The sequence below is a fragment of the Cupressus sempervirens genome, chromosome 1 (genome assembly GCF_028749045.1).
Source record: "Cupressus sempervirens isolate cs-2001-9-10 chromosome 1, ASM2874904v1, whole genome shotgun sequence".
Lineage (NCBI taxonomy): Eukaryota > Viridiplantae > Streptophyta > Pinopsida > Cupressales > Cupressaceae > Cupressus > Cupressus sempervirens.
The window spans coordinates 238,919,664-239,063,842 of NC_143118.1; the positions used below are offsets into that span (position 1 = coordinate 238,919,664).

The following is a 144,179-nucleotide window of genomic DNA, read 5'->3' on the forward strand; positions in this document are numbered from 1 at the left end:
TTGAATGAGGAAATGTCTATTTGTGGATATTCTACACATATATCATACCATACAATAATTGATTCATGTAGAATCCATCCATTTGGCTTCCATTATTAACTAAGTTGTCCAAATTTCTTGTTAGCTTGGGAGATCGCAATGGAGGGCAAGTATGATTTTGAGCAATATTTTTTGGGATATAAGGGAGGAAACACTTTGATTAATGATATTAATGAATCTTGTAACTTGAAAGGAAGGATGATGATTGAGTTTTCTAGTCCCGAGGAGCCTATAAGTGATAATTCATAGTTAAAGGCTAATGATGGTGGTAATAGGGACTATAAAAACAATGTTTTATCTTTTGGGTCTTGTTATAATAGCTATATTACATCAGCAACACTAATATTTCCTTGCTTGTGTAGATTTGTGTACCATGAGATAAGACCACTAGAAGGAGAAGTCACAATGTGTGAGTGTACCCCTATGGTGGGGGACTCACTAGATCAAGTGATCTTTTCCCATTATCCCTCACAATTTGATGATTTTCAATTTGAATATGATACTAAAGGTAAGAGAACTTTTTTGTGGATTAATCATGGTCATGGAGAGTTATCACAACTTCTTATTTTGTGTGATTTGTACCCAAAATTTGAGCCAAGATTGTCCAAATTTTATTTTTATGAGTGCAAAGACAAGTCGGCTTTTTTTAGGACTATATGGAGTGGTGCATCACTACTGCACATAATGAGAAATCTACTAAAAACCACCCCGCATTCATATTATTTAAGGCTTTCTATGTCTATGTCTATGTCTATGTCTATGTCTATGTCTATGTCTATGTCTATGTCTTTGTCTATGTCTATGTCTATGTCTTTGTCTTTGTCTTTGTCTTTGTCTTGTCTTTGTCTATATTTTTAGTTAGGTGTTAGTTTTCTTTGAGTTGAGTCTTTTTGTTTGAGTTTCATATTTTTTTCTTCTTTTTCTTTTTTAGTCTTTTAGTCAAAGAGTCACTATGTTTTGTTAGGGTTGTTCCCAACATGTTGTCCACCCCAACTAGTCTTGACTTTAGAGAAGAGGTATTTATTTGTCAAAGCATTTAGATGATTTTTTTTCTTGTACCAACTGAAAACAAGTGTTGTTTGTAGTTGTAGAGGACTTCTAATCTAAAAATCAGAATCACAAATTGATAGCTCTCAACACTTTACAAACTTAAGAATTGATTATCTAGGTGATTTTTGAATCAAGGTTAACAACAACAAAGAGATAGTTCAAACTTACTAGTTCATACTAAAGGATCTTTTCAAAGAACTACTAAGATCATTTTTTGGTGTGAAAATTTACTAAATTTCATAAAGAGGAACCCAAAGGTTATCAAACTAAAGAAAGAATCTAAGAAATGACACCAATGCCTTCAACACACTATCTAATTGTGTTCAAGGTATAGAAAGAGGACAGAAGAAAGATGGTGTTAAGAAAGAAAGATTCCAAAAGCTCCAAAAAGGGTAATGTGGAAATAGGGATATGCACTCCAAAATGGCTATCCACTATCTATACAAATTGCTTTATGGAAGAATCAAATGGAAACATGTGAGCTCCTTGAAGCAGAATCAAAAGAGATTACTAAGGACCTACAATGCAGAATAAGAGCCCTTTGAACAAATTCTCTTAGCTAGTCAGACAGTGATTGATACACAGGTTTTATGAGAATTCCTTATGAATGGACCAATGGAGTGAAAGATTATTTCCAAGTTGTTAGATGCTCATGATAGGCTACACTTTGAGACGTCAAAGGAAATGAATACATTGAGCACACATTGAGCTTGAAGATTCAAGATTCTAAAGTTCTCACTATCAAGGAACTTGAAAGCTACTTGAAGTGTTCAAAATTTAGTTGTCATTTGAAACATGTCAGAAGAATGCTTGATGATGAAGAGATTTCATTGTCATTTCTTTCCTTTTTTTGGGGCTATTTATTGTGGCTTCACAATGCATGCCCCATTTTGAGTCACAAAATGGGGACTCGGGACCCCCTAGTTTCAAAATCCCCTATGAGGAATCTAGTCTGAAGCCTCAGTTATTTTGGACCCTCCCCTGGTTGTAGGTCAAACCCTAGTCTATGATTGGGAAGGGTCGAGTAGTCAAACACAAGTAAAAAACTATGTTTAAGACATTATTATGCTTAAAGTGTGCACATGTGCATGTAAGCCAAGTGCGTACATGCACACCTCACCTTGCTCTAGGGATACACACATGCACATATGCACATGTGCACACCCTTGGGGGTGTGCATCTCAGAGGTGTGCACTTTGATCTCCCTAGTGGCCTATATTATTCAGACCCCCACCTTATTTGCATGCACATGTGCACAGTTGTGCACATGCACAACATGTACACATTGTCAAGGTGTGCATGTGCACTAGTGCATAACTATAGACTTTTCCATTTCCAAGGAAAATTAACACACTAACGCACCTTCCAAGGTGTGCTAGTGTGCAAAACTGGCTTTTGGGGGGAAAAATCCACTGCCTTGTCTATTTTGACTAGAGTTGACCCAATTTTTTGTCAGTCTAAGTCTTGTGGAGTCCTCTTTTAGGTTTTCAACATAAGATAACTAATGTTTGCTTCTTTGTATAGCTAAATTAACATCCTCATTATCCATAGCACAAACAATATCCATGGTATTGCATGTGCATGGTATTGGATAACTTTTCAGGGTCATAACTTTTGACCTAGACCTCAGAATTCAAAATTGTTTACACTGTTGGAAAGAAGAACTAAAAATCCAATTTCAGTCCTTAAAATGAGCCTTTGGATTCCCAATTTAGGGACTGATGAAAGTTTTGACTTGAAATTTTGAGCAAAAGACCTTTGAAAAAGCTAGTTTCAGATAATCTTGATCACCTAGTCTCTAATTGGGAAGGATAGGGCAGTCAAAGAGAAGAAAAAATCAAGGAATAGACTTCACAGTGCACGAAGATGTGCATAGCACAAAGGTGCACAAATGTGCATAACACAAAGGTATGGTACACAACACGCAAGTGCATAGATTATCATAGCATCTTCATTATTAGAAGCAATAGAGATCTCACCTAAGCTAGTAACCTTCACCTCCAAAGGAGTCACATGTAAGTTTTGATTCATGAATTTACACTGAAGATCAAAGATACAGAGGTTCGACACATGAACGAGAATGAGTTCGTCATCTTATGAAACTATTAATGATAAGATTAAACACAAGTACTTTACGTTTAGAAAAGAAGAAGGGGTTCAAGCCTATGACAATGTTGGGCTATAAAGAGGGTATAAATCATCAAAAAGGGAAAAATAAGTACACTAGAATGCTCCTATCCCTTTTCTGAGAAAAACCCAAAAAACTATTTCCAAAATAGAGAACTTTGATTTTTTGGCGAATTGAGAACCTTGCACAAATTCCCTGAAGGTATGCAAGTGTGCAAAGTGTGAAAAGTGTGTAGGTGCGCTATTCACAAAGGTGTGCCAACAATTTTGAAGAGGTAGCAGTGCATTGACAGTTAATTTAGAGCTTTCTGTGTGCCGAAAGCACATTATGACAGTAGTTCAACTCCTAAGAACACCCAAAGAAGGTCACGCTTCTATTTTTAGAGCTTCCAATAACTCTCAGATCCTCTTCCAGCTTCCTTCTTTTCTATTTCTTTCTTTTATTGTTTCTAAGTCATGTTAAGCCTCATCCACCCATTAATTGATATAAACAAGGGTAGAGACCTACTTAGCACCATTTAGAGAGTTAGTTTGTATATAATTAGATTTGTTTGATTAGTTTAAAGCATATGTTTGCATTCTAAGAGATCTCACTCTCAACACAAAAAGAGGAGATGACTTCTTATAAATACATGGATGTAATATGTACTCTGGGCTATTATTTTGATGCAATAATATATTCTATTGGTGCTCTCATTCTGAGTGTAGTTATTCTTGTCAGAGTGTGTTATTTTTATGAATGCATATTCATGAATAATAATGGAGCCAATGGTTTTGTTGTGTTGATTTGATTCTGTGATCTTTAGTTCTAGTGTTTGTCTTGTGTTAACAAATTTTGCTAATGAACCAAGTCAAAGAAAAGATCACCTATTGTTCCTGCATAGCTTCTTGGCTTGCATGAGTGCATTTTTTGTGGCCTTTTGATTTGATGAAAGGTGAAACATCTTTTGGTTATTACTAAGTTCCCATGGAGAATTGCATCAATGGAATTAAGGAAGTGTTGCTCCTATTTTCATTGGTTTCCTACTCGATATTTTCAATGGTTAAACTCACAAACATGTTACCGTGGTTTATTTTCATTAGGAATTTCCATTTCAAGTTATTTTCTTTAATCTCTCGTTACCTTATCTTTGTTATTTTCTTTCCTAACAGTTTGTTAAATCAAGAATTCATATAGTTGCACTGATAAATTACATTCATCATAAAATAGAAAATACCAAAAAAATATATCTCTTTTGTGGTTACTCATCAAAATAGCAGATCAAACTTCTTATCTAAAATTGTTTCGAACTAGCAAAGGCCTCCCTGTGAACAAATACATTTATCTTCAAATGAGTAGATTCTAGTAGGTTGCAAGATCACCCAGAACCTTGGAGTTAATCTCATATTTGATTTTAGAGAGAGGAGTCTGAAAGGATTCATGTCATTAAGCATCATACAAAATGATAGCTCAATAGAAGTGGCGCTAGGAGGACCTAAAAACCATTCAGCTAAAAAACCCAAGTTGTTTGAAAATCCTACAATTTTCGCAAAAAAGAATGTTCCAAGTCTGTGAACTGTCAGAAGGTGCACTAGTGCACTTTTTGAAGGTGAGCTTTTCCAAGGTGGGTGCGCTTTTTCTAGAATAAGCACACAAGTTCCTAGAACTCAGTCACTTTCAGAAGCCTCACAATGATAGAGGGATACCAAGAACTCCACCATAGGAATTACAAATTCCATCATCATCATAAGATGAGATAAAGTTTCCTTGAGGACTTGTCCAAGATGGGATTACGGGCTTGGATCCATAGAAACCTTGAGGCAAACCGTTGATTTTGGTGTCAAAACAACCTACTATATCCCATTAATCCTTCCAGGCCAAACTTATAACCAAGATAATATAAATTTTTCAATTCACATATAGACTATTACCTATCTATTAAGGTAGTCTTAGGAATGATAATAAGTGATCCTAAGTGTTCTTCTCAACTAAAGAATGATAATAAGTGCACAACAAAAAAGCAACCCACTAAGTAAGCCACCTCATGTGGAAGTATGGGATTGGCTTAGAATAAATTATATTGACATAGACATATATATTAATTATCACTTGTGGTTGCAATATTCTTTTGATGAAGTAAAATTTGTAAATCGTCTTCTTGACTCTAGTGAACTCTAAGGCATTAATCAAGAATATGTGTATTATGTGTCTACATCGTGTTTTCTTCATGTTTTCATGCATTCATGTGTCTTCTTCGTGTTCTCATGTGTTTTCTTTGGGTTTTCATGTATTCATGTGTATGCCTCATGTTCTCATGTGTCTACTTCATATTTGCTTAGATTCATGTGTTTGCTTTATGTCCTCATGTGTTTCTTCATGTTATTGTGCATCCACATCTACTTCATGTATGCTTTGCATTTTCAAGCATTGTGAAGTATACTAAAATATTATTGCATCTAATTATATGCTTTTTATGATGGTTCTACAAGAAAGTTGCATATGAATGACTTTTGTGCTTGAGGACAAGCAAAATTTGAGAAGGGAGAACTGTGATATCCCTGTCAAAATTAGAACCATATAATTAAGATATAGATAAATATTAAATCAATAAAATATTAATAATATAAATAATGATTTAATTTATTATTATCATACTAAATAATGCATAATATATTACTTTTAAAATATGAGAATTAAATATAGTTATATATAAAGTAGATATATTATGCAATAGTATTAATAATAAGAAATATAATTTATATTATTATTAATATAATATATGTTATGTTATTAATACATATTTAACAGAATTAAACTTATTAATATAAATATATAATTAATATAATTATATTATTATCAATATAGTACAATTATTATTACTAAAGGATGTGACTCTAAGAATAAAAAACCATATATATAGGATATTGATGTTGTAAAATTATGATTCAAAAAAATGGAGAAATAATTCATTTAAAGTCAAAGAGGGGACATTACATGCTCTCGATCCAAGTTGATAAAAAGAAGAAACCAAATTCAAAGAGAAAAGGAAAAATATAGACTACTTTGCAATGCAATGCTTTAGATGTGACAATTATGGTCACTCAGCAGCAAAATGCCCTGATAGATTGAAACATCAAGCATCATTTGCTAAAGTCAACACATCTAATGAAGATTCAGAGAAATTTTCATTCTAAAGAACTTCAAATATCTATAACACATGTGAAATATTGGATTAAGAGGGAATTATCTATTTCTTTATCATCTTCACCGAACCTATTGTAAAATGAATGTTGAACACTTTCAAATTGAATTTGGAATGGTTACAATTTATGAGCTAAGATTCTCAGAATACTAGATTATTGTACTATTTTTGTTAATCTTAATTTAATAACTATATGAGACCTATATACATCATAAGAAAGTGATGACTTCCAAATGATCAACACTTGTATTTATAGAAGTTATTGGAAGGTGACAATCTTACAATAACTTAAATCATGATATACATTTATGTAATTTTTGAAATAGATCATGATAGATTATATATCTATTAATTCAACAACTAAGTGTTAGATGGCATTCAAATGATGGTCTATGAGTTGCTTGTATAGATATATTTTGGGTACTTGGTGAATATCATGTGTTGATATTCTAATAGGTCAATATTCAAGAGTATTTGGTGAATATCATGTGTTGATATTATGAAAGGCCAATACTCATGATATCAAATGTGATTTCAAAATGGTGGTATCTTCAAATCAAAGATATCCTAAAATTTGGCATTCCTAATATTACCAATGGTGTAATACCATTGTGTTTATCCTTCTTAACTAAGACGGAGTGTTAAGGTTTTATATATAGCTAAGTCGGATAAAACAAATTGAAGAGATATATACAACATATATATTATTATTATTCAATTCAAATTATGTATGGATGGATGTGTGTGTGTGTGTGTGTGTGTGTGTGTGTGTGTGTATTTAGTTTTTATTTACTATTCTAAGTCACAATTTGATTGCATAATCAATAATAATAAATTTGACTTATTATATATTATAACATTGGAAATTATAAATCTAATGATTACTAAATAAATTGGCATGTTAACTGATTATTCTTTGTCAATTGTCGGTGTTTATAAAGGGTGGACTCGAGAGTCACGAACTAATGGTCGTGACTCTACACTGAGTTGCTATAATTGGGTGTGCCTCTACACTAAGTCACCCTACATAAAGGCTGTAAAATCTGCAATCAAAACTGACATACAAACACATATTTTCAATGTCTTCAATTAGTTATTAATTATAGAGACTGTTGATTATACTTTCCACTATTTATTTATTGAATACTTTAGTATAGGGGCTCAAGTTGATAGCTCCATAAGCATAATTGATTTACTATTTTAGGCTAGAAGGTGGCATCTTCCTAATTAAGAAAATGAAATTAGAGTCCTCATTAGGCACCATACCACTAAGTAGAATTTGTATATTATACATGAAACCTTTTTTTTATTATCAAGTCACTCAATGCCAATATTTACAACCTTCAAGTTGCTCAACACCCATATTTATGAATGTGTAGTTGTCAAATTATTGTAATTACTCCATATTTAAATACTAGTGAAATACTCATAATGTTTGTGAAATGTATTGTATCCTTCCTAATTTGATAATCAAGAATCTTTTGAAAAAGAAAGGGATTCCTCTCGAAAGCGTTTTTCCCACAAGCTACCAACATTGTGTGTAATATTGTTTATAGTAGTTTTGCAATTTTTTATGATTTAAATATTATTTTTTAATGCTCTCAAAATTAACATACAAAGTGTATTTGTAAGTCCATTATTGATTTGTCTCCCTAATCATCCCCTTCATTTTTAGGATAATTCTTTCTTTAAACCATTGGCAACTCTATTGATCATTTCTTAAAGGTGTATAAGGATATAGAAAGCATAAACCTCTCTGTGTTTGCTTGTATTCAAGTCATCTCTTGATCCCTTTTGGGGGATGTGATTCTCATGGATGAGGAAGAGCCTTGGAACCAATCGCTAGATTATGATGGTCTCCCCTTTCAATGTAGATTATATTTCTATATTGACCATCTAGCTACAAATTATTCTTCATTACGCCATAAAGGTGTTTCCACTTGATCGAACACAAATGATGATCATTTGACAATTCTAGCCTCTGGCTCTTCCTTCGATGACTCTTTATAAGCTAATGATGTCTCCCTCAAGGTAATGCTCCTACATATTCTGAGCCACTCGATCCCGCTCCACCCCTTCCTACTAGTTTGGTCCCCTCTACTAATGTGAACCCTCCTCTAATTGCAGGTGCTCTTGATCTACTCCAACCTACAAAAAATGAGGTTCAAGATTGCTAGCACCTTATACTTGGTGTTTCTCCTTGTAATATTCTCCAACGACACACGTGATTTTTCTCGAAGGAAGACACTCATAGGAAGTACCCAAGGGAAAGTACTCAAGGGAAGCACCTAGGGGAAAGTCCTCAAGGGAAAGTACCTAAGGGAAAGTACTGTTGAAATTGATGAAAGATCAACCCCACAGCTCTTAAGAATCACATGCATGCAAACACCTGCACAGAAAGAGAGAAGCAAAAGCTATCGAGACTGAAATTCCCAAATCCATAGATGAGACAATCTTGATGAGCAAAAAGAGATTGTTATTATCAAAAGTGAATGAATGAATAATTACAAAGAGAGATCATCCTTATAAAGGAGATCAAAACCCTAATAGGGTAAAACCTAGGTTGCATAATATTAATTAATAAAAGAATTAATTATTATATGCTCAAAGTTTACCTTAAGTAAATTAGAGGTAATAAGTGACCTAATATTTAAATCAATATGATTTAATTAATAAGAAAAAAACTTTATTACTCTAACAAGTATCTGAGGGAGATCGCCCAAGGGAAAGTGCCCAAGGGAAAGTACCCAAGGGAACATACTCGAGGGAAACATTTGAGGGAAAGTTCCCAAGGGAAAGTACCTGAGGGAAAGTTTTGATGCCACGGTGTTGTTTGAGGAATGTGTCGAAGGGAGTGAGCTAGAGATGTCGAGGGAAAGTACCTGAGGGAAACACATGAGGGAAAGTGTCCAAGGGAAAGTATCTGAGGGATATCACCCGAGGGAAAGTGCCTAACGGAAAGTTCCTGAGGGAAAGTACCCGAGGGAAAGTTCCTTAGGGAAAGTACTCAAGGGAAAGTGCCCAAGGGAAAGTACCTAAAGGAAAGTTATGATGCCATGGTATTGTTTGAGGAATGTGCCAAAGGGAGTGAGTTGGAGATGTCGAGGGGAAGATATAATCTACTGAATACACCAAATAATTGTCAGACGCATAAGTGTTTGCCAACAAAAAAATATAACAATTTATTATTGAAACTCAAAATATTATACTTACAAAATAAAGGTGGCACTCCAAATGTGCTAGATCTAAGGCAAAGTAAGACAAGACAAAATAGGGTGAGGGTTTAATCCCACCAAAAGTGGAATAGACAAGTAGGGAAGATCTTCCACTTCTGAAATGGCGAACAATAGAGAATTTTTAGTATGAAGAATTAATCCAAATCACATAAACAACCCTTCGGAGAAAACTCCCAATGGTTTCCAAAGAAAGTCGACACGAAAAATACCAACGTATAATTAATAAAAATTGGGCCCCTTTATTAAATAATTAAAGGTCCAAATGATATTATTTAAATTTTGGGACTGCCAATTGTTTAAAGCATTTTATTAAAATTAGAGACGTTACAAATCCTCATTGCCCAAGATTACTTGTCCTCAAGCAATCTACAAACTTGAGGATCCCAAATCATGCATGGACGTAGATAACTATATATGTTAGAGACTCCATGCTTCTTCAAGATCACATGAGCATAATTGAACTCAATTGAGATGAGTAGATCACCACCAAGCCTCTTTTACGTCACTCTGATATAAACAATGATATGCCCAAAACCACCAAGATCCCATAGAAGCCAATCATAAAACACATTAGGGCTCCCATCTAAAACCTTCATGGGATCACACATACCAACCTCCTCTAGAGTCTCATCAATCGAGTGAATCTTGTCACTTCCATGATGATGGTCTTGCATTAGCACGAATCCAAGCGCATCACACCATCACTTTCATCATACCCATATTTGTTAGCACTACCATCATAACAATGAAGAGTGACTCTAGCTTTTGTTGCTCCATTCTAATAGAATCATCCCTATCAATTTTTTGTTGTGTTGTTTATTGTCACCAAGATCCCAAAGAAGCCAATCATAGACTAGATCTATGTCTAGATCCATAATATTCATGTAATCATCAATATCCTCAAGAACCTCATAGCTCATGTAGATATTATGAGGAAGCCCTTCACATGGAAAACTTGCAATCATGCACGACTTGAGCACAACTAAAGGATAAATTCCATATTCAACCAATTTTGATTGCTCGTACAGGGAATCATAATAAGCATCTCCATGAAGTTGAACAATTATTGAGTGTTGGTTTGATGAAATTAGTGCATCCATCTTCTTCACCATTTTTTTTCATCCAGAAGTTTCAGGTGCTCTCCACTTGTAGGGATAGCAATAGATTCTTGCAAATCCTCATGCGAGTCTTCATTTTTCGCTTGTGTATGTATGACTTCATCCTGTAGCCACTTATCAATATCTTGCTTCAAACCATTGTTGAAGAGTTTATTATGCTAAGATGATGGATACTTCATTCACAATTCTATATAATCCTTTAGAGATATGTCTCTCTCCCATTCACCAATCACCCAATCTTGCTTGATTTTCATCAATGTCTCAACCAACATGGGAGTTTGCATTTCATGTTGCTTCTCCTTAGGAATGAATGTTGTCACTAATGTCCTAGTGCACGTCAAGTGGTTGAGTATTTCTTTCACCCATTCATGGATCCTTTGTTGACTTCTTCTTGGCTCTCTCAATGCATCAACCAGCCCATTACTCGATGCTCTGCTTTGAACTCAACACTCGATAGGTTGGCAAGATCACTAGCTCCGATACCGTTGTAATGTTTCCCAATGACACATGAGTTTTCTAGAGGGAAGACACTCATAGGAACTACCCAATGGAAAGTATCTAAGGGAAATTACCTAAGGGAATCACCCGAGGGAAATTACCTGAGGGAGGATAGCTCCTAAGGGAAAGTGCCCAAGGGAAATTATCTTAGGGAAAGTGCCCGAGGGAAACACCTGAGGGAAAGTGCCTGAGGGGAAGTACTTATGGGAAAGTATCCGAGGGAGATCACTCGAGGGAAAGTACCCGAAGGAAATTTCCCAAGGGAAACACCAGAGGGAAAGTTCTCGAGGGAAAGTTCTAAAGCCATGATGTTGTTTGAGGAATGTGTTTAAGTGAGTTGGAGATGTCAAGGAAAATATATAATCCACTAAATACACCAAATAATAGTCAAATACAGAAGCATATGCCAACACAGAGATATAACAATTTATTATTGAAACTCAAATTATTATATTTGCAAAATAAAGATGGTGCTCTAGATGTGCCAAATCTGAAGCAAAGTAATACAAGACATAATAGGGTGAGAGTTGAATCCCACTGAAACCATAATAGCCAAGTAGAAATAAATAATCCAAATCACATATTAACAACTTCCTACATGCCGCACATAAATAGCCCTTCAGAGAAAACTCTGAAGGGTTTAGGAAGAAAGTTGATGCAGAAAATACCAACAAATAATTCATAAAAATTGGGCCCTAATATTAAATATTAAAGGTTCAAATAATATTATTTAAATATTGGGACCATTAATTATTTAAGATATTTTATTAAAATTGGGGACATTGCACTATTGATTCTCTCAGTCCATTCCATCGCCTTCCCCTTGTAGTAGGGACCCTCTAAAAGCATTTCTTAGATGGTTGCCTACTAGTGAAGAAAAAGCCACTTTGAAATCTCTCATCCTCCTACCAATGATGGGGGTGAAGTTGTCTTCACATTTTTTACATAGATTGTGAGATGTGTTACTAGCTTATTGTTAATTGTCTTTATCATCCTCATAAATGGTTGCTTTGGTCTGTTGTTTTAAAAGTAGTTCAATCCACTACTTTTGTTTCCTAAGAATTCAAATTCACTTGTTGGTAAACCAATACCTCAAAGACTTTTAAGGTTCTGTACACCCTCTCCTATTTGATAACCCGCCTTTGCATGCCCCAAATGGAAATGTGATTAGATCAAGCATAATAAGGTGGGTGTACCAATAGCACACATTTTATAGGCAATCCACGTGTGACTTATGAATATCACAAATATAATTTATTGTTTCATAGGTTAATCTAGCATTCATTGGTAGCATGCAAGTGCTAGATTTCAAGAGCTACCTACCTATGTTAGCAAGGCTTTGGACAAAAAACACAAGCACATAGATAACATATGTTATAAAGCTACCAATCTTAAGAGTTCAATGCTAGCAATTATATGTCACAACAAACACATGTTGATGATGATGTCTTACATGAGATACTTGGTATGTTTGCATGCCTATGATCTAATAGATTTTCTTGTCAAGTTAAAATTAGTAATATTATTTACCATTATATTATAAGTAAGTTTAATGTCAATTATCTAAAAGGAATAACAAAAATCCCATCTCAAATTGTAAGGATGAAGTCTTCCTACTAATATGCTTGTGAAATGTGCCAAATCCTCTATTTCTTGGAAGTCAAGATGCATGGATGAACCACGAGACAGAAAATGGATAGGACTTACCTGAATATTATGTTCCTATTGTACATTTAAACAAATGGGTTATGTATGTTGAATAAAGTTGCTTTGGTCATTAAAATCGTCTTTTAAGGTGTCAAGATATATGGTTTACTTTTAAAGTAATTACATTTGGCTTGTTATGATAGCATCCCATCTTGAACAAGAGCTCTAGGAGAGCTTGAACCCTTGCCTTTTACTATTGATATAACATATTATATTTTTTAATGGTATATAATAATAAGTTTAAGCAAGAAATTCAAAAAATTGTTAAATGAATTATTTAGAATCAAATAATTTTTAACAAGTGTATTGTGTGACTCTTTTGATAGTATAAATATAAGAATAAAGAAAAGTGTTACACAAATATAATGGAAACAATCCAATATAATAATCTTTAAAAATATAGGCAAAAGCCTACAATGCAATGGTAACTTGCGAGCCTCTCATGTGGGAGGCCTTGGGTTCAAATCTACCTTCGCTTAACATATAAAAATAATTAATTCCAATAAATAATAATAATTAATCTAGGCTTCGACCATTTACCGATCAAAAAAAAAAAATCTATAAAAATATAATTTGAAATACTTAAGAGTTTAAGAAAGGCTATGTAAGTAAGAATAGCATGTGAAGTTAAAAATTAAAAAAGTTATAGAAATATTTTGTATCTTGTAATTCTTATCTTGTATTATTGAAATTAGTCTTAAATTGGTCTTAGCGATAACTTTTTTTAATGGGTCTTAAATTTATCATAAAAATATGTAAATTGTGTAGTCTTTGTTACATATTCACTATGTTGTCTCATGTTAATTCATCATCTTAAAAGGGTATTAATAAAAATTATTGTTCTTTTTTTTATTGGGTCTTAAATTTATATATAAATTGTGTAGTCTTTGTTACATATTCACTATGTTGTCTCATGTAAAGTTGTTTACATAAGTCACTTCAAATTATATAGTATGCAAATTTTTTTTTTTTTAATCAAAATTTCTTGATTTTTTTTATAGAATATTTGACATTTATTTTTCAATAGTCACAAATAATTTTATAAATTTAATCAAAACCAAAAACTATGAGCGTGAGGATGAAATAAAAGGATAAATTAAGTTTAAACTATGAAAGGTGAAAAGAGAATTAGTTGAAATAATTGAACTTAAATCTAGAAAGTAGCTTTTGATTGGTATTTTATAACGCAATTTTCCACACCGAAGTATACGTAGTACCAAATAGAACAACAATAATTAAATGGCTCATTGACTATCCTATGGATAAAATTTAGAAATGCTGAGACAAAAGATTTGATATAGGTTTTTTTTCCAGAGATTGTATATTAAAATACCAGTTATCAACGAAAGCAATTTGTCTTGTCATTATACAAATGGATTAACCTGATACATCCAATTCATAACCAGTGACTTGACTGTAGCTGCACCTTGCTTTACAATTTTATTAAAAACATGAAGAGATGTGACTTATGATGCCCGTTGTCAATTCAGTCCAACATTAAAATGACCAATCAATTATTTTTGCAATCATATAAGGTTGAGTGAGCATTAATTCTACCAATTGCTCTCCGCCATTGCAATTCTTGTAAAGCCCAATCCTGTCTAAAGATTCGCGTCAAAACCATGCATGTTTTAACCCTCTGGTTTGAAAAAGAAATTGTGCATGTTTAGGGTGTGCAGTACGATTATCAAATTGGGGAAAGGCTGATTTTCCATGACGATTTTGATCTACAACATAATAAATCAGTGGGGCCGATGCTTATGGATCTTGAACCCAACACAATGGACATGAGATCTAGTTCTTATGGTCAGATATTAGCCCTGTTAACTTCATATTTGGTCAGACTGGTGCAAGACATAACGAAACGAAAATACATAGTGAAGCAGGCCTTGTGGATCTTGACTCATCTGTTACAGCGACCAGCCAGGATTTTCCAATGAACAATGGAGGAGGAAGGGAGACAGATGATGGAAATGATGTTGTGATATTCACGTTGCAGGAAATATAAAGTTTTGGAGACAAACAAAAATAAAAAATTTGAAAGATCTATTTTAAATAGAAAGTTTTGGAGACGAATAAAAAAAAAAAATTTGAAAGATCTATTTTTCATTTTTAATTATTTTCCCATATTGAAACAATAGTGAAACCCTTAGAAAAAATAGGTTTTGGCTATTAAGGTGCCAAAATATACCTGCCAATTTGTTTATATTTTTAATAAATTAAAATTCATCCGGCGAATTAGAAAACAAAAATTAATTCATAGAAATATATTTTAAAAATAAAACTTTTTAAACTTTAGAAAGTTAGATTGTTTTTAAGTTATAAATCAATAGACGGGTGGGACTTACGGATGGCTCCATTTGCAAACCTGCCCCGTATGGCTATCCCACTTATTGCAAGCATATAAATCCCCTCTTTACAAATTGACATCATTTTCATTCATGTTTTTTATTCATGTTTATGCCAAAGGGAAATTCGTGATAATATCATATTCATTTGATGTTACCACATAATAGTGTTCGAATTTAAACTTCAATTATTGTAAATAGATAATGTTAAATAACAATATTCATCAAATATATCTTTCTAAGGAGCATAATTCAAACAAGCTAAGATAACAAAGGGGCATAATTTGGGTCCAAGGTAAAATTTAGGAAAGCTGCCTCCAAAAAAGATATAAAATATTGGCTAATCTTTCATTAATTTGAAAAAAAAAAAAAATCTATTGACAAATCTCTCAATTTTTTATTCTAAATATGAGTAATATTGGTGATTATTTTCAAATCATTTTTTTATGTATAAAATGTTGACGAATGTCAATAATAATAGGAAGTTCATTAATCACTATGGAATATTACAAATCAAAATTGAATAATTTTTTAACTTCATGGAATATTATGAGGATCATTACATATACTTTAAATCAATAGTGAAAACTAAATATTGGTGATATATCCTTCAAGTAACTAATAATAATGATAATTATTTGTCAGTTCAATTTAATTTCTCCAATAATAAATAATATTTATGTGACTCGAATCTAATTATGTATCAAATATTGTGGCGAATATTTGAGGTTAACTTTTTTAATAAAATAAATTATTGAGCGATTTAAAATATTCTAAACCTAAATTTTATAAAACTATGGCGATTTGGGTTGTATAAAATCTTAAATTATTAGCTAAATTACTAACAATTTTTTTCTAAAATTAGCCAATCTGCGAATATTAGCGACTAAAAAATACCCTTGTTGGGGTCAATTTCTAAGTATAACATGGAATCTTGGATCTATAGTTGAATTAGTTTTTAAGCCTCCAACTTCGTTCATCATTTATTAACTTCACTACTAAAAATATATCATTCATCTGACTGACTCTAACTACATGTTCAAATCGTTGCAAAGATGACCTCTTTTATTAATTTCGTAAAATTGAATATAAATTTCTTGAGATGTGTTTCTTTTCTATTTCCTAGAAACCATAAGATGGCCAATGATTTTATGCATCCCTACAAATATATCAACCTCATATTGCTATCTGAAGCTTGCATCATTAATCCATTGTGCTTCATTGGTGTACTAACCAAAATCAAGTTTGGGCTCATATTCTCATGCATAAGTATTTTCCAAATGTTGATGTAGTTGAAGTTCACCGCTTTCCTTTGGAAGGGAGAGGATCTGTGATGTGGAATACATTAAAGTTTGGAGCTCAGTTGGTTAAAGATGGCCTCTTTTGGATTTGTCATTCGAGATCACAAGCTTTATTTTGGCTTGACTCTTGGGATGAGCACCCTCCTATTCTTACCACTCATCCTCAGCTACATGCCCTCTGACCTAGTTGATTTTTATAGGATAGGGTGTGTTAGAAGTTTGGCTCCTTCCTTTCATTGGAAACACCCTTCTAAATGGCCTCCAAGAGGATTTGAGGAGGATAGGAAGGAGTTGTTTCAGATTTTGCAATCTCGTTAGTGTACTACTTGTGTGGGTAATGATGTTCTTGCTTGGGACAACAAGATTTGTCTAGAAAATTTTTAATGTCTTCAAGATATGTTGAGCTTCTGGAAGGGGGGGAGCATTCAAATGCCTTGGTGGAAGCAAGTCTGGTACAAGTTTTATTGGCCCAAATGTTTTTTTTTTTTATGTAGTTGGTGGTCCATAGCCAATGTCTTACATGGGATAATTTATGCAAGTGCGGCTTCCAAGGACCCTCAATGTGTGTTCTATGCCAAACAAGTGAAGAAAATATCTCATCTTTTTTTGCAATGCTCTTTCACTAGACATATTTGGCACTCTTGGTGGAATGTGTGGAACCAATCCTATTGGCATGTTTCCTCACTAGCAAAATTCTTTGCTCACTAGGGTAAGGCTCCTATCAAGACTTCATTTCTTCAAATTGCCTAGACTCTTGGACCCTCCTTTATTATTTGGCATATCTAGTTGAAAAGGAACCGTCGTATCTTTAGTGATGAGTTTTTAAAGGTTCCTCACTTATAGTGGATATTCCCCATTCTTTGAGAGAAACTATTTTTGCAAAATGTGACACTTCTAATGCCATGGAACCAGGGGAGGATATTTTCAATAATCATCTAAATATTCCCCCTACAAGGAAAATTGCTAAGAAAGATGTGTAGACATCCTTTGCGAAAGATAATTAAGGTGGGGAACTAGAGTGCCCCTCCGCAGGGTATTCTTCAAATCAACATAGATGGGCTTTTGAAGGGAAATCCAAGCCCTGCTGGCATTGGTAGAGATAGTAAGGGCAACGTCCAATTTGTGTTTTTTATTTATAAAGGTCATCACACTAACAACCTGATGGAGGCCATGGCTATTTTGTATGTTGTGAAGATGACCTGATGGACGCCATGGCTATTTTGTATGTTGTGAAGAATGCTTGTGACCTTGGTTGGAGAAGGATTATCTATGAATCTGACTCGCAAGTGGTGATGTCTTTTGAATCAGCAAAATTGTAAAATTGTTAGTTGGAAGTTAGCTTTGATTGCGGACCAAATTCATTATGTGTATTTCTTTGGTGTTTGTTACTTTCACTCATATTCCCAAGGAATGGAATAGTGTTGTTGATTGTTTGCCGAAGTGGGCTTCTAACCATATGTGTAATTGAAACATTGTTGATAAGAGAACTTCCGATGGGCTTGTCCCATCAATTTGATCACTTGGTTGATCTTGACAGCACTGTCTAATGCCCTTCCTCTGTTTGTTCTTGTTTCTCTTTCAGCTTGAATAAATTTTCACCCCTCCTTTATTTCAAAATGTACACTAATTCTTTCTGCAGTTCATATATCTCAATTTCTTTCTACACCCAGGCATTCACAAATACAATACTTATTTTAGGTGACCAGTTTAGTATTAGATAACAAGCACAAGAGTATCTGCTTAATCCAATAGTCTATTTTGTAATTAACAATACTTATATTAGGTGACCAGTTATTAAAACTATCAATCAGTTCATTACAACTTCATATTATTCATGTAATGATAAAATATATTTTAACAATTACTACGGAAAGAGTACTAAAGAGAGTGGACCCTCCTAATAAATAAACATATGTAACAACTAGCCCTTCGTACTAAACATTAAACCCAATCGTATCTGAAATGCAGCACACAACAATATACATTGATCGAATTTACAACAGATTAAAAAACACTTAGTTCGGCATGAAGTTGGCTCCTCTAGCTGCACGCATGATCAAGCTGAAAAACACTCATCTATCCCTCAAACCATCAGAACTGATTTAGTTCGTGGTTAAGGTTTGGTGGCACTCATCATTCTAATGTATTTTGCTTACTATAGTCACCAAAACATTCCCAACGGAGATATGTTACTCAAAACATAGAAAAATCACTATATAGTCAATTAACAAAACCACCAAAAACCATTATGCTAATAATTCAAGCATCAATGCATTGTTCTCAAAAGATAACTTACAAAATGTCACTTTCATGATACCAGTGTAAATCAAAAAGAAAATGACAGTCAGAAACTACAAATGTTTAAAAATTTTGTGAAAAAAATAAGACGTCAATGCGTATATTTAGTCTTGTTTGGCAATAAATCATTACAAAATTACTGGGGCACGCAAATTGTCTCATCATCAACAAACCACCTTGAATTTTTTTATGCAACAAAATCTATTCACATTTTTGTGAATAAGCAAATTACAGGTATTATAACATTAACTTCATACAGTACATAGTAGGATATAACACCAAACAAATCATTGTAAAATAAATAATTACTCACAGATGCTTTCAGTTGAAATGAAATCTCGCTGTTACAGGGAGAAATATTGCAAACTAAAACACAGCACTTCATTTCTTCACTCAATGCGAAATCCAACTGATATTATTAACTTCAGAATACAATCTTTTATAACTGTACAAAATAAGTATCGTTTGGATAGACACAATACTATGAAAATATAGTGTTGACTGGCTAGTGTACAAGAGCCTTGATTTCTCAAACTGGCTTATACAAATCATGTATAAATCATCCAGGTTATACTCAAACCAACACTATTTTAACTTTTTATCATGCCAGCTGGAATAACCATATACATCATATGAACTTGGAACAATAAATTTGCACATTGCATCTGCTTGTATTTTATGAAATTTCTTTTCAATTTAGTGGCATGCCATGTAAACACCTCCGTCAATTTGTCTACTGACATGGGCATAATATTAGGAGGCAAGCAACAAGATGGGCTTAATTTTCATGTTAAACAATTTTTACGATGGCCACTAAAGTAAGTTCCCCATCAACACCCGTAGGATCCATTTTTCAACACTTTCCAACAAGCTACCACTTCCAATAAAAACCCTCGTATTACAATTGGCTCATTCAGATCAAAACAAATTGTTTTATAGAAAATAATTTAGTATCAAACATTCAAAAATATAACATCCCCATCCATTAACTATAGGATGGAGTTCACAAATTAAACAGAATCCAACAGAACGGCAATTTAAAGAAAATGTCTCTGAACATAATGAATTAAGACCTTGCTCCTTAGATTTCAAATACTCAAGCATTTTGAATACTTGTTTGCAGAAAGAGAAGGCCTGAGCTCCAAATCCCATCCCTCAATTTTACAAGCAAAACACCCTCTGTGAAAATAGCTTTTAGTTCTAGGAATATCAATCCGATTGAATCATGTATGTACCCCACCCTAAACAGCGCTCAAATATTACAAATGTAAAAACCAAGGTTACATGGGTAATCGTTCATACCCACACCCCTTGTACCGGGTACACGTATCCCAAGTACTGGGTACTTTGTGGAGAGCATCATAAGGAAGGACCTTGACTAGGATTTCTTAAAAAAATCAATTCTTTGTTTGCATATCAGTTTCTTGTTTACCAAGCTTATTGAAACTTCGATACGATGATTAACAATAATCTCTATCGCTGTTCAAGTCAGAAGTTTAGCATTTGCAATCTGTCATTGTCATGCATCTAAACATTTACCATATATTATTACAAACATATAGCAAATCTGACACTGCAAACAATACATTACATTTGCAAACTTTATCATTGTTCTTGTTTTGAAAAACCTTTGTCATGCATCTAAACATTTATAGCAAATCTGACACTGCAAACAATACATTACATTTGCAAACTTTATCATTGTTATTGTTTTGAAAAACCATTGTCATGACTCCTACTTTCATATTTTCTATAAATTATTAAATATAAGAGTATAATTAAAAATAAAGTATGACATACCCAAGTCCCCCCCATCCCCTATTATGAAAAATAGCCATACCCATATGGGTACCCTAAGTACCCCCGTCCCCGTGCAACCTTGGTAAAAACCCATATTACAAGATGTGCCAATTACATTGTCTAACATATGTCACAATTAAATGATAATGCCTATACCACATCCTAAAGAATAAGCCTCGTCAAAACATAACATTATAGGAGGCAAAAACATTTGCATTCTCCAAAATAATGATGCTTCTTGTGAAACAGTTTTCTTGGCTACATAACACTATATAAAACAGAGCCCATGTTTCCTAACATGAAGAAGGGAACTTGATGTAGGTTCCAAAAATGGATAAGATATAAACAGAACATCTTTCCCATTACAATCGATCATTTTGCAAGGGGCAATGATAACCATTTCTGAAGTATGACAATATGAAGAGTCACGTGCTGTGCAGAGTGTTTCTATACAAATAGCATTTAAATGTTATTAGTCCTACTCATAAGGCTTACATTTAGTGCCCAAATTAGAAACATCTGCAATATTTTAAAGGCATCTTGGCATAACTCTGTAAGCTTATTCCTATTGTTTGGAGCAGTTTGCCCCATCCACTCCTGCATCATTGTGATCAAAGCAAATGGACCAATTGAGATGTAAATGTAGAACCAAAATCAAACAATTGCTCAACCACGTCCTTCCAACAATTGGTGCCATTGGCCTTAAAAAATGTGTATTGCTCAATCAGGCAAACAGCAGGATAAGCATTTTCTCCACAAATTCAGATGATAAACAACCCTCAGATATTAAACCACAATAATGACATTTGTAAGTTGAAAACCATATTTGAGGGAGGAGCTAATAAACTTGTCATAAGATGTGTCCCAAGTACTAATAATGCCAATATCACATCCTAAAGCATAAGTGATGTCAAAACATGACATATAGTAGGCAAAATAATTTGTGTTCCCTAAAAATTGACTGATGCCCGTTGCAGAAACAGGTTTATTGACTATAGAACACTAAATAACAGATAACAAGTCTTTCCTAATGTGCCCATGGCAATTTATGTAGATTCCAAAGAATGGATAAGATAAAACAGGGACGTTACAATCAATCGGTGTTACACGGGGACTCACACCCCCCTCCTAAACCTCGGAGTACCCATACTCAAGACGTCCCCGCACTGGGTACTCGCGTACCCAAGTACCCCCACCTTCACCATTCCACAACCATGCTGCCACTGGAATGGGGACTTGGATTTCTATTTGAATTTTGATTTTTGAATGTTACCATTGGGTATGTAATATGTTACTATGTTGAATGTTCAATGGTTCTAGGTCATGCTGCAATTTTACTATGTTCAAGTGTTTTAATTTGGTATGTTCTACTGAAACATCATTTCATAACATCCATTTCAAGTGCTATATGTATACTATACAATGCCCCTCCCTACCCCTTCCTCCCCTTGCCGCCGTCCCCTAGCCGTCCCTCCGTCGTCCCGAAAATGAGGCCCATTTTGCCCCCGTCTTTGAAACTCATCCCGATGTCCTGTCGTCCCGCTGTCCCGACGCACCCCAGTACTGGTGTTACATTGTAATCAATCATTCTGCAAGAGGCAAAGATAACTATTTGTTTAGTATGACAGCATGAAGATTCCAATGTTGTGCTGCACTTTCAACCATTTAGTTTATACAGTTGGCATTAGTCCTTTTCATTTGAATTACAGTCACTGCTCAAATTGGAAACATCCACCACCTTTTTCAGTCACCTGCACTTGACTTTAAAAGCTTCTTACTATTGTTTGCAATTATCAGACTGTCCACTCGTGCATCACTGTGACCAAAGCAAAGGTCACAATTGAGAACTAAATGTAGTATGAATTGATACCCTGGACCTACATCAAACGGTTTCTCAGCCACATCAATCCAACAATTGGTACCATTGACCTTAAACAATATCATTTGTAATTGGAAATACTAGTTCTAATTGAGAATGCAATTTGACAGTCAGTTATCATTCCTGGGGGAACAGTAAATGCTATACTCTGGTTGTTAGGAGCATCCTACTCCAGCTTCACCGATTTAAAGATTTGCTTGTTCTTACATATATAATCCTCAACCAGATCACTTTCTCTCTATTCCTCTCTAGGCAAACCAAAACGTACTCAAAATTTGGTACCTAGGAATGCAATTTGACAATTCAATTGATATTGTTTATCACTAAAACAGTGGTAGTTAGTGGTTTACTCATCCTCTGCACAACTTAAGTATATTGATTTGTTGGGTTTTACACATAATTCCCAGCTAGACAAACAACCAGACCTATTTTCTCATTTTTACCAATTAGGAATAACTTGAAGTACTCATTACCAAGACTTCATAAAACAGCATACAAATGTTAAATGAAACATTCCCACCCAGCCACCATTGAATTCCAAATTTTCATTTTGTTCGGTAACTGTATCTGGCTAAATAATGCTGCAACAATTGTCCCTATCAACAGGATTCAACACATTAACAAAAGCAGAGTTGGGTTTTCACATCTTATGGAGTAGGAAGTTGACTACAGATAGTGTAATTGTGTGGAAATTTAGTTTCATAAACTTGTCATAATTTAAATCCATTGAGATTGGGGATTCACACTTCTGGATTACATCTCTTTGTCATAAAGCTATGATCCTGTGCCCTCATAAAAGAACAAGACACTTTGTATAGCCCACAACAATTTTTAGTATGAAACTTCAATCTTACCTCTTTCTGACAAGCAAATGGCAAAAACTTGTACACCTCATCCTTCATTGAAAGAGTCTATTGTTAAAAGACAAAAATTCAAACACATTTAGGTAGACATGTCTACCAGATGCCCTATTGCGAGATTCCTCATTGACTGAAATAGAAACTAGGATACCCAAACAACTATCCATTATCTTTTCTCCTTCCAAGATAAACTGGATATCTCAGTATTGGACAGAGAGAGCCTAAATGAATATCTCGGTATCGGGCAGAGAGACCCCATTGCACAATTTTATATATATATATAAAGGAATACTCTTTAGAAATGCAAAACTTTTGGAAGTGCTGTGAATACACTGTTGAAATATTATAGCTTCAAAAGGCACCTAACAGGAATGGAACTAATATTTATAAACGTTCAACATTTGTACTGTCATTCAGGATATTAAAATCTAAGGTTCATGTTGAATATACATTGCAGTTGTCTAATTGGGGATACAAAAAGAGAATCTGTTCCAACCTCTTCATTTGTATTCATTACCCTTCTACCTTCTAAATTCGATTCAACTGTTCTAAATACTGTTAAAATTAGAGGATTCTAATGATACCTTAAAATCACAAATCATTTTCTGTTTCCATTTGTCTCTGTCCTCTGCTCTTTTGTCTGTAAAGTATAGTATGTCATATGTTCTACTTCTGGTAAGGTCATTTAATATTCATATTTTCTTCATCAGAGAGGCATACAGTCTTAGGTACTTAATATTTTGCTTCTAAATAGTTGAAGGCTTCATACAGAAGTTTGCTTCATATATTTATACAGAGATTTGATGAGCATTTAGAAGTACTGCATAATTTATTTCTGACACATGCACATATTTTGGTATACTCACTTTGGTACGTCTGCCTGGCATCACTGTGGGACTTTTGCAGAACCACCCAAAGCAAACCCAGCCAACCAAGGATTATGCAAACCGTACTCAGGGCTGTTACCAAAATTGTACACATACCAGGATCCGGGCTATAACAGCACTACCCGATAACAAAAAGTTTCTTTACCCAAACCAAACTACAGTGCTCCAGTTGACTGGAGCTTACCTCTACTCTTGAGTTCAATTTCATTAAATTCACATATCATTTTCTGTTCCTGTTTATCTCTGTCCTCTGCTCTTTTGTCTGTTGAGAATGCTATGTCTTATGTTTTACTTCTGGCAAGAACATTTGTATTCATATTTTATTCATCAGAGAAGCATACAGTCCAAGGTACTTAATATTTTGCTTCTAAATTGTTAAAAGATTCATACAGAAGGTTGTTTTGTATATTTATACAGAGATTTGATGACCATTTAAAAGCACTGCATAATATTTTTCCTTAGTTACTGATGAGGATGCAGATATGGGCTGCACAATTTTGTGCGCGCACGTGTGTGTGCATGTGTGCAAAGAAATGAAAGAAATATACAAAATTAAAACATTTGATAGCTTGTAACTTCACTAGTACATATTCAAATACTCAATAAGATTTGTTCATGATTCAAGTTATCTTAAAAAACACTCAGACTTTCATATACAGACCAGACAGTAATTGCAATTAGCAGCAGACAAGTCTGGCATGAATTTAGAAAACAGAAAGAACCAATTTTAGACAAGACTCACACATCCTAATATTCTGAGGTCTCAAAACAAGCAGGATATTACACTGGTGTATAGTTTCCGATGATTATGAACTAAAATTATTACCAATAATAGTATTAACTATGAAAATAAATAAATAACAAGAATAAGAAAATATAATTATCAATACCTAGTATAATTATCTATAATATTATATTATTTTATAACACAAGATAATACAAACGCATCCTAATGTATCGGATTTCCTTAAAAAGATCGCAGCAGCCACAAGATAATTAAAACGCAGCCTAAGGTGACTAGCTGCGAGCCATCCCAGTAATAATGGATCGCAGAGATACAGATATATCACTTGCACAACAACAATTCACAGGAACTTTCCACATCGCTGCATGTATCCATCTTTACAGGCACAATTTGTGGGCAAGTGTTTAACCAATTCAAAGTGGCGATTCCATTGAGAATAATTCACAATTCTTCTGGCTGAAAAAATCTTCAAGCACTATGCTTTTTAAATCAATAAATTCACCAAAACAAAAAATCTAGGGTGGATTCCTGCCACATCTGCCTGGCCGGAAATGGCTTCTGGCCAGCTTTCACCAGCCTCCGCTTCCACCTCTGGGGCTACCAGGGACAAATCGGTATCTGAGTATATTTCTTACACGTGCACATATTTAGATATAGTCACTTGGGTACATCCCTTGGGTATTTCCTGGAAGCCTAGGTTCACTATGGGACTTTTGCATAACCACCCAAAGCAAACCCAGGCACCCAAGGAGCATGCAAACTGTACCCAGGGCTGTACCCTAACCATACCCATACCAGGATCCAGGCTTTACCAGCAATACCCGATGCCATAGAGTTTCTTTAACCAAACCCAACTACAGTGCTCCAGTTAACTGGAGCTTACCTTTACTCTTGAGTTCAATCTCCTCAGCTTCATGGACCCCATGGACAGCACACAGCCTAGAAACCCAATCTTGACAGAAATAAATACCACGACCTCTAGCTTTCTCAATAAAATCACACCTCTATACACAGTAGGGTGTAATGCAAAATGAGCTCATAACCAGGAAAGATCAAACTAGACATAAAAAAGAATATTGTTTCTTATAAGCAGCAAGCATTGAACAACCTCTTCAAGGAAGTCTTTCAGTCCGCAGGAGGTTATGGAGCATAATCGATAGGTCAAGACGTGACAAATAGATTTTGTGAAGTTCCATAGACGAAACTCTTTGATACTCAGCTGACTTTCTAGCAATTACGAACAAGGTCCTACAGCAAGCAACTTGCAGGATACCTCAGGCCAGAGTAATTAATAAAATTCACCATGCGTTAAATTTGATGTTACACCAGAATAGCCACAGATTGCAGCAAAGCTTGTGACTTGGGATAAAACTCACCCACAGTTTTTTCAATGCCCTTTCAGACTCGCATTACTGTTATTTATGAACCTGTTTGCCCATACATTGTTATTCAAACAGAAAATGTGAATGTAAATTTCATTTTGTCTGCTCTCCTATGCAACTGTAAATGGGCATTGTATTTCATCCTGTGCAATTGTAAACGGACAGAATAAATAAAATACTTTACACCATCTGTCGTAATCTTACACAATTGTATTCACAGCATTTGCACAGGCATTAAGATTGTGTCAAAGATTCATTGTTAATAATTTCAACATTCAGCACTCACCAACAGATCGAAGGTTCCAAAAGACAAAAGTAGTTTTTACAATATATAGCCATCAGCATTTGTTGCTAATACTATATTATTTGCAATTTCTACCTTTTGTCATTAGTAATTTTATTACTACAATATTTTCCTTCCTATTGTATTCTCTATACTATTTTTCCCAAAACAGTTAATAAGATTAAAATTTATTTATATGAACCATCTATAGCAGTTTTAATTTTTAGATGCCTATATTCTCTTGTACCTTCAACTTCTTATAGGCTCAAGTTAAATGAAAGTAAGACGAAGACAATTTTAAGCTTTCTTGGTTATGATACATATTGAACTATAATATAGAAAGAAAAGGAAGGATTCAGAAACCGGAGGTTCTAAGCCCCAATTATTCAACAGTAGTTGTATTTATACCCCAGACTCGGCAGCAGCAGAGGGATAGGAGTTTAGCATGTAACATGGAACAAACAATTTGACAGAACAATATAAACATCGATTAAACCTTCAAATCATAACACGCATAGTAAAGAACAACTATAAATTAGACAGATATCAACAACCACTCATCTTATATATTACCACTGTACAATTCTCATTTCTATTATATTGTCTTGTCACTCTCTGACATGTCTTTAACCTCCTCTTCCATATCCCCTACCTACTCTATTACATTTTGTTTTTCCCTAATACAAATATATGCCTAGTGGGAGGTGACCCTACAATCAATGACTTCTCTAAGTAGTGCTATTGTCAACTAACATTTAATAATCTTTCCTTAACAATTAGGCAATTTATCAAGTAAGGAACATAAACACACACACACAAACGAATGCCAGATTGACATGGAAATCGAAAGGGAAAATCAATGGTGAAAATAGCTGCTTGGACCTACTGCCCAATCCAGCCTCACAAAAAATATAACAAAGAACTTTAAATGTGAAGCAAGCACCAACCTATTGGAGACACCAATCCCAAATTACATTTGCAAGCACCAACCTACAGGAGACACCAATCTCCTAATCCAAGATTTGAGCACCAATGCTACATAAGAGACAAATCTCAATCAAGAAATACAAAATAATTCCTGATCTAATCAACTTCAGAGCATTCTCACAATATGCATAAGATCATATTATACGTATGCATACCAATAGTCATTACCATTACAACATATTCAAAACAATCCACAAGCCACATGCAAAACCATCAATCAAACATGTAGTCGACTAGGTCCTAAAGCCTGCATGCTAGTCTAGGAATAAGGACACGCTATGTGTTTCCAAAAGACACTCTTTGTCATGCCTTAGCCTAAGATCATGGCTATTAAATGATATATTGTAGCTATAAATAATAAACCCCACGTGATTGGATAAATACATAGGGGCCGACCCAAAATAAAAATTATTGGTCCGCAGAGCCTACCTGTCAGCATTCATTGTTCTAACATTTCAGATGGGATCAGTGCCACCTTGTTGCAGAAAAGGCTTCCATTTGCCACCCAAAACAAAGGTTTCCTATAACAATCCCCTTGGCTAACACTGCTTGTGTCTGAGAAAAACATTTCTCCTTTGGGGAAAGATGATTCATGCATTCCCCCTTTGCCTATCCTGCAGTTAGAAAACGAGGATAAAATTTGTGCCTCTGGATGTCCTAAAATCCGAATTTGAGCTCCTGTTTGTTCCTCGCCCTTATAGTGACTCTATTCTTGTATAATTGAAAGATCTTCCCCAAGCACCATATCTTGACTGCATCTAGAGACCAACTCTCTAAAGCCAAAAATAGAACTATGAATGCTCGACACTTAGACCTGAAAAAACTTAAAAAGGAGCCGAAATCATTAAGAAAACCAATCCCTCTTGTTTTTCGTCCAACCATAAACTTATCCGCCTCATCAAGTGTTCCAATCTTGAGACAAACACCCAAGTACATTGTTGTTTTCCTAGCTCCCACCCCTTTGCCTCTCCCCTCCCTTACCCCCCAATGAGTGGTACTACCAAGCTAGGAATCAGTCCACCAAGGGCCAAACCTCCATCCCCCCTCAAAATAGGAGAGATGATGGTGATCTTGAGGTGAACACTAGGAATGGGGTCAAATGAGAGATGCAAGGTTGTGCCAGTATTGTGCAAGACAAAGGAGTTGCATTCAGTGGTACTAAGAAAGGTAAGCATAGAACGAATAAAAACATATTAAACTGCTGTGAAGTATTAAACTAAGCAAAAACTTCTAGACAGCAACCAGGGATACTTTTGATTGATTATGAAAAGGTGTACGATAGGATTGAATGGAAGCTTATCAAAAAGATGCTAGAAGGGCTAGGCTCTAGCCTGGGTTGAAATCAATGGGTCAACGTCAGAATAGTTTGAACTGACTAGATGTATCAAGCAAGGATGTCCCCTTATTCCAGCTGACTCTTTCAATTACCTGTTAAGGGATGATGCCCTATGCCCCAGGGTTTGTAGTACTATTCTCCTCAACAATGAAGAGTTATCCAATATACAATTTGTTGATGACACAGCTAAATTGTTTTGGCTGAATGAAGATAATGTGTCCCATCTCACGGGGAAACTTGACATTTTATGTGCTGCCTCGGGTAGTAACGTTTTCTTGGCTAAATCTATTCTTTTGGCTTGGGAGGACGAGGCCCCAAGTTGGTGCAGTAGGTTCTACATTACCTAGGGAGGTCCTAATAATGAAGTCGAAAACTTTGGAATACCTTTTGTTGCTAATCCATATCTTGGAGAGATTTGGGAGTGAGTTAAAGTAAAGCTTGAAACAAAGTTGTGTAAATGGAACAACCATTATCTTTCTTTGGCAGGTAGAGTTCAAGTTTGTCAAAAGATTATTTCATCGTATTCCATTTATTAGTCTTCTGCTTGGCTTTATAACCATGGATAGTTTAATTATATACAGAAGATTATAAGAGAAAGGTATAAAAAAAGACATGCAGTTTGCTTGGAGCGTGTAGGAGGAAGAAAGAGTTGGTGGGACTAGGATTAAAAGAGTTGGTGGGGCTAGGATTAAAAGACTTGAAGATTCAAGGAATTGCATTAATTGTTAAATGGGTTTTGCCAAAGCTACCCAAGGGGATGAACCCTAGAGTTCCCTCTCAAGAAAGATATATATTTGGGCTTCATATTCAAGATTTGTTAACTTTCAGAAAAGATGTTAGAGTTGAAGGATCAAATGTATTCAAGTCACTATGGAAGGCCTGGGGAGTTGTGAAGCATTCTGTAATGGGAAATGCACTAGTTGAACAGAAGATAAGATTTGTGGAGCGAGGTCAATTTGGTAACCTCTCCCATGCTAACAAACCCCTTGCCTTGTTACAAGGATGTTCTTCCAAGAAATAGACCTCCAAAGAAATTAATTGTTTTCCGGATGTTATTCAGAATGGTGCTCTCGTTGGATGGGAAGAATTGGCTATGGAGTTCGATATTCCTAGTGCACAATAGAGAACCTAAATTGCTCTAAGAGAAGCTTGCTCTTGCCTTAATCTTCCGATGACCCCATGTAACCCTTCTGATTGCTCTCCTCTCCTTAAATGACCTAGCAGCTCTCCCTTGTATTTGGTTGAAGCTAAATATATCTATTCCCTACTCACCCAAAAGCTTGATATCATAGATCACCAAAATAACAGATGGAGTCTTAATTTGGATCATCTATACTGGAGCAAGCATTTGTATAGCTTGTGGTATAGACCCGTTGAACCCAAGATTACTCGCTTTTTATGGTGCCTCTTCCTTCATAAACTATCGTTCAAGAAGCCTAATGGAGAACCAAATATTTGCTCTATTTGAAGATGTTGTGAATTTGTTTAACATGTATTATTTGATTGCATATTTACTAGAAAGGTTTGGTGTACATTTTGCATGATCCTTAATAGTAACTTCCTTATTGAACATGTGATCTTTGGAACTATTCTGAGTGACAAAAAAAATTGCAATATCTTTGTCAATTTTTCCCTCTATTGCTTTGGAATATCTGGAAATTTAGTAATGTTGATGTTTTGGATGGTAAGACTAGATATCTTACTGAATCTCTACAGAAATTCAGATTTTCTAACATTGATCTGCACGTCACAGCCATTTTTAAGCTGAAAGAGCAAACATTCCTTAAATTGTTGAGAGAGGAAGAAAGGAAGTTGCATATGGCTACACTATTGTCAAACCACGAGATGAATTTGAAATTACTCTCAGAGAATTTATACAGCAGCTGAAGAATGAGGGCAAGTGGAGAGGTTCGGGTACTGAAGGCAATGGGCATTTAGGACAAAGCATAACTAAGATCAGTAAGGTAGTTCAGGCAGAACCCTCAGGATGTCAGAGAAACAATATTGAGAACAGGGCTAGTATCCCATCTGCCCAACACTCAAGGACTATAGTGCTTCCATTTACAAGGTTCACATATGATCACCCGACAGGGCCCAGTCGATCCAAGATTGTTCCTACCCCCCCCTGCCACACACACACACACACAATATAAAAGAAAGAAGAATTCATCCAAGGCGGGCATTAAACAGTCAAGAACAAGCAGAAAAGGAAATATGAAATCAGATCTGAATAAAGAGAAGAAGTATGTAATAGCAACAAATTTATTAAAGATAATTTTGCGAATAATATTGAATTATAGGTATGTATATAAGTGTTTGTGCCATAGCATTATTTGCAGAAATTAATAATCTTTGTGACTAATCTAAATGCTTCTCTTTATTAGAATTATGAGATATAGATTTGATTAATAGTCTATTTTGAATTTAGAGAAGGATTACAAATAGGAAGGTCGCCCAACCTTCCAGGTAAGCAAGGGATGACAGAAGACTGACCTTCATGCTCTTTGAGATGGAATGGATGACCAACCTTCGAAGGTCATGGACCAAGAGGTTGAATGGACAACTAGGTTTCCTTTCTCCTGGACTTGATTAAGGAGGTCCACAATTCTCCAAGGTGAAACAAGGGATAGAAGGGCAACCCACCATCCATGCTCTTGCAGTAAGGGCGACCAACCTTGAGACTAGTTTGCAAATGTTTCAATGAATTTGTAATGAGGTTATTATCGGAATACACATTGGAATAGTCATTGCCTTATTTAGATTTTAATAAAAATAATGTCCATGATATCATGTAATGTCCCAATTATTAAAATGACGATTTATTGAATTAACTTTTGTTATGTTGCCAAAAATAAATAAGATATTCAAATGACAACTTAATAACAATAAAATTATAAAATTATTGTCACTTTATTTTCCAAGTTGGCCCATTTTCTAGATACTTCTTGGAAAGCTTTATAAAAGAGTTACAGTTTATGGATTGTTGATGTAATTGGATTTGCTATGCAGTTTATGGTTTCTAGAGATGAATATCTTCAGGAGTTTGTCGAAAGCGCTGGACAAAATAATAGTTCTTCTAGAGGGGTGGATTTGTGACAAAATCTACATCTGTGTCAAATTTGTAAGATTTCCATAGGAAACAAATTCACAAATAAGTTCTATTAATGGGGATACTTGCTATTGTGGGGTTTGTTGTGTTGGGTTGCGTTGATGTGAGTTTTGTCACCATCCCCCTACTGTTGGCAATTTGGCTAAGAGGAGAATAATAGGATACTATGAGATTCTCATTTATGGCAACATATATACTATATTCAGTGAGCAGACTTTTGAGTTATGTTTTGGAGGAGATAATTCAGAAGATTTTCCAAGTATAATAAAGATTAATTGTCAGCAGAGACAACTTTTTGATTGGCGCACTTCCTTGACAACATATTGGCACGTGTGCACTTGAGGGAAGTTAGTACAGAATATGAGGATTCTACATCTCAGAGTGCATGTCATAATGAGTTGTAAGGGCAAAGATATCAGTGATTTACCAGTTACAGTCATGTACAAGCAAAATAGAGCAGAGGCAAGGAAATGGTAAATTGTGTCTATTGTACTATCGAGAGGATTAGCTACCAAGGGCATCTATCCAGCGGTAGATCCACTAGATTCCACATCAATTATGCTCCAACCTTTGATCATAGGCAAAGAACATTATGAAACTGCGCAAGGAGATAAACAAACTTTGCAACGTTAAAAGGAACTTCAAGATATTATAGCTATTCTTGGATTAGACGAATTATCAGAAGACGAACATCCTAAATGTTAACCCTAACTTAGCAAAAGTCAACTTTTTGTTTTGGGACACGTGACGATTTGAAGGCCGACAGGACAAAACATAAGGGTATAAAGGAAAGATTTCTATATGTGAAGTTGTGTGATGTCTTTTGACATTGAAATGCAATTGTTATATGATGCGAACTTTGTATTAGAGCAGAGGAAAGATAGTGTATGAGAAGTTGTGTACAAAGAGCTACAAAGGACAAATCAATTGAAGATATCAACATTGTCAAGAAGTAATTTGTATCTACACCTTTTGTATACAAAAACATATTATTGTATATGCATGTTTGAGCAATGGGCTCATCTTGCTACTTGTGTTATTGTAATACCAACTCTTAACAGGGTTGAGACTTCTAACAACGACAAAGACACTATACAGATGTAATAGACTCCCAACAGGGTCAATATCTTTCGCACGATACTTTTGATTAGTGGATCATTTTGTGCATACCATCCCCACTAGGATTTTCCAATGGCCAGGGTTTCCCTAGTTAACAAATAATGGTGTTATGAGTTACATTGTGAAACTGTTATGTTTACTTTTCAGTTTGATTACATGTGCATTTTTCTAAGATTGTTAAAGATATCCACAATTGGGCAAAAGTTTGTGAGATACTGATTCACCCCTCACACCCCTGCCCCCACCCCTCATAGTATTTTATATTTCTAACAATTGGTATCAGAGCATAGTTACTCAAAGGAGACCTAAAAGCTTGAGTAAGATCATTATGGATATGGATCAATTACATAAGAACCTAGAAGTTGCTCTTGAGGAACTTGATGTAATCACAAAAGAAAGAGACAATTTGAGGGTGAAATATAAAGAGGCAAAGAGTTGCATCCAGAAGTTAAAAGTGCAGCTTCAATATACTAATTCAAAGAAGAATGAGTCAAATGATCAAATCAAGGATAGTGATGTAGTTTCTAACCTAATAAAAGGAGAATGAAATTCTAAAGCATGAACTTGAAATTGCCATCTTAAGATGAGTTTGATGGAAGATGAGAAGAAAAGTCAATCAAATTAGGGATCTGAGAATGCAGATTTGAAATCCAAACTTACCAAGGTAACATATGAACTTGAATCTACAAAGCTACAATTGACAAAACTTGAGAAGTGCAATACTATTGTGAAAGAAGAGCTTACACAAGCAAAGCAACATCTTGAGAAGTTGCATTCCAGCCTTGAAAAAACTTGATAAGCAAATCACGGCACAAAGACCTAAAGGTGATATGACTGGTATTGGCTATTGTGAAGGTGAATCATCTAAAAGATTTGACATTACTAAGGAACCAGATCTAGTGATCCAACAGCCTGAACAAAAACAATAAGATCTGAACAAGGAAGTACCTAAACAAACTGAACAACCTAAAGAAGTGAGAAGGCAATTTATTAGAAGATGCTTTTTATGCAATCAAATTGGTCGCATGAAGGTCTATGCAGGTAAGTATACTCAGCCTATTTCTAGTTATTGTTATAATTGTTATGCTTATGGACATAGAGCTAATGAATGTAGGAAACAAGATTCAATAATAATATGTATCAAGGTAGTAACCTTGCAGCCAGTAGACATATTGGTTTAACTAATGTCATAAAAGATGGAGTAATGTGTTATAAGAGCAACAACTTTAGACATATTGCTAGAGATTGCCGATTACAAATCAGTCAATCAGGACCTAGATATGGTAACAATGTCATAGCCTGTCATAATTGCAACAACCTTGGGCATACAACAAAATTTTGCAAATTCAATGGTTTTGGAAATAGTATGAGGCCAAACAACAAATGTAAGGACACCTAACTATAGAAGGAATGTAAGCAACAATATGAGACGGAATGAAAACAGCAATGATAGAAAAAAAGAGAATGTGAAAGAGCATGTAGAAAACCTCACTGAAACATTTGCTAAAGCTAAGACACCTATAAGCACACAATTATAGGTAGAAAAGAAGACAAGTGATATATCTAAGAATAAGTTGAAGTCAATAATAGTTACTGACAAACCTTTATCAATCTAAGCAATCTATACATTAAAAATAAAGGGGAAATGAATCATTTATCCCCTGAGAGATCAAATTAATACTTGCAAAGTTGATAGTAGTATTTATGGATGAGAGGAAGCTACAGTTAAGAGCACATGCATTTCTAAGTTCAGATGAGAGTGCGTGAACAAAAAACAGCTCTCTAGTTAAGGATAACAACTTTTCAGGTCCTATGTACTTGCACAATCAATACAAAATCAGATTGAATTGGATTTAATGGTTGAAATCGATTAAATGAGCATCATTTGATCATGCAAAGAGTTGGAGAGGCCTAAGAAGAAAATTTAAGAACCAACTTGAAAAGTCTGAAGCAAATTGAAAGTGATTTCACGAAAGCCCTAATTTTACAATTTTAAAAGGTATTTATCACCTACACAATCGTATTTTGAACGGTAATTCCAATGGTATGTGATGTTAATGAGAGATCTAGATATAAGTTCAAGAAGCACTCTCACATTTCACTCGAGGATGATCCGTCTAGGGCTTTTTCACAAGTTCCAAGTAGGGTTTTACATGTTGAAGACACCCGCACAAACATCCACTGTAGATTTGATTCATTGGAGATAATGGCATACACAAGGACATGAACCTAGTATACAACAATGATTTTCCTTTCAAACAAGGGTATGAGCACCTGGGTAACCTGAATATCACTAAGCAGTGTTCTTTGAAGAATTTGATCAACATGAATGGGCCAAAATTATACTAAGCAGAATTCATGAGGGTATGTTTTGGGTAGGAGAGATCCCTTTCATGATTACCAATAATTTAATTCATAAACTTACTAGACTGAGTAATGATGGTAGTAACCCTGTCAATGAGAAAAATGTCAAGAACATAGTTGAGACCAAAACAGAGTCTGTATCAGATGGCAGAAACATGAACGTTGATAAGATAAAACAAACTGATGTTAGATTAATAGACAAGATCATAGGATACAAGATGAACTACAATTCAAGGATAAATTCAGTAACTATTGGATTTATGCATTTAGCCTATATGATGAATGTAGGAAATGATAAAGTCAATATGTGTGAAATTCTTAAGCAACAGTTGATCGACAATTTGGACAGAATTAAAGAAAGTAAACCAGCCACATTCAGATTTGAGTCACTTTTGATACAACTATTCTTTCAAGTAATGAGAAAATTTCCAAGGATGCCCAACTATGAATGGGATTCTAACAAGAGCACAATGAGAATGATTAGATACTAATTCAGAAAGCAACCCACTATAGAATAACAGATGATATATCAACAATGATGAAGGACTTCCAAGCAGAAATGAAGCAAAGATTCTGAATACCACCTGCTTTTTTAGAAAAGTACAAAGATGAATTATGTTTTATGGTTGAAACAGATGTAACTTGCATGGAGGCAGTAGAGCCTAGGGTGAAATTCATTAACCCTATCGGCTATGAAGTAAGTGAACAAATGATTGAAGGGTATGCCAAACTAATGTTAGAATAAGAGAGAGACAGAGTGTCCTAAATGGGACACTTATGAAGAGAAATTGAGTGAAGTACAAGGACAATAATACAGTAAGAAAATCAAGAAGAACGTGGATAAGAAAATTGATGAATTACTCAAGGAATCAGGAATGAGGAATCAGCAGAGAAGAATTTAAGGAGGCATTAGGCACAGCTAAGGAAATTGAGAGCTAGTGGACAGTCAGAGATCTAAACTGCCAAACCACTCACAGTTAAAAGTGGACCTTCTATTGCAGTGACAATTGCAGTGCCATCAGCGCAATTGCACCATATGCAGCAATAAAATCAGCTACATCTGAAGAATAAGTCAATATAACAAAAGTTCAACCAGCCACAGCAATATCTCACAGAAGATCAATAAGTACTTCAGCAGCAGCATCAATTGAGACAAAACAAGAAAAGGAGTAGTCCCCAAAGCCAAAAAGAGTAAAAGAGTTGGCCACTGGACTTAGTAAAAGACATAAAATAATTGTAACTTATGTTGGCAAACAAAAGAGGACATAAGAGCAAGGAGAAACAGTGAAGGAAATGAGAGGACAAATTTTATCTCCGCAAGATCAATCAAGGTCTTAAGCAGAAAAAGATAAACCAAAGGACACTAGTGAGAGTAAGAAGAAATGGACGCCTGAGATTGAAAATATGAACAACACGATTCTAACTGAAGGCAATCCCGGCAATCCCACCAACTTAAATAAATTTTATAATCTATATGACAATTTTAAAAAGTTACAATCAGAGATGCTATAATCAGATATATGATTTTGTTAAATCAAAAGTTTATAAACATTCATGGACAAATACCGGATGACCTATATAAGAGGTTGAAGAATAGAAAGAAGAGAGTTAAGGAAGAAGACAAAGCAATAAGAGAAAGAATTGTCAGAAAACTTTGCAAAATTGAAAGTAGAGCATTTTGGGAGAATCATGAAGAGCCTAGAACCATTATTGATAAATAAGACAAAGGCAACTCTGATTATGGGAGGAAATTATGAACAAGTAAACAAAGAAACAGAAGAAGCAATCATAAAAGTGATGACATAGTTCAAGGGCGGTGCACCACAGACTCACATAGACACCCCTGCAACAGAAGAGAAAGAAGAGAAGGATGAACAAGCTACAATGCCTATGGACACCACAGTTGACACCACAGCAAAAGAAGAGGTGGGAAATGAATTAGAGAAATCTACACCTACAGCAGCAGCAGCAGAGATTCCAAAAGACAACTCATACCTTGGATGCACTTGATCAGATAGTCATGCCACATCAAGGAAGCTTGATGATAGGGGGAGCAGTCATAGCATTGGACACCAGCGAAGATCCCTTTGCTATTATTTCAGCAGATCCTTTTGGTACACAATCACAATTGAGTCTTTGCAATTTGACAGCATAACATATTGTTGATTATTCTACCTCAAGCTCAGATGAAGAAAAGAAGGAAGGAGAGACAGAAGAAAAAAGAGAGGCCACAGATAAGAAGAAAGAGGAAGAGAAAATTGAGTTAAAGGCAGGAGGGCAAAAAGATGACAGGCAGACCCTACAGCTACAGTTGGTTACACCAACCAAGGATCCAAGCAAAGAGACTCCAAGTTCATCAAAGTCTCCATTAGAACCATTTCTAACAAACATGATGAGCACACAGGTGATGCAAAAATTGAAATGTTTGGTCAACTTTCAGCATTTGCCACAAGCAAGATCATTGAGAAGAGAAAGACAACCAAGAATACCCGGGAGACTCTTGAGAAAATGACAAGTAAAATGCAAAGTCTAATAGCTATAGAGATTAGTGAGTGTTACCCACAGAAAAAGGCAAAAAGGGTACTGGAAGAATTTGACAATCAATTCAAGACATTAGTAGAAGTTGCTACTGAGAAAGCCCACGCTGAACATGATACAAATATCTTCAGCAAGGCATGTAACAATGTCAAGGATGATTTGGCAAACTTAGATACATGCATAAAACAATTGAGAAGGTGTGCACATGAAGGAAAAGATTTATATGATAAATGTGCTTTGTCACATGATTACATCCAAACCTTTACCTCACAGATTAGAGTAAAATAAAATGAATTGAAAAGTCTGATTAGTAAGCTAAAAGATTCAAAAGCTCAAGTCATTGACTTGGAGCAAAGAATAAGCAAAATACATGATAAACGCAAAATGTTGGAGGCAAGCAAGGAAAAGATATTGCAAAGATTTTCTCTATTAAGAGAACATTTATTTTTGAAGATTGATCAGTGCAGAAGCAACTTGATGATTGTTTGAAGGCTAAGGTATCTTATGAGCATCTTACTTATCCAGACTTTCAAGCCACTAGATTAGCATCTTATGGCTTATGCGTGTTTATAGGTGTATCTAATTCAGTAAAAGATGCATGGAATAAAGGCCCAATCAGTTTGAATAGCAGATTTGTTGATTGCATTACATTGCTAACCAATTCATCAACACAGTAAAATTGAAGGACGTCTCAAAGCTTTGACCTGTATATAGTTTTTGACTCACCTTTGTCATTCATGTCAAAGGGGGAGTGTTTGTATGGAAAATTGTATTGATAAGGAGAAATAAGCTATAATGTAAGGGGGAGTATGTATAATGTAGAAGATGGTATATAAATAGAACTTATCCACAATTTGAAAATTGTGTAATGTGAAGAACTTCACATTTTGTAATTATAAAGTTTCGACATTTTGGGACTTAGACAATTTTCCCATATGTTGCCATCAATGCCAAATGGGGAGGTTGTGAGCAATTTGGCTAAGAGGAGAATATGAAGATACTATGAGGTTGTCATTTATGGAAACATATATAACATATTCAGTGAGCAAACTTTGTAGTTATGTTTTGGAGGAGATAACTCAAAAAATTGTCTGGAAACATATATACCATATTCAGTGAGCAAACTTTGTAGTTATGTTTTGGAGGAGATAACTCAAAAAATTGTCTAAGTGTAATAAAGATTAACTATCAACAGAGACATCTTTTTGCTTGGCACACTTCCCTAACAGCATATTGGCACATGCTCACTTGAGGGAAGTTAGTATAAAGTATGAGGATTCTACACCTCAAAGTGCATGTCATAATAAGTTGTATGGACAAAGATATCAGCGATTTACCAGTTACAGTAGAGGCAAGGAAATGGTAAATTGTGATAAGAAATCATTTTGGTTTACCAAAATAAGTAATTAACTATTATGGGATGACATCCTAGATGTTAACCCTAACTTAGCAAAGGTCAATTTTGTGTTTTGGGACACGTGTGACGACTTGAAGGCTAACAAGACAAAACAGAAGGATATAAAGGAAAGATTTCTATATGTGAAGTTGTGTTATGTCTTTTGACATTGAAATGCAATTGTTATATAAGATGAACTTTGTATTAGAGCATAGGAAAGGCAATATATGCGAAGTTGTGTATAGAAAGCTACACAAGACTAATCAGATATTGAAGATATCAGCATTGTCAAGAGGTTTTTTGTATCTACACCTTTTGTGTACAAAAACATATCATTGTATATGCATGTTTGAGCAATGGGCTCATCTTGCTACTTGTGTAATTCTAATACCAACTTCTAACAAGGTTGAGGCTTCTAACAAGGCCTGGTCCTCTAACAAGGGCAGAGACACTATATGAATGTAATATATTCCTAACAAAGTCAATATCTTTCACAAGATACTTTTGATTATTGGATCATTTTGTGGGTACTATCCCCATCGAAGTTTTCCCTTGGCCAAGGTTTCTCTAGTTAACAAATAATGGTATTGTGAGTTGCACTATGTAACTGTTATGTTTATTTTTCAATTTGATTACATGTGCATGTTTTAAGATCGTTAAAAATATCCACAGTTGGGCAAAAGTTTGTGAAATACTGATTCACCCTCCATCTTAGTATTTCCTATTTCTAACACCAACATGCAAGATATAATACAAGTACTCTACCCTCTCTTGAACAAGGAAATTCCAAATGCTAGACAATGTAAGAGATAGTGTGATCAAGTACGGTGGCCCCAGGGTTAATAATGTGTACTTGTGACTTAGTGTTGGACACAATTTAATTTAATGATGTGATATGCTAATCATGCTCATTCATGGACATGTAACTTCTCAAATGATAAATGATTTGGCAATTTGAGTTCTTCAACTACTTGTAATGAGATTTTGAAATAAAATACAAATGGGATATGGGTTTAGCCTATTAGGAATGTAAGCTAACTCTCCTCTAACAATGCAAGAGATTATTGATGATGAGCTGAAAGTTGAAACTAACCAGTCCTTGCTTCGTCAACTTAAACTATGCAAAGGAGGATGTGTGAATTATTTTCATTTCACTTAAGCACATCAATAATAATGTATTTCATCATCTACTCAACATAAACAAATCTTATCTAAGTGAGAAGTTGGATATTATTCAACACTTCAGATAACACAAGTATTCACCAAGAATTAGACAAAATCTCCAATTTGGCAATATCTCAGCAACAATTTCTGAAAATCCCCCTTACAAATGAAATGAACAAGTCTAATATACAGGGTTCAAGTACACTAGATTGCTTGGATTCAAGGTGTTAGTTTTTCACAGAGGATCTGCTGCAAATGTATTAGCACTATCATTTTTCTTGGTATGTGTTTTCCATTTTGCACCAATCTCTTATTTATATTGATAATAAATCAAGAGGAGACATGTCCCTTCATGGGACATGTCTATTCATTAAAATGGTAACAACATAATTAATTACACTACAAACATAATATATATATATAACTTGAGTTTTAATCTCAAAGTTTATCCAACTGGAGCTACCAAACATTAACACTCCCTCTTAGCTAGGGAGGATAAACTAAAGACATATATTAGGAATATCTTTGATCAGAAGATATCCAACATTTAGATATCACAAGTATTGGCCTCCCAAAATATCAACGATATTCACCAAGTACTCAAAAGGTTTTGATATCACCTATGGTATCAAAAGTATTGGCCTCCCAGAGTATCAACATCCAATATTCACCAAGTACTCAAATAAGGTTTTGATATCAACAATATTGGCCTACCAGAATATCAACATCTAATATTCACCATGTACTCAAATAAGGTGTGATATCACATTTGACATCACGAGTATTGGTCTCTCAGAATATCATACGATATTCACCAAGGTTTGATATCACATATGATATCATGAGTATTGGCCTCCCAGAATATCAATGATTTTCACCAAATACTCATAGTAATGGTCTCCCAGAATGTTGAGATGCAAGACATTCACCATTTACTCAATCTATTAGATCTCATAATACAAGTCATTGTAAGATCATCACCTTACAATAACTTCTCCAAATACAAGTGATGATCATTTGAAAGTCGTCACTTCCTCGTGATGTACACAAGGGTAGGCCCATTAAAATCACATAGTCATGAGACATATTCATGAATCATTGTCCTCTGGAGAATCCACCTCAACATGGTTTACTCCCTCTTAATCAATACGACCAACTTCACTGAACAACATCCCCAGTGTTCTCCCTCTCTTTCAAGGTTGCCTCTGGTAACATGGCAGGCTCCCTCTGAATCTCAATCTCCCTCTTCTTGCAATAACATTCTCAGAGGAAAAGAATCAAGGCAAATAATTCTTATAGTATGCGTAGAAATACAAATAAGAGATTAACTATAAAAATAAGTAAAGGTAGTTTTCAAGATATAATAATCGGAAAATACTTCTCTCCTTATCTTGAATTCCACTTAATATTCTTTATAGATAGTATCCCTAGAAATGGTTCCTCTTCACAAGGCAATTGGATTACGCATACTTTGGCTTATTAATTTCATCACTTCATCTGTAATCAATTTATTGTGTATTGAATAAACGTATTTATTCCATGTATTTTATCATTGAATAAGGCAAACCGAGCTTTTCAAGAAATGACATGGAGTCTATATCTTGAATCATAAATTGGCATCCCTGTTGCTTTAAGAAATGATTGCAGATGTCACTTTAAGCCTTTTTCCATTTTGAATGAGTCCCTCCATTTTGTTTTACATATGATAATAGTCATTGCTTCCACTAATCACTATTTTTAATGTATCGTATACACATTTTAGGTTGAGCACTGCCTGTAACATTCAATGGCCTATCTGACAATATTCATATGTCTACAGCATCCGCTATGAAGTCACGTGTTCCTATTTGATAGTTTGATGTATAATTGATCTGTTGCCTTCAGCAAGCACACAATATTAGTGCATATTGTTGTCTTGATGTATCACCCTCAAATATTAATTGCAGTTTTGTTTTGTTTTGAGGCATTGTGAATATTTGTTTGCGCTGTTAAACTTGACTTTTACAACTCTGATTTAGAGTCATCACTTTAGATCTGAAGTCGCAGCAATAAATTTAAACTTTATATCATTTACATATACTTCATCTTTGGATGAAGCCGATGATTCAAATATCTGTCATGTCTTCAACGAATCACTGCAACTAATTTTTATTTTTTTTACACTGTTGGTCATTGATATCATTGTTTTCTTCACCGTCGTTGTATTCCCATCTGTATGATATCCTTCCTTAATATCCAACACTGTATTCTGAATTCTCATCTTTACAATTCTTCTTCTATCGCTGTTCATATATGTTGCTGCTAAAAGAGGCTGGGCAATATATGTCATCACAGATTCATGGTGTTCAATTTTCTTTTCAAAATGGATATTCTATTGCCAAGCCATTTAACTCTTGATACTGCTGAACTGACCAAAGCACTGATACGATGGGCTCCTTTGATTATTGCTCTCATTCATTGTCTTGATGTAAACTTTTCCCATTATCAAATACAGCTTCCTTTTCTACATTTGCAGTGTGGCTCTGATAGCATGTTAGTTTTTCATAGAGGATCTGCTGCAAATGTACTAGCACTGCCATTTTTCTTGGTATTTGTTTTCCACTTTGCAAAAATCTCTTATTTATATTGATAATAAATCAAGAGGACACATGTCCCTTCATGGGACATGTCTATTCATTAAAATGGTAACAACATAATTAATTAAACTACAAACACACACACACACACACACACACACACACACACATACACACATAAATATATATCTATATAAAACTTGAGTTTTAATCTCAAAGCTTATCCAACTAGAGCTACCAAACATTAACACAAGCTAACAGCCAAGATTATTTTAAATAACCTTAATTAGGATTTTTCTAAACTACCATATGCTAATATTAAATGTTGATCAATAAGAAAACTACATGGCTTTGATTACATATCCTTTTGAGAATGGACAAATGAAAAACTTCAATGGAGGAATACATTAATTGCTCCACATGCCAACATGGAATAACTCGATTAATGGAGATGAGAGGGTGCCACCATATCATGCTTATCTTGTAAACTTCATTTCAACTCCAATTCTTTATCCTCCCATTTTTGAAATCTTCTCATTGAAATGCTCTTGAAATTGTTTCTTGTCTTGATACATTGGCATTGATCCTTCTTCATGGCTTGAACTTGTCGACCTTCATCTTCCTTTGTTTGTGCTTGACCATAATGTTGTCACTTGCATTGTTTGTTTACTATCATCTTCCATGCAATCATTTTTTGAATCTGATTTGCATCCTAACTTTCCTTATTCCACAAGATGTGCATATTTGCAATATTATCATTGTCCCTTGTTGAGGTTTCCACCAAATTTGTATATACTACATGATTATTGGATCAATGACACCTTCTTTGTGGTCGTTTACTTAGGCCATGCCGACATTGATGTGCAATCATCTTCATACATTAAATGCTTGACCTTGAATGTCATCCTTGCACATGAAGAAGCCCAACCCCAATGTTATCTTCTCGCTTGTCATCTCCATCTTGAAAATCACCTTTCACTCGTACCTTCTCCATTAATGAATCCTCGCAAAACAAGAGAAAACATTTGAGTCAAGAGTAAAGTTTTTCCAAGAAGATAGTCAATTAACTTTTAGTCAAAGTTTGAAAGAAATCAACTTGTGAAGACTATTGCACATGATTTGTAACTTTACCCTCTAAAATCATTGACATCTTGATTACAACTTATCAATCTCACAAAATCGATTTCTGATTTTTTGATTTAAGTTTTAGTTTTCTGAGTTTGGAACCCTGATCCTTGAACTCACACCCACCAATCCTGGGTTTTCAAATTTAACACCTGATTTCCTCCTTCAATGGTCAAATTCTTGTGTCTTACCTCTAGTCTTGTCTCAAAATACATCTTGTGATTGCATGAATACTTCCTCTGATTTGCATCTCCTTTCATACAAGAGTAAAGAATACAGAGAATGAGAGACAAAGAGGTGGGCTGTAAATACAGAGCATGCAGACTTACATGCTTCTACTTCTCCGCTTTCAATTGAAGATTTGAACACCAATACTATTATTGCTGCTGCTAATCATATTGGCCTTAGTTCCGTTGCTTAGTCAACTAATCCCCAAGAACTAGAAGGAGAAGGAGAAGAAGAAGAAGAAGAATATTAATAAATTTTTAATCCATTAGTTGAACTTCAAATTTGAAACAATGATACTTGAACTTGATGTTATGATTTAATTTTGATGTTGAACTTGAAATATATGATGGTATTATCATGATTCATGATGCTATGATTACATGTTTTTAAATTTATGGTGTTTTTTATGTTTAAATGAAAATTAAATGATCTTATGATACTATGTGACATTCTAATTTAACATGTGCTTCTTGGCTTCATAAACACACACACACAGACACACACACATATACATGTTTTTGTATGAACGGAACCAAACTCCTTTCCAAGATTTTGTTGTACCGGTGAACCATTCTTCAAACTCAAACTTCAAATCAAACTCGAACGGTAACTTAGCCTTATTGCATAAAGGGATGCCAGTTATCTATTTCCTTGAGCAAAACATCATGAGTATGCTATTGTTGCCCACAAATTAATCAATCATACATATCTCAACCTACATATCCACATAAAAGTTGGACAGTAACTTGTGGAATTAGACCTGACACTGTGCCAGCCCCACTTCCATCATTAAGGGGTTGGAAGAACTCTATTTGCTTTTAGAGGGGCCAAGTTTTAATTTGTGGTGCTCCAAAAAGAAGTGTCAAGAAAAAAAATGTGTAATCAAGCTCTTCAATACAATATACTTTAGAAACAAATCATAATGCAAACCTTGTTAATAAAGCACAAAGAAACCTTAAAGGATAAATCACCTTACTACAGGGACTCACAGAACACAAACTCCCAATACATTCTGTTTTCTGCAATGTCATTACAAAAAGCACTTGTTCTTTACGTGCAAGTTGGGCAAGCTACACATAAAGACTAGTCACATCTTACTTCCATTTGCCAAACGGCAAGGATGGTGGAACTTCAAGAAAAATGTCATGTGCAAGTTTTCCTCTACATTTTATCCAAAACTTGTTGACACAGTGTTGTGATGTTCTCTAATCTTGGAAACTCCCTGTTCAAAGAATGTCAGAAAACTTCCTGATGTTCTCTAATCTTGGAAACTCCATGTTCAAAGAATGTCAGAAAACTTCCTAATGTTTGATGGCTCTCAAAATGAAACAATGTTGAACAATTTTACTACAAGCCTCCGTTGATGGCAACCATGTATCCATTTTATAAACTAGAAAGAATATATATCACAGATCAGTATATAACCTGACAGATATCCCTGCAAACCTTCACAAAGTGAAAATTGATTTCTGGCCCTAGGAGATTGCAACCAAATGGGTTCATAACTTAAAATATTAGTTGGGCAATAGAATGGTTCTCCTGCAAAATAATATGGTGCCTTTCAAAAATAAAGCTTTGGGAAAAAACTGTGTTTGTAATTTTTTGGAATCGACATTTTCAATCACACTCTATGGACCATGATCGACAATCCATGATCTGAAACATTCATTCCAAAATTACAAACACGGTTTAATCCAAAAGCTTTACAGTTTACTCAAATCAGCATGGACTGTGGAATCTAATGTCTTTATATTTCCTGTCAAAAATCCCCACATGGCAACTATAAAAGGCAAAAACACAGGGAAAAAATATTTTATTTAAGTCTTTATTTTTTCTTAACCAAAGTTGCACTATAAGTGCTACTGGCAAGGTGAATTAGAAATACAAGACTGCTAGCATCTACAGAACAGCAATTATTTCTATTTGCAAAAGGAATTGCCTTTACGTGCAAGTTGGGCAAGCTACACATAAAGGATAAATCACCTTACCACAGGGACTCACAGAACACAAATTCCCAATACATTCTGTTTTCTGCAATGTCATTACAAAAAGCACTTGTTCTTTACGTGCAAGTTGGGCAGGTTACACATAAAGACTAGTCACATCTTACTTCCATTTGCCAAATGGCAAGGATGGTGGAACTTCAAGAAAAATGTCATGTGCAAGTTTTCCTCTACATTTTATTCAAACTTGTTGACACAGTGTTGTGATTTTCTCTAATCTTGGAAAATGCATGTTCAAAGAATGTGAGAAAACTTCTTAGGAAGTTATGTCTGATGGCTCTCAAAATGAAACAAAGTTGAACAATTTTTCTACAAGTCTCCATTGATGGCAACTATGTATCCATTTTATAAACTAGAAAGAATATATACCACAGATCAGTATATAACCTAACAGATCCCTGCAAAACTTCACAAAGTGAAAATTGATTTCTGGCCTTAGGAGATTGCTACCAAATGGGTTCATAACTTAAAATATTAGTTGGGCAATAGAATAGTTCTCCTGCAAAATAATATGGTGCCTTTCAAAAATAAAGCTTCGGGGAAAAACTGTGTTTGTAATTTTTGGAATCAACATTTTTAATCACGCTCCATGGACCATGATCCATGATCCATGATCTGAAACATTCATTCCAAAATTACAAACACAGTTTAATCCAAAAGCTTTACAGTTTACTCAAATCAGCATGGACTGTGGAAATCTAATGTCTTTATATTTCCTGTCAAAAATCCACACATGGCAACTATAAAAGGCAAAAACACAGGGAAAAAATATTTTATTTAAGTCTTTATTTTTTCTTAACCAAAGTTGCACTATAAGTGCTACTGGCAAGGTGAATTAGAAATACAAGACTGCTAGCATCTACAGAACAGCAATTATTTCTATTTGCAAAAGGAATTGCCTTTTAGATGCTGCAAACATATTGAACAACAAACATAACAGTAATACCTGTAAAACAATCATCATATAATGTACGAGAGACAGTCTCGTTTGAAAATGTTGTGGGCATATTGAACAATATATATAGAGCATTATCTGTTACAAAATCATCATATAATGGATCAAAGGTAGTCTCTTAGGCACTGAAACTAATCCATTTTTTTATGCCTCTGAAATTGTGAGTGCTGTAGGAAAAGCTGTCTCTTTTCTTATGTCAGCTTGTCAAAGCTGATTTCAAAACATGCATTCAAGTTCCATATAACAATTAAGTGTAGAAATAGAAACCATGTTGAACTGCACCATACCAAAGTTCCTAGGCTTGGAAGATCTAAACCGACAGAAAATATGATCAAGAAGAATGAGAAAGTTACTAAAATGAATTGAATCTGTGATATTTATTTTGAAGGAAACAGCTTTAATCATCTTCCAAGCATGCAGTGAAGCATCTCAAAAGCTGGCTTGGAAATTTTCAATATAAATGGCCACTTACAACACGGAACATTGGTGTTCTTGCCCAGATGACAACAGCCTTAGCAAATAGGATCATGGTACGACAAGCTTTTCACATCCCTATATGCAATAACCAACAAGAAGCGTGTCAATGCAATGAAAGTGAAATTTCTATGAATGACTAACAAATAAAATAGACCAATCCAATGATATCCCTGACTGCTTGTGGAAAACTGATTTGCAGAATTGCCATGCAAAAATATAAGGCCAAAGAGGATCATGGTACAACAAGCTTTTCACATCCCTATATACAATAACCAAAAACAAGAAGCATGTCAATGCAATTAAAGTGAAAATTCTATTAATGACTAACAAATTAAATATAGGCCAATCCAATCAAATCCCTGACTGACTCATGAAAAACTGATTTCTAGAATGGCCATGCGTAAATGATAAATACATGACCAGAACAACAGCAGCAGTCTTTTCACGAGGAGATTGGGACCAAATGAATACCCAATTGCATACTGTTGTCCTAACCAAAAAGCATGTAAGATGATGTATAGTGTTCCACAATTGTCACTTTTTCCAGAAAGTCATCTACCACATTTTTCAACTAATCTAAATGTGCCACACCTGCAGCACTGATTTTATTCCTCATTTATCTATATGAAAGAGCATTTGGATGATGCCTTGGACTCACCTTCATCTATAGTTGTGGAATGTTTGTGAATTTTCATAAGGATCTGCATTATATGGTGCCTTTCCTCCATATAGATCTGGCCTTGGGCCTTGATAGTTATCATATGAAGCTGAGAATTTGCCACTCTGCTGTTCCATAGGACGGTGTTCCTCATAGGTACCATGATTACCAGTACCCCCATCAATGCCACCATACACAGCACTCCCAACCCTACTGTAAACTTGATGACCATAAACTTGATGACCACGATCCAGCTTCTGTTGATAGAGCCTCTGGGGTGCATGAGCTTCTCGGTGCATAAACTCTTCCCATTGCTTCATTTGCCTTGCACGAGATGAGACCATATTTTTCTGGAATGCCTCGCGTATTTCCTTTAGCCGCTGCAAGGACAAAAACAAAAAAATTGAATGTCCACAAATATCTTCACAAAAATAGGTGCCTTATTTATAACTAATATTTATTTTAAGACTATACATGCAAAATAATGTTCAAAGAAACCACATAATGGAAGCAATTAATGCTCATCTTCTCTGATAAACAAAACAAAGACAACAAGATGCAAGTTAAATTCGGAATCCCATAAAACTTGCACCTGCATAACCACCAAACACCCATAAGAAAAACGAAAAATCATAAAATCTGAGGAGGTACCTCACGATGCCTCATTTTTTCATCATCCTCTTCAGCACTTTTAGCGCCAAATATGTCAAGGGCTTCTTTTAAAAAGTCTTGCTCAAGTTCCTCTAAGGACTTAGGAAAAGTGTGATGTTCACTCCTAAACCCAGCTCCAAGTTCTTTACCTCGTAGATCAGCAGGCCACTTTTCCCCCTCATACACACCTCTTTCTACTGCCTGTCCATGATGCTGATAGGAGCTTCTGTCTGAAAAAAGAAAAGCAAGAAAATATTTTACATGTCTTTTACGGTTTTACCATTCCCAACATCACAAAGAGAGGATAGCCGATACCAATTTATCATTTAGTTCAAATACATTGCAAGTCATTCAAGTAAACAGATGAGAAAAGTGCCTACTTTGAATCAGCATATCTACAAATGTGCCTTGCGAATATCTTCTTAAATGCTTCAATATTTTTACCATGATAAGTTGAGCTCGCAAATATTGCGAATATCTTCTTAAATGCTTCAATATTTTTACCATGATAAGTTGAGCTAGCAAATAAACATAAAAATCATACAAAACCCTTATTACTCACTGATTTTCATTAGAATGCCTTTCTTAAATAACTTCTTTAGTATAATAGAGGCACAGCTATAATTTGAGAAAACAGTACTTAAAACATAGCTTTGCCCACACCATCAAATGCAAAAAGAAAAGTAATAAAATTCCACACCAAAATAAACGTTTCAGACAGTCTTCTGTTTGTTTACAAAATTACGAAGCTTGCCATATTTCAAGAAAAATGAACATTGAAACTGAAAACATAAACCTACCAGACTTATTTGAATATGGAGGTCCAATATTAGGGCTGTTCTTGATGTGAGAAGAACTTCCCTCAAATTTCCGCCCACCTTCAAGCTGAGAAAATCGGTTATCAGAGATAAGCCTTTCTTCCTTAGAATTTCGATGCCGAGAACCCATGCGGGAAGGGCTTCCAGACCTGGAACGATGCCTTTGTGAGGAAAACTGCTGCTTTGGAGCTGCACTAGATGTATTTTCATCATTAAGCCCTCTGTGTGAACCCTGCAACAACCCTGGACTTTTCCCACCATCTTCTGCTTCATTAACTAGCTTCTTCACAGCATCTGTTCCTTTAATAAGGCACAATCTATCAGGTCCAGCAATGCGAACAACAAATGCCACATTCTCAGCCATGTGATCATCTTCAATCCTGATCCGACATCCTGTATCTCTTTCAATCTTCTGAATAACTGAACCACCTGATCCAATAATGCGAGGCTTCAGGCGCTTGTCTTTTACAGGAATTTTTTCAACAAACTCCCTTGTTCGATTGGCTCCGAGTGTGGTTGGGCACCCCTGTAATGGAAAACAACAGTTATCCAACAAGACCAATTTCAAATGAAAATTATATCATTTACAATACTATGTTTTCGCTAGAGAATCTTGATGCAACTTCTACAATAGAATTTGAAATATTCATTTATCAAACAATTTAGTTAAAATGCTTGCATGTAACAGCAGATGTACTTTGAAATCCCAGATTTCTGAAATTACAATCACGCCACCGTCTAACTTCTTGATTGTCCTTAAATAAATATTAATTGTCACATTTATGGACTTTAGTCACTTCAAATAATGCCCCCAAATCAGTGAATAAACATTTTTTCTACACAATACAGTTCTACTGATGCAGTAGAAGGTAACAGCTTTTAACATCAAAAGCAGTCCTCCATTAACAGACAGGGCATACAGAATCACCTCACAACAATTCCTGAGCCAGCATTGCACTAAGTAAAAGAATACATTTTAATCTAGCATTGACGAAGCTACTAAAGACATTCTGGGAAAAACTGCAGATAGTCAATGAAGAAGCCACAAGTATTTTAATAATATTTTTCTACATTTAGTGATAGAAAATATTGTAATATATATTGGAGATGGAAAAACGAAAGCTGCAATTTTTTAAGAGACGATGAATGAAGGAATTTATTGGCGTCCACAAAACCAAACAATCTAACAGACCACACATCAGAAACCTGAGCCATTTTCATGTTCTTTTTGATGTCAGTCAGCCCTCCTGCTTGTTAATGTTTGGTAGCTGCAAGAAAATAATTCATACCTGTGTATCATCTTTGGTGGAGACCCTATCATGAGCATGTTTGCTACAATATTCAATCTATATGTGTATGTTTTGAAGACAGGCATTGCTCTTATGCTTCCATACAACTGTCAATGCATATTGATGTTTGCGCTATGTTCTTGCAATATATTTATTCTCCAGTGTGGAGATAACATGTGATTGCACTGTGCACATAATATTTCACATCGTGAGGTGTATCATGGTTATGAGGTGGCTTGTGATGTCAACGGCTCATGCATTGATGTTAGTGGTTGAGTGTAACAGCAATCTCTTAATATTCCTTGATGGACACCTTTCAATTCTGAGGGTGTGTGTGTGTATGCCCACAGCGAGAAACAGGGGTTCTTGCTGCTTTGAGATCTCATGCAATATTGTCTTCAGTATGCAGGACCTCTTGTTTTCTCTACAATTCAAAGACTATTTTTGTGCAGTGATATGGTATTGATTTGGCTGTTCTGCCTATGCAGCAGTAAGACAACACTGGTTCTATGATATTGGAGATTTAGAAGTGATAGGAGCGTCTGCATTCATTCTGCTCTGAATATAAATATTAGAGTATGTCTTCATATTATTTATATAGAGTACTCTGAATATATATTATTGTTGTAGACTCTAGAGTATTCTCACAATCTGTGATTGATCATTCCTTGTGCATGTGATTCACATTAGTTGTAAGCAGTTTGTTTATTCAGTGAGACAGAGACTTCTGTAGTGGAAGTCAGGTCTATTGATTGACTGTGAGTAGACATCAATTATAAAGAAGAAAATCTTTCGTCTTAGGTTTAAACTCTTGAGAGTCATTTTGTATAAGTGACTTCTCTTTGGCGGGCTGGGTTGTTTCCCTAAAGAGGAGGGTTTTTCCCAGGATAACTCAGAATCATCTGTTATTCTTATCATGTTATTCTGTCACATTTCTATATTATGTTTCAAAAATTTACGACTGGTATGAATTTTTATCAGAATTCCAGTGGGTTTGTGCAGTCTTGCCTCTTCAAACAATTGATGTAGACAGACCTCCTTCAAGTTGTTCTCGTGTTGCTCATGAATATCATGGCATGCAGCACATTCAAAGATGGTCATTCTGTTTCAACACATCCTTTACTGCAAAAAATATGCGTTCTTTCATCCCAAACCTCCATGGGAACTGTCCATCTAGCTGTCACACCACAGATGATGAAATCCAAATTCTCAACTGCACCACTAGCAATCTAGCTCTACCTTTGATTGCCACCCATACGTAGTCTTTAACCTCATGACCCTGGCTGCTGAAAATACACAATCTTTCATCTCAAACCTCCATGGGAACCATAACTACCCATCTCGCACCGCAGATGATGAGATCCAGTACCAAATTGTGCAAGTAGCAATATGGATTTAATTTTGATTACCATCCGTAAATAGTTTTTATTCTCATGACCCCATGTGGGATTTATTTAGTAGTGCAGTTAAGGGCTAAACAGTTGAAGCCGCTGTTGTGATGACTCAGATTCTTCAGTTCCAGTGCCAGCCCCTACCCCCTATTATTTGTAAGGTCATCCTGACTATAGAAGAAAGGCGAATGCAGTGAGAGCAAGCTCATTCCAACTATAGAATAAGGGCAAATGCAGTGAGAGATAGTAGATTTTTTTCTATCCCATTTACAGTGTCCACATGTAAGCCCTGAGTTTTTCCAGCACTAGTCTTTTTATCTCTTCATTTGTGTTGGTACATTTTTGTATGTCAATGTCCCATTTATTCAACAGCGCCTTGTTCTCCCTCATCCACATCTTTCTATGGAGAAGACTCTCATCAACCACTAACTTGGGCCAATGATGTTTATCCATATTTTCAACTTTGTTTAAATAGTTTAACAAATGGATAACAACTGAAGCTTCCATCCACAACATCCCTGCTTCATATTCTTATGCGGAATTAGTGATTTGACTTTAACGCTAGTGGTGATAAGATGTTTTTGTATTCTTTCAATCTGTTTCCACATAGGTTAGAAAGGTTGCTCATCCAAACCTCACCATCATATATTACAATTTGGGTGACTGGCAGGCTAAAAAGAATCTTTTTAGTTTTCCAATCTCAGTTTTTCTTGTCTACACCTGCTTTGAAGCAAGAAAGAAGCTCTCCAACCCCCTTGCATCCATTTAGCTCTACAAGTCTCCCAACTAAATCGATTATGAAAGTGTTGACATAACTGAAGCAGAATGTGTTGAGAAGTGTTGTAACATACAGGTTTGCTGCCAAGGAGACTAGTTATTGTGTTGTCATTGATGTCAACTTAATATTGTGATGGTTGCCTATGCACCGGATGAGCTGATAAGTGTTTTAGTAATTGAATGAAGTGTTATAAAAGTGTTCTGGAAGGATGTATGATAGATTGCAGAGGCTTGCAACATGTATGGGACGACTTATGATCAATTGAATGTCCATGGATGAACCAGCGGAACAAACAGTAACTGATGTTGAATGATTTGATTGGTCTATCAAATCTGTGTGATTCCAGGTGTTGCAGTTCATTCTGAATTATCTCAGCTGAGCTATGATACTGTTGTCGCCACTACCTTAGGATACTTTTGAGTATCTAAGAGGTAAGCTAGGGATTATGCCCCTACCGGAACAAAATTGAGATGCTGTTACAGCATCAATCCAGGAAATTCATTGAAAATTTTTCACTATGGATTGATATTAAGGAGACTACTCCTTGGGGGACTGGTCAGACGTAAAGAAGATTGTTGCAACAGAAGGCAACCTATGTTGTGTACTGCCTTTGGAATTGTTCTCAAAGAGGAAGAAGACTATCGGTAGAAGATCTGAAGACTGTCAGAAGGAGATTAAGGGTGTGAAGAAGTTAGAGAGTTAAAGAAGTATCAGCTAAGGAGAGTAATTGTTATCAAGAAGTTGGTTAATGTTGTCATGATTGTATTGTGGTGTTGCCATCAATGCCAAAGGGGGGATTGTTGGCATACTGATGCAAATTGTGTTGAGAAGTGTTATGGTACAAGTATGCTGCCAAGAAAACAAGTTATTGTGTTCTCATTGATGTCAACTTACTACTGTTATGGTTGCCAGTGTACCAGAAGAGCTGATAAGTGTTTGAGTAGTTGAATTTAGTGTTGCGGAAGTGCTATGGAAGGAAATGGTGTGCAGCTCAAATGAGAGACTTATAGATGTCTCAAGATGTTGTATGATGGATTGCAGATGCTCGCAACATGTATTGGAAGAGTTATGATTGATTGAATGTTGACAGAGAAACCAATGGAACAAATAGTGTCAGATGTTGAATGATTTGATTGGTCTATCAAATCTGTGTGGATTCAAGTGCTTCGGTTCAGTATGAATTATCTTGACTGAGCTATGAGATTGTTGTTGCAATCACATGATGATTGGAGTACCATAAGGCATTGTTTCAGCGGACATAAGATCATTTTGTGCAGTTTGGCAAAATATTTGGAACAATTGGCATTAGATCCTCAATCAATGATTATGTGGTTGGTTGTGGTGAATATCTTTGTGACCCAGGTGTTATGGTGACGTAGCATATTGGTGCAGGAGCACCTTGGATATCGAAGGTTATCAAGGGGTCACTTGAATGACCTAAAGCATATGAAGGAAATAAGGACCTCAAAGGTTTCAAATCAATGTAATTTGGGCCATTAGTGCCTATCAAATATGAAAGGACTCATAAAGAGTCTATGTAGTCAATGTTGTCATGATAAGGCAAATAGCCCTATAAGGATCAATGGATCCCAAAGTATGAAGTTTAAGCAATAATGGCATGGGAATCATAAAACAGGTATGTTCAATGATATTTGTAATAATCAAAGGCAATTTAAAGCCTTTTGGGTCGTTAGAAAGTGTTATGACTAGTTTAGGAGGGAAACTACCTTTTGAGCTTGTTTATAAGTTTAAACACCTCAAACTACTTGGAATTGATTGAGGAAGTTAAAATAAACTTAACTAAATCCTTTCACAGGTTTGGGAAGGTGCATGTGTAGATTTGTACAGGCTAGTGTGGAGAAGACAGGCTAGTGTGGAGAAGAAATCTGAAAATCAACAAAAATCAGTTTTTCTTAGATTTTTTAGTGATTTCTTGTATGATTTGAAGTTAAACCTTCAATACTTCGTTGCAGAGATATTTAATAAGGTATACTACATCATTCCATGGTTTTTCTGATTCATTTCAAGGCCCTTCAAGTTCTGATTTCCACACATCTCTGCTGACAGGGTTTAAAATCTGCATTGTTCTTTGTGATTTTGAAGGTTTCTAAGAAGGATGGATCCATTATATGAATGCTAGGGTCTGATTCTCATAGAATGGATTCCATTTGAATTGTATTATATGATTACTAACCAAAATTTGCAGAAAGATTGAAGTTTGAGGGTGTACACTGTGAAGACTAGTGGGAAAGGTGCACTAAAAATGAGCTAAGGCTATAGCAGTGAGAGATCTGCTTGACGGAGGGCATTATTTTATGATTGATGTTGATTAATGAAGTCAAGGACAAGGTGTACGAACCTTGGTTAAGTTTCAGAAGTGTTGGAAAAGGGGTTTTAAGGAAAACCTCATTTTTTTGGCTTGTTTGGTAAGGATTTCATAGAATGCATATATAGGAAGTTGCTGGATCCAAACCAATTAAAGAATCCTTAGTTTGTGATCATATTAAGATAATCTACCTATTAAAGTTGTAGCTTCAATCAGATTAATTCGATCTGAGATACATTGTTGTTATTGGTAAATCATCATTTTCTATATATACATATTTATGTAATAATAATATATATTATTATATATATTATACAAATTATTAATATTAATTATATAAATTAAATGATGATTAAACCTTAGAGACATGTCTCTTCATGAAACATGTCTCCTCTCATATTTATATAAGATACAAATCTGTATTTGCAACACATCAATTACAATGGCCATATTAGTACATTTGCAAAAAAGATCCATGTTATTTAACATGGTATCAGAGCCAAACTGCAAGTTTACTAGGAATGAAAACCAAAATTTTATTCTATCGATAAGAAATTCAAATATATATAGTTGTAATCAAGTGAGTTATGGAAGCTATTTGCCTGATTGAGATCACATTACCAATATCCGTTATGCCCAACCTCCACTCTGGCTGCATCAACGCCTCAATAATATTGAGGCCTCTCATCGTTCATCCATAAAAATGAATTGGATCCATCTCAGCATTCGATAGCACACAGACAACCTTTGCCTCTACGTTTGTATGATGGGATCATGAGAGACGATAATTTCCAACAATCTTTGAGGGATGGTCTGGACCCCCATTGACAGATTTTGTGCCTGAGTCATTTATTGTGGCATGCTTGTCATACGCAGTTAAAAAGCCATAGCCAACCAGTGGTATGGCGAGCAGACTACGCATCATGATTAAATGTATTTGTCTGAGAATGTTTTGGATGGAACTCTATTGCCACAGGAGACTATTTATGAAGGATGTTATGTACAGAGTCAAAACTTAGCACTGGACATTAATATTCCATTAGTTTTTCATGAGAATTCATATATTCAAGGTTTAAATATTATATGGTATTGGCGGCAAGGTAATTTAATTGAGTGGGCAAACAAACTTGGGAAAATATTTCGAACTTTAACTCTACTAAAGTCTCTCTTTTTTTTATTTAGCCTTCTCATTGGTTTATATCACCTTAGAAGAAACCTTAGCCAAGGCCCAAGGAAATTAATTCATAAAGACTTCTAACTGAGAACCGTAACTGCACTTGCAACATATAGTATCTTTTCAGCATGTAGTATATACTTATCGTTGTAATTTTTGAGTCAAGATAGTTGCATGGTGAAGGACTCCTATGGTTCTAGTGGGTTCGTGCCTAACTCTAGCATTGTCGTAAGGAGCTCAAACTTACATCCACCTTGGACATTCAAATCATGGAATGGGATATGAGAACCTAATCAATAATTTACATAAATAAATGCGGCGATTATAGCAGTGAACAAAAACAAATCCCGGTTACACTTATATTGAACCACTCGATGTTGAGATGAATATTGGTGCTTCAGATGAAATGCAAGTGAGAGAAATGCAAGGTATATGAGAATAGTAGTGTCTAAATTGAAAGTAAATGTGAATCCCTTGCATCATCACACAACAAAATAAAGAATATTCTTTAAGAGCCTGCCATGTTGCCATCTGAAGATTGAAAAATAAAAATTCAAAGGTTACACTCTATTTTGAATTATTGGACACATGTAACTTAATTGTATTATAGTTAAGGAGAAATCAAGTGTGCTACAATAAAAGATAGCAAGATATTGTTCAAATACATAGTACAATAGTTGAATCAGTCACTAAAATAGTAAATTAATAAGGAAAGATTAAAATAAATAAATAAAACAGATAGCAAGCGGAGGACGTGAATGGATCAACACTTCTCTTACTGGTCAGCATAAATATATTGAATAAATTCAAACTTACATGCTGCCAAGATAATCATATATGTTATAGGGAAGTGTTCATCTAGATGGTCATAAAATATATCAAGACAATAGCTTAAAAGGATCTGTGGACTAGCCAAAATAGTGGCATCCCAAAAAACACTCAATATGACATTGTTTTTAGCAGCTCAAGAAATTGATCAATGAACTTGACCAAGAAGTTGATGGAACTGATGTTCATAAGAACCTATACCAACTATATGTAAAGTTCACATTGATTAAGAATGGTAAATGCGGCAAATTTTATAGGATTATATCAATGTCTAATGACGAACTCTAGGCTCTATGAAAAAGATCAGCCTTTATCAATACTAAGTGGGATGCATATTATGTAAGGGATTATAGAAAATCGAGGATTGAAGAAATATGAATTTCAATACAATCGCTCTTATCAATACAAACCTTAGTATCTAGACATCTAGACTATTGTGGACATTTATAATTGAAGTCGTCTACATTAGTAGGAAGCTGGTGATATTCTAAGAAGGAATTTAATATTATCAACTTTATTTCATATGATTGAACGTATAAATTTGCATGATCAAAGGAGCTGAGAGTTGTTGCAAGAACTTGATAAATTTTCTGAGAATCCATTTGAACCATCTATTGGTCTCTCTTTGATGAATGAAGCTCAGAGTATGAGTTGCAAACTCATTCTTGTGGCACGAGCTTTCTTACTCAAGATATTGGCATACAATGATGGGTTTAGACATATGACAAGACATATCTCCTGCTATTGGTAAACTTTATGAATGTTCTAACCTTCATTGAATGAAAGGACCAAATTGGAACTTGAAAGAAAAAAGAAGAAAATTACATCTTCAAGGAGTTGGTGATATTTTTCTCCAAAATAGTAAGATAAGAATTCTCTCTTGAGTAATGAGTGGGAATTTTCACATTGTGGGGGGAAATAAAAGTCAATGTTCCATTCCCACTTGAACCTTCTTTAGAAGGGAGATTTTCCATTCTCAAATAATCTAAGAAGTCAATTTATGAATCTTCATGTCCAGATAAGTATTCTTATCTTTTACATTTATCTACTCATTGTAGTCTCTCTCTTATTTGTAATTCTATACATACTATAAGGGTTCTTTGTCTTGATCTTTTCCTTTATGTTTGAGGATGTTCTTATACTAAAAGACGGTTGGTACTTTACACATGCTACCAAATATTGTGCATACTCAATCTAAAGATAGGAACTCCAAAGACCCTAATGATCAAGATGGATAAACTTTAAAGCGAGGCTCTTGAAGCAAACATCTTTGATAATAGAGATTATGAGATCCTTCTACATTAAAAGGGAGTATGACACTTTTTCTAAGGCAACGCAAGAGCTTGAGGATTGATACTCAGAGGGAGTCTAAAAATACATGTGTGTGACTGCATGATATTGATGGGCCTACTCCTATGTATATCATGAGGAAGTGATCACTTATCACCAAAATCAAAAAATTGATATCAAGCTCAAAATGAGTCTGACAAGAATCCTTAGTGGAAGAGAGCCTCTAAAGGAGTAACTAGAGGACCTAACTTCCCAAGATCATTGTTCAGAGGGAGAATTTTGAGGTGCAATCCTTTGTGAATGATAACTTCTCTCTAAGGAGTTCTTAGTGAAATTTCTTGTAATGCATTCTTCTCTGTGAGAGAGACTTAAGTGAAAGCCTTCGTACCACCCTCTGAATTGGTTCATGGTGGTTACTATTTCGCATATGATATGTAATGGAAGGTGACAATCTTTCATGTGTGTAAGGTCATTATTGTAAGGTTACGACCTTATCAATAGTTTGATCTATCTCCTAGATACACTAAATGTGTTGGATGTCTAGGAGCAAGTGTCATCATGGTCCTTTGGGCTGGATTCTGCCAGACACCACGATAACCAACTCATCATGGTTCTTTGGGTTGGATTCCTTCCGGATACCACGATAACCAACTCATCATGGTTCTTTAGGTTGGGTTTTACCGGACACTATGATAACCAACTCATCATGGTTCTTTGGGACAGATTTTCCCAGACACCATGATAACCAACTTGTTATGGTTCTTTGGGTCGTATCTTACCGGACACCATGACAGAGTTACTATTATAGACCACACTTAAGGTGGTGTTTAAGCTTATATTAAAGTTATGGAAATTGCTTCAATTCCCTCCTTGCTAAAGAGGGAGTGTTGAGAAATTTAGCCTTATAGTGAATTGAATATCATACTGAGATGATATCTCTTTGTATTCTTGAGAGCATATGTGTTCTATAAATCCTACCTAGCTAAGAGGGAGTGTTAAAGTTGTAACTTCAATCAAATTAATTCAATCTAAGATACATTGTTGTTTTTGGTAAATCATCATTTTCTATATATGTGTATTCATGTGATAATAATATGTATTATTATATATATTATATACTATAATATATATTATAGTATATAATATATATATTATATTATATAATATATATATTATATTATATATAATACATACATACATACATACATATATATATATATATATATATATATATATATATACATATTATACAAATTATTATTATTAATTATATAAATTAAATGATGATTAAACCTTAGAGACATGTCTCTTCATGAGACACATATCCTCTCATATTTATATGTGATCCAAATCTGCATTTGGAACACATCAATTACAATGGCCATATTAGTACATTTGCACAATACCAATTTATAAGATTGGGGGATAAGTATTCCTTATAGTTCCTATGTAAATGAAGTGGATTTTATGCTTAAAAAGCAGCCCATAGTGTACTGACAAAGACACAGTTCAAAACAACCCTACCTAAGTTTTTGATATGAAGTAGAGAATCCAAATGGGTATCCAAATCTACAATTTATTTGTCTAATGTTTTGGGAAAGTTTGGAGAAAAATGCAAGAGGACAGCATTGGAGTGCTACTTAGGCTAATAGGCCTAGTTGAAGGTCAAAGTTGAGTTTGCATACTTGTGAAGTGCTTGGGCTTTTGAAACCTGTTTTTTTTTTCAGATCAAATTAGGTTGGAAGAAGTGATTTGAGGTCCTGGAATCATTGGGATAAGGTGGGTTTTGAGTTTTTCCACTTTAGAGCCATAAGGTGCCATTAGAACACTTAACAAACATGACGAATCTTCAGCATTTTACAAAGATATTTGTCTAAATCCTATTGTCCACAAATCTCTCTACATCACATATCCAATGCATAATGGTGAGTTGGCTTTGCATTGTTCGAGGTGAGTGCATTTATCAAGCTTATGAAAGCATGTTGAAAAGGTCTAAGTTTGACTTTTTTTATCAAATCAATGTGTGATTAAATTTGGAGGCAAAAATGGATTTGTAAATGTTGAATTAGGGTTTGGAAATACGTTTTAGCAAATCAAGAAGTGGGAAGATTCAAGTAATGAAATTCAAATGTAATACATTTTGTTTAAGGAAGTGGTCTCTCGAGCTAGTAAAAATTGTATTTATATCCAGATTGATGAATTTTGAAGTTGTAGATCATGAATGTTGGGCGTGGTCGAGAGAAAGGTGACAATAGTCTTCAAGAGAAGCAGAGTTTGAGGTTAACTAGATCTATATTGGCAAGGGAGAAGAGTTGTTCTCAAATCGTCACTTGTTGAATCCTAACAGGTGTTGAATTCTTGGTAGCCACATGATAGATCTTCCCTAATGCTCTTCATGCACTTCCTTGTACCTATCATATCTTAGTATGGCATTTTGCTATTATGGTATTTCATTGGCATATTCTACTATCATTCTTTATCTACTCAAGCACTTCATTCTTGGCATCGTGCGCACAAGGATATGTTCAGTAATATATATATATATATATATATATATATATATATATATATATATATATATATATATATATATATATATATATATATGTTTGTATGGATCCTATGTAGACATCTTTACTCTCTGGCTAGGCTTCATCACTTTTGGGTGTGCCTAGAGTCCATGAGGTTGTTGAGATGGCACCTCTCTCTATGGTTATGTTATTGCAGGCAACCATCTTTATATTTAGCAGTGTTTTTGATGTTCACAACATTTGGTATTGGAGATCTCTTCGTCAATTTATATTTAATCATATAATATATGTGACAAAAGACCCGTTCAAGTTGTAACAAAAGTCTTTATATCTTCATCGGTTCATATTTCCTTAATTAAAGCTTATCATAGTGTTCCCACATTATCAATTGGTATTATTTCCATTCTTCTGATGTATATGTATTGATCAATCTAATGTGTTCCATTTGATCAATACATATGAAGATTATTTATATGTTTTGTATTTGTAAGAGGAGTGTCGTATTACTAAAAGGCTCTCAAAATTAGAATAAGCATATTATTCTGAAATATATAAAAGCATAGCAATTTCTTCATGTGATATTCTTTATCTGTGTAAGCTTTTATCATTCCATGATCCCTAAGCATCTGAAATATTCAAAGGACCAAAGGAATTTGTAATCAAGTTTAATATCCTAGTAAAGAATCTACATTCTGGTGGGTTGGGTTATTTCCATCTGTGAGAGGGTTTTCCCAAAGATATGTACTATGTTTGTTCTAATTGTTTTTGCATTGTGCGTTGTCAATTTTTATTTAGTTGTATTTTAATTCATATTCTAACAAGTTATTCAAGAAAATGTCTTAACCGGGTAGATCCTAACAAGTTTGAAGTTGAAATCCCTTAAATTGGTAGATCTTTAATTAGGGTTTGAAATATCTTACCGAGTTACTCCTATAACAAGGCTAGAGGTAAATCCCTTAACTAAGTGGCTCTTAACAGGGTCTTGGTCCTAACAGAGCTAAACCTTTAACCAAGCATAATTCAAAAGAGTGCAAACAGTTGTGGGTACTAATTCCCACCATGATTTTTCTCTCTAACCAAGGGTTTCCACGACAAAAATATTGCTGTTCTTATGTTGCATATTTGCATGATTTCATTTGATTAATTGTTTGTTGTTGCATATTTTATAAGTTAATGAATGTTGTTGAATGGTTAATGAAAAGATTTGATTTAGATTACTGAATCACCCTCCCTCTCAGTAATCTTGGATCTTGTAATACTAACAAAAGTCAATTCCTAATGCAATGCAAGGCTCAGTGTACTTCGAAAGGAGATGACCTAGCCCCCATCAAATAACCACACAACGGAAAAACAACAATAACACAAAGATTCAAATCAATTCACAATAGAATCATAAGATTAATATCCAACATGCCCAGCTATAAGGCCTTCTAGGTTATTGCTAATACAGAGAAGAATACAACTCAATCCTCGTATGCAAAGATCCACCTCTTAGCTATCAACCCTCAAGATACTCCTAGCTACTCCATGCTTAAGTGATTCATCATAATTGTTTGAAAATGACTCTAAACATCACGAGACCCTCTACTTATACTAAACCAAGCCATGGCGACCTAGCAAGTTATATTAAATAAACACACATTAAATAAACACTCAAGTCAAATGTGAACCTGGTGGATTAAATAACACTAAAGATAGGCTCCAAGTTGACCATAACTAAATCATAATATAAAATAACATTATGTTGCCATAGACATAGTACCACACTCCATATAAAAATTCACATTTAAGATCGCATAAGATAACTCCCATGTTAGATCCACCTCCTAGCTAGCATCCCTCAAGATGCTCCTAGCTACTTCATGCTCCACTAATTCATCCCCAAGTGATTGAACGACTAGACATCACAAGACCCTCTACTTATACTAAACCAAGCCACAAGTCATCTTAAAAAGTTACATTAAATAAACATTCAAGCCACAAGGCTACATGGCATATTAAATAACACTTAGGACAGGCCCCAAGTTTACAACCATAACTAACTCATAAGATAAAATAACATCATGCGGCCTTAGCCATAGGCCCACACACCATCCAACAATCCACATCTAAGATCACACAAGCCAACTCCCACAAATCGAAGCTAGTTGAAACAATCTACAAAGTCCACCTAGGAAATAAGGAACACATTACCAACAACCACCAAAAGAGCTCTAGCTCCAATATGATCACTCTAATCATTATGCGCACATAAGACAAGGTCCACCAATATGCCTTGCATATAACCCTAACTGCATGAAACATAAAGTCCACAAAATTCAAGCTCGATGCTCTTGCATCAGACTCCCGAGGTAAATAGAAAAGTGTGTCCCAAACTTTGATGCCAAAAGAAATATTTGCACCCATCTTCATCTTCACCAAAGGCTTCCAATACATTAAGAACAATAGAACAAATCTTAGAATCAACCATCTATGCTTCATCCATTCAAATATCAGAATCACATGAATCTCAAGAAACCAATTAGCATGCTCACTCTTAGGAACAAACTAAGCACAATGCTTCACCAACAATTCTTGCAAGTGATTACAACTAAAATTCTCAAACAACATGAAATCCATGTCAGAAACATCACAGAACTCCAAAGCCAAATCAGCAACATGTAATCCCAAATCCACATCACCTTCAACGATATCAACCACAAGCAAATCAGCAACATCCCAATCCACATCAGTATTAACATGTAGATCTTCAAGAACATCAGCGATAAGTGAATCCACATCAGCAACATGTAAATCCAACTCTACATCAATAGCAATATCCATATCCATATCCATTTGTAAATGCTCATTGCTATAAATAAAAATCTCATAATCAGCAATCTCATTGCTCGCAATAAAATGCTCTATAATTTTGATGTCAAATCCACCCATCTGCTCATGAAAACCCACAAATACCTCATCATCTTTAGTGAAGTCAACCTTTACCTCTTCCTCAACAACTAAGTGTCTTCTCCTTTGAACAATCCTTCTAACAAGCCATAAAACTCTCTTTTTGATCAGTAGCCTCCAACTCCGGCAACATCAGCAAAACTCAACTATCCTTTCCTCAATTCAATCGGTTAAATCTATTAAGGTTGTAGCTTCTGTCAAATTGATTTCATCATGAGATACCTTGTTGATGGTAAATCATTTTTAAGATAAATATCTTATATATATAGTATATATTATATATAGTATACATTTTATATTATTATATACAATATAATAATATTTTTTATATTATTATATACAATATAATAATATAATAATATATTACATATATGGGTAACATATTAATATTACATATGTTCTTAAAGATGAGTTATACATATGGTTATTTATATAATTAATATATTAACTAATGTTGATAAACTATAGAGACACGTCTCTTCATGAAACATGTCTCCTCTCATATTTATGGGTCTTCAAATCTGCATTTCGAAGACATCAATCACAATGGCAATGTTAGTACATTTGCAAAAAACAATCCATGTTACTCGACATGGTATCAAAGCCACCTGCACATGTAAACAAGTATTTGAAGAATGGAAGCTTGCAAACATGATGTGAAATTAGATCATCCCTTCTACATTTGCACAACTAGATCTAGCCTCGATGAAGTTGGAAATAGAGAGTTTGAGTTCCTACACAAAGAAGGCAAATCAGGTCACACATTTTACCATGATCAAATATCTACCAAGTCTGTATATTGAGAGTCAATGCTTGAAGCCATTACAAATATTATGAGGATGACTTTGGAGACGAATCTTAGAGAGAATGATTCCACTTTGTATTTTGTGTATCGCAGAAATCAACACTTATGCATAACATTGATTAGAAGTTTTGACTAATAATGCAATGATAGTGATTTATCTGAAGCTGCAACACTTACATACGTACTACCCAACCTAGTATCGTCACTATCTCACTCAAGAAGTTAAAGTATTGAACATCCCTTTCACAAAGGCAAGGTGAAGAAAGGTTCCAACTAGACAGTCACTCTGATTAGTCTGCCTTCTTCCTAAGATGAACTTCACCCAAGAAGGTGTTGTCCTGCTTAGCTTGTTCTTTGATGAAATCGCTATAGTAACTGAAAATAGGATTGCCGATCTCACCCCCTTATGCGAGTACATGAAAGAGGTCTGTAAACATAAGGAGGTCATTGTCCAAGGTAAGGCCATATCAACACGGTGAGTAGGAATCGATTAAGGAAGAGCAAAAGAATTCGTAGACGACACAATGACTCAGCACAAGAAGTCGACACTAGACACTTCTTACTCATCTTACCCCATGTTGCATTGGATCAAATTGAAGGAACACAGACATGGAGGGAAATCGATACATATCTAGTGAGAGAACAGTAAGTAATAAGGAGCAATTCAGATATGACAAACAACATATTTGACCAAGCGTAAGTCTAAACACTTCTATTATTAACCAAAGGAAGATGAATGAAAGACATCAAAATATCCGAACAAAAGGTAATACTAATTAGGAAGGCATATGTTTTGGCCTAATTTTTTTATGTGTGAAAGAGAGGTAAATATGGAATCACATGATCATATTGGGTCAAGTACATTAAATAAGGTATGAAATGCTTCTCCTTATTAATTTTCATAAAATGATGTATATGATGTTGGTTATATGTATTATTTTACAAATTTGAAACTAGAATTAGCAAACTTCTCTAGCGTATTTTCTGCTTGTGCAAAGTAGGAAATATTAGCAGCATTATTGTGATTTGCACACAAAACAAGAAAGCATAGACAAGGCACTTAACTGGTGGCCCTAGTGTTTAAAATGAATACAAGATACACTCATAATGGATATCATTTGCATCTAAACAAACACTTCCGATTCATGAATTTTTAGTGGTTGTTTTGACTGCCCTAAAATACACATGCAAATTGTTAAAGCATTCATGTAGAAATGGTCAATTGTATATCCCATCTCCATTATATTCCAAGAACAAAAGATGCAGAGGTGCGAGTGAGTCAAATAAAGTATTGGACGCAATAATCATGTGCCTTAATAAGAAGTCACCTCGTAGAATGTGATGATGCACAATATATACAAAATGTATTTGCTGATAAGATACGTCAATGTCATTATTTTTGGCAAATGAGTGTATGAAACTGATATAAAGAAGGAAGTTGTATTGCTTTGATGTGAAAGAGTGCTTATACTAATCTTAGGTATTACAAAGAATTTTACTCGAATTATACACGAGAATATTAGATCATGAAACGAGAAGAGGTGATTGATATTATCATGTGACTGAAAAATCTATAAGACCAGAGTAAGCTCCATTGAGAAGAAGATGAAGAATTTTCTTTAGTTTATCCCTCAACTATTAGAGGGATGATTCTTTCCAAAGAAGAAAGTCAAAAAGAAAGTTTTCATATTTGATGTGATATATAATCGTTTAATAATATGAGTGAGAATTTTACAATGTGGGGAAGGAATAAAAATCAATGTTCGATTCCCACTTGAACCATCTTTAAAGGGGAGATGTTCCATTCATGTGGAGATAAGTATTTCTTATCTTGAGTATTACATTTATCTACTCGTTGTATTCTTTCTATAATTTGTATTTCTATACATACTATAAAGAGCTATGTACCTTGATTTTTTCCTTTGTTTTTGGGAATGTTCTTGCAAGAAAAGAAGATTGGTATATTAGGCATGCTACCAAATATTGTGTAGAATCAATCTTATGGCAGAAACTCTAAAGAAGTTGTGATCGAGAATTCATTAGTCATCTAGAAGCGAATATTCTTCATGACTGAGATTATGTGTATTCTTCCATTAAGAGGAAGTTTGACACTTCTTCAAAGGCAATGTAGTAGTTCAAAAGATTGATACTCAGACCCAATCTAAGAAAATACATGCGTGTGACTTCATAATTTTGATGGGCCTACCAATGTGTACATCATGAGGAAATAACAACTTGTCACTAGAAAGTCGAAAAAATTGACATCAAATTCAAAGGGAGTTCGATAGCCATCCTTAGGCAAAGCCGAAGAGAGCTTCTAATGGAGTAACTATAGGACCTAACTTCCCAGGATCATTGTTCAGAGGGAGAATTTTAAGGTGCAATCTTTTGTGATTAGTATCTTCTCTATCAAAAGAAGTTATAAGTAAAATTTATTGTAATGTATTCTTCTCTATGAGATAGAATTGAGGTGAAAACCTTTGTACCACCCTCTAACTAGTTTCATGGTGGTTACTCTTTCACATATGATATGTAATATAAGGTGACTATCTTTCATTGACATACATAAACAAAAGGCAACCATTATAAGATGGTGATCTTATAAATGGTAGACTTGTTATCATGACAAACTCATTAAATTGTTGTCCCAAAGCGTTGGAAATCATTATAAGGAATAGACAGAAGGTAACCATTGTACAGTGGCGATCTTATAAATGGTAGACCTGTGGTTCTTTGGGCCAAATTTTGCTGAACACCATGATAACCAACTTGTTATAGTTCTTTGGGTTGGATCTTGCCAGACACCAAAGTTACTACTATAGACCACACTTAAGGTGGTGTTTTTAAAGTTGTGGAAATTGCTTCAATTGTGTTATGAAAGGTGAGAAATTTAGCCTCATAGTGAATTGAATATCATAGTGAGATAATATCTCTTTTTATTCTTGAGAGTATAATGTGTTTTATAAATCCTCCCTAGCTAAAAGGGAGTGTTAAGGTTGTAACTTCTGTTGGATTGATTTTATCATGAGATACCTTGTTGATGGTAAATCATCTTTAAGATAAGTATCTTATATATATTATATATATTATACATTATATATTATTATATAATAATATATTATATATTATTTTATAATAATATATTACATATATGGTTAACATATTAATATTACATATATGCTTAAAGATGAGTTATACATATGGTTACTTATATAATTAATATATTAACTAATGATGATTAACTATAGAGACATGTCTCCTCTCATATTTATGAGTCTTCAAATCTACATTTGGAAGACATCAATCACATTAGCAATGTTCGTACATTTGCAAAAAATGATCCATGTTAACAAATTCAGCTTCCTACCAACCAAACTTCTCTGTTATCTTTGTCTCCACCGCATCAGAGATCTGCAATCATCTTCTCAAAGGTATCTTCCAAGACCTTCTAAAACCCTCTGCAACAAATCCTATCCGAGCACCTTGTGACAAACTCGAGTTGCTTGCAACTCAGATCACAACCTGCCACCTTGGACAAACAAGAAGAAAGGATTTCACAAGTCTACAAACATGGATCTGCGATAAGAATCGCACACAATCTTTGCAGCCATGCTCTAACAATCACCAACCAGATCAAACCTTTGATCCAATACCACTTGATGGAGTGCAAGGCTAGGTGTACCTCCAAAGGAGATGACCTAGCCCCCACAAAATAACCACATAGCGGAATAACAACAATAACACAAAGATTCAAATCAATTCACAATAGAATGATAAGATTAACATCCAACATGCCCAGTTGTAAGGCCTTTCGAGTTACGCCCAATACAAAGAAGAATACAAGTCAATCCTCATATGCAAAGATCCACCTCCTCGTTATCATGCCTCAAGATATTCCTAGCTACTTCATGTTCCATTGATTCATCCCCAACTGATTGAATGACTCTAGACATCACAAGACCTTCTACTTATACCAAACCAAGCCACAAGTCGGCCTAGCAAGTTACATTAAATGAACACTCAAGCCACAAGTTGGCCTAGCACATTGAATAACACTTAAGACAAGCCCCAAGTTTACAACCATAACTAACTCATAAGATAAAATAACATTATGCAGCCTTAGCCATAGGCCCACACACCATCCAACGAACCACATCTAAGATCACACAAGCCAACTCCAACAGATCAAAGCTCGTGGAAACAATCCAAAGTTCGCCCAGGAAATAAGGAACACATTACCAGCAGCCATTAAAAGGGCTCAAACTCCAATACAATTACTCCAATCATTATGCACACATAGGACAAGGTCCACCAATATGCCTCAAACATAACCCTAACTGCACAAAACATAAGGTCCACAAGATTCAAGCTCAATGCTCCAACATCAATTTCCAAGATTTATATTCCTCCACAATCTCAAGCATATTTCCTTCAAAGCAGAAATTAACTTGTTGCTTCTTCCTAGTTAAAGAGAAAGTCATGATCTTAGTCTTGCTAGTGTTCACCTGTATCCCAACTTGCTTCCAAAACTCTCTAGTGCCCTCAAGTGTTCTCTCAAATCATTTGTTCTTGTGCAACTAATATAAGATTATTTCCATAAAGAAATAGCTTCACCACATACCTAGCAAGTTAGATGCCCTCCCCCATGGTTTTGTTTAGTCATTATTCAAGTTTATCAATATACAAGCCAAATAGGGTTGGTAAGAGAGGACAATGATGTTTGACCCCAATATTACTTCTGGTGTGCCTCCTTTGGTCTTGTTTATAGCTCTAACCTTCTCATAGGGTCTAGGTACCACCGCTCTAAGCTCATTCAAAATCTTGAATCCCTCCATTCTTTTACAAAACTTGTATCTAAGGACCGTATCAAATACTTTTTTGATATCTACTAAACAGAAAAAGGCCTCTCCACCATAAAGATCCCAAACTTTCTCAATAAGGTGTCCAAGAGTGATGTAGTGATCGATGGTTAGAGTGTTTCAATCTAAATTTAGTTGCTCATTTTTCTTCCTTTTCTACTAAACTGTTGATTATGTACTTTATCATGCCCCCAAATATTTATCAAGCAGATTTACCATAACTGTGTGGTAGTTAGAAGGATTATTAAGATCACCACTCTTGTAGAGAGGTGTAACCACACTAGTAGTCCCCTCCGTCAAAAAACCATTTTGACTGTCATTATTGGGGAAAAATATTGATGTGAATTGCAAGTAGTTCCATTCCACTTCAAAAGTTCAGCTTGCAACCCGTCAATATCTTTCTCTTTATTACTTTCTACACTCTTTAGACCTTGTTTAATATCTTCCACAAAAAAGAGTTTGGCAAAAGTCTTAATTCTAGGAGGGCTAGTTTTGTCTTGTATCTACTTGTATAGGAGTTTTAAATAATCAAGTGATTGGTTATTTGTTATCTTACCCCAAGCTTCTAGGACAAGGGGACAAGGAAACGGATTTTCAAGACGTTAATTTTTTGCTGGAGCAAGGGATGGTCATGTGTGTGTGTGTGTGTGTTCATGGATTTCAGAATTACATAACAATGCCACATTCATCATAGCAATATAATTTAAAATTATCAATCTCATTCAAACATAACATCAAATCAAATCATCATACAACATGGGATCAACTTGAATTATCATCTGAGAATTGGAACACACACACATATATGTTCATGGATTCCAGAATTACATAACAATGCCACATTCATCATAGCAACATAATTTAAAATTATCAATTTCATTCATCAAATCAGCATAAAACATAGCATCAAATCAAATCGTCATACAACATGGGATCAAATCGAATTATCGTCTAAGAATAGGAACATCGAATGACATCACATGAATCAATCTACTTCTAGGTATTGAACGAATCACTCTACCATAGTTGGGGAATACGTTTAGTCTTTAGAGTGCTTGTGGTTTTTGGAGAACTGAATTTATTGTGCCAAATCGTTCCTAGACATGCAGCAGCCAACTTGTATGGGTAGTAATCAGCTACAACAGTGTATTTTTTGGTGCTTATTTCTGCTATCAAAGCATTATCAATGCTGGAAACAATCTGAGTATTCCTCAACCCAGTCATTTCCAGGTCTGCAATATGAATGTCAAACAGAAGTCTCATTTACAATCATTTTCAAGTCTAGTTTGTTGAACAAAAGTTTGAATTTTCAGTCATAGTTGAATGCTAAGCTTGTAATAACTTCCTAAAAAATAAACTTTCAACATATATCATGTTAAACATGACATATTTTATTTAAATGACTTCCAATGCGTGGGCCTTGTGAATGAGGGAAAAAATCACCATTTATTTATTTTATTTATTAAATTTTATTTCAAAATCAAAAACTTAAAGCGATCTCCAAGACAGACAAGAAACAGCTATCTACTCCCCCGGACGATCAATGCAAGCTGGAAACGCCTTCACATTTCTGAAGTTTCAGAACGTGTTTCTGATTTTCTTGCCTAGATAGGGACAGCTTGGAATTATTTAAAATTGTCCCCAAATCCTTGAAACAAGGATGGTTTAAAAAATCCAAGGCGTAGAACCGGAAACGCGTACCCTATGAACATAGGTTACTTGTAATACTATTTTTTGCTTGCTTTCCTTTGTTAAAGTTCTCTCCCAACACTCTTAAGATAGTGCTTACCCCATACAAATTAGCTCCTCTCCTTGAAGTGAGGTAGCTTTCCCTTTAGGATTTTCATTTTATCAACTTCTTGGGTATTATTTTTCTCTTCTTGTCTTTTTCTTTCTGTTTAAATGTTCTTTTTCCTGCCTTGCACTATTCATCGCACCACGGATGGATAGGAATGTGTTGTTAACTCCTTTCTTAGGCTGCAACCTTTTGCACATTTCTAAAGCTTTATGCATTAGTGGAACAAGCAGCCTGTTGCAGATGTATTCTTTATTTTCCCATACGTCCATGTATGGAGAGTCTATAAGAGACCACTATCCATTTTCTAAGAGTTATAGTCATCGATTCCAAGTTTCACAAAAAGTGGCATGTCATCAGATTTTAGCTCAAATGGACAAGTCCCAATATTAAAATCAAGTAGTCTAGAAGTAGAATCTTGAGAACACAGAACGTAACCCACAACACATTATTCATTGTATGTTTTATAGGTAATACCTCAAAAACTCGGCCAACTTTTCATACTATTATATATCACCAAACCATACAAGCTACAGAGACCCAATGCCAACTCCAAGGTGAGACACATTCCCATACCCATCTTGTGAATTAGTTTCCCAAACACGATCGCTATTTTCTTCTAACGGAAGTGGATTATCATCTACTGCCTTCATGCCATCCAATTTAGTGGCCTAATTGTTTGTTGTCCTTGCTTTGAAGTCACCCACCAAAACTCTTTCCTAAAGCACTAAACTTTGAGATGTATTTTTTTAACGTTGCACAAGGATTTTCATTGTCAAGACTCTTCATTTTGTAGAACTTGATTTTTTTGGGGCAAAGTAACAAGCGGCCAGATAAATTGTAAACATCGCTCACTGCTATTTTCAGCCATAAAAATGGCTTATTTGGATCCTCTCTCTTAACTTCTATAATACGGCCCCACTCTTCCTTGATTATTATAACAATTCCCCCATGTCCATTTATTGTTATTGACCCTTCATTGCATTATAAGATTTTATTGTAGAGTTCAAATTTTTTGTACCCGCCATGTTCATGCATGTCTGTAAGAATAATGATGTCTTTCCCTTCTGCAATGGACCCCAACTTCAAACCTCTTCTCCCCTATGAAACCTCTACAATTCCAGCTTGCTATATGTTAGTACTCCTGTGGGGCCCTACATCCCTGGTTATTGTGTGAAATTTTGCCATTGATTTCAGCTTTGCCATTTTTTAGCCAAGCGCATTTCCATTCTCTGGTTTTCTTTACTTTCTCTCATTCTTTTTTGTTCTTCCCGTTGTACGAATGTCAGATCCCCTTCAAAATAAAATTGTGCGCCTCTTAGCATTCCCTTCTTCTTTAGTTCTGCATATTATCTTCTACACACTTGCATGTCTAATTCTGTTGTCATTTCTCTTCCTTACAATCCTATTTGGCTACTAGATACTGCCTGTCCACTTCAGATGATCCCTAAGAAAATCTCCTACTAAGATATCCCCGCATCCCTATCTATTATGTCAAACACTGTAGCTGATTTGAGCATTGCCATTTTTTAGTGAAGCACATTTCCCTTCTTCTATTATCATTTTTAATTTCTCCCTATCCTCCCTTCATTCTTCGTGTTGCAGGAATGTCAGATCCTCTTCAAAATTAAATTGTGTGCCTGCCTCTTAGCATTCCCTTCTCCTTTAGAACTGAACTATTATCTTCCACATTTTACTGTGATCCTTACAAGTCTAAAACTGTTGTCATTCATCTTCCTCCAAATCCTCTTTGCCTGCTGGATATTGCCTGTCAACTTCAACTAAACCCTAAGAAAATCTCTTCCTAAGATATTAATCTTTTCTTTCTCCCCAAAAGGAGAAAGAAGCAGATGAGTATATTAAAAGGATAGAAATCTCAGTATATGCCTCAACTGATTTGAAGCATATCAAAGAAGCAACAATATGTTAGCAGACAAGTGGAGAAAAGGAGCCTCATCCTCCACCTAACAGCTCATTCTCATCATAATCAAAGACAATAAACTATTTATGGTGCTTGTGGTTGCTTTGTCTTCTCTTATGATGCAGACACTTAATAAGGCATGCAGTCCACACAGCTTTGTCACCCTTCCATCCCATTATTCATCAGAATTGACTTGGTTCTTTGCACCAACCCTACCCTTATAATACATGTTTGTACATAAGGTGGGAAGATTGTGGACAGGAGGTAAATCCTTATATCAGTCCCTTGTGTCAAAGATACACAGTTGGACATGATAAAAGAGCATCCTAAAGTGAGGCATAAGTTGCTTTTAATATTGTTCCTTAAGATGGGAGTGGCAATCTAATAGAGCAGGTAATTCTATATAGTAAATCATGGTATTGGTCTAGAAGACCCCATAAACAAGAAGGCAGGGCAATATGTAGTTAGAGGAAGAACCATTCGAGGAAAAAAATGGTCTTATACAAGTACTCTAATTCAAAGCAATGGCCCAAGCCAGTCAATGAACAAAACTCTAATTGCTATAAATAAATGTTTGCCCCCAAAGTGAGAAATATTCATGAGCTCACAAGTTAGCATTTCCTAGATTGCCATTGTTCATAGTTAATCATACAAACCCTAGTCCTCTAAAAATACAAAGGAAGGTAGCTTGATAGGATATCAATCGAGGATACCATAAACTTTTGAATTTACTAAAATCTGCATAAAATATACATTATATAAAGTTGAATGATTTATTTCAGAACAATAACAAGCAATACACAGCATAACCATTTATTCGAATTCAGAATTGAATTTGGCAACCATAAAATTTGAATGAATTTACAAAAGGGTAAAAAATCTGGAAAAAAAAAACAGTAAAATTAGATATAGGTAATATAATCAATAAATTTTATAAGCATATAGTATTAAAAAATTTAAAATACATTTATATAAAATTTATACATTAATAACAATTTCAAAATGATATTATGATAATACTATATCATATATTAAAATATGTTTAACACTTTCAACAAAAAAGAGAATGCTGTGAAGTGGGAAGAATTTAGACCTATATCCTTATGCAAAATCTACAAACTTCAGGCAGAAGTCCATGGCTAACAAACTAAATCCCCATCTCAGATGAACAAACAGGATTCATCCCAGGCAGTTCAATCCTAGATGGTATAATCTTAGCTCAAGAAGCAATCCGCTCGGTACAAAATCAAAAAAGGAGTACGATCATCAATGTGGATCAAAGTGGACATGAAGAAGGCATATGATAATGTAGATTGGATATTCCTGTCTAAATACCTGGTGGCTTTCAGTTTTAGCAAAAGATGGCTAGATCCTTTGATCATCAAAGTGGACATGAAGGAGGCGTATGATAATGTAGATTGGATATTCTTGTCTAAATACCTGGTAGCTTTCAATTTTAGTAAAAGATGGCTAGATTGGATCTTTTCTTGTATTTCCACTCCTCAGTTTCCAGTGAGATTGTATATGGCACTCCTGAAGGCTTTTTCGAGATTTCTAGAGGGTTGAGACAGCGTGACCCAATATCCGCTTTGTTACTCATAATTATGGCTAAGACTCTAGGAAGAAGCATCACGGAATCAAGAAGACAAGGAAGGAATGCAGGTATTCAAATCACGAGTGGAGTAAAACCATGCACTCATCAACAATTTGCAAATGACACCTTGCTGATGAGTATGGGCAGTAAAGAGGAAGCGAGGGAGTTCAAGTTGATTCTGAACCGGTATGAGAAAGCATCTGGTCAAGAAGCACACAGTGCAAACTCTGAGATCTCATTTTTTGAATATGGCCCTGAGAAAAGAAATGGTAATAGCCTACAACTTGAGGTTTAAATTAGTAAAACTCCCATGCTCTTATCTAGGAATTCCTCTAAACAAAGGCACCCGAAACTCTAAATTGTGTGAACCCGTTCATGAAAGAAATGAGAAGAGATTGTCTGCATGGAAAGGGAAATGGCTTTCTTGCAACAAAAGATCTTTTCACAGATCAGTTCTATCAGCCTTGCCCATTGTTTACCGTACTGGTAAAGAAACCAACACATACAGACAATGGAACAGAATAGCAGAATTATATTCGCATATGCCAGACATACATTATGCTTGATAAGATTAATGATATTAGGGAGACCCCGCGAACAAGCTGCCGTAGACAGGTGCCTGCGGAGCACCTCCTGCGAACAAGTGCCCGCGGACAGATGCCCACGGAGCATCTCCCGCGGACAGGTGCCTGCGGAGCACCTCCCGCAGGCAAGTGCCCGCGGCCAGATGCCTGCGAAGCATCTCCCGTGAACAGGTACCCACGAAGCACCTCCCGCAAGCGCCTTTTCCAAAAAAAAAATAGTTTATTTTTTTTTAATTTTTTTTAAATTATTTTTTTTTCTTCCAATTTTTTTTTTCAAAAATAAAAATACAGAAAAATAAAAAGGTACCTCAATTTTGCCTCCAGGCGTCGCCATTCTGCAACGACGACGACGAAGGAGCCCTCAGAGCATTTGGCGACGACTTCTTCAGCAACGGCAACAGCGTCAGATCATTCTGCAACGATTTCTTCGACAACGACAACGACGGTGATGAAATCTTCCGAGCGCAGTATGTTTTCAATTTGTACCCCTTGACCGCCTGAGGGATCTCTTCCCCGTCCAAGGTTGACAATTTAATTGCTCCATTGTCGCCGACTTCTCGGATCTGGTATGGTCCTACCCATCTGACTTTGAACTTCCCCGACTTGATTTCATTTTGCCCGTCATACTTGAGTACCAACTGCCCCGGCTGAAACTTGTTGAGTTTGTCATGCCATGCCTTATGTCTGTTCTGTGTCACCTCCGTCACCCACTGTGCCTGCGGTCGTCGTGCATCTAGCTTATTTCTTTGTTGTCGGTACCCTTCAAGTAATTTTATGGTGCAATGCATTCTTTTCTTCGTGTGCGGTCCGTTCACTGTGTACCAAATGGTGGGATTTTTCTTTTTTTTGGACTGTATGTTCTTCCCCTCAGCTTCAGGCATAATCGCCTTTCCTTCTTCCGCTACTATTTATTCCTTCAGACACTCATTTTCCTCTTTTTTCTCACCTTCGTTAACCCTTAGCATATTACAACTCGAAAACAATTCGTAGTCTTCTGTCTATCAGTGGTAAAGGCCATTCACCGAGTCTAGGTCGTCATCATTTGATCCTCCTTGTAGTGTCAATACTCCTTCGTCGTTCAGTTCCATTCTCCTCTTTCCTTCATCGTCGTTTCTTTCGTCGTCATTGTCGCCTTCACCTTCTAAGTCTGACGATGCTGCCTCCTCACCTACCATTTATATGTGCAGGTCAATTATGAATCTTTTGCCTCCGCGCTCCATTGATAGGATATTTCGTTCCCAATCATGTTTTACTTTTGCTTGCACCAACCAAGTTTGTTCGAGAATAGCATCATATCCTTTTCTTTTCAATGGATTGACCACAAAATCCAATAAAAATGGTTGCGTACCAATGGTTACCGGTTGTGCCCTCAAAGTTCCTAATAGTTTGATCCCATGCTGGTCCACCGTGAGCAACTGGAATGTAGGTGGCCACAGTGTCGACTTTCCCAACTTCTTGCAAGTATCTTTCGGCAACACATTCACGCCGGACTCTCCGTCGACAATTGTATTTGTCAGAACATTTCCCAAAATCCTCATCTCGAAGACCGTCGGATGCCTTCCTGTCGTGAGTGCCAGGTGCATTGGGTCTGTTGTCATCACTTTCCTACTCTCCCTTCCTGTGTCCTCCGTTGCTTTCGAAAACGGTATATGATTCGGAATGGTCGTCCGTAACTAAGGCATTGTGAGGAGGTCACTTATCTTGACCGGTATCTCCGTTTGTAAGATCTGTCGTACAATGTTTTGTTTTGCGAAGTTCCTTGCCAAGGTGCCACTGATGTCCTTCAACTGAGATGTCTCCGCCGACTATGCCTTTCCAATTTCCGCCTGTGCTTCCCCAAATTTCCTCTTTTCTTCTATCGGATCCGGGTACTCTTTTGCTTGCCTCCGTGTAATTGCTAGAACCTCTTCTTCATCCGTTTGAACGGTGATCAGATTCACTCGACTTCGAGCACTTCGCATCTTCATGATCGCCGGGTCCACACCATCTGCATAATAATTTCGGTGTGTTTGCCACTGTACAATCCCGTGCAAAATGACCCCACAAATTACATGCTCGGCATTGAACAATCGACCGTCTGTTTGCATCATACTGGGTTTGACTTCGGCTCCTATTATTATTGTTATTGTTCGCATTGTTGTTATTTTGCCCTCTGTTATTATTCCTGTACCCTCTGGATGTGGCACCTGCGCTATTCGTATTTTCGCTACTGCCCGACGGGGAAGCCTCCTGTGTAAGAAGCACCTGCGGAGATCCTCTTGTCTTCATGTTAAAGGGGCACTCTTTTGTCGAATGGCCCATGATCTAACAAATGTCACAAAATTGGTTCTTTGCACACGATCCTTTAGTATGACCGTCGGTCTTACACTCCGTGCACCACAGCTCACTGCCTTTTGGCTCCTTCTGCATGTTTTTAAACTCCTCCATCATGCGGATCATGTCCTTCTATAGGGCACGAACCTTCTTACTATTGCCTTCATCGTCACTGCTATCACCTCCTGCAGGCTCGTCATCATCCGAATCAGATGAGCTAGTCTTCGTCTTCTTCTTTGTCTTCAACTCACTTTCGAAGTCCAATGCTCTGTTATAAGCTTCTGTATATGACGACGGTGGCACAAGTTTCATTTTCCTCCGCAACTTTGAGTGTAGGCCTTCCACGAACCATCTTTTCTGAAGTTCGTCCGCCGGCTTACTTTCCATTTTGTTTATCAAGTCTTTTAATTTCCTAGCGTAAACACAGACGGTTTCGTTCTTCCCTTGCTTAGTCTTGAAGATCTCTACTACAATTTCATTATCATCCCGCAACAGTTTAAATTCTGCCAAAAACTCCTTTTTAATGTTATCCCAACTGTTTAGCTTTTGTGGATCTGTATCAGTGAACCAATCAATTGCTACGCCTCATAGGGTGGCTAGAAATTGCCTCATCCAATCATCTTCATCAGTTATCCCATTTGCCTTCCAGATCGTTTCACATGTTTTGCAATGTCGAATGGGATCGGCCGTACCATCGCCATTGAACTTCGGCAGTTTCTCTTTTGGTCCCGCCATCATGATTGGTTTCTATAAACAGGCATTGCTCGGTCCTACAACACTGGCACTCTTCACTCCCACACCAGCTGTCTACACTCCCACACCGGCAGACTGGTCTCCCACACCGGGGGACTGCACTCCCACACTGACAAACTAGTCTCCCACACCGGCGGACTGCACTCCCACACCGGCAGACTGGTCTCCCACACCGGTGGACTCAACAGCTGCGAACCTTGGTGAAGAAAGGTGTTCTAAAGTTGTCCCCTGCGGAAGTATATCCCGGACGAAGAGTTCACTCCAAGCTTTTGCTCCGTCGGCACTCCAAGCCATGCGAGTCGATACTCTTCCGTTTGGATTCTCTTCCCTCGGCGAACACAAATTCAAAAACTCCTCTCGTGCTTCTTCCACCAATTCCACCCGTTGTCGAGTTTCCTCCAACAAATCTTCCGTGCTCCGGTTTCCGTCGACACTCTTCTGAAATCTTCGTCAGCGTTCGGCTTGCTATGCCAGAATTAAATGTTCTTGTGCAGTACAAATTCCATCTTTTCCCTTGACCTTATTTTGATCCTTGTTAAGCTGATTTGGCATTAATCTTCATTCCTCCCACCTTCCAGGTTCATAGGGCAACGGCGCCAAATGTTTATCGTATCGGTAAAGAAATCAACGCATACAGACAATGGAACAGAATAGCAGAATTATATTCGCATATGCCAGACATACATTATGCTTGATAAGATTAATGATAGAAGATGATTTACAATGATCCCAAACGGGATATAAATACTATCCGCCAAACCTTCCCGAAGGAGTCCATCGGCCACAAACATTATGTCCACTACAAACTATTTACCCATCAACTACAGAATACAGAAACACCAACAACAATCACCCCGTCGGCTACAGAAACACCGATGACAATCCACTCGGTTGACACCCATCTATATGATGCCTTGCTTAGACCTCCCAGCAGGGACTAACAAAAAGCAAATCTAGTTCTTCAGAAGGTTCTACTGGCAAGTATTCTCAGAAAAAGAAAAAATAGCTTTAATTTCTTGGGAGAAAATCTACAAATCAAGTATGGGCTATAGACCTCAGGAACATGATTTGGCAGAATCAGGCTTTGGGGGCAAAGCTAGCATGGAGGGTATACTCACACCCAAACATCAAGTGGGTAAGGATCATCCAGGGCAAATACTTAAATTCTGGAAACAAGGAAGAAATCCTCGAAGTCTCTGATCCCTCGAAAGGCTCCAGAATTTGGAAATACATCTTGATATGTAGAAATGTGCTCCTCTGCCATGTATCGTGCGGTGTATTTGATGGCAGGTTGGCTCTCTTCTGGGAAAACTCATGGGGTAAACTTCATCCATTAGATACATTGGTGGAAACCAGAGCTCTCAAGCCTCTCTTTGTTCAAATGTGGGGACCTAATCTTTGCAGTTTGTAGAGGTGGATTCCTCCTTTCTGCCTTTTGGGTAGAGATGGAAAGAATTTTCAGCCCATATGAGTAAGGAGGACTGGGATTTGCTAAAAAATATGCTATCTAATAAATTCTCAACACTTGGGAAAATTTTCAATTATCCTTAGTTATCCCAATGGGAAAAATTGACCTGTCTCCAGATAAATCTAGACATCCACTAGGATGATCCTCAAAAATCTGACCAAGTTTAAACCCAAAAGGGGATTTCGCCTTGCATTTGGACTCTTCATTCACACAAATTGTCCTTAAATCTAGACATCCGTTGGGATGATCCTCACATTGAGTCTCAGGATTTCACCGAGTGTAAACCCAAAGGGAAATTTTGCCTTGCATTTGGACTCTTCATTCACACCTTTTGTCCTTACTTTCTAGGTGGTTAAAATCAACCCATGTCTGGACAAAATCTCAACACATCCAATTTTTTCAAGAAAATGCAATTTAAAGTGGGAAATTCCATGCATGTCTGGATTTTGATCAATTTAAGTGGGGAAGTTCATAGTAAGTCCAGATTTTGATCGATTTAGGTAGGGAAAATCATATAAGTCCTGATTTTGACAATTTTAATTACAGAAAATCAATTTCTATAAAGATTTTAGGGCACTATCCATGTCTGGACAAAATCTCAACACTTCGAATTTTTTCAAGAAAATGCCATTTAAAGTGGGGAATTTCAAGCCATGTCTGGATTTTAATCAATTTAGGTGAGGAAATTCATAATAAGTCCGGATTGTGATCAAATAGGTGGGGAAATTCATAGTCAATCCAAATTTTGATCAATTTAAGCAAGGAAATTCATAGTAAGTCCAGATTTTGTGTATTTTTATTAGAGAACCAAAAAATCATCGTGATTCATGTGATTCATGCAATTTGGCAATGCAAAACTTGTTGGGCAATTTTTCACAAGCCACTGAATCAGATTGCCAATTATTGCCCATGAATTGGCTCGAAAAATTGGGCAGCACAACTTAAATAAATTAAAAAATACAACTTTTTTAAATAATTTTTTTAACATTTCTCTTTCTTATAACCCCCTCAAAGCCTTCTATTTGTTGAGGACGACAAAAAGAGAGGAAAAGTGAGAGGTAGACTTGACCTAGAGCTACAGCTGGAGAATTTAGTGATGCAGGAGCATCTTGCATGGGAAAATTATTGAAAAAAAAAAATTTGAAAAAAAAAAAAAAAAAAATTCTGGAGGAGAGAAAAGTGACGAAAATTAGAGGAGAAATAATAATAAAATAAAATAAATGGAAAAAAAAGAGAAAAGGAGAAATTTGTATTTTCGAGGTGCATAGGTGGCATAATAGAAAAAATAAAATAAAAATGGTTGTTATTCCATTTATCGAGCTGTGTGGGTAGAATTCTAGAAAGTTATGAATATTGTAGAAAGTTGTGGATATTGTAGAAGGTTATGGAAGTTGTAGAAAGTTGTGGAGGAATTCTAGAAGGTTATGGATAAGTCATGTATTGGGTGGTAAGTGCCTATTTAAGCAAGGCATATGAGCATTTCTAATCAAGCTCAAGGAGAAGCTTGAGAAGTGGAAGCTCAAGGAGTAGCTTGAGAAGTGGAAGCTCAAGGAGAAGCTTGAGAAGGAGAAGCTCGGGAAGTAGAAGCTTTGGAAGGAAAGCTTGGAAAGGTGAAAGTTGTGGAAGGTGAAGCTTGGAAAGCTTGGAAGGCTTCAAAGTGTGAAAGAGAAGGAGGAAGTGAAGAGTGAGTTTTCCTGAGTCTGTGGACAGAGCGCCGAATGTGAGGCAGTTTACAGCAGGATTATGGTGGAGTTGTGAGTGTAGACAGAGCGCCGAATGTGAGGCAGTTTACACTTGGATCTTGGATTAGAGTTGGAGAAGAGCTAGTGATTGCAGTTTAGAAACAAGGAGGTTGCTTGGTGGCTTGCGAGCACAAGTTGAGATCTCAGAGGTTTCTACCAGAGTGTAGATCTAGACTAGCTTGGGTTTGGATTGGATCTTGAGAGATCTTCCAAAAATGTTATTGTAATTACTATTGGATTTTCAAGTATAATAAAATTGTCTTCATATTGTTGCATTCTTGGTTGTGAGTTGGTAAGGGTGGTGTAGCCCTACATTAGTGGTATTAGAGCGTACCTACATTAGTGGTATCAGAGCAGGAGTTCCTGAGTGTACAAGCAGATCGCCGAAGTGTGAGGTAGTTTGTACCAGGACCTTGGTTGGGTGAAGTTTATCAGAGCAGAAGTTCCTGAGTGTACAAGCAGATCGTCAAAGTGTGAGGCAGTTTGTACCAGGACCTTGGTTGGGTGAAGTTTATCAGAGCAGGATTTTCTGAGTGTACAAGCAGATCGCCGAAGTGTGAGGCAGTTTGTACCAGGACCTTGGTTGGGTGAAGTTTATCAGAGTGGGAGTTCCTGAGCGTGTAAACAGATCGCCGAAGCTGAGGCGGTTTGCACCAGGACCTTGGGAGGACATGCAGATTGATCGATGGATGCAGAGATGGAAGACTAGACTTGTTGAGGCATGATTGTGGCGAGCTGGTGGATTGCAGATCCGTTGTCCTAGACTTGTGATGTGGTTCCTGATTGTTCGTGCGAGGTGGCAGGTTGCGATCTGACTTGCAAACAATTTGGTTGTCACAAGGAGCGTGGGAAGGATTTGTTGCAGAGGGTTTACGAAGATCTTGGGAGATGGCTCCGAGAGGATTGGACCCTAAGATGATTGCGAAAATCCATGATATAGTGGAGAGGAATTTTTCTAAGATGATTTCTCGGTTGGATGCTAGATTGGCTAATCAAGCTAAGAAGGTCAAGGTGGAAGAGGTTGGTTTTGCTGATCAGTTTGTGGAGTCTGATGCAGAACCTACAGAGCAACTAGAGGTTGTTGTTGAAGATATTCTTAATGTTGTTGATGTTGGGACAGAGGTTGGTTTTCATGATCAAATGGTTAAGTCTGACATGGAGATTGTGGAGCACTCAATCGTGGATGATCCAGTTGTTGGTGGTGACTTGTATCTTGCAGAGCAACTTGTTGTGAGCAATGAGGTTGCTGGTGTTGAAAATTGGCATGTGTTGATGGAGATCTACATGTGGCTGGTGATGTGCAGTTTGTTGCTACGAGTATCAATTCACTAGTTGCTAATGTGGATGAGGGTTTTCTGATGAAGCATTATGTTCAGTTTATTCCTGGGAGTGAGCATGTTGATTGGATGGTTGAGATTCTGGTGTTTGATAGAGTGATGCAGATGTGGAAGATTTGCATGGTGGTTTTGTTGTCCCTGTTGAGGTGCAAACCTTTGGTGAAGATGAAGATGGTTGTAGATCTTTTGGCGTTAAAATGTGGGACACACTTTTCTATCTACCGGTGGAGTCTGATGCAAGAGCATCTTGCATGGGAAAATTATTGAAAAAATAAAAATTTGAAAAAAAATAAAAATAAAAATAAAATTCTGGAGGAGAGAGAAAAGTGACGAAAATTAGAGGAGAAATAATAAATAAATAAAATAAATGAAAAAAAAAAGAGAAAAAAAGAAATTTGTATTTTCGAGGTGCATAGGTGGCATAATAGAAAAAATAAAATAAAAATGGTTGTCATTCCATTTATCGAGCTGTGTGGGTAGAATTCTAGAAAGTTATGAATATTGTAGAAAGTTGTGGATATTGTAGAAGGTTATGGAAGTTGTAGAAGGTTGTGGAGGAATTCTAGAAGGTTATGGATAAATCATGTATTGGGTGGTAAGTGCCTATTTAAGCAAGGCATATGAGCATTTCTAATCAAGCTCAAGGAGTAGCTTGAGAAGTGGAAGCTCAAGGAGAAGCTTGAGAAGGAGAAGCTCGAGAAGTAGAAGCTTTGGAAGGAAAGCTTGGAAAGGTGAAAGTGGTGGAAGGTGAAGCTTGGAAAGCTTGAAAGGTTTCAAGGTGTGAAAGAGAAGGTGGAAGTGACGAGTGAGTTTTCCTGAGTCTGTGGACAGAGCGCCGAATGTGAGGCAATTTACAGCAGGATTATGGTGGAGTTGTGAGTGTAGACAAAGCGTCGAATGTGAGGCAGTTTACACTTGGATCTTGGATTAGGGTTGGAGAAGAGCTAGTGACTGCGGTTTAGAAACAAGGAGGTTGCTTGGTGGCTTGCGAGCACAATTTGAGATCTCAGAGGTTTCTACCAGAGTGTAGATCTGGACTAGCTTGGGTTTGGATTGGATCTTGAGAGATCTTGCAAAAATGTTATTGTAATTACTATTGGATTTTCAAGTATAATAAAATTGTCTTCATATTGTTGCATTCTTGGTTTTGAGTTGGTAAGGGTGGTGTGGCCCTACATTAGTGGTATCAGAGCGTACCTACATTAGATAGCCTTGTTTTTCATTTTGTTTACAGATAGACATACGTCTCATGGATCCTCATCTTACATACATTTATGATTTGACAACATTTATAATTCTATATAATTATGTCATATAATCTTATGTTTTCTATTTACTTCCGCTACAAAATTACAATTTACATTTAATGTATGTGATGAATTTATCATTTACATTCTTTGTTTGTGTATGTTAGCTTCAATTTGATGATGTTATAGTGTTTTTAAGTTATATTCAATAAAGGGTGCATGAAATAAGTTTTAAATCCATAAAATCTCTAAATTTCAAGGGTTTTTTCACCTTGCCTATTCATAGCTGATTCCGATCTGATTCATGAGTTGAGTCAGCCGTCCAATTCCGAGTTTTGGTTATTTGATTTTTTTAGAAAAAAACTTGATTTTCCTTAGGAAGTTGACAATTTAAAGTTTGGAAAATCAATTTCAATAACGATTATTAGGCCCTTAGGCATAAAATATCGCTTTATAATGTATTTTGGACTATTTGATTAGCTAAAATTTAGATACACCTAGGATTTATGGCACAACCCACTACAACTTGACCTCAAAGGACTTCAATTTAGATACTCCCACTTTAAAATCTTGACATCTTGGCATCTTAATTTCTCAATCACCCCTAAATCTTCAAGCTTTAAACTGCCAAAACATAACAAACCTAACAACTATGAGCGAAAGAGGGGGTCCCCATTTGTAATGGGGCGATGGCATGAAAACCTCACAACACCCCACCCCCCTTTGCTGGTGACAACAGTAAATACAGACAAGTAGTTAGGAAGCAATGTCTTTGGACTGGGCCAAAGATTGGATGGCATAAGCTTAACTTCAATGGAGCTTCTAGAGGGAACCTAGGTGTGGCTAGGGCGGGCTACATCATACATTCATGGGAGAAGAAAGTCATTGCCTACAAGTCAATTTGCTTAGCCCACTAACAATTATACAGAATTCAGCAACTTAATTGAAAAGATCTTGCTCTACAAATAATCACAATCTCAAAGGTTGAAATAGAGGGGGATTTGGTCATCGTTTTTATTGCAGTCAAAAAGCGATATATTCCTAATTGGAAGCTTAAGGGCCTTGTTAATAGGACTCTGGAGATTTTAAACACAATTGACAACTATACTATCAACCATATCTATCTAGAGGCTAATAATTTAGCAGATAATCTAGCCAATAGGGGTGCAAATGGAGAAGATATAGTAATGGTCGATGTGGCATCCAGCTCAGGTTCCAGTGCCACATAAGTCAGAATTGAGGCCTTTGCCATTCCCTAATAGGACAATGCTCATAAATGATTTGAAACTCACATTTAATTGCTGGCAGAAGAATATATATCATGGGCACCTGACATGGCAGAGACCAGATTGGAAGCAGAAGCTTTTGAGACTGCCTAGCAAAAGATGAAGAGGTGTCATGACTGAACCAATCAGAGTTATCTTCAGAAAGAAGCTTCCCGTGACACCAAGTAACCACTCTGGCTGCATGGAGTCTGTGTTTATATTGCCAAAAGCATGATGGAGACAAAAGCCTAGAAAAGAAACAAGGTCCAGTCCGAGGGAGCATTTCTACAGGTAAGGATTAGCTTGTCATTTCTTTATTTCAAAGCTTGCAAGCTTGGAATTTTAGTTTAAAATATCCAAGCCATGGCCATGATGGAATGGGTCTATGTCAGTGCCATTTAGGGCACTTATGTCTGACATATAATGTCATAGGTAGCGTGATTTGTTAACACTTTCATGTTTTATTCTGTAGGCTGGTTAGACGTTATAATGTCCCTAGCTTGTGTGTGTGTAGTGCCATATAGTGCACACTGCACAAAGACAGAAAAAACATGGACTGCCTATGCAGTATTTTGGAACTTCTATTACTACTTACTAATGTACCTCCGCTGCATCTATATTTAACAATATATGTGTGTGTGTTTCTGTTTAATAACATAAATTTTTGAACTGCTATGTGATTGAATGAAACTAAACTGAACATTATAACAGTTTGAATTCATTTGATTATATAACAGCTTAAAACTTATATTATTAAAAATTATAACTAAACATGTAAAAACCATTCCAGAAATCTAAAAATTAAACTAAAAAAATTGAGCACAAAAGAAATGGCAGCAGAAGGCATCTCGGAAGAGTGAATTGCAGAGGTCATCACATGGAAACAGAGTTGCACTTAACTGCTGACCTCAAAAGCAGACTGAAGGCATCACATTGAACAGTTGCAGCACCCAACCAGTGTAACACCAGTACTGGGGAACATTGAGACGACGGGATGCCAAGACGAGATTCTGGAACCGGGGGAAAATAGACCTCATTTTCGGGACAACAGGGGCAGCTAGGGGATGTCGTCAAGGGGAGGACAGGGAAGGGAGGGGTGTTGTATTATAATGTCCCTAGCTTGTGTGTGTGCAGTGCCATATAGTGCAAACTGCACAAAGACACAGGAAAAACATGGACTGCCTATGCAGTATTTTGGAACTTCTATTACTACTTACTAATGTACCTCCGCTGCATCTATATTTAACAATACATACATACATATATATATATATATATATAATAACATAAATTTTTGAACTGCTATGTGATTGAATGAAACTAAACTGAACATTATAAGTTTGAATTCATTTGATTATATAACAGCTTAAAACTTATATTATTAAAAATTATAATAAAACATGTAAAAACTATTCCACAAATCTAAAAATTAAACTAAAAAAATCGAGCACAGAAGAAATGGCAGCAGAAGACATCTTGGAAGAGTGAATCGCAGAGGTCATCCCATGGAAACAGAGTTGCACTTAACTGCTGACCTCAAAAGCATCACACTGAACTGGAGTCGCACAGAACATGTAACACAGCAGACCGAAGGCATCACATTGAACAGTTGCAGCACCCAACCAGTGTAAGACCAGTACTGGGGTACATCGGGATGGCAGGACGACGAGATGAGTTTCTGGGAAGGGGGGAAAATAGACCTCATTTTCGGGACAACAAGGGCAGCTAGGAGATGGCAGCAAGGGGAGGACGGGGGAGGGGTGTTGTATAGTTGACATTTAGAACTTGAAATGCTAGTTATGAAATGATGTTTCAGTAGAACATACCAAATTAAAATACTTGAATATAGCAAAATTGCAACATGAACTACAACCATTGAACATTCAACACAGTAACATATTACATACCCAGTAGTAACATTCAAAAATCAAAATTCAAATAGAAATTCAAGCACCCATCCCAGTGGCAGCATGGTTGCGGAATGGCGGAGGTGGGAGTACTTGGGTACTCAAGTACCCAGTGCGGGGATGTCCCGGGGACAGGTACTTCAAGGTCTGGGAGGGGGGTGCAAGTCCCCGAGTTACACTGCACCCAATAGAACTAGAGGCATCACATGGCTTCGTGCTTTGCAAAAGAAATGATTTTATACAGATCATTGTGTGGTTTAATGGGTAGTGAACACATTTTATAAAGAAAATATGGAAGAAGCCCTAAAAATACTGTCAGAAACCCTAAAAAGCATTTGAGAGCAATACATTTTAAATAAAAAAAGGTGTGTTTCTTCAGTACAAGCTTTCCAACGAACTTGATAATAATGTTTAAACTTTGCTGGAATTCAAATTTTTGGCCTGATTTTCACAGAACTGTGTGACTTAGCCTAAAACATTCAATTCACAACACTTTTCTCTTTCCTTTATTAGCTAGTGTTGTTGCAAATGCTCTTAGTATTATACCCCAAATATGTGTATGAATAAACACCGCAGGTACAATGCCAACAACCAGAATTCCATTTTTCATTAATGTGGATGTCAATTGGAAGACAATAACATTTACCTGAGTAAAGTGGCCAGGCTCCCCACAAATCTTACATGTAAACTCTTCTTCTTTTTTTCTTTTCCAATTCCGTTCTATTGCCTTCGATTTGGCTTCCCAAACCTTGGCTTCTCGGCTGGTGAAATCTGTAGGCACAGCATTTGGATCTCGTTCTTGTTGTTCGTCATCGGATTCACCACCAGCATTGCTACTTGTGCGTGGCCTTTTATTCAATTTATTATTTTCAAGTGGCTGTTCAGTTTTTAACCTGGGTGGTCCTGTATACTCTTTTCCATAAACCTCTTTGAAAAATTCATCATCTCTTTCTTCCTCTGGTGTCTCCGCCATTGTAATAATCTAACTGGACTCCAATATGAACATCATTTTTTCACAACAGGAGCATCAGTTACCATCCATATCAAAAAATATCCAAACCAAATATATCAATAATTGGCTTAACTCTTTCTAAATTGCAAGTAACAAATATACGAAAGATATTAATAGCACCAGGTATAGTCTACAAATCCTAGAAAACATTAGCCAACGTGGTGTAGCAGATGGATTGCAATACAATTAATCCATTCGTGTAATTAAGAAGACCATGTAAAATCCCTGATAATTCATGAGAAATCTAAGTTCTAATTTAATAACAACTCAGATTAGCCAAAGAAATACAGTAGTAAACTCTTTCTGAATCACAAGGAACAAATATATGAAAGCAATTTAATAGCACTAGACTAAGTCACAGGATACGCCAAATTTCATCCATGAAGTTTGAATTTTGGCAAACTTTTACCATTTCCAAACTTCATCCAAGTTTTATTATATTTAATATAATATTGTAATTTATAATAATATTATTTTCTTTAAAATATTATTGAGTTATTTAGTTTAATTATTTAGCAATGTCAAACTATTATGACAATTTTGTGGATATATTTACTTATATTTAAATATAAGTAAATTTATATGATTTAAATTGACATAATTTTTTCTCTGAATTTTGACCCTTGCCGAATTTCATCCAAATTTTATGATTGACAAACTCGAATATAAGCACTAGAGATAGTCTACAAAACAAACATTAGAAAAAAGTTGCCAACCAAGTGTAACAGATGAATTGCAATACCATTGATTAATTCAATTTAGTATAGAGACGGCATAGAATCTCTAAAAACTCAAGGGCGTCTAACTTGTAAATTTCAATCTTACTTAGAACTTAAAAAGGGTGTAAGTACTATAATTTTTCATTACTCTTGTAAAGCAGAGACCTGAACTACCACTCCGCTTATTAAGAAGCATAGACAAAATGAAAAAGAAAGAAGCGATGGGTATCACAATCCTTCTAAAAGCCTAGCTCAAGACAACTAAAATAATAGAACCCAACCATGCACTTTCAACCAATATATATATATAAGTTATGCTTTGTGAGAATTTATCTCACTCATTTTAACTCAAGAAAAGCTAGGATCAATATAGGATGGCAACTAGCAATTAGTATTTTTATATAAAGTTCAGAAGCATTTATATCCTTCTATTGCAAGTTGGTTTTTCTAATTTTTAATGGGAAAAATTAAAATCCTTATCCCTTGTTCCTCAAGGAATCTGCATGTTGTAAGTGCTTCTTGATCGGATTGTGTGTGAGTTTTTTCATCAAGATTTTGGGTCACACTCCATATAAATCACCAGCAAGATAGAGCAAGGTGAGAAAAACATGAGTAGTTGCAGACCTGCCAAACAAATAAGAAAAGAAAGAGGGAAGGTGAGGGAATGCAAGCCAAGGGGCTACCATGCAAACAAATAATATAAAACTTTGGAAAAAGAAAAATATGAGAAAAGAACCAAAAACAAGAGATAAAGAGAAAAGAACCAGAACTAAAACAAATAGAAGAGAAAAACATAAATTTAAAAACTAAAAGAAAATAAACTCAATAATAACAAACCAAGCAAATAGATAAAATAAAATGAAGATATATGAAACAACATGAAAAATGAAAAAAGCCCTGAGAGTAAAAAAGGAATTTATTAAAAAGAGAAGGAAAGGGATGGGAAAGAACAAATAGAAAATATAAACAAAATAATAATAAAATAATTTTAAAAGTTAAAAAATATATTTAAAAATGGGAATCAAGAAAAAATAAATAAATAAACAAAATAAAGATAAAATGAACTAAATAATAGGCAACAGCCTACAGCACAGCAACAAGTTGTGAGCTTTTCATTTGGGAGATCTGGGGTTCAAATCTACTCGAGCTTAACAAATAAAATAATTAATTTCAACAAATAATAATTAATCTCAGCTTCGGCCAATTATCTAATCAGGGGGGAAAAAAGCTAAATAAGAAAAATGAGCCACAAAAAGGAAATAAAATTAAAATTAAATAAAATCACCAAAAATAAAAATAAAAGATAAACAAACAAAAGTAAAATGAGAATAAAATGAAAATACTAAATAATCTAAAGAAATTAATTGGAAAAATTAAATAAACAAAAAGGAGAAAAAGAAAAATTTAAAAAAAAACCTAAACAATAAATAAAAAAATAATGGTTAGCTACTTTTTTAATTGTTCTTTTTTCTCCTTTTTGTTTATTTAGTTTTTCGAATTAATTTCTCTTAAGATTATTTAGTATTTTCATTTTATGTATATACATACACATATATATAAGAATAAATGTATGTATTTATATAAAAAGGAACATGAAAAAATAAAAGAGGCATTATATTGAATACATACCCTCTCTCTATAAGTATCAGAAGAAAAAATAAATATACGAAAAGAAAGGAATAAAAAAGGACAAAAGTTCCAAATAAGATAGAAAAAGGGAAAAAAAAGAGAATAATAGGAAAAAAAGTTTACTAACGAAGGGGTCATCACTAAAAAACAAAACAATAAAAGGGCAACCACAAAAAAGAGAGAGATAGACGCAGTGGGAGGAGGAGAGAGAAAGGGCGAGAGGCTCTGAAAAATGACCAAGAAAAAGGGGGAAGGAGAAAACTGACCAAAAGGGCAAAGAGGAAAAGTCAAGGGGTGAGATGTTGAGACGTATTCAAGACAGGAAGCAAAGGTTGCCACAAATTGCTCAAGCTTAACCCATCATCACTATTAAGCTTGGAAGGGAAATGATTAATAACAATCGCCTCTTTAAGCTTCCTCTTGAAAAAATTGTCTTCCACGAAACAAATCTCAAATATGGTGTTTAGTTGTGGCATAATGCTCCACTAAAGCAGATTTAACAATACCCATATGTTTGATATCTGCACTATGCTCTTTGATCCTAGCACTAAAGGAGCAACTTGTTTCCCCGATATAATGGATGCCACAAGAAAAAAAAACTTTCTAGACACTGATTCAAACAAGGCTGGCTTCCCTTGGGTCCTTAAGGATAGGAATAAAGCTCCTTAAGGTAGGCAAGGGTTTGAAGGCACACCAAAGAACTTTTTGCATCAAGATTTTTGAGGTCTTATGGGAAATGCCTTCAAAATAAGGGAGGGAAACAACCGGATGCCTTTTGGTTCAGAAGAGTTGAGGAGTAGAAGAGGAAAGAAAATAAGAGGTCTTATGGGAAATGCCTTCAAAATAAGGGAGGGAAACAACCGGATGCCTTTTGGTTCAGAAGAGTTGAGGAGTAGAAGAGGAAAGAAAATAAGATCTTGCTTGGCAAAAAGCTTGTGAGGCCTGCTTGTCAGAATACTCATTCAACTTAAAGACATGTCAGAGGTGGACAAGCTCTTGGTTTATCTTCATCACAAACCTTGTAAGCTCTCAACACAAGGGTTTGAGGAACCAACTTTTTGGCTATGGTGATGGTCAAAAGAGACATGAAGATAAAGGTCTGTGTGGGTGACTTTACAAAAAACCCAGCAACCAAGAGAGCCACCAAGTTTCCTAAGAATAAGAACATCAACGAAAGGGAGTCAATTGCTCAATTCAATCTCTTTAGTGAAAGAGAAGGAGCAATATCATTGATATGAGCATAAATTCTTCTAAATCGTCAAGATCATGCGACCAACAAACATAAGTGTCATTGACAAACCTCTTCCACCACATAAGCTTAAGAAGGGAAGAATAAAGGACCTTCTCCTCAAAAATGTTTCATATACAAGTTCCTAATAATCGAAGATAAGGGGAACCCATGTCCACACCATCAACTTGTTCGTAAATGACTCCTTGGAAGGAAAAGGAGGATCTCAAACATAATTCAACCAACAAGGTAATCTCAACATTAGTCTTGTGTTTAACAATCTCGAAGGAATCGGGGATGAGAACCTTGGTTAAGAGGGAAACAACACTAAAGCTAATCAAAATGTCAGACTTCTTGAGCCTAATGTCCTTAATAAATTCAACAAAATGGTTGGAATCTTTGTGGAAATCGGTATTACCCACGAGCAAGGATAATAATTTGACCAAATAGGAAGCTAACTTGTACATAGGAGAGCCAATGGTCTTGCATCCCAAATTTTTGCTACATTAAATAATATTCTAACCATTGGCAAAATTCATGTGAAGTTAGTCATTTGGTAAATTTGTTGGGAATGATGGTTCATATGAAATTGGTTTTATTCATAAAATTGTTGAGATATTTTGATTCATGAGAAATGGAAATTCAATTATTAGTTTATGTATCATGTGGTATGTTAGTTAGCCATTAAGATGAATTTACAAAAATGAATATCCTAAAAATTTAGAATGATTATGTGATATTTTTATTATTTGAAATTATTGGAATATATGATTACCTAGAAATCTTTCCATTTTCCGAGAGCATGTCAACAAGGGGAAGTGTTACCAAAATGAGAGTTAGGAAGGGGAAACCTAAATCACCGTCAGACCAATAGGTATGAACTTAACCACCTAGACCGAGGACTAAAACAGCTAGGCAAGCAAGAAAGTACAAGGATTACCATGGGCTATTCAGATAAACAAACAAAAACATTAGAAAGAACTTAAGTAAGAATATTACCTTCATTGTGTATGATCTCTGTGTACCGTGCAAGCTATCATATTTTAGTATAGTAAAATCATGTCTATACTCATTCTTGGGTGGGTATGAAATATGTACCTATGTATACACATATATGTATGAATATGTGTGTGTGTGTGTGTGTATACACATATCATATTACTCAAGAAAGCATGGATATATGGGAAGTGACATTATTATACCAAGACATGTTAAACATATTTTTGCCACCCTTGCTTTTATATTTCCTTGTCACAAGCATGGTCATTTATTAATTGCTTGATCAACCTTATTGTATTTTGTACCCGACACCTTATGGCATCGAGCTATCATATTCGTATGAACATTTCTTTTTGAATTTTTTTAAATATCTTGCAACGTTCTTGCCACCTCAATCTTGGTCTAACCGAACCAATGCGGGAGGCCATTTTTCATCTTGGTTGATACTTGTTCTTTATTTATGTTTTTTGATCATGGTGCGGAGACACTTCTCTTCTATCTCTCTGCACATTTATTCCAAGAATTACATATTTCTAATAATACCACAATAAAGTGTTGCACGATCAAGCTCATATAAAAGTGATTATAGTGATATATTGATAGAATCGAAGTTCGTGGGCTAAGTCTATGATTACTCATTGGATTGTTTTGAGGTCTAGAAGTCAATAATATTACAAATTCACATATACATCAGAGTGCTCGTGTGGGATCAAGTTATATTTTGTGTATCCCATTGTATTTAATGTGTCTTTCTTTTCTTGTATAAGCCGATTTTATCAACTCTGCATTTAGCTTTATTACATGCCTACAAGTACAGAGCCGAACGTGTTTAATTCCATAATGATCTTATTTGTTGACCAAAATGCTTTGCTAGTATAATATTGTGTTGCATATTTATATCATCTACATAAATGAGCACCATATAGGGACATAGTCGGTAAGTCTCTGAGATAGAAAGCTCTCTTGATGTAATCCAAACAGAACTAAAAGCATATTGCCTTATGATGCCATAGGCCGATAAAGGCATGATGTATGGCAAAGGAATAAGAGATCATGAAATCCAAAGATTTAATATAAATTTCCCAAGTAATGAGGACCATCATGGTAGTGCTAAAGGGAGGAAATTGTGGAAAGAATCTTGCAATGAAAGAAAGAAATAAAATCAGCATTTATACTTTTAAAAAAAATATAAATACAGCTCATGATAATCCTTTTGCATTTTCTTGTTGAAAAAGTCGAGCCATGGATGATCGAGCACATAAGATGCCCATCCAAAATCCTTGGCCATGGTAGTTAATTGCGTTTGCCACCATGATCACCAGAGGTCAAGGTGCTAACAATTGTAAGATAGGCTGGTTGGAATGTCTCCATAGTCTCGACAATTGACTAGTCGACACTCTAACACTAAGATGCTAAGCGGTTGGATAAGGGTGTCCCAAGCCAACTCCTAGGGTAGGGAGGGCCTTTCTCATTGGAGATTGTGCAGGGATACTAAGGGTTTGTGGTTGGGAGGTTAAGCCCATGGCAATGCTTCTCCTCTCTTCCAAATGCCAAAGCTTGCTCAACTTTGTGTCATCAAATGCTTTTATTTTAGTAACCTTTTTTATGTCTCTTTTCTACTTCCTTGTTAAAATATGTTGTTATCCTTTGAATATTTCATAACTGAGCTAGTAGTTAAATGATTGTTAATTTCTATGTATATGCAAATCTAGAATATAGATAGCTCGTATTCCCTTTCCATGTGAAGTGGTTGAGTAACTGATTTAACTATATCTCTATTCATTCGATTAAGAATAAGATCTAGTTTTCGTTATTTAGGAGCTAATTAGTTTCAGAATTTTTAGCATGCTACATATGGTATCAAAGCGTTAGGTTCAACTCTGAACCTCAAGCTTATCACAAACAAAACAAAAAATATAGATTTCAATGGTAAACAGGATGTATACTCAAATAACACCTCGCAAGAAACCCAGACATCCCATATTTTTCTATCTGATAAAGAAAATGCCGAAACATGATTATTCCTACTTCTCTATACCCAAGGATAATGAGACCCTAGCGCAAGCAATGTGGCGGATCAAGAAAGAGAGAGTCGTGTGGACTCCGACCAAGAAGGCAAAATTGAGAAACAAACTTATTGAGGCATGGAATTCCAAATAGGTTGATCCTCTTGTTTATCTTTCATAAACTATGTAAAGGGCAAAACAAGCCCAAAAATGAAAATGGATAAAATACCCTGGAATAAGGTGTCCAGTTTATTTGTTAATCTATTCTTTTGATGTGTCCTCAGGAGAGGAAATTTTTGTAAATAATGTAGTTGCAGTTACAACCAACAACATCTATAATAAGTAATTAGCATACCTTCTCTTTTGTTGAGCATAATCTCTTTAAGCATTTCAATGTTTGTTGTAAACAAATGCAAGCATAATATTGACCTAGAAAACAATTATGTGTAATAGGAACAAATCAATTTCAAAACATGGCCAGCAATGGAAACCCCATAGAGCACAAAGTAAACAGCACGGCTCACCCCTAGAACTCATCAGATTTGATGATCCATATTTTACGAGAAACACAAGCAAAACTAGACAACATGGAAAAGAGAATGAATGAGTTGGCAGCCCAGATTGGGCAAGATCGAGAGGAGACTTACTCCTCACTTCCTCCAAGAACAAAAGCTAGAAACTCTGGTCATGGTGATAAAGAAAAACAAGCTTCAATTACAACCCTTGATGAACAAAAGAAGTAGGAAATAGTTAACAGTCTGTCCAACGATATTAAGAAGATTAAACCTCCTAGGTTCTTAGGCTCCGAGTTTGGAGAAGATGCCAAGGCATGGCTAATTGAGATGGAGCAGTATTTCGAAATTAGGAGTTTTTCAAAAACATCTAAAGCAGTTTGGGGGAATATACCATCTTTTCGAAGAAGCCGCAACCTGGTGGGGAAACACCAAAATAGAACTCAATATCAAAACCACAGAGATCACATGGGACAAGTTCATCTCTATCTTCAAAAATCGATGGCTTCCTCAAACTTTCTATGATTAGAGACTGCAAGACTTCCAAAATCTCAAGCAAGGAAATTTAACCATCCATAAGTAATAGGAGAAGTTCACCTGATTATTAAAGTACGTTCCCTCTTACAAGCAAGACAACAATTTGGAAGTTGGGAAATTTATCATGCGTCTAAACAATAGAATTAGGGGAGTCGTAAATGTCCTCGCTCAACAAACCATGGAGAAGCAATCAAGCAAAACAACAGAAAAAGTGCTTATACATGAAAAGTTTAAACTAAAAAGCTCAAAAATAGACCATGCAATACTTTGTGCTGATTAAGCATTGTACAATACTATTATACTACCCAGACCTTTTTTTACGAGCGATAGTTCGCACCAAGCCATACAAGATTTGAGTGCAACTAATACCATAGTTCCGAGAATCACCAAAATCGCCGATTTGGCAATTCGATTCAAGCCTGGCAATTTTTTTGAAGCCATTAATTCAATCACTGATTTTGTCATGAATCAGCCTGATGAATCGGCACGGGCAGCCAAAAGCGAAGACATTTTTTTTTTTTTAATAAAAACACATTTTTTTTAATATGCTTTTTTGCCTTTCCTCTTTGTTTTAGCCCTAAAGGGCCTTCTAATTGTTTGGCATGAGATGAAAAGAGGATCTTCATCTTAGATTCTTACATGCATTCATGATTTGATGTCTTATGGATCTTCATCTTAGATTCTTATATAGATACATTTCATGGATCTTCATCTTAGATTCTTATATACATACGTTTCATGGATCTTCATGGCTCTTCATCTTAGATTCTTACATTTATGATTTGGTGTCTTATGGACCTTCATCTTACATACATTTTATGATTTGAATCATTATGATCCTATGATTTCTACTTACTTCAGCTACAGCCTAAAATTTGCATTTTATGTGTGTAATATAGTTACGTATGTGATGAATTCATCATTTATGTTACATGTTTATGTATGTTAACTTCTATTTGATGATGTTATAGTGTGTTTAAGTTATATTCAATCAAAGGTGTATGAAACAAGTTTTAAATTGTTAAAATCTCTAAATTTCAAGGGTCTTTTAAATTTGTCGATCCGTGGCCGATTCGATTCCGATTCATGATAGACTCGCGATTCGATTCAGCCTTGCTAATTCCGATCCTCTTTACTTTAGCTGATACAATAGAGTTTCCTGAAGGCGTACAATACAATGCGTCCGACATAAGTATCGCATGATACTTCTCAAAGTAGCTATATGATACTTTTAAAGTATCGTGCGATATTTTTATCAAAACCCCTAAATATGCATTAAAAACATGTTAAATGCTCAAAAAGGTGAAAAATAATTTGAAGTCTCATCGGGTCCTTGTACTTAGGTGGCCGGTTGCACAACCGACTACGCTCGAAACAGTGTGTGTGCATTAGAACGCCTACTAAAGCCATAATCTCTCTCCAAAACCACAAAAGACAAATGCACTAAAATGACCCTTGGACCCCTTATATAGTCCTCTGATACTTTATGTTGATTAAGTATCATACAATACTTCATACAAGGGTGATACTTTTTTTTCCAGGCAGTAGTTTGCACCAGGCCATACAATATTCGGGCGTGGCTGATACAATAGAGTTTCCTAAAGGTGTGCGATACGATGTCTCTAACAGAAGCATCACGCGGTACTTCTCAAAGTACCCATATGACACTTTTAAAGTGTTGCATGAATTTTTTATCAAAACCCCTAAAAACACATTAAAAATGTGTTAAATGCTCAAAAAAGTGAAAAAAAATTGAAGGCTCACCGGGGCCTTGTACTCAAGTGGTTGGTTGTACAACTGGTTGTGCTTGAAACGATGCATGTGCATTGAAATGCCTACTAAAGCCATAATCTCTCTCTGAATTGCTCAAAAGCTCTCCAAAACCATAGAAGATGAATGAATTCAAAATGAACCAAGCTCTTGAGAGAACCATTCGGCAAGAACATAAAATCAAAAGGGATGATTCCATTAGAGACAATAAGAGGAAAACCAACCTAAACTCTAATAACGTAGGTTCAAGAATTCATAAAAATAGTTTTAAAAACTTCTGATCCAATAAATCAGAATTCAAGGGGAACAACGGAAAAGAGGTTACAGGTAATCACCATAGCAATGACAATAATAAAGGAGGTGAATAGAAACCACCACCCAAAGGATGCTTCACTAGGATCACTACGCCAATCAATGCCCCAACAAGTTCAACACTAATTAGCACCCACGACCCCCATTATCCCCTTAGCAAGTTGTTTATCAGTAGAGAATTCATGCAGCATTAGACAATCGACAAGCGAAACATCAATTGGGTCATGGGGAAACTCCAGGTAAGATTTATGGTAATCCTATCTCTATATTGATTGATACAGGAGCAACAAAATGTTTTATTTCCCCAAAAATGTTGAGTAGGTTCTGTAAAAAGAACCGGATTTATGGGGAAACCATGGACTGTTGAATATGCAAATCAGACAGGGGCTAGAGTAGAGCAATGTCAGTTTGAGGCCAAGGTAGATTTTCCAAACTTCTCGACTGAGGTGAATTTGTATGTAGCACCTTTAGGGTCTTACAATATCATCATGGGAATGAATTGGCTCAATGAGCACAAAGCCAAAGTTGATTGTCTTGCCAAAACAGCAGAATGCTTGGATGGTCAAGGAAAAGTTGTAAGCATTCAAGGGATAATGCATTAGGTAAGAGCTCACCAAATTTCAGCTATGTAGCTCAAGAGATGCAGGAGGAAGGGGTGCAAAATCTTCACTGTAAAAATAGGAGACCTGCGAAAATCCCTAGAAAACACCTATCAAGATGACTATCTCTTCAAAGATGGGGAAATCAAAGAAAAACAAAAGGAATCTTTTGAAGAAAAATATCCATACCTTAAGTACTTTCAGGATGTATTTCCAAAAGAACTTCCAAGCTTACCTCCCAACGGAGTATTTCATTTCACTATAGATTTACTACCCAAGGTGGAACCCATATCAAGAGCACCCTATCGGATGACCCCAACCAAATTGATGGAATTGCAAGTATATCTACAAGATTTATTGGATAAGAAACTCATTTGACGGAGTGTTTCACCATGGGGAGCTCCTGTCCTCTTCATCAAAAAGAAAGATGGAACGATGAGATTGTGCATAGATTACAAGATACTTAATAAGGTTACCATCAAAAATAGATATCTACTTTCCCAGGATTGATGATTTGTTTGATCAAATGAGGGGACCAACAGTATTTTCTAAGATACATAAGATCAGGGTATCATTAACTTCAAATTAAGGAAGAAGACATTCACAAGACCACTTTTAGAACCCGCTATGGACATTATGAGTTTACAGTATTACCTTTTGAGCAAACCAACGCTCCAACAGCCTTCATGAATTTTATGAATAATATCTTCCAAGATTGTTTGGATAAATTTGTGTTAGTGTTATTGATGACACATTCTTATCTACTCCCACAAAGAAGAACACCAAAGGCACCTACAGATAGTCCTTCAGAGGCTATGAGAACATAAGTTGTACAAGAAACTTTCCAAGTGCTCTTTTTACCGAAAGAAAATTCAATACCTAGGGCACATTATATCAGCCCAAGAAATAGATGTAGTTCCCGTCAAGATTAAGGCAATAAAGGAACGGCCAATACCTTAAAATGAGTCAGAAGTCAGAAGTTTCATGGGTTGAGCCGAATTTTATAGGAAATTTGTCAAAAATTTATCTAGATTGCTTATCCTATCATTTCACTTCAGAGTAAAGGGAAGAAGTTTTTATGGAAAAAAAAAGCCAAGTAGCTTTCAATTACCTAAAGAACAACCTCACTATCGTGCCTATACTTATATAGTGTCGGACACAAAAGGTTAGTTCGTAGTTATAATAGATGCATCAGGAGAAGAATTAGGAGGCATATTGATGCAAGAAAACCAAGTCATTGCCTATGAATCCAGAAAACTGAAGAATTACGAACCAAATTATGCACTGCATGGTTTGGAACTAGTAGCCATTGTGCATGCCTTACAGATGTGGAGGCACTATTTAATTGAGAAGCCCTACAAACTTCGATCAAATCATCATGGGCTGAAATATATATTCACCCAACCCAATCTCAATGCTCGACAAAGAAGATGGTTGGAGTTCCTAGCAGATTATGATTTCGAGATTAGTTATATCAAGGGTAAGGAAAACAATGTAGCAAACGTTTTAAGTCGACGAAAGCATGTATCAGCTATGGTAGCAATAAACATTGATCTCAAGTAGAAATGATCTATATCCACCCAGTGACAATTTCTACAACGAGGTTCGTCAACCACTTCAAAGGGGTCCTCAAGATTGCAGATATGAAGGGTACCACCTAAAGGAGGATGGACTCTTGAGATATAAAAGTAGGATGTATATACAAGGAATTCCAGAAACTAGAAGGATGATCTTAGGAGAAATTCATACTACACCCTATCCCGGACACCCTTGGGTTGCCAAAATGTTGGCAAATATAAAACCCTTGTATTTTTGGAAAGGGATGATAAAAGAAGTCGCAGGTTATGTGGCAGGTTGTTTTGGGAGTCAACAAGTCAAAGTAGAGCATAGATACACCACAGGGCTGTTGCATTCCAATAAGTTCCAAAATGCAAATGGCAGATAATTACCATCGTTTAATTCAAGGATTACCTATGACTCAGAATAGGCATAATATGATTTTGGTGGTTGTAGATAGATTGACTAAAGTGGCTCATTTCATACCAAGAAGTTTGACAAATGGAGCATTAGAGATTGCTCATAAATTTGTAAGAGAGATTTTTAGGCTCCATGGAATTCCAGAGAAGATTACATCTACCAGAGATGCTAGGATAACATCCAAATTTTGGCAGACTTTATTTTCGGCCTTGGAAATCAAATTGAACATTAGTTCCACTTATCATCCTGACACTGATGGTCAAACAAAAAGGGTGAACCAGGTACTAGAGGACCTTCTTAGGTTATATTGTATGGATAGGCAATATCAATGGAAAACATATCCATTAGTAGAATTTGCTTATAATAATTCTTACCAATCTACAATTAAGATGGCACCCTTCAAAGCTCTATACAGGCACAAACGTAGGACACCTGTGAGTTGGAACAGGATAGAAGATAGAATCATTGTCGATCCTAAAATTCTTACAGAGATGGAAGAACAAGTGCTTCAGATTCGTCAAAGGTTGCAAGAAGGAAATGATCGACAAAAGAGGTTATGCAGATGCAAAGAGGACTCCTAGGGAATTCTCGATAGGAGAAAAGGTTCTCTTAAAAGTAAAACCACAGAAGAGCACTATCAAGTTTAGCAAGAACTCAAAATTAGCCCAAGATATGTAGGACCATTTGAAGTCCCATAAGTCTAACCCAATGGCCTATAGAATTGCTCTACCTCCAGCCCTTGCCAGAATGCATAATGTGTTTCACATATCATACCTTAAGAAATATATATCTCATCATGAGCATGTTATTGATTGGAATCTCTTGCAGGCGCAAGTCCCAGGGGAGGTGGAAATAGAACCACTCAAAATACTCGAGGTGCGTAAGCTTCGCTGGTGAAATCCAAACATAACCCAATGCAAGGTCCAGTGGGACCAGTATTCTAAGGAAAACGCCACATGGGAAGACTATAATGAGATCTTCCAAAAGTTTCCTCACATGTTTCCAGAGCTTGAACTATGAAAGAACTCTAACTTTTAGATGCGCTTAGATTTCTGATTTAGTTATAGCATTTTTGTTTCTTCATCAATGGGGAGGTTATGTTACATAACAAATTTTTGCTACTTTAAGTAGTATTCTAATCATTGGAAAAATTTATGTGAAGTCAATTGTTCGATAAATTTGTTGAGAATGATGGTTCATGTAAAATTGGATTTGATAAAATTGTTGAGATATTTTGATTCATATGAAATGGAAACTGGGTTATTAGTTAATGTATCATGTGGTATGTTAGTTAGCCGCTAAGATGAATTTGGAAAAATGACAAATTTGGTAAAATGACTATCCTAGAAATTTAGAATGATTATGTGATATTTTTATTATTTAAAATTATTGGAATATGTTACTACATGGAAAAATTTCCATTTTGCAAGAGCATGTCGACAAGGGGAAGTGTTGCCAAAATGACAATTAGGAAGGGGACACCCAAATCTACCATCAAACAAACAGGTATGAACTTAATCACCTAGACCAAGGACTAAAACAGCTAGGCAAGCAAGAAAGTACAAGGGATTACTTTGAGCTATTCACATAAACAAACAAAAACATTATAAAGAACTTAAGTAAGAATATTACCTTCATTGTGTATGATCTGTGTATCGTGCAAGCTATTATGACTTAGTATAGTAATATCACATCTATACTCATACTTGGGTGGGTATGAAATATGCATGTATGTATACACACACACATATATATATGTATGCAAAATTTATCATTGACATTAACATATATGCGCGTGCGCGCGCACACACACACACACCTATCATATTGCTCAGGCAAGCATGAATATATATATGGGAAGTGACATTATTATACCAAGACATGTGTTAAACGTTTTTTTATCGCCCTTGATTTTATATTTCCTTGACACAAGCATGGTCATTTATTAATTGCTTGATCAACCTTATTGAATTTTGTATTCGCCACCTTGTAGCATTGAGCTATCATATTCGTATGGACATTTATTTTTGAATTTTTAAAAATATCTTGCAACATTCTTGCCACCTAAATCTTGGTCCAACAAAACCTACACAAATGGTCATTTTTAATCTTGGTCGATACTCGGTTCTTCATTTATGTTCTTTGTTCATGTAGCAGAGACACTTCTCTTCTATTTCTCTGCACATTTATTCCAAGCATTACAAATTTCTGTCAATACCACAATAGTGTTGCACAATCGAGCTCATACAAAAGTGATTACAATGATATATTAATAGAGTAGAAACCCATGGGCTAACTCCATGATTAGTCATTGGATTGTTTTGAGGTCTTGGTGTCAATAATATTATAAATTACCATATACATTAGACCGCTCGCGTGGGATCAAGTTATGTTTTATGTATCCCATTCTATTTAATGTGTTTTTTTTCCTATATATGTCAATTTTATCAGCCCTGCCTTTAGCTTTATTACATGTCTACAAGTACAGAGCCAAATGTGTTTAATTCCATAATGATCTTATTTGTTCACCAAAATGCTCTGCTAGTATAATATTGTGTTGCATATTTATATGATCTACATAAAGGAGGACCATATAGGGACATAGTCAACATGTCTCTAAGATAGAAAGCTCTCTTGATGTAATCCAAAAAAGAACTAAAAGCATATTGTCTTATGATGCCATAGGCCGATAAAGGCATGATGTACGGCAAAGGAATAAGAGATCATGAAATCCAGAGATTTAAAAATAAATTTCCCCCAAGTAATGAGGACCATCATTGTCAAGCTAAAGGGAGGAAACTATAGGAAGAATCCTGCAATGAAAGAAAGAAATAAAATCAGCATTTATACTTAAAAAACAAATAAAACAGCTCATGGTAATCCTTTTGCATTTTCTTGTTGTCAAGTCAAGCGGTGAGTGATCGGGCACATAAGATGCCCATCCAAAATCCTTGGCTAAGGTAGTTAATGGTGTTTGCCACCAGGATCACCAAAGGTTAGGGTGCTAGCAATTGTAAGATAAGTTAATGGTGTTTGCCACCATGATCACTAGAGGTCTCGACATTTGACTAGTTGATACCAACACCAGGATGCTCAATGGTTACATAAGGGTGTCCCAAGCCAACTCCCAACATAGGGAGGGCCTTTCTCAATGGAGATTGTGAGGGGATACTACGGGTCTACAGTTGGGAGGTTAAGCCCATGGCAATGCTTCTCCTTGCTTCCAAATGCCAAGCCTTGCTCGACTCTGTGTCATCAACTACTTTTATTCAGCCCTTTTTATGTTCCTTTTGTACTTCCTTGTTAAAATATGTTGCTATCCTTCAATATTTCATAATTGAAATCCTAGTTAATAGTTGAATGTCAAGTGAGCTAGTAGTTAGATGATTGTTAATTTCTATTTATATGCAAATCTAGAATATAGATAGCTCGTATTCCCTTTTCATGTGAAGTAGTTGAGTAACTAATTTAATTGTATCTCTACTCATTTGGTTAAGAATAAGATATGGTTTTGCTATTTAAGAGTTAATTAGTTTCTGAATTTTAGCATATTACAAATGGTGTCAACTATAGGTCTCAACAAAACATTAGCTTTGTGGACTTCCGGAACCCCATAAGTACAAGGAGTTAACTCTTTGTAAGGCATAAGGCACTTCTTGGTTGACTCGTCATGAGATTCCCAAAATGGCCGTTTTGATTTTCCTCAAGACTTTGGAGATTGGATTGACGAGAACCGACCTATAGCAACTAGAATCTACAAGGAGGTCAAGCTTTTTTGAGATATGTTCTTACTTGTTCATAATGACTGTTGCATTACCTTTGTCAAGTCTAGAGATAACAATTGTTGTTAGAGATAAGTTTCTTAAAGGCATGGATCTCATTCTTTAAAATATTACAAGGAGGTTTGACACGTCTTAGAGCAACCGTGCAATCTTGCTTGATTTCTTCAACTACCACGAAGGGCAAAGAATGCATGACATTCGTAATTTCAATAAGAAAGTCAAGGCAAAGAATAGTGCGTGATGCTAAAGAAAAATTGAGGCCCCACTCAAGAAAGTTAAAAGTGAGGCAGCCTAAGGTGGCAAGTGATACGTTCACAACTAACTTAGACTCCTAACTCTCAATAGGGGGAGACTCTAGAGAAGAACAAGAAACCAACAAGCAATGAGGAGGATAAGCACTGGAAGGGGGCAAGATGTGACAGCAAAAAAGAAAAGAACACCACTCAATGGACCTAGGGAGAGATAAGAAGAATCCTCAAGCAACGTAAAAGTGAGAGGAGGTGGTGTGGCTTGAGGCCTCTCTTGTTTGGGTGAGATGTCAATAGAAAGTTCATAGCACTTCAATTCAAAGCACTTAATGTCATAGTTGAAAAAGGACATACCTGATAAAGTCGAGCGAAATTTGTTGAGAATGGACTATTGTCGAGAGAAGGAGAGAGAAAGAGCAATCCCCGGAATATGAATGCATGGTAAGTATCCACTTTGTTGCCTTCAACAATAATCCTTGAGCTATGTTGGGAGGCTTGGCTTCTATGAGGAGACCCAATCGACAGCAAGACAAGATGATGGGTAGAACTAGTGGCGTTAACACCGAATTATATCGATGGCGTAACAATCAAAAGGTCTACAATTCCAGCACAAGCTGAAAGTCAATCTTGCAAAGCCAAACGACGTTGAGAAATGACTACATATAAGGAAGGAACAAGGGAGAGGGGCAACAAAGACTAAGACAAGGCCAATGTTAATTGTAAGGGGTTCCAAACTGGTCGCACCCAAGTGAGGGAAGAAACCAAGGGAGAGGAGACTAGGCTAATGCCACAAGAAGAGAAGACATGACAGGTGAGGTGATGAGGGGACCCCGAACCAAAGCATTTATGCTACAAAGCACTAAACTTTTCTTTTGTACTTTGGTGCATTCCTCCTATCGACCCATTGCTCTAGCATTGGAAGTCAAATCAAGACAAATACATAAATCTAGACTTAAGGTAAAGGCAAGCACGAGATCAAGAGGCACAAGCCTAGAATTTAAAAAATGGATCACTCTCCTCGTAGATTGAATAACAAACCTGAGGAGAGAAAGAACAACTCTGATGAAAATCTTTTTAGCATTGACAAACCATAGATGGTGGACATAGTTATTTATGAGTTTCAACTATAGTTGCTCTCAAATAAAACAAAGAGGGATAATTTTGAAATGTATATAGGTAAGATAGAGAGAAAAAATATCAAAACTTATACAATGTTCTAACGACATGTAGTCATCCATATCATTCATCAAGATATTTGATGTTCCTTCATGTATGTTTAGGAGTGAAGAATTACTTGATTGGATCCCCATGCAGGAGAAATATGAGCATACATGTGTTCCAAAAATTAGAATTGATGTTCCTTGGCCCACTTTATGGACAAGTAAATATAAGGAAGGGGTAGATTTAAAATTTCAACATTTGGTCACGACCCAGCCAATCCAAACTTTCACAAGTTTCAATGGTCATATACTTTCACAATGTTACACTATTCAACAAGATGTTGAATTCTTCTCCATGCCCATTTCAAAGTGAAGAGCCATATGCTTGGTTCACCGTACAAGAGAAAACGGGCTCATGTACTTGATAACAAATATCCAAATATCCAAAACTTAAGTCCCTTGTCCCACTCTAATAACAAGTTCATGTAAGAAGGGAATATGTTTAACATTTCAATATTTGGCCTATCCCAAACTAATCCTAAGTTAAAAATTTACATGCATCAATCAACATATATTGTGTTATGGTTGTAAGCATTCAACTTAAGAAACTGCAATTGTAAAACCAATCTTCTCTCTACCCATTACTTCATATTTGGATGGTATGCTTCCAAGTGTAATCATTTACAAAGATGATAGACATCTGATAAACATCATACCCTCTAAGAGTACATTGCAGGCATTCCTCGAGTGACGCAAGCAAGAAGGATGAATAACCAAGGCCAAAAGCTCACCCAGCTATCCAAACCACCCTGCAAGAGTTAACACAACAGAAGCAAACACAAATGGACAGCAACCAAAGGAGGAGAAGAGGGAAAATACTTCTATTGATTCATCAAAATATCTTCATACACGCCTAGCTGTAAGGCCTTTTGGGTTACGGCCAATTACAATACATTCACATTCAAAGATCCAACAGCAAATTCACACTTTCCGTTCTGCTCCCTCAAAACTTTTCTTCTCTTCTCAAAAACTTACCTAGCTCTAAGCCTAAACTCTCTATTTATACTTGCCAAAACGGCTTACAGAACATTCTAGAACATTACATAAGAGGGGGGTCGACCCAACAACGGTCTGGACTCATCCCAAGAAAAGATCTTAAATTAAATGTCGCAAATAAAATAATTCCCGCAAGTCGGCTTGCAGAAATCACGTCCAAATAATGGCACACGGCATACACTGGGTAACTCGGCACCTAAAGGAATGCTACAGTAACTCGACACCTGAAGAGTGCGACAGGAGCTCAACAACTGAAGGGTGCGACAAGAGCTCGGCACTTGAAGAGTGCAACAGGAACTCGGCACCTGAAGGGTGCGACAAGAGCTCGGCACTTGAAGAGTGCGACAGGAGCTCGGCACCTGAAGGGTGCGACAGGAGCTCGGCACTAACAGCAAAAAGAACAAAAAAATGAGCAGGATAACAAGGCAACCCAAGATGCTCTTGCATCAGACAACCGGGGTTAGAAGAAATGATTCTCCTGAATCATTGAGATGTCCCAACCTGAGCTGAATCCAACTCAAATTGAGAAATCCATGAAGCATCTTCAATAGGTCTGTTCTTCCACTTCACCAAATATTCATAGTAATCTTTTCCTCTTGTACTCTTGCCAACTCTCTGATCCAATATCTATTCAACTTCCTCAATCTATTTCTTAGGATAATCATCCGGTATAACAACTTCATCCTCTGACTCATGATACTTATACAAATCAGCAATGTTAAATATAAGAGATATATCCATGTCATCAAGTAACTCAACTTCATAAGCATTACCACTGTTAAACTTCTTCACGATCTTACAAGGTCCAAATTTCTTCATCTTCAGCTTGCTATATGTTCCAACTGGGAATCTTCCTTTCTTTAGATGAACCATCACCTCATCACCAACCTGGAAATCATGGTGTCTTCTAGACTGATCAGCATTCTCCTTATACTTCTGATTACTTTGTTCCAACCTCAACTTCACTTCTAAGTTCTTTATGCAAAGACTCCATAAAATCAGCAAATTCTTCTCCTGCAGCGCTTTTCTTTTCTTCACCAACAACATCTCTCAAATCTGATATACCTCTAGGATGCATTCCAGTAACAATCTCAAAAAGTGTCTTCCCTGTACTCCTATTCACAGAATTATTATATGCAAATTCAGCTTGTGCCAATACCATCTCCCAATTACTTGGCTTATTCCCAACTAAACATCTCAGCAAATTACCCAAGCTTCTATTCACAACCTCTGTCTGTCCATCTGTTTGTGGATGGAATGTAAAACTAAACTTCAATTCAGTACCTATCTTATTCCACAAAGTCTTCCAAAAATAACCAACGAACTTACTGTCTCTCTCTGAAATAATGCTTCTTGGTAATTCATGCAATCTCACAATCTCTTTAAAGAAAAGTTCAGCAACATGCTCAGCATCTAATGTCTTTTTACATGGTATGAAATGAGCCATCTTAGAAAATCTATCCACTACAACAAATATGGAATCATACCCTTTCACTGTTTTAGGCAATCCAAGAACAAAATCCATACTTATATCAGTCCAAGGTTTTTCAGGAACAGTAATAGGTGTATACAAACCCGTATTTTGACTCATTCCCTTTGCAACTTGACAAACTCCACAGCTCTTTACAAATTTCTGAACATCCTTATACATTTGTGGCCAATAATATTTCTCTTTCAGCAAACTCAATGTCTTATCAATTCCAAAATGTCCAGCTAATCCACCACTATGCTTTTCCTTAATCAAACTCAACCTCAGAGAACTTCTAGGAATACACAACTGAATGCCTTTGAACAACATACCTTCTTGAATGAAATACTCATCATACTTAATTATGTGATCTGTCAGATTTGGTGCTCTGCACTCTCTCCATGCCTCAGAAAAATCAAGATCAGCATCATATAATTCTTTCATCTCATCAAAACCAAGCACTTCAACCTTCATTTCAGTCAACAAAGAACGTCTTCTACTCAATGCATCAGCACCTTTGTTAGTAACTCCACTCTTATGCTTGATCACAAATATGAAACTCTGCAAATACTCAACCCACTTCATATGTCTTTGATTCAATTTATGTTGACTTCCCAAGTATTGTAAAGCTTTATGATCAGTGTACAACACAAACTCCTTAGGCATCAAATAATGTCTCCATTTCTTCAATGCTTGAACAATGGCATAGAATTCTTGATCATACACAGAATATTTCCTTTTACCATCATTCAACTTTTCACTAAAGAAAGCAACAGGGTTACCTTCTTGACTTAATACAGCTCCTATTGCATTACCACTTGCATCACATTCAATTTGAAATACTTTGTTGAAATCAAGTAAAGCCAATACAGGTAATTCAGCAACCTTTTGTTTCAAAATCTCAAAACTCTTATCAGCTCCATGCGTCCACTTGAATTCCTTTTTATCTCCCCTCATTGTTTCAATCATAGCATTACAAACAGCACTGAAATTCTTTATAAACTTTCTATAAAAACTAGCCAAACTATGAAATGATCTTACCTCACTCACATTCTTAGGTGTAGGCCATTCCAAAATTGCTTTAAACTTTTCAGGATCCATCTTCAAACCATCAGCTGAAATCACAAATCTCAAATACACAATCTCTTCTTGCATAAAAGAACACTTTTTCAGATTAATCAATAACTTTTCCTCTTTCAACCTCTGCAATACTTGCCTAATATGCTCAAAATGTTCTTCCTTAGTCTCGCTAAATATCAAAATATCATCCAAATAAACAATCACAAACTTACCCAAGAATCTTTTCAGAACTTCATTCATCAACCTCATGAAAGTATTAGGTGCATTAGTCAGGCCAAAAGGCATAACCAATCATTCATACAAACCATCTTTTGTCTTGAAAGCAGTCTTCCATTCATCACCTTCTCTGATTTTGATCTAATGATAGCCACTCTTCAAATCAATCTTGGTAAAATACTTTGCTCCACTCAAACAATCCATTATGTAATCCATTCTTGGCATAGGAAACCTATATTTCACTGTTATCTTGTTAATGGCTCTGGAATCAGTACACATTCTCCATTCTCCATTCTTTTTAGGTGCTAATACAGCAGGTACAGCACATGGACTCAAACTTTCTCTGATCAAACCTTTCTACAATAGTTCATGCACTTGTCTGTTAAGTTCTTCATTCTCTGCAGGTGTCAATCTATATGGTGCTTTGTTTGGCAAACTAGCTCCAAGGATCAGGTCCATACAATGACTTATACTTATTACTGGAGGTAAACCATCAAGAATATCTTCAGCAATAATGCCTTTATACTCATTCAACAACTCTACAATTTCTCCTGGCACTTAGTCAATACTACCATCTGTCACTTGGTCATCACTGATTGGCACTCGGTTAACATTGTTTTCTGGCACTCGGTCTCCATTGACAAAACTTGGTTTTCTTGGAATTATAGCAAAACAAACTTGATTCTTTTTCACTTCTTTTTCAAATTGTTTCCTATTAACCATGCAAATATTTATAGCGGTACAATTAACCTCATCTGGAACTTCAATCAAAGGCAACAATATTTGTTTCTTCCCATTTACCCAAAGAGTATATTGATTCAATCTTCCATCATGTACAGCATATCTATCATATTGCCAAGGTCTACCCAACAAAATATGACAACAATCCATGAGCATAATATCACACAAAACTTCATCAACATAATGTCCAATTTTGAATTTCACAAGGCATTGCTCACTTACCAATATCTTATGCTCATCTTTGATCCATGAAACATGATAAGGTTTGGGATGTTTGAGCCTCTCCAACTGCAACTTTGTAACCAGCTCTTCTGATGCCAAATTTGTAGAGCTTCCACTATCAATGATCAATTTACAGCATTTTCCAGCCATCTTACATCTTGTCTTGAAAAGACTTCTCCTTAGAACAGCTTCCTCATTACCTCCCTTATTACATAAGGTTCTTCTCACCATCAAATTTTCTCCAGCCTCAGGTCCACTTGGTGAACCCTCATCATCTTCTTGAATCACAGCATTTCTATTATTCTGCCCACCTTCAAAAGATCTACATTCAAAGGATCTATGCCCTTCTTTGCCACATCTAAAACAATTACCATGAAATCCACCTCTAGAATAAGAATTACCTCTTCCTCGGTAAGAATTATCACTTTTCCATTTAGTCTTGCCTTTGTCATCATTCTTTCATTCAGATCTGCTTTTATCCTACACAGAACTTTCAGATCTACCACTTTCTCCATAAGATCTACCTCTGCCTCTCTGGAATCTACCACCTCTACCTCTCTATCTTTGTTCATGCTTCTTTGTCAAGATCTCCTCAGCTTTCAAGGCATATTGATATGCTTCTTTTACACTTTTCAGCTTCACAAAACTTATTTCATCTTGTATTCCAAATCTCAATCCATTAATGTACTTTGCAATTTTCTCAACATCATCATCCACATGTCCAGATCTAATGTCCAGTCTATAGAATTCCTCGGTATACTCTTTCACAGTCATGTCTTTTTGTTTCAAATTTTGCATCTTTCTCAACAAGCTAACTCGATAATCAGCAGGAAGGAATTTGTTCTTTACCTTATTCACCATCTTTGGCCAAGTTCTGATCTTCTCCTTTCCTCTCCTTTGTCTATCAATTTGTAAGAGTTCCCACCATAATGATGCATGACCTTTCAACCTAGTAACTGCAATCTTCACCTTTCTATTATCAAGAGTGTTTTCATACTCAAAGAACTTCTCCATATCAGAGATCCAATCCAGCACAACATTGGTGTCCAATTTTCCATCATAAGGAACAACTTCTACAGCAGGCTTTGAATTCGCTCTAGACAATACTCTCAACAATCTTGCTTCATCTTGGTCTTCTTCAGGTTCTGGATTATGGTTTGGTGCTACTGCTTCATCATCACTTACATCATCAAGATGTGCTCCTCTCCTTTGGGTTGTCTCCACAGCATCTAATCTGGCTGCAATTTGTCTCAACTGATCCAATATAGCATTATCAACATTATTTCTTCTACCACGAACCATCTTTACAAATCAAGTTCCTGCAAGATCGTAACCCTCTGCAAGTTATAGGTCAAATCTGCCACCCTACAACCAAATCCAAATCAGGGTTCTACACGATCCAATCTCCACAAGGATGAACCTCAAGCTTTGATACCAACTGACGCAGGCAAGGGGGGTGAATAACCAGGGCCAAAGGCTCACCCAGCTATCCAAACCACCCTGCAAGAGTTAACACAACGGAAGCAAACACAAATGGACAGCAACCAAAGGAGGAGAAGAGGGAAAATACTTCTATTGATTCATCAAAATATCTTCATACATGCCCAGCTGTGAGGCCTTCTAGGTTACGGCCAATTACAATACATTCACATTCAAAGATCCAACAGCAAATTCACACTTTCCATTCTGCTCCCTCAAAACTTTTCTTCTCTTCTCAAAAACTTACCTAGCTCTAAGCCTAAACTCTCTATTTATACTTGCCAAAACGGCTTACAGAACATTCTAGAACATTACATAAGAGGGGGGCCGACCCAACAACGATCTGGACTCATCCCAAGAAAAGATTTTAAATTAAATGTCGCAAATGAAATAATTCCTGCAAGTCGGCTCACAGAAATCACATCCAAATACTGGCACTCGGCATACACCGGGTAACTCGGCACCTGAAGGAATGCTACAGTAACTCGGCACCTAAAGAGTGCGACAGGAACTCGGCCCCTGAAGAGTGCAACAGGAGCTCGGCACTTGAAGAGTGCAACAGGAACTCGGCACTTGAAGAGTGTGACAGGAACTCGGCACCTAAAGGGTGCGACAGGAGCTCGGCACTTGAAGAGTGCGACAGGAACTCGGCACCTGAAGGGTGCGACAAGAACTCGGCACTAACAGCAAAACGAACAAAAAAATGAGCAGGATAACAAGGCAACCCAGGATGCTCCTGCATCATCGAGTATTTTTTCTTTAATGTCCTCCACACTTGGCACTTTTTGAGTATCTCCATAGCATGTCCCATTTTTTTCTGTATAAGATACTTATTTCCTTGCTTCAGAAAATTGACTTCAACATTCAAGACATGAATAAATTGCTACTTACTCATTCCTTGGTACTATCAAAATTCTAATTAACCCTTCTCTATCTACTTCAGAGTGTCTAAATGGTCTTGATATTTTCAATTTGCTGATCTCCATCAGAATTTAAGTTTAGAATCAGATGCTCCAAGGAAATACATATCAACTTACATATTTACGTAAGCTACGAAATCATTGAAAAATTAAGTTGATTCAACATATGAAATGTCTAAGAATCATAATCAAATAAGAAAGGATTCAAAATATATGTGCCTTAATTGTTGGGAATTACAGCTAGCTAAGCCCAATTAATTCTGAGGCTTACCGAGTGTTTCTAAACATGATTGTCGAATTGAAAAAGCTAAAGCAGCAAGCTTTATTCTGGAAAATAAATACCCTAAGTGTCATTGTTATACAGGCGAAGAATCCAAACATATTTAACACAACTGTTTTGATATTTATTTCAGATATAAACTAAAACTGCTGTGAAGTACCAATAACACACTCCAACATCTTACAGATCTAGAAAACAAGGTGGGTGCACCAAAACTAGGGAATAATGATCCGCTATTAGAGTTAGGAGAGGCATATTATATTGTCAAGCTTGAGAAAGATCACTTTGGATGCATCGGTTGAACCCCTAAATAGGTAGCTCCTCCCACCACCTGCAAAATCTGCATTCATATAAATGTTAAACGATATATCATATACTTAATATACAAGGTTAGAATTTGATAAATAATTTATAATTTTTAGTTTCTTATTTTAATTTTTCATAAATCAATGTAATGTTTAATAATAAAGCTTAATATCTAATTATTGATTGTTATATATTGTATAAATAACAATACATATTAATATTATAGTTTGATTTATATTTTTATATAATACTATAATATTAAATTGGATATGATAAAAGAAATAGTTTTAAAAATTAATTTTAAAAAAACCTAATAATTAATTTTATAAAACTAGTATGTAATTTGATTTCCAAACTAAAATAACTCTCGAGCACGACTAGAGGTTTTATTTGCCCCGTTCTTTCCTATCGATGCATGCACTAAATGGGTCGTACTTGTTTTTGTACTTTTGAATTAATTTTTTTAAAAATGGGCCTTGGCCTTTTAACAATATATATATATATATATATATATATATATATATATATATATATATATATATATATATATATATATATATATATATATATATAGTATGCATGTTAATGGGCTTATGTGGGTTAATCCCAATGTAAAGAAGAGGAGCAAGGTACATTGGGAGGAATTGAAGGCATGATGGATCAAAATAACTTTTGATGGTGCATCCAAGTGCAATCTTGGACCATCAAGTGCTAAATGTATAGCAAGGGACGCAAAAGGAAACAACAAAAAACTCAAAAAGCTAACAATTAGAACAAACAATGATGTGAAAGCTCGAGCAACACTATTAAGAGTAGACTTGGCATCTAAAGTCAAGGCAAAGCATGTACAACTCGAAGCTAACTCATAGATCATTTTCAACACTGTCTCTAATGGATGAGCTCGTGTATGGCAGATTGACAAAATCATTTAGATTATCCAAAAAAGCAAGAAGGTTTCAAAAAGCTTCAAAGTAACCCACATATTTCATGAAGGGAAAAAATTGGTGGATGCAATCCCCGAATTGGTGATCCCCTTTGCAGATAAATTTGGATCGAATTTGACTGAAAACTTGGTGGCAGCAGTGTTTTGAATTACAACAATGATTTTGTATGTGATGGCACGTCAGTAGATAAGCATGTAATGTAATGTACTGTCATCCTACCTTGATTGGGCATGCAAATGATGACTCGAGATGCCTCATATACTAGGTGGTAGAACAAATTTTTCATTGGAGATATTTTTGTTTTTATAGAATTTGTTGGGAATATTTTTTGCCAATATTTGGTGTTATTGCAAAAAGAAAGCAACAAGTGCAATGGTGGTATGGACCCAAACTTCAGGTTTAAGGCAGGCAAACAACAAATGTCCTACGGACAAGTTGCGAAGGAGAGGGTAAAGATCATCTCTACTCCAAATGATTTGTGTTTTCTAATGCTAGTTAGTGCACTTCTAGGGACAAATTTCACCATCACCAAGTTCAAATGCAGAACAAAAACTACAATTTCTTCCATGGTCTACGCTTGGGGGTTGGAGATAATTTGGCGTTGTTGTGAAAAGAAACCAACAAGTTCAATGGTGATCTCTACTCCAAATGATTTGTGCTTTCTAATGCTAGTTGGGGAACTTCTAGGGACAGGCTTGACCATCACCAAGTTCAAATGCAGAACAAAAACTACAATTTCTTCCATGTTCTATGCTTGGGGGTTGGAGATGATTTAGTGTTGTTGAGAAAAGAAAGCAATAGGTGAAATGGTGGTATGGAGCCAGACTTCAAGTTTATGCTAGGCAAACAACAAAGGTCCTTCTAGGGAAATGTTGCAAAGGAGAGATTAAAGATCATCTTTACGCCAAAAGATTTGTGTTTTCTAATGCTAGTTATGGAACTTCTAGGGACAGACTTCACCATCACCAGGTTCGAATGCATAACAAAAACTACAAATTTTTCCATGTTCTATGCTTAGGGGTTGGAGATGGATACCAACGCAAGGGTGAGGCACATTATCAAAGCAGTGCATCAAACCTGAATGGAGATTTGGTTTGCAGGAAATATTGAATCTGGATGAACCAAATGTGGGGTTTGTGGTAGCAAGGGGTGATTGGATTGGTACTCCTCACTACCCTCATCACGCTCACCCCTTCTTCTTATGAGGAGACTAGGAAATACTAGAACATGATAAAGGAGTATATGCAAGATTGGGAAACAATGTTGGTTGCAAGGGTTCCCAAGGAGCAAATGGATAAACCATGCCTCAAATACAAGCTTGCAAACTTTTGGAGGCTTGTTCCTGAGGTAGGTCGTCATCATGGGTGTGGCACTCAAGGTGGCAGAGGCAAGCAACATTATGGTTGAGGTTAAGGAGGAAGAAGCCCTTGAGGGTGGTAGTTGTGATGTTTGAGCTTGGAAACACACATGGTCATGATGCTTTGAAACTCAAATTTTGTTGCAATTTGTGGGAAGGTGTTCCAACTTTTTGAGTTTTTGTTCAAATCTTGTTCTTGTGACAATCCATATTTATGATAATGTATATATGTTGGTACTATGTAATTCATAGTCATGAAGGTCTATGTGTTGTGGGTTGGTAGGAGTTAGGGTTGGAACAAGGGTTTAAAAATGTACATGTTGGATATTGTTCAATTTGTTATGATCACCTTGTATGCAAAGTAGAGATGGGAGTTGCATTTTTTTGTAAATTCAATTGGACTCTTGTTCTAATCTAGTTTTGGATTATGGGGTAGTGCTCTAAAGACTATAGTGTGTAAATCTTTGATGTGAAAGTTAATTATTATTAATGAAATATAAAACAACATTTACCAACAGAAAATATAACACTACTACACGTAATTAATAATTATTAATATATTTATTTTTAAATATAGTATATTTAATTTGTAATGTATACATAATGTATTATTTTTTAAGTGCATTTATGTTTTTTATGTTTTCTAGTACACACATATCCATAAGCAACCAACCCCACAAAAAATGTCATAACCACATACTCAATTCTTATTCGGCATATATGTTTTATAGTATATTTAAGTTGTAATGTATACATAATATTTTTTTCAAGTGTATTTTTGGTTTTTATGTTTTATGGTACAAACATATCCAAATGCAACCAACCCACAAAAAATTGTCGTAACCACATACTCTATTCTTATTTGGCATATATATATCTATATAAAGATTGCATGGGTACTCGTACCCACACCCTTGGTACTCGTACCCAAGTACCGGGTATACGTATCCCCGTACTGGGTATTCAGTGGAGAGCATAATAGCTAAGGACCTTAATTAAGATTTATGAATATATTTTTTTCGGTTTTTTGTTTGCGTATCAGCTTGTTGTTTATCAAGCTTACTTCAATACCTAATCATTTTCAAACTTTGATACAATATTGATTAACAATAAACTTTATCACTGTTCAAGTCGGAAGTTTATCATTTGCAATATGTCATTGTCCTATGATTTATGATCTTCTTTTTCATGTTTAAAGTCTTCCTTCTCTGTTATGCATCTAAACACTTATCATATATTATTATTACAAACATATAGCAAATCTGAAACTGAAAACAATACATTAAATTTGCAAACTTTTATCACTGTTCTTTTTTGAAAAACCATTGTCATTATTACAAACATATAGCAAATCTGAAACTGAAAACAATACATTACATTTGCAAACTTTTATCACTGTTCTTTTTTGAAAAACCATTGTCATAACTTTTATCACTGTTGTTTTTTGAAAAACCTCTTGGAGATTAATAGCAGATAATTCATTTGCTGAAAAAAAAACAGGAAGACATTCCAAAGAAACATGTGTCGAGTTTTTACTTCTTAGTATAAAATATATATTGGCTGAACCGAAACGGCCTGCCATTACTCAGCACTCTCAACTCGAGAAGAGCATCTGAATATGTAAAAGACACTACAAAATGTCATGCAATAAGTTGGCTACTTGTCCATACATTTGCTTGATCTGAACAATTAGTAGTATTGCATCATTCTTCCTAATTGGACAATGAAATCTTATAGTGGGGCATCAGACATTATTCAATAAGTCCATTAGATATCAGTTCAAGATGCAATATGTATTACATGAACATACAAGATACCACTGGAAACACTAGAGCTAACAAAAAAGCAATTTAAGGTTGAAAGCAACTAGCTATAGTGATAAAAACGATTCTTCCAAAACAAAATGACATGTTCAATTCCATGGTAGACGAGTTGGAAGTGTTGAAATTGGGAAAAATCCCACATCCACCTGGCTGGATGTGACATACCCAACAGAAAAGGTTGGATTAAAGTCTGGGGTGCTTCACATTTCAGTTAAAAATGTAAGCACCCCAGCAAAGGCACCTAATCCAAAGGTTCACCCACAAGAAAAAATTACCAAATCATGAAAATAAAGGACTGACAAAAAGAAAACAAAAAAATTGAAAAAAGGTTGTTGGAAGTAATATGAAATATCCTCACTGTTGCATCTTAAGCCAATGATCACCCTGCGTCAATAAATTACTAAATCCAAAAAACACAAGAAAATAACAGGGTGTAAAATAAGACAGGAAAAAGGTACTGAGTTCAAACCTCATGCCTTGAAATGACTCAGCATAGTGAAAAATAAAATAATGGAGGCGCAAGGTCAGCCGTTATGGTTACCAACAAGGAAGTCACAAGTTCAACACCGTAGTAAAATCCAGAACATGAATAACATTGCCAATATAAAATTCAACTACCAGCTCAAACAGATGTCAGGGGACCTAAACATTTCACTTCGCATTATTTGATGCCCAACTGGCCATATCATTCCAAGCCAAGCAAAGAACAGAGCAGAAACCCCATGAAATATAGAAATCATAATACCTTGATAAAACACGTTCAGAATAAATTATTAAATTACAGACATGCCTAAAGCATAGTGCAGGTACAAGGCCATCCTTTAGGCTTATCCGCAAGGGTAACAAATTCAATAGTGTAGCATAGTGCAGAACATGAGAATAATGAATATTAACACTTTTAAAACAGGTGTCGAAGGGCTTCCATTAATAAAAATGCTATTTTCTTCAAAACTTGGTGATTTTATTTTGCATTATTCAGAGCCTAACTGGCCATATAATTCAAACCAAGCAAAAAGAACAGACCGAAAATCCCATGAACTCCATAGAAAAAAATACTCGATAAGCAACTTCAAAACATTTTTTTTTAAATTACTGATATGCCTTGAGATGACTAAGCTTGGTTCAAAGTGAAACAAGAGAGGCGCAAGTTCAGCCAATACGCTTATCCGAAAGGGCGTCAAATATAACATACAGTAGCATAGTGGAGAACATGAAGAACAATGCCGATAAAAAAAATTATAACTATCATCTCAAACAGGTGTTGGGACGCTTCCGTTATTAAAGCTCCTAGTTCTCTTCAGCGCCTAATCATTTCATTTTGAATTATTGGTAGCCTAACTGGAGCACAAACCCCATGAATTCCATAGAAATTATACTCCGTTGATTAAATACATTCGTAACAAACAAAAAACAAAAAATAAAGAAAGAGTTGCAGGGAAAGATAAGCCGCACTACGTTTGAAAACCCTAACAGGATTAGGAGGCATTTTAAACCCTAAGACGCTGCAGGTACCAGTTTCGAATCCCACGACTACCTAGTTCATCTCCAAACAAAAGAGGGAGAAAAAAATAAACATATGTCAAGTTTGTCTTGTAAGACCAACCTGTTTTTTTAAAGCCGCAGCACGAACTAAGCAAACCTCAGCTTCCCTAACAATTTTCAGGTCTTAAATCCTGATGCGACTTCTTTGCCAAACCTAGCGTATGAAAAAAAATGCACCCCGGGGCAATGCAAGGGTAAGCTTGCCTTCAATCTAAGGTTTATAAAAACTCATGTACAAATACCCGCAGAAAAGCAGGCGACGGTTCTGTTTGAAAGAGTTGCCATTTACAATATTTCTCAGGATTTATTTGCGCTGATTAGATAAGCTGGTTTTATTGCCTAAAAATATAAATTACTATTTTCCCCCTCCTTTTCTAAATGAATATTGGGAGGGAGGATTTTTTAGGGGGTTTTGGAGACCATCACTTAAGGGCCCATTTGGATCGTGGATTTGAGGTGGAATTAGAATTCAGTATTCTAAAAACTTTTCAATCCACTGTTTGGGCGTGCAAAACACAAATTAGAATTTGATAAAAATGAGATTTCGTATCCTCATTTATACTCCATTTCATGGATTTCGTCTTCCATCGAAATACTTGGAATTGGCCATATACCCATTTTAATTCCATTTTTTATTAAAATGGGCATACGATATTTGTTGAAAGCGATAATTTTTCGCATCCGCCAGGAGCTATTTCATTTCCCGCTCGAATGTATCCGTTGCCATTGCTCAATTTGCTCGACCAGGTATGTGTTTACGTTTTGTGCTTTCTAGGTCGTGAGGGTTCTACTTCTCCATTTCTCCTTACGATTCGTCATTTTCTTCAGGTTGTAGAGGTTTATAGCAGAGGTGAGGAGGCGAGTTAGTTTGGTTGCAATCTTCATCAGCAGGTAGGGCTTTCTCAACGGGTTCCATACCATTTCTTTGCAAACTTGAACCTTCTTTTTTGGAAACGGCGAGAAATCTGGGTGAGCTGCCATGAATTTATCCTCCTTCCATAGTTGATTTGAATTTCAAATGTTTTTTAATGAAAAAGCGGTTCAATTTAATTGAGCATTACTGTAATGATAATGTTTTCCAACAGCTAGAACTGGGACTGGTTGCAGAGTACGTTAGATGGGCTTTCTTATATATGATTTAAATTTCCTAAATCTTGTTGTGGGTGGAACTATAAAACACACAAAAACTTTCAACCCACGTGTACAATGAGGGGTATGAGACAACACCATGGAAACGATTCCTATATAATAGTGTTTGGCCAGAACATCGTGGTTGGGATTTGTTCTTAAAAAATTCCCCATGTTCATCCCCAAAGAAGAGTGAAGAGGGTATTTGTTTCTGCGTCATTGGTGCTATCTGATATTTACTAGATTTTGAGGGAAAAGAAGAGTGAAGAGGGTATTTGTTTCTAAGGGAAAAGCCTTGTCAAATTGTTTTGTAAGGCAAAAAGTGGTAGTGGAATATGACAAAAACTGTATAAAACTAAATTTGTTTTTGGCCTTTGCTATCAGAACTGTTGTAGGTCTGGTGCATTGTGGGGAATTGACATTTTGGGGTTGTTTTAGTGCAGGAAATGTTTAAACAAATACATTGGGTCTTCTGAAGAGTAAAGGCCAAACATGAGTATTGCAAGGTTTATTAAGTGCATGACTGTAGGGGATGGTGTTGTGGGGAAGACTTGCATGCTTAAGTTTTTGCATAAAACTGTTTGTGTTTTTTCTTCTCTAGATAGTAAGCCTGTAAGCTTGGGATGTGCGGATGATAAGTTTTTGAATAAATCTGTTTGTGTTTTCATTTGATGTATTGAAACATTTGCAGTGATTCATCACATAGGATGTCAAACATGAAAAAGTTGTTAAACAAACCTTCAAAATAGAGAAACCAATCTAAGTTATTGCAATGAAAAACCTATGTAATGTAAAAGACTTTAAGCTAAAAGTTGCATTTGTATTGTTTCACTTCAAAGTTTTATGCTCCAACCTTTGAAGATGTGTAAGGTAGAGAGATATGTCTTTGAGATATGTCTTTGCATGCCCCTCCTACCATCAATAGAACAGAGATATCTCTTGATCCTCTCCTCCTGAGAGGGTTTTCCAAGGCATCAGCCTCTTTAATGAAGACATAAGGGGATGTTGAGATATCCCTAGGACCCTCACCAAACTCTGTCATGTTTTAGAATGTCCTGGAAACTTGCAGTTGTCCCTCAGATCTAACACTTTCAAAAAGAAATTTTAAATATTTTTGGTATGCTTTATGCTAGTTCTTATGCTTTATGCTATTTTTGGAAGCTATGCTTTATGCTAGTTCTTTGCTATCCATGACTGCCATTAAAACTTAATTCACATAACAGCTAAGGGAGTGAGAATCCGCCATAAAACAAGTAACTTTATAGTCAGTAGTGACTGTTTAATTTCACCTCATTTTTCTTAGGATTAATTTCCTGTTTCTTGTAATCTTTAGACTTGCTTTTAGCTAGGCGATGCTCCATTGTTTCTCATTTCTGATCATACATGGTTAAAGCTCAAATGAGATAAAAAATTAAAATAGATAGACTAATCTTGTGACCACAGCCTCAAACCAATGGAAGATAGAGCTCTTCCATCTAAACAAAAACTACAGTGACGACATGACCTTTTCATTGTCTACAAATTTCAATAATGTCATTTAAAGTTATAATGAAGTGGTGTACTATTCTCACTGCATTTATGCACAAACTCCATTAAAACCAAGTTGCTAAAAACTTGAAAAACTGTTCACAAAGTTTGTTATTTGATGACTGAAGACTCATGCACCAGGATGGCTATTATAAATGATATTATATTATAGTAGTTTTGATATGATGTTTATATTAAAGCAATCACAAAGTTAGGGATTGTTCCTTAATTATAAAAAGAAGAATAACCAAGTCACAGATTAAAAAATAAAAATTACAGCAACAGTAAGAAACATAAATGGTGCACTGACAGAAACTATCAGCACATATCCCCTTTCTTAATATAAAAAATCTATCTTTATAATAAGAAACATTTAAACAATATCAACAAGAAACATAAACAACCCAGTGAAAGAAGAGTATCAACATATATCCCCTTCTTTAATATAAAAAACCCATTGTAAAAGCTAATTCAAAACAAAGTTAATATAATCCCATCAGACACAACCCTTATCAACTACAACTATACAGTAAAATATGATTTCTCTATAATTGACCTCTAGATATTAGATTTATGCTTATTGTTTCTTTTTTTTCCCTGTCAACCACAACTGTATAGTAAAACATCCTTTTCAGCATTCCAAGTTGCTCAGATCAGAATGTATCATTGCATGTACGAATCCTTTTTCCTACGAATCAACATTTGCTTTTTCTATAATAGCTCCATTTGGAGCCAATTGCCTAAGCCTATAGTAAGCTACCCTCCATTCCATCTCACAACACAAATTTACAGTATTCTCTGTTCCGTCTTTTTCACTTTTACTGGTTTATTTTTTCTCTTTTCAAATAAGAGCTGGTTTAATTATATTCATCATTGAATTCTAATGTTAACTCTCACAAAGTTGTTGATCGTATGATTTTTTGTATTTTACAAATTCTATGGATCTAATGAACGTGTCTCTACATTGGTTTTAGGTTGCTGATGGATCCAATGAAAAATAAACACGTTCTAGGACACATTGCTAAGAAGAGAAGAGTTGTTTGTGCTCTTGTTGTTGGTCTTGCAGCCTTTGCTGCATCTATAGCAGCGATCACACAAGAAGGCAGAAGAGCAAGATGCAAGCGAAAAAGAGACGAGATTCCCTTTTATAAGTGTATTATCTATTCGAATGAAACTGATTGCCATGATCAAATTCGAATGAGTAAACAAGCCTTCTTTCATCTAGCTGATATTCTTAGGGAAAAAGGAACCATCAAAAATACATTGAACTTAACACTAGAATGATAGTTGGTGATGTTTCTCCATACTCTTGGCCATAATCTGAGGAATCGTAAGATTGCTCATAACTTTGGTCACTCGGGAGAGACAATAAGCCGATATTTCCATAGGGTTTTGACGGCAATCTTGGCACTCCATAGCAATTATTTCTTACCACCTAGTCCAAACACTCCTCCAGAAATTAGTGGGAAGGACCATTTTGATCCGTACTTCAAGGTACATATCCTACTGGCATACTTTTGTTTCCTTGACTATAAATTCTATAAGTCTGTCCCTTTGATTATAAGTTTTCTTACTATAGGATTGTGTGGGAGCAATTAATGGAACTCATATTCCAGTCATAGTCGATGTTGATACTCAAGCTCCATATCGTGATAGAAAAGGAAACTTGTCTCAAAATGTTATGGGTGTGTGTTCATTTGATTATAAGTTTCAATATGTCCTTGCTAGATGGGAAGGATCAGCTGCAGATAGTCGTGTCCTAGCTTCAGCCCTATCAAGATCTGATCAGTTGGTAGTTCCCCTTGGTATGTCAAGTATTTTTATATACCACTACATATGACAATTTTTAAAAAGTTATATTAATCAATTTTTATTTTATGTAGGAAAATATTATTTGGTTGATGCTGGATATCCCAATGTACCTAGATTTCTTGCACCTTATCGTTGCACGTGTTACCATCTAAAAGAGTTCTCAAGGGAAAACCCAATAAACAGCCCACAAGAGTTGTTTAACCACCGCCACTCATCGCTTAAGAATGCAATTGAACGTACATTTGGCATTTTGAATCAGCGCTTTCCTATCCTAAGACATGCGACATCATATCAAATCATGACCCAAATTAAGATTGTTTTGGCATGTTGCATACTACAAAACTTCATTACCATAGAGGATGGTGTTCCTTCTGAAGTTGACATTAAAGAGGAAGATGATCGTGAGGGGATAGATGTACCAATACTTGAGACATATGGGATGACTCAACATGATAAAGATGATTGGAGGAAGTTTAGAGACGATATTGCCAAAAGGATGTGGGATGATTATAGAGCTCGATCTTAATATGGCATGTTTGTAGTTAATGCCACATGGAAAGCTCAAATATATTGTACTTAATGTTGTATGTAAAGCTCTAGTTTTTTTGAATGCTACGTAATGTTATTTTCATCTACAATAGTACTCTAAACTCTTCATGAAGAAAGTTATGATTGTTTCTCCCTTTACCATCTTGACTTGATTCAATTGTTTCTTTAATGCAAGTGAACTTCTTCTATGTTTGATCATACACATTACTTCCATCTTTTTGTACATATCCCTGCTTGTATACATCTTGGAGGTGATAGAAACAAGATGCTCTTACACAAACTGAATTTGAATCTCTCTTATTATGATATGGTTATTTATTACTTATTGATGATGCTATGAAGTTATATTGATGAAGTTGTGTAGATTATGAGAAAGATAATGCATTGTTTGCTGCTATGTCCTCCATTCATTTGTTTGATGCTTCTTGCCTTTTCCACTATTTTGCCTACTTATATCCTGAATGTCTGCATTCAAAATCATCTTTATAAGGAGACACAATGAGAAACACATTTCCAATTTTTTAGGCATGGTGCAAGGGAGCCCATTTTAATGATCACATCACATTTGGCATCCCTATGAATGAAGATAAAATTATGGTTGACAAATATTAAAGGCAAGGAATAACATTTGCTAGAACTTAATAGATAGGCCAACACATAAGACTTTAGATATCAAGTAACTGAAATATAATCACTCTGAGTCTGCCTCTGAAGACACATTGTTTCAATCGAAGGTCGTGGCAAGTATCAGCTGGTCGAGCATGAGTATGCATTCTCCCTATGTCCTATACTTCAAGTCTGTACTTGATAAAGACTTCTATGTTTGGGGATATGACTGAACCTGTGCATGTACAAGTATCATCTAGGTGCAAATACCACTTGGATGATTTGCTGCTGTCCAGCTGTTAGCTAAATTTTTTCTAGATCATTGAGTTGTCATTCATAACTAGCTGTTGTTCTTTCAACTATCAAAGCTAGACAAAGTTGTACTGGCTGATGTAGAAAAACATGAATGATGATTGTTTGAATACCTCATGGATTTAGCTGTATAAGGTTAGAAGTTCAAATTCAGTCTATTTTAGTTTTGCTAGTGTGTTCTAACATGCAAAGTAAAGCTACGGAAACAATCCTTAACTTATATAATATATAAACTTAAATATAGGAAGATAACAGGAAATTAAAACTCATATCAGATTATGATCCTCATCTAAAACCTAAAGCTCAGCAAAAGTATACAGAATCGGATTTTAGTAGAACCATTTCTCAATACTTGCAAGGACATCCACCAAATTCTCATCACTTCCTTGCCTATAAAAACATCACCATTGTTGCTTTGATCAAATTAATAAGGGAAGCGGATTTTCAAATTTAATTTACACAAAATATATTTAACAACAAGAGTCTCCAATATATTTCTTAATTCAGAGAGAGATAATTTCAATAATATGAATCTTGATCTATGATCAATCTATCAATGTTAATTTACCTTTATATGTAGATTGATCCCTTGTTGAACGAATATAAATAACAATCTGCCTATTATCGTTGATACTCGTATCTATAGATATACCAATCACTGTTGATCTGAATAATGATGATAGTTTTCAGTTTATTCTCTATGATATAAGCATTATCTTCCATGATATTAATCTAGTGTGATTAACGACATTAATGGTTTGGCCTAGAAGGTGATGAGTGTTTATAAAAAAATTGCTTACATCTTATTATATGATTTGTTACATGAATCTTTCTAATGCAAGAAAATAGTTTGTAGATACATCTATCAACCACAAGATATAGAAGGAATCTCATAGGAAATAATCCATCTATTTTCATCGAATTGTTCTTGATTTACTATTTCCTAATTTTAGGTTGATGTCATTGAGAGTTCAAATTCAAATATCTGTATAAATTTATTATATTCATTGTTGTGTCTCGATTCTCAGCCAGCAACCAATTCACTAACCAAAGTGCAGATTGATATTTTTTTCATTTTAAAAAAGTTTTCTTATCAAAACAATTTGCACCTCTATAATAACTAGTTTTAATACATTTGAAGTATGAGAGAATACGTTCTGATACAAATATTTAGTTCTTTAGAAGAACCAATATAACTTGAGATTTCATAATAAAACTTAATATTCTAACCATTTTGTCTCAACTTATTTTTGTCAAGATTACATAAAAAGAAAAGACACAAGATTTTGATATTCTGCAGGCAACATGTTGGCAGGCCAATAATAGTGTTGATGTTGTTTCATATGTTCTTGCAGATCTTGCTTATAGGTTTCATTTCAAATGCTCTGTCAATGACAAACACTTTTCTGTATATAAGCTATGATAGGGACCTTGAAATATATCAACAAAATGATCTCTGAGTTGAAGTTTGAAGCTCAAAATTATCCATTGCACTGATGTTAGAGACTTTAGCTTCTGATCCACAGTCTGCTTCATGGCGATAAAAGTTGTTCAACTGCTCCAAACTCGTATTCTTTATGGCCTCATCATCCTTCTCCAACATCCACATTAGATGCTAAAAAACAATAGTATCACATGGAAGATTGAGAGCCCCCTTGTGGTTGAAGCCAAACTCCTCCTCTGCCTTCTCAAGCAATTCTAAACACTGGAAAATTCAAGTATCTCATGGGAATAATGAACCTCTTCAGCTCATTTCCCACATAGACAGCCAAGTAGCCCTCTGGAACATAAGTAGGAGAACCTTTTCTACTACTCTATTGAGAGCCCCCATTAATGGATGCGGATGTTTCCTTGTGGGTATTGGCCAACTTGTGCCATTTCTTCACAAGCTGCTGCAACTTCACAATCTGCCAGATTTCGTTTGCCTTGCTTGATCCACTCGTTTTACAAGATCTATAGATAGTCAGATTTAAGGTCAGTGGAAACTTAGGATATGTTCCAACTTTGATGGGTGTGTGATACAAATAAAAATAAATTGACTCTATCAACACAAGGTCTTAGAAACCCTAACCTAGGAAAATTTCAGAAGAGTAAATGCTCAGCATAAATATTCTCCAAAGTCTAAAATTTCTCTACCCAATACCCACTGAGCTTGATTCTACATATATTCTATGCATCTATCCAATGTAATGAAAATTATCCTAAAGAAACAATGGAAAGAAATCAGTAGAAGCGTATACATTTTTCTCACTTTGGCTACATCATCCCATCTGCCAAATGAAGCATATACATTTGCCAGCATTGAATAGGCTCCTGCATGTTTTGGTTCCAACATGAAAATGCTTTTTGCTGCAGGCTTTGCTAAATCCACATTTCCATGGACTTTGTAGGAACCAAGCAACACATTCCAGCTACCAATTTTGTGGGTGTGTAGTGAGTGAGCAGCATCTCTGTATTGATCTTTGTTACTTGTTGAAAAAGGCTCGTATTCACTAGAAAAGGTTAATTTTTTGAAACTTACAGTTATTATTACTACTTAGCTTCTTATCATAGTGAAGGTGTTAGCATTAAATAACACCAAGTATGTATGGCAGGCTCATAACACAATAGGATTCCTAGTACTGGGTTTGTTCTTCATTATATCTGCATCACTGTTGTTTTGCAATTGTATATATGTTTTTTGGTTGATAGATTTTTTATTTAAACAGAGTCTTGAGCATGGACAATGATGTTCAAGTCGTTGATACACCTTCTTCAAAAAAGGTGTTTTGGAAACCATGCATGGAGAGGAAGTTCTTAGACTTGCTGCATGAACAAGTCACCTTGGGTAGAAAAGGTGAGAGAGGATTCAAAAAAGAAGCATGGATAGGCATTGAACGGAAGTTCAATGCAGAGATGAGCGTGAATTTGTCTAGGGACAATTTCAAGAATAAGCTGAAAACTTGGAAAACAGGATATAGGATTATGAAAGAGCTAAAAAGTACTAGTGAATTTGCATGGAATGAGTCCACACAATCGATGGATGCCGATGACAATGTGTGGGAAAAGCTTCTTAAGGTAACATGGCCTTTTAAATGTATCGTTTTCTTTTAAAAACTTATTAAGATATCAAGATAGTCATGAGTAATCCAATTTTTTGACAACATGCAGAGGAAAGAATTTTAAAATGCAAAAGTTTTTAAGAGGCAATCATTTCAATATTACAATGACTTAGCCGTGATTGTGGGAAATGACATGGCTGATGGTGCCACAACGACAACAACACAAGACACAGAAGAAGGGCACCATATGGATGAGTGTATTGGTCTTGATGATGATTATGAGGACATTCGTACACCTAATTAGGCTGCTGTTGATTTGGTTAATGAAGATATGAATATTCCTGTGTCGAATCAACGTAGTGTAGCAATTGGGAAACATGTTCGTGAAGCATCATCAAGCAAGAGACCAAAGAGGAAGAAGGCAAGTATGGCTAGTTCCATGGATGGGATGTCTCATTCAATTGATAAGCTAAATGAGACCCTACTCAAGCCTCAATTTATTGAATTGGCTGGAGAGCGTAAGCTAAAAGATCTACAAGATGTCTATGCTACACTAAAAGCCACCAATGAACTTAGTATTAGTAATTTGATTGCAGCATTTGACACATTTGTGGCTGATCCTGATAAAGCCAAAGGGTTTTTAATAATGAATGAAGAGGAGAGAGTTGAATACGTTAGAATAAAGTTTTTACAAATTTAATACCTTTATTGTTGTTCATATACTATTGAGGTTGGTTTTATAACTGTTAAATGTTACTAAATTTTGTGGGTTCCCATCCCGTTTGATGGATATGACCAAGGATTTTCAGAATTTTATCATCTGTTTATTGAAAACTTTGGATCTAAATAGTCTTATTCGCTTGATATTACATTATTAAGTTTCTGATTTGTTATCTTTATATGTGAATGCAATTACTTGAATGTAGATTAGTCATAAATATATCATGAATTATATGATGATTGGTCTGAAGTTGTTTATCACTATTTATGATTGTTTATAGCACCCACCATTCTTAGCACCGAGACATGTGATTCAAGGCCTTTATTGTATTGTGATCCATGTCCCCACATGTGCATGTGGCATTAAGTTTTCAGCCCATCAGATTTATTTCACAAGTTTGATCTTCAAGTCATGTGGAAGAGTGGTACTCACTTGTTTCAATTTAATCTAATGCATTTTATCTAGAAATCATTTGGAAGAAGGGTGTTGTGTTTAAATTTTCTGTGTATTGAGCTTCCATGAAATATGTCGTAGTTGGAGGCTAGATCAATTTGATCTCAAGCTATTGTGCATCTATGTTCTTTGTTTTCTAAAATTTCAATTTGTTCCTTCAAATTCTGAAATCTATAGGCAAAATATAACCAGTAGTCGATTCAAAACAAGCATAGATCAAATTCATCTTAAAATCACGTGGAAGGGTGGTGTTCTATTTGAGTTCCAGTCTATTGGACTTCATGAAGTTTTCCGTAGTTGAATCAAGTAAAGCTAAAACAAGTTAAGGTCATCTTAGCCACTTGATAAACATTTTATCTTACTATTTATTACATAACATTTATGCATTAGTACATAATAACAATATAAATCCTCCTTGCAACTGATTTCTTGAATGTTTATATGCTTGTTTGGCCTCTACACCAATTAAGACATGGTGCATTGTTTTTTGATATAGGATTCATGGATTCGAAAGTTGTGCCCATTTTATAATTGCCCATGTGGTGTTGGGGCGTGCATATTAAAAGTGTCGTGCACGAGTAAAAATCCTGGGCGCGAATTTTGGTGCTGTCTTGAGAGTAAAAAGGTTATTAATTATGACATGTTATGTATTGTATGTTTCAAACTAATGACATATAATATCTTTAGTATGAACTAATGACATGTAATATCTTTAATATTTTGTATTGCAGGGGAGCAGAGGTTGTGGACATTTCAAGTGGTTTGACTCTACCACTACTCATAATGAAAAAAACCAGTGGAAAATGTGTAAGACACAAGAGGTGGCTAGGGCTAACATTGGTTCAATGAAAAAAGATGAAATGTGTAAAATGTTTAAGGCACGAGAGGCTGAAATAATCTTTTTACGCTACCTTCTATGTGTAATTATTGGCCTCTTATTCGACCTTGTATTTTGGGCCCTTTTTCGACAATGAGCTTAATACAGATAGAACTTTATTACATGTTTTGTGTTGTCTTTTAACCTCTTACTCGGCCTTGTATATTGGAACCTTATGCGAGAACAATTAAATAAAGATAGAAATTTATTATATGTTTTATGATTTAAGTTAAAAGAAAATTTATAAATTTAATTTAGTTCCTAATTTAAATTTTGAAAATATTAGACTTTCTTTTCCAAAATTAACAATCTCAAGATAATTATATGAAAATTTGAAATATGAGAAATTATAAATAAAATGTATTTTATGTTGTGTCAAAAAATATGAAAAATACAAATAATATAAAGATGTTCAACAATTCTTATATATTCTAACTCATTTTAAACATTCTTTTGTTTAAATATTGTACAATATTTTTTATATTTGTTTCTTACTACTTAAATTGTTCTAGTTAAATTAAAAGATATTTTTTATTTCACAAATGTTATATTATATTTATTTCTATTTTTTTGAACCTTACATTTTATATATTTGTATTATTATAAGCATACTTGCGTTTTCTATTTTATATTAAATTTTACAATACAAAATTTAGATAAAATTTGAGATTTGGTTGGTTTCAAATTCTACAATTTTCTTCAACGCAAATTACATTATTAACACCTGGCAATATGTGTTGTGCAATGACAAGTACCACCTCTTCTGAGACGTGAATTATTAACACCTCGTAATATGTGTTGTGCAATGACAACTTATAAATTAATGTAGTTTTATTTTGGTGGATTGAGTATTTTCCACAATTTTAATGACAATAAATATAATGACTTTAAAATCATATAATGTGTAAGGTATATTTTAATCATGCTAAAATGGTGTATTAAAAATATATTTCATTCATCTTTAAAAAAAAAACTTGTTCATGTCGGTATTCCAATTCCAATTCCTAAATGTGCAACCAAACGGAGGAAATGTGTATTCTCATATTGAATTCTTGGTGAACCAAACAGGCCCAAATCAAATTCCCAAAATTGAAACCTGGATTTCAAGTTCCAGAATCCCAAATCAAGGATTTCGGATGCTATTTCTAAAATCATATTCCAGCAACCAAACGGACCCTAAAAGAATCAAAAGAATGAGTTTGTTAGAAGAAGTTCTTTTGTTGTAGATCTGCATTAAGAAACTTAGTCTTTTTACAAATTTATTTTTTATTTTTTCACTAAGTTCATTCAAGATATTCATAAAATTAATTAATTTTTTACTAAATGTTTTGTAAATTGATTTTTTGTTGTAGACCCACATTAAGAAAGTTATCATTTTGTATAAATTTGCCTCTTCACCGAGTTTATTTTGCTTCCACCATCCTTTTACTCCAAAAGTTAAGAGTTTTTTCCTTCCATACTTCCAATTTCACACCTTAACTAATGAGATATTCTTTCATTTTCTCCTTTTTTCCTTTTATTTTGTTAATATATTACTGTGGTTTTTATACAACAAGAGGTGCAAAGCCTTAGGATGTTTGGTTTGTAGGAGATGAAAGAAGACATGAAAGTAGAGGAGAAGAGGAAAAGAGAGGGTCGAACAGAATACTTTTATCATTAATTACTAGTGAGTTTTGAGGGTGATGATGTAAATGAAATCATTCAAATTGTTGGATGTGTGTCAATCATTGTCCATAATTCTTACAAAGCATTAAACAAATGATTTACTCTAAAAATGTGTAGAAAGATCTAGTTACACTATGGTAGATTATTAGAATGGTACATGTAGATTATTGAGAATGGGAGAGCATCTAAATTTCTAAATGTGTACAAATATATGCGTTTAAATACACTTTCGTAGTGATAAGTTGTAGAAATGTATATTTAGTTATCTTTAAATAGGAAGAAGTTACTGAGAATCAATGAATTTTTTCATTTGATTGTTTTTAAACATGGTAAAATTTGTAGTTGATGATTTATTCGATGAGTTGGAAAAAAAGTAATAGAATGATTTTAGCAACTTGTTTTATATTTCATCAGTCTCCTTTCAAAGAATAGAAAATGTTGTAATTCTAAGCTATGGTTGGAAAGTTATGATGAAAATACAATGAATACTTGTCTTTAATCCACCATGGTAATATTTTGAAAGGATGAAATTGAGAATAAAATGTGTACTAGTAATTACTCTAGTAGGCATAATAAATGAAGAGTGTATGGGAATGTGAGAAAGTATAGATTATTCAAGGGTTAAGTGTGGAAGTGTCGATATATATGGATGAAAGGAGGCTAGGATAATGAAGTCAATTTGTATAAGATTGTGTGATTTGTTAGCATGTGCATGAAAGTAGGTTTTTTTTCAAAGTAAAAACAAAATGAATTGGAAAAGAGAAATCGCATAAATATATGAATTTGACAATTATTTTGATCATTGACATGCATACAAATGATTAGCACATGTATTTTTAAAAAATGTATGTCTAATCAAACATTAGATATGAGGTTGAAAGATAGAATCCAAACTTATATAAGCTTAATACAACTTTTATAATCTTTTCCTTTTTACATTTTATTTTGTTAATAAATTAATGTAGTCTTTGTAATACCCCTAAATTAGCACATTGGTATTCTAAACCAATTTTGGTTTATCAATACCACTTAAGTCCTATTGTACTAGGTAATTCTGATTTTGATAATCTTTACTTAACCTAAGGGTCAAATGCAGAAAATCATTAATCTATATTAATCACTTACTTTGCTTAATTTTTGAATATTAATTGAATTAGCTCAAGTAAAACCTCTTAATTGAATTAATTTAATTAGAAGTCCTAAGTACTTTAATTTAATTAAATCAACTCCTTTATTTAATACACATAAAGAAGGAATTAAAATACTTTGGTTTAATTAAATATATGTCATGATTATTGAAACTAATTATTTATTTAATTAGAATATCTAATTATGACTAGATGTTCGAATGGATCAATATCCTTTCCTATTTCATCTCACATGAAAAAGGAATTAATAATATTGATTAGCACTTGCACCTTTGGAGGGTGCAAGGAGTGCGTCGATAGTTTTATATGTAAGATGATTTTACTCTATTGTTGATATAAAATGTTTAATCAAAATGCTTTGTGTGTACATTAAAACATTGGTAAGATAATTTTTTGCTAAGCTTTGAAGTGTTTTGCATATAGTGGTACATTTATTTTTTGTTATTTCATGGATGCAAAAAGCTACATCTTGTTTTCCAATAGGTGAGATTCCTTTATTTTGTTATTCAAACATGCTCGCCAATGAAGTAGCGTAGAACTCATAACAACAATATCATGTGCCCCCTTTCTAAAAACCTGTGCTGAATTCACTCTCTTCTAGGATACTTGTCCAAACTTCCATTTATCTCTCTACTGAGCCTTCAATATATTCAACTAAAATATCATTTTTATGCATAATATCTCTACTTTTCAAAATATTTACATCTTCTATAAAATAATTACTATTGTATTTTTGTCTTACTGGGGTTGTGCTCTCTTTTGTTAAATTGTTCTCCTTAGTAAGTTGCTCCACTTCTGCATCTCTCCCACCTTGCTGACGTTGTGGGAGCTTTACAAAATATAAAAGCTAAAACATGTTGGATGAACAATGCTCGAGCTTAGGAGACTATTTTCATGTCAAATGTTGCAGATCTGTAAAAGGAGATTGTCAGATCGGAGACCACACAAAACCTATTTTGACTCTATCAGACGCACAACAACATAGGCAATGCAAACACCACATCTGAATTCTTTTTTAAACATAATATTTATTATAATGAAAAATATTTTAAAATTTATTAAATTTCATAAATATTTCAAACAATTATATATATAAACCCTAAGATACATGTTACATCTAAGTCTACCTCGTTGTTTCAACTCATATCTTAAAAACTAGTAGTTTTAATAATATAACAAAAATGACCCACAAAGATTCATAAGGTTTCCTTCTGTATAACAATAATAAAATAAAAGTTGTAAAGAATACCTTAAAACATTTTATTCCCCTTTGTTTTCAACAACAAATACTATGATTTATTAAATTAAAGAAGAAACAATATAAGTAGTAAGATCTTAGAAATTTTAAAAGAAAACACTAAAAAAAAAGCTCAAGAGTTGACAAAGGCTCTTTCTAAGCCAAAAAATCAACAATGTTAGGGTTGTTTATAGTGAGCCCCATGTGGACTTCCATGCTTGCTAGCTCACTATTGATGTTTCATAAAGCCTGCAATCTTTGTCCATGTCAAAATCAAAACATGATAATTTTCTTCTATCTGTGGGTGGGTGTCATTTTCAGTAGTGTACCAACATGGTACCATCTAACAACACTTTGTTAAATACATTTGTAGTTGTACAAAATTCTTAGGAAAGCTAGAGAACATTTTAAGTTCTTTCTAGCATTTTTTGAAAATTGGATTCTTTACATCTTTTTTGAAATCTTGTTGACCAATCGTGTTCAACTAATGAAAGTTCATCTCATTATCTGCTTTCCCTACTGAATTTTTTGAGACAAACGGAAGATACCAATAAAAAGAAAACTACGTGATTTGATACTTTAATGGTATTCTTAACCTAATTGATGTGAAGATTCTTGAGACACTTAGTGGGACACAAAAAATCATATTGTCACTAAAATAATCTAGGAATCTAATATTTTGAACCTACTAAAATATTTTCTCACCCAATTAATGGAAGCCACATTTCTTGTACAGTGACCTTGCACAACATAGAGTTACTTTAGTGCACTCATTTCATGCATGTGAATTTTCATGGTTTTAAAGCACAGAGGAATTCTTCTACCAAAACCACATTCGCTTAAAAAATTAGAAACAGAGTCCTCATTAAGTATTTGGACAACACATACAATTATTATGAGAAGAAAGCAATGGTAAATCCAATTATGGCATGACCTCAAAAATATTCTCTCATTTTTTACTAATGGGTATCGCCATGTCAATGTTGGTGTGTTATGGCGACCTTACTTTCCTTAAATACCAAATAATTTCCTCGTTATTATCGTTGTATTTTTTCTTATAATTGGTTCACAAATATTTAATAAGCTAAATAAATTCTGTTAGTAATGCACAACAATCTTGAAGATAATGTAATTAATGTATTTGAACATAAAATTGTTTGCGACAACCATTTGTTTTAGTGGGCATATTTTTCCATCTTTTTACAGGACCATTGCAACGGGTAATTCTAATTAGTGTGAGATTAGTTTTTTGTGTCCTACATTTGATGCGACATCAGAGTGAGTATGTGACGTGGGAGTGCAATATTTTTCCAGCCCATTGTTTTACAGCACTGCATTAGATGATGGAAACTTCAACAAATTTTCCTGTCCATCTTTCATGTTGCTCGGCATAAGACTGCCAGAAAATCTGAACATTTCAATTGATGATTCTCAAGGAGTGAAGCCTATCAACTTAATTAATTCAAATATGTCCTCATAATTGTTGAAACTAACTAATTAATTAGAAAATCTAATAGTGAGCACTATAGGATTTGAGAAAATAAGTCAATCAAATCCACAAAGCCTTCGAATCCCTACATGCAAAAACTTGTCACAGAAGAAAAAGACAAGAAGAGGCAAGGGTTTTTCTAAAAAATGGAGATAGAGGAAAAGTTGCTCTCAAATGAAAAATGCATAAGAGATGATGAGAAAAGTATAGGGCTCAACCTTATAAAGGTGAGATACAGACCCTAAACTAAATAACTAGGTTGCACATTATTAATTAATAATTAATTAATAATGCACCTAAATGAAGCTTAAGTAACTAGAGTAATAGAAACTTATGTAATTAAATCAATATGATTTAATTAATAAGCATAAACGAAAAATACTCTAATACCCCCCCTTAAGCTGAAAGCAGGGTGTAAGCTTACCTAGCAAAGCTATGAAAGCAAAACAAGTGGGTCTCGGCAACAAGGCCTCAGGTACCTAGTACAAGGAAAACTCTATAAATCAGAGTAAAGGAGAAAACACAGTGGGAAAAAAAATCCTCTCCAAAAAGAGATGTAAAAGCATGCAAAGACAAAAAATAATGACTTCAAGAGACTCTCTCAAAGCCATAAGTACAATGCATGTTGCCAACCCCTCTGTGAGAGAGGGTCGAGGCTCCAAAGCTCCCCCAGAATGAAAGAACCCCTGGATCAATGAAAAAACCACTGTGACTCCAATTTAGAGGAGTGAAAGGCAGTGGGCACTGGAGAGGGAACCTCGAAAGTTGAGGTGTCACTGGAAGGCCGAGCTTATGCTCAAAGGAGTAGACACGAGGATCCTGAAAGGGAATTCCCAATGTAAGTGGTATGACAGGTGTGCGGACACTATCATCAGAGAGGAGATGAATGTCCTTTGTAGGATCCTCAACAACTGCACCTAGTGGCTCGATGAATGGAGCTGGAGGATCAGGTAGTGCTAAAGAAGAACTCTGTTGAATAGAAAAGAGCTCAAGAGGAGGTGGTAAGGCAGTCACAACAGTAGTCTTAGGAACCTCACAGAGGTTCAAGAAACCTGACTATACCACATGATGCTCTCTCAAAGGAGGAGAGTTGTGCTCTATCAAAGGTGGACCAAAGTGTGAAAAGGAGTAGAGACAGGTGGAAAGATCAACTATCCCTATAGCAACAATACCTCCTGTCATACTATCCTGGATGAAAACTAAATTTGGAGTGAACTCAACTGTCTTCCTGGACCCACAGTGAGAAATCTAATAAACTGAGAGAAGGTTTGCAGATAGAGATGGAACATACAACACATCATTGAATGTTGCATCCTGAATGCATATAGTGTCTTTCCCACAGACTATCATAATAGTGTTATTCCCAATGATAATATGGGGAATAGGAGATGCCTCAAAAGAAGAGAAAGTCTCTCGAGAAGATGCCATATGGTGAGAAGCACCTAAATCCAGTATCCAAGGGACCTATGAAGGGGATGTGAAAGAAGCTCGTAATGCATGACCCTTTCCAAGATCCTATCCAGCTATAGGATTGATAGAAGAAGACTGATAAGTAGACCCATATGAGCTAGAAGAGGATGGAGAGGAAAGATTGCTCTTCTGAAGAAGAGCTTGCAAATCTGCTATCTGTTTCTCCTAACCATCAAATTTCTTCTGATAGCAAAGTGACTCATCATGTGTTCCCTTTTGACAATGGGAACATGTAGGTCTCTGAGTATTTTGTTTCTCCTTCTTAGAAGAAGATGGTGGGCCAGTAGGGTGTTGAGACGAGGAATCTGAAATTTGCTTCGACTTTTGTGTGCTTTGAGGTGGCTTGGCAAGCAATGCCTGTGACTGTGAACCTGTAAGAGAATCCATCTGAGTGAGCTTTGATTGCTCATGAGTTAACTGGTTAGAAAAGGTCTCGAAAGAGGGCATAACATGTCGTGCTCCTAGAGCATCCATAGTGGAGTAGAAGGTAGAAGTGAAAATTTGATAAGGTCCTCGAAGCTTGGACAGTATCAGGAAGATACACTCATTATCAGATTTTGTCTTTCCAGCAACTTGTAACATAGATCGAAGAGACTTGAATTTCATCAAGAAACCCTCAATGCTGGTAAATGATTCAGGAATCAAGGAGGTAAACTTTGCATCTATCTATAGAATCTTGAATTGATTCATTGTGCCAAATAAGGTTGAAAACTTGTCCCACATAGCCCTGGGTGTATTCAAAACATCCAGGTGAAACAGTAACCCATCTGAAATATTCATTGCAATGAGGCCCGTTGCCTCATCCATCTTATTGTGTTGCATAAGAAGCTCATAATGCCTCTGTAGGACTGGTTGAGCCGCATCGAGACATGACCATAACCCCTTTGTCATAAGCAATCTAGTCATTTGTCCTTTCCAAGTATGGTAGTTGTGTGGTGTAAGGCAGGCAACATAAAAGTCTGCCATTGAGAGAAGAAGACGAAAGTAGAAGGGTCTTATTCTGAATTAAAGTACAGAAAAGAAAATGCCCCCCCACAAAAGATAATGATATCCCTCAAATACCAAAAGAAAATAACTATAGGAAGCATAAAAACTGAGAAAAGAATCTAGATTTCGGATGCATAGAAGAGGAAAATAAATGTCTCTATGTTAATGCCAAAGTCAGAAGCTTAAACGAACTCAAAATCAAATGAAACTAGCACCATTGTCTCCACCTCTGAACCAGCCTTCCAGTGCTTCTTTCAGATTAGAAAAAGACCTCTGTATGCCCAAGTTATGGCCAAAAAACCAATTGCAGGTCCACAAAAGGAACTCTCTGGAAAATTGGAGGCACAGGAAAAAATTTGACAACCGTACGGCCGTCAACTGCCAGTCATTGAAAAAAGAAAATGACAATCGATATGCTGATGTCAATAGCCATAATATGACATCATCATATTGTGAAATGACATCAGCAGGCAGTCTGCATAAGATGACATCATCTTGTACATTGATGATGTCATTATCATGAAGATGACATCATGTCGCAAAAAGATGACATAATGTCATGAATAGATGACGTAATCTGTTGAGAAATGATGTCACACTGGGGTTGTTGCAAGCGGCGGCGCCACTGGAGGAGGTGGTGCTTGGGTGGTAAACACCGATGGGGTTGCTTGTAGTGGTGGCGGCAGAGCGGAGGCCACGTCGCGGGTTGTTCGCCGGCTGTGGCTGAGCTTCGGCTGGGCCCGAGCGGCGCTTCGGTGGCTGTGGGGTGGCACCAGGGTGGAGTGGCCCTTAAAAAAAATTAAAAATTTTCTTTAAAAAAAATGCCTCGATATGTGTGCAAGAGGCCATACAACCCTACTAGGCCAAAAAAATTTGCCTCTCGGAGCAACGTTGTCCAAATCAGACAAATTTTATATGGAAACAGGGGTTTTGATGCCTTTTGGATCCATCTGTGATGTCCGTTTGGCCTCAACCTGATCCGAAAAATAGTAACACCCCTATTTTAAAATAAAAAAAAAAAATTCAGATCCGTTCTGCCAAACCCTCGTTCTCCTTTTTCTCCAAATCATGAAAAAGTTGCAGCAGATCTGGCTCTGATACCATGTAGGATTTGAGCAAATAAACCAATCAAATCCACAAAGCCTTTGAATCCCTGCATGCAAAAACCTGTCACAGAAGAAAAAGATGAGAACAGGCAAGGGTTTTGCTAAAAAATGGAGATAGAGGAAAAGTTGCTCTTAAATGAAAAATGCATAAGAGATAATGAGAAAAGTACAAGGCTCAACCTTATAAAGGTGAGATACAAACCCTAAACTAAAAAACTAGGTTGCACATTATTAATTAATAATGCACCTAAATGAAGCTTAAGTAACTAGAGTAATAGAAACTTATGTAATTAAATCAATATGATTTAATTAATAAGCATAAACAAAAAATACTCTAATAAGAACATATTTGAATGGATCATTGTTATCTCCTATTTCCTCTCATTCAACTCCATCAAAAATGGAGGACTCAATCTTATCTTCAATCAGGACCGTATACTTGGATTGATCTTGACCATTGATCAAATTCTAGGATTCTATAAAAGAAACCTTCAACCTCTTATTTAGGGGGATGCATGTGAGAAGTATTGAATTAATGCTAATTTGATTACTCAACTGCCTTGCATTCAAATTTACTCTTGCTTTCATATGCTCATCATTTAGACTAAAATGCATTCATCTAATTATTACTTTTTATTGTTCTTAGATTATTTTCAATTTCATTTATATTGATATTTGTATCTTTTCATTCTAAAAACATCAAAAATATAGATTAGATTGCATTTGCATTCTTTAAAATCCTTTGTATTAGTTTGGTTTGGTTGTTGATTTCTCGATTATGAGAGTGAATAGCAAAACCCCATCTAGTTAGAAGGCAATAGATTACTTTGTTTAGACATACCATGTTCATTTCAAGATGTTTATGACATGTAAAGATCATGTTGAAATGTGTGCAGATTTAGAGACCCATAATTAACACTAACATTTCTGGTGCCCACCATGGGGTGGAAAATTTAATTTTTTGGCCTCAATTTTTAATTATTTTTTGACATTCTAACATTTTTATCTGTACAATTCAGCAAATTCTTGTGCGATAAGATCAATCCTTGCGTGAAGAAACTAAATCTTTGCATTCACCTTTGTACTTTCTCACATGATAAAGTGTATGTTTGTGTGAAGAAAATAATTTCCCATGCAACACACAATACTTCCTTGCATGAAACCCTAAAGACTTTCGTGCAAAATTCAACACCACTAAAGGAAAACTTGCAATTTTCAATTTTGTTTTTCAAAAATGTCTTTGATCTAATACTTGTTTCTAAAGCATTTTTTATTTTTTATTGTTGAAGCAGCTTGACAATGGTTTGTAGATCGATTGTCAAAGACACCTTGATATAAACATACTAACAGTACTAATGGTTCAATTGCAGGATGTGTCAGTCAAAGATGAACACTTGTCAAAGAACAAATTCAAACCTACTCAAACAATGTGTATGTTTTAATGCTTTCTTACACACATATTTTAATAGGGCTCTAAAAAAAGGAACAAGGGAGTATGCTCTTTACTACTTGGAAGTGATGTCCAAGAGTAAATAAAAAACCTAGATGCCTTTGGAAGATGGTACTCGACGAAGGCAAGAAATTTGGTGGTTCTGCCAAGAAAAGCTTTTAATGAAGAGATGATGATTTCCTTTTAGAAAAAAAAAAAAATCTTGGAAAAAGACACATTGGGATTGATAAACTAACTTGATTATGAACATTTTTTGTGTGTTTGGGTAAGGTGATGAGGTAGAGGAGTATGCTCTTTTCCCTTTGGGAAAATCAGAAACTTTGACCCTTGAATCTGAGCTATAGTTTGAGTCAACCTTTAGAGGGCCTGTTGGAGCATCCAACCTCTGAGAACAGCCCAAGTCAGCACACACCTTTCGTTGGCGATCCCAACTCACTCTAATAAAGAAGCTTTATAGAGAAAAAGACTCCAAAGCCATGTTAATTTCTTCTTCTTCATTCTGATATCGCATGTCAAGAAGAAGCTTTCTCTATTGCACTGGGCGGTGCCACCCCCAGTCTTGCTAGTCAAATGTGTGCACTTACAAAAGTTGGTGTGGATTGTTGGCCTCAACTTCATTCGCAAAGCCACTGGGAATTAATGTGAATGGAAGCCAAGTTTAGACTTTGTAGATAGTTGTTGCCTTGTTCACCTCTGAAAGGGGGCATAATCTTTGTGCAAGGAGGGGGAAGAATCTCTCCTATAGATCCTCGCCATAGGCATGTACCTGGATGCTGGAAGGTGGTATACACCCTTGATCCTTGCCACAAGGGTTCTCATTGAGTGTATATATTATTGAATCCTTGGAATACACTGAAAACATGGGCACCTAGAATCTCTCCTATAGATCCTCGCCATAGGCATGTACCTGGACGTTGGAAGGTGGTATACACCCTTGACCCCTGCCACAAGGGTGCTCATTGAGTGTATATATTATTGAGTCCTTGGAATACACTTAAAAAACGGGCACCCTCTAGTCAGGTGACATGGCTCTATGAGGTGAACACATGCACATAAGTTGTGAGATGAAGATTTTGTTGCCTCTACCATTTCTAGATATAGGGATAAAAGAGTGTCTTTTTTGAGTCTACAAATTTTCCAAATCATCCAAACAATAAAAGGTCAAGACTCCCTCATCCTTTCAAGTTGTTTTGTCCTTAGTTGGATTGTTTACAACTACTATTTATGTCCCTTGTCTAAAAAAAAACTGTTTACTTACAAACCAACATGATGTCTAAAATCTGAAAATGATGTCCATATCTACCTAAAATTTCCAAATATTGTCAGTACTTTGTTCATAAGCTACCAAAGTCATTAGAATCTCTTCAAGTATAGTCCAAACCTGTCAGTTTTGTCCTTTCCCCACCTATAGTTCTGCAAAACTTTGCACTAGAAAACACCTTTAGGACCGTCAGCTAGCGTTTCCTCACATAGACTTGTGTACTTCCTCACATGGGAAGTTGAGAATCTTCATGTGAGATTTTACCCAAACACTAAATTTTTGGTCAAAAACTTACCTTTTCTATCGTATTGTTTATTCCTCGTGTGACTCTTTTTGAATCTTCACACAAGAAAACACTTGCAATATTGATGTTCTAAATATTCACTTGGTGTATTGTACTTCCTCGTGTGAGCCTGTCCGAATCCTCATGCAAAATTTGGTCATAAAATTGTTGAAATTGCCCAGCCAGAGGTCTTTCCTTACCTAGTTATCTATATTTCCTTACCTGGAAGTCATTTCCTCGCACGAGTCTATCCAAAATTGTCTAAAAATAATAAGTTATTCTAAGCTCCCTCATTAAAACTCCATCCAAATCTGATTTGTATGTAAAAACATTTAGTCATTCTTCTATCTACAACTGTGTAAAACTCTGATTTCTTGCTTAGTTGATCACTTGTGATTCGTACACAAACTAGTCTCCTTACTTAGTTGTATTATTTTGCTCTCTTGTGTTTGATATACCTTGTGTCATGATAGTCAAAATTCTCAATTTTTCTAGCCATTTCTTAGACTATTTGTACCTAGATATACAACATGCTCACTCACTTTGAGACAACATTCTAATGTGATCCTTGTTCAAACTTTGTCTTGAGTCATTGTCTATGACTGTTGCAACAAGGAGTAGAAATGTGTTTACTCCCTATAGACCATGATGTGGTAGAGATAGAGGTAGAAATTATGGCAGAGATCGCTCCTAGGTTTACGTTAAGCCACGGAATGGTTTTCAATACTACATATTGGTATTAA

General features: G+C 35.5%; 1 protein-coding gene across 2 annotated transcripts; it reads right to left on the bottom strand.

Moving 5' to 3' along the window:
- Positions 1-47,672: 47,672 nt before the first annotated feature.
- Positions 47,673-120,522, bottom strand: LOC149577048 (Zinc knuckle (CCHC-type) family protein). Of its 2 annotated transcripts, none has more exons than XM_089821757.1 (6): positions 120,376-120,522; positions 89,037-89,376; positions 50,227-50,770; positions 49,427-49,656; positions 48,776-49,155; positions 47,673-48,192 (listed from the first exon to the last, which is right to left on the bottom strand). In XM_089821757.1, the coding sequence occupies exons 2-5, from the start codon at positions 89,361-89,363 to the stop codon at positions 48,778-48,780; spliced, it is 1,479 nt and encodes a 492-aa protein (XP_089677883.1). In that variant the 5' UTR covers positions 89,364-89,376; positions 120,376-120,522; the 3' UTR covers positions 47,673-48,192; positions 48,776-48,777. The 2 variants fall into 2 exon arrangements, with proteins under 2 accessions (XP_089677883.1, XP_089677889.1); XM_089821763.1 differs by having other exon boundaries at positions 47,673-48,376.
- Between the last annotated feature and the right edge of the window lie 23,657 nt (positions 120,523-144,179).

Bases quoted from the DNA above. Each gene is read 5' to 3' on its own strand.
- LOC149577048 (XM_089821757.1), bottom strand. From the start codon at position 89,363: ATGGCGGAGACACCAGAGGAAGAAAGAGATGATGAATTTTTCAAAGAG. The intron at 50,771-89,036 runs GTAAATGTTATT...TTTCCATTACAG, and splicing joins AGCCTGGCCACTTTACTCAG to GGGTGCCCAACCACACTCGG. The intron at 49,156-49,426 runs GTACCTCCTCAG...TTGTCCTTGCAG, and splicing joins AAAAAATGAGGCATCGTGAG to CGGCTAAAGGAAATACGCGA.